The sequence below is a fragment of the Zingiber officinale genome, chromosome 2B (genome assembly GCF_018446385.1).
Source record: "Zingiber officinale cultivar Zhangliang chromosome 2B, Zo_v1.1, whole genome shotgun sequence".
NCBI lineage: Eukaryota > Viridiplantae > Streptophyta > Magnoliopsida > Zingiberales > Zingiberaceae > Zingiber > Zingiber officinale.
This window is the reverse complement of record NC_055989.1, coordinates 28,159,385-28,303,563: the sequence shown is the minus strand read 5'-3', so window position 1 is coordinate 28,303,563 and position 144,179 is coordinate 28,159,385. Positions and strand designations below refer to the sequence as shown.

The 144,179-nt window shown below is 38.0% G+C and overlaps 2 protein-coding genes across 7 annotated transcripts; both read right to left on the bottom strand.

The window, feature by feature from the left end:
* Positions 1 to 42,681: 42,681 nt before the first annotated feature.
* Positions 42,682 to 101,563, bottom strand: LOC122045534. Its single transcript, XM_042605796.1, has 8 exons — positions 101,354 to 101,563; positions 85,435 to 85,553; positions 84,651 to 84,733; positions 49,600 to 49,721; positions 49,179 to 49,343; positions 48,429 to 48,522; positions 44,247 to 44,421; positions 42,682 to 42,932 (listed from the first exon to the last, which is right to left on the bottom strand). The coding sequence occupies exons 1-7, from the start codon at positions 101,385 to 101,387 to the stop codon at positions 44,247 to 44,249; spliced, it is 792 nt and encodes a 263-aa protein (XP_042461730.1). The 5' UTR covers positions 101,388 to 101,563; the 3' UTR covers positions 42,682 to 42,932.
* A 1,843-nt stretch (positions 101,564 to 103,406) lies between these two features.
* LOC122045532 lies at positions 103,407 to 131,398 on the bottom strand. 6 transcript variants are annotated; one of them, XM_042605792.1, is made up of 8 exons: positions 131,219 to 131,397; positions 130,820 to 130,938; positions 130,033 to 130,115; positions 119,389 to 119,510; positions 118,971 to 119,135; positions 118,222 to 118,315; positions 109,580 to 109,754; positions 103,407 to 103,656 (listed from the first exon to the last, which is right to left on the bottom strand). In XM_042605792.1, exons 1-8 carry the CDS (start codon positions 131,250 to 131,252, stop codon positions 103,627 to 103,629), a joined length of 822 nt encoding a protein of 273 aa, XP_042461726.1. In that variant the 5' UTR covers positions 131,253 to 131,397; the 3' UTR covers positions 103,407 to 103,626. The 6 variants fall into 6 exon arrangements, with proteins under 6 accessions (XP_042461726.1, XP_042461725.1, XP_042461724.1 ...); XM_042605791.1 differs by lacking the exon at positions 103,407 to 103,656 and adding an exon at positions 107,791 to 108,490 and having other exon boundaries at positions 131,219 to 131,398; XM_042605790.1 differs by lacking the exon at positions 103,407 to 103,656 and adding an exon at positions 109,310 to 109,517 and having other exon boundaries at positions 131,219 to 131,398.
* Positions 131,399 to 144,179: the final 12,781 nt, after the last annotated feature.

Below are 144,179 nucleotides of genomic sequence, written 5' to 3'. Positions count from 1 at the left end.
TCCTAAAGATGATGGCTTATCTGAACGAAATACAGATCCTTGGAGGAGAAATTGATGGGGAAACCCAGATCGATATGATTCTCCAAACACTACCTAGAAGTTTTGAGCAATTCCGCCTGAATTACAATATGAACAAAAGGGTATATTCATTGGCGGAACTACCTACAGGCAGCAGAAGGTTTGTTTCGTCACAATTCTCATATTCACTATGCTGAAAATGGTTCTACTTCTAAACCGAAAGGAAAGAAGAAGAAGAAACAAGTTGGTCCAGCAAAGAAAGTGAATAAATCTCAGAGTACAGGACCTAAAGCTGGAATGAAGAAGCCGAAGGGCAAGTGCTTCATCTGCAAGCAGTCAGGGCATTGGAAGGCGGACTGTCCTCGTAGGAATCAAAACAACAAAGGTATATCTCATGCTCTAGTTGTTGAAACATGTTTAGCGGTGTTATCTACCAGCACCTGGTGTGTAGATACGGGAGCCACTGATCATGTCTGCAATTCCTTGCAGGGGTTCCAGGAAACCCAACGACTATCTGAAGGAGAAATTACCGTCTACATGGGCAATGCTACTAAGGTGGCGGCTGTTGCAGTGGGAGACGTCTACTTATCTTTTAATAGGAATAGAAATTTGATTTTAAGAAATTGTCTTTATGTACCCAGTTTTAGAAAGAATTTAATTTCAGTTTCTAAATTGTTTTTGGATGGATATTCAGTTTCTTTTAGTAATGATGTAATTATTAAAAGAAATAAAGTGATTATCTATTCTGGTGCATTAGTTGGTAATTTGTATACTTTAAATCTAATTTCTCCCACAAAGCAAAACATGGAAATTTATAACTCATCTTCTAACTCTAATAAGAGAAAAGAACCTTCGAAAATGAACCAAACATATCTTTGGCATCTAAGGCTTGGTCATATTAACTTAAGTAGGATTCAGAGGCTTATAGCCGATGGACTTTTGGGTTCATTAGAGTTGGAAAATTTTCCAACTTGTCAATCTTGCTTGGAAGATAAAATGACCAAGAGGCCTTTTAAGGCCAAGGGGTATAGAGCCAAAGAAGTGTTAGAATTGGTTCATTCTAATTTGTGTGGTCCTATGTCTGTCCAGGCAAGAGGAGGTTTTGAATATTTTGTCTCTTTTATAGACGATTATTCAAGATATGGATACATTTACCTAATGCGCCGCAAGTTCGAGTGCTTTGATAAGTTCAAAGAGTACAAGGCTGATGTGGAGAAATGACTAGGTAAAAGTATCAAGACACTACGGTCTGATCGTGGTGGCGAATACCTCTTAGGAGAGTTTAGGAATTACTTATCAGAGGTCGGGATTCAATCCCAACTATTTGCACCTGGTACACCCCAACAGAATGGTGTGGCAGAACGAAGGAATATGACTCTTATGGAAATGGTTAGATCGATGATGAGTTATTCAGAATTACCAAATTTGTTTTGGGGATACGCTCTGGAAACAGCAGTGTACATTCTGAACTTAGTACCTTCTAAATCAGTTTCTTCTACTCCCACAGATTTGTGGAATGGGCGAAAGCCCAGTCTAAGACATATTCGGATTTGGAGTAGTCCAGCACATGTGCTGAAACCAGATGCTGATAAGTTAGAATCTCGTACAGAAGTTCGCGTGTTTGTGGGGTATCCTAGAGGAACGAAAGGTGGTTTATTTTATAGTCCTAAAGACCAGAAGGTCATTGTTAGCACCAATGCATAGTTTTTAGAAAAGGACTATATAATGGATCACAAGCCCAGTAGCAAAGTTGTTTTAGAAGAACTAAGAGAGGACATGTCTACCTTAGTACCAACAGTATAAGATGAAGTACCATAAGAGACTGCAACACGTGTCACACATGATTCACAACCACAGACAGTGCCTCGTCGTAGTGGGAGGGTTGTTAGGCAGCCTGATAGATTCATGTTTTTGGGAGAGTCTTCGAACTTGATACCGGGTAAACATGAACCTGATCCCCGAACATATGACGAAGCACTCCAAGATATAGATGCAGCATCTTGGCAAAAGTCAATGAATTCTGAAATAGAGTCTATGTACTCTAATAAAGTCTGGGAGCTTGTAGAACCACCCGATGGTGTAAAAGCCGTTGGATGCAAGTGGATCTATAAAAGGAAAAGAGGGATAGACGGGGAGGTAGAAACCTTCAAAGCTAGGCTTATTACGAAAGGGTACACTCAGAAAGAGAGAATCGATTATGAGGAAACTTTTTCACCGGTAGTCATGCTTAAGTCTATTCGGATACTGTTATCCATTGCTGCTCATATGGATTATGAGATTTGGCAAATGGATGTCAAGACAGCTTTCCTTAATGGAAGTCTTGAAGAGAACATCCATATGAAGCAACAAGAAGGGTTCATTGAAAAAGGTAAAGAGCATCTAGTGTGCAAGCTCAATAGGTCCATTTATGGACTGAAGCAAGCTTCAAGGTCTTGGAACATCCGGTTTAATGAAGTGATCCAGTCATATGGATTTATTCAGTGTCCGGATGAGTCTTGTGTATACAAGAACTGTAACGGAAACGTGGTGGTATTTCTTGTACTATACGTAGATGATATTTTGTTAATTGGCAACAATGTCAAGGTATTATCGGACGTAAGGGTATGGTTGTCCAAATAATTTGATATGAAGGACTTAGGAGATTGTGCACACATTCTTGGGATCAAAGTTATAAGGGATCGCAAGAAAAGAATGTTGTGTCTGTCTCAAGCTTCATATATAGATACAATCCTTGCTCGTTTTAGCATGCAGGATTCCAAGAAAGGTTTCTTACCTTTTAGGCATGGAGTAGCTCTATCTAAAGAGATGTCTCCGAAGACATCAAAGGAGATAGAGGACATGAAAGCAGTTCCTTATGCTTCGGCTGTAGGAAGCCTAATGTATGCAATGCTATGTACGAGACCTGATATCTGTTTTACCGTGGGCATGGTTAGCAGATATTAGAGTAACCCTGGACAAGGACATTGGACTGCGGTAAAGCATATATTAAAGTACCTGAGAAGGACTAGAGATTATATGCTAGTTTATCAAGCAGACGATTTGCTTCCTGTGGGTTACACGGATTCAGATTTCCAATCAGATAGGGACAACAGTAAGTCTACATCAGGCTATGTGTTTACTTTGGGAGGTGGAGCCATTGCATGGAGGAGTGTTAAGCAGAAATGCGTTTCAGACTCAACCATGGAAGCTGAGTATGTAGCAGCCTCTGAGGCGGCTAAAGAAGCAGTATGGCTCAGGAACTTTCTAATGGACTTAGATTTGATTCCTGGTTTGCCCAAAATCATCACAATTAATTGTGATAATAGCGGTGCAGTTGCAAACTCGAAGGAACCACGAGCCCATAAGGCAAGTAAACATATAGAGCGCAAGTACCACCTAATACGAGATATTGTGAAGCGAGGAGAAGTTGTCATCGCCAAGATTGCATCAGCAGATAACCTGGCAGATCCTTTCACTAAGGCCCTTCCAGCAAAAGCTTTCGATCGGCATGTGGAGGGAATGGGAATCAGATGTATGGCAGAAGATATGGCAGCTTAGTCGTTAGTATAAGTGGGAGATTGTTAGAGTGTATACTGAAAGCCTAAGCTTTTGTAAACATTTGTTTTGAATAAAGAATCACATTTGGTCAAATTGTCTACATTTAGTTGTAGTTGTTTAATTAATTTATATATTGTAGATAACATAGTATGTGGTGCCACATACAGAAGATGATATTATCAGTACCTTATAAATTATAAACAGTAGCTCACGACCAAAATGGAAAGGAACAAACCATTGGAAAGTCGTAGTGTAATTAGGAATTAGTTTATCTTAACTATATAATTACACTAGTACACTTAGAGTGTATTGAGTAGGACCATTAGAGGTCGTTTCTTTTATACTGACTTTATAAAGGAACAAAGACCTCAGTTATTATGGAAGTGTGTGCTCTTAATCCTAATATAATAACAAGCACATATATTTGATATTTATTTCTTTAATTTATCAATGGGTGAGATTTAGTTCGATAAATCAATAAGCCCGATAAGTTGGGAAATGATATCACTTATAGTGTGTGTTGTTGATTATAGAAGGAAATTGTGTCCTAGTAATCTAGGTTGATAATGTCCCCAAGATGAGCTCATAAGGATTGTCATGTTAAACCCTGCAGGTGGACTTAGTCCGACATGACGATAAGGTTGAGTGGTACTATTCTTGGACTAAGATATTAATTAAATGAGTTGTCAGTAACTCACTTAATTAGTGGACATTCGACATCTTAAACACAAGGAGACTAACACACTCATAATAAGAAGGAGCCCAAAAATGTAATTTGGGATTGGTGCGGTAGTTCAATAATAGTTCTCTAGTGGAATGAATTATTATTGATGAAATTAAAGTTGTGTGTTCGGGGCGAACACGGGATGCTTAATTTTATCGGGAGACTAAAACCAATTCCTCCTCTCAGTCCCTATCGTAGCCTCTTATTTATAGAGTACTATACCCATCTATACCCACCTTCATACCCATGATGTAGGGGGCCGACCAAGCTAGCTTGTGGATCAAGCTAGGGCCGGCCAAGCCTTGGTTCATGGGTGGCCGGCCCTAGCTTGAACCCAAGCTTAGGTGGCCGACCCCCATTAAATTTAAAAGAATTTTAATTTTAAACTTTTCTTATGTGGAAGATATAATTTATTGGAGAGAATTAAAATTAAAATATCTCTTCTACAAAAGATTAAGAAAAGAGATTAGATCTCTTTCCTTATTTGTAGATAGGAAAGATATTTTATTTTTTCTCTTTGTAAATTATTCACATGTTGAAAAATTAAAATTATAGAAATTTCTTTTTATCAACCATGAAGGGATTTTAAAGGAAAATTTTATTTTTTAAAATTTCGAAAGGCAAATAAGGAATTTTAATTGTTGATTGAAATTGTCTTGTTTGCTCTTGTTGATGTGGCCGGCCAAGACATGAATGTTTAGGAAATTTTGTTTAATTTTTCTTAATTAATTCATGTCAAGGAAAGTTAAGGAAATTTTATTGTAATTAAATTTTCTTATTTACCAAAGCTAAGGAATATAAAAAAAGGGGTTGGGGTGCATTCATGAGACACAACCTCTATTATTCTCTCCCTCTTTTCCTTGGTGTTGTGGCCGGCCATCTTCTCTCCCTCTCTTCCTCTTTGTGGTGGCCGAAACTCTTCCATTGCTTGGAGCTTTTGTGGTGGCCGGATACTACTTGAAGAAGAAGAAGAAGAAGGAGAGAAAGCTTGCATCCCTTGGAGCTTAGTTGGTGGAAAAAGTTCTTCATCCTTGGATTTTGGTGCTTGGCCGAAACTTGAAGGAAGAAGAAGAATGTGCTAGGTGGTTCTCATCTTGGAAGATCGTTGTCCACACAACGTCCGAGGTTAGAAGAGGAATACGGTAGAAGATCAAGAGGTCTTTCTAAAAGGTATAACTAGTATTTTTCCTTTCCGCATCATACTAGTTATTTTTAGAAATAATACCAAATACAAGAGGCTTGCGATTCTAGTATTTCGAAATAGTTTTTGAATTTGTGTTTTTTTTTAATTTTTCTTTTCCTTGTGATTTGATTGTTCTTTTCGGTTGACCTAGAGTTATTTAAGGAAATTAAATATTAGCTTTCCTTAAAAGGCTTTGTCTAGTCGGTGGTGGTTATTCCCATATCCAAGAAGGTCATGTGCCTCGCCACATCAGCACTGAAAGCCAATTTTGGAAATTAATATTTAATGGAATTAATAACCTAGGTGATTTGGATCAAACGTGTTAAGTTTCGTAGGAGATCCAAGTCTAAATCTAAAAGAACAAATAGATTAAACTTTGGATCAAACGTGTTAAGTTTCGCAGGCGATCCAAGTTTAATTTAAAAGAACACATGGTAGCTAGGAAAAGGTTCAGACTTTTGTACAAAATTTTTGTACAGTGGAACCATTAGGTTTTCCGAGTTGCAACCAACAAGTTTCAATCCAATTGAAAAATTAAGCAAGTTGCAATCTCATAAGGTATTTACCTATTCTATCTCTCACACTCAAACATGTAGAAGTGGAGCTCACTCAATGCAACTCACAACATTTCACTACCATAAGCTTGCTTATTTTCTAATTCTCCACCACTATAAAACATAGCATACATGAATAAAAAAGATTTAATCAACAAGAATTGAAATGGAATAAAAAAGAACAATGAAAGTGAATGAAATAGGCACAAGAAAAAGTATCAATGAAGAAAATGAGAGAATTAGAGTATTGGAGGAATATACTTGATGAGTTGACCATTTTGATGTAAAAAGAGATGAATACCATTTGTTATTATCAATACAAAAGATCAAGCTAAACTCCCCTTCGATTTGATGGCTATCCGAAAATTTTGATATTCTATCTCCACACTTGATACTCTTTTGTTTTGCCATTGTTTTTCCTTTCTTCTTCACTGTTTTTGCACTTCAATTTCAGCATTTTGAAACTAAAATAATCTCACATCAACTTGCCAAGAAGAGTTCCCTCCCCCACACTTAAAATATTGTTCGTCTCGGATAAAACAACACATTATGCTATCCACTTACTTGATACACTTTTAAACCACTATTTTTATTTTCTTTTCTGCTGCAGATTCCCTTTTAAAAATGTAGTGTGGTGTGCCAATTTCCTTCCCAATACTACATTGTATCATCTTTTCTCTTTGTCTAACAGTTATGGTTTATGCTTCTCTAAATATCTGAAGACAGGCTTCCAATTTGGCTCTGAACAATTTTTACTTACCTTGCCAACATCAGATGGTAGCAACCTCTGATCATCAACAATGCATTGAAGCTATGCAGTTTCAAAATAGATTTTAATAGCAATGATCAAATGAACAAACTACCTCTGAAATCACTGCATTTCAGTTTCAGAAATTTGTATTTCAGAACCTAGCCTTCAGTTCCAGAATTTAGACAGCATTGATGTCCCACTATAGTGTCAATCTTTGCTCTTCCTCCTATTCAAACAGCTCAAAAATCAAAACTGAGAACAGATCTGAATCTGATTCTGAATTCTGGGAACAGATTGGAATTGGCACATCTGCATTCTTGCTCCATTTCTATTAACTCAGTTTCCCTCTTTTCAGAAATTCTGATCAATTGAATGCAGATTGGAAGCTTATTCTTGCAACAAAATGGAAAAATACTAAAATCCATTCAGCAATCCAGCTACCCCTGAATCTTCAGTTCCAGAAATTAGGGAATGCAAGCATCAGCCAACAGCTTGTATAAATAATTAAGAAAGTCATCAACAACAGATTTTGATTTGCTGACAGACTTCTGCATTCTTCTCTGATATGATTTCTGATAAACAACTGGTGCCAACTTGATACCACTTTTAAATCTGAATTCTATTTGCCTCATTCTACAGTTTACAGCCTTTCAGCTTTTTACCACTATTCCTTCATGCGTATTAAACACTTGTTCCTTGGTTGGATGGAAAATGATTTCATCTATGTGATCTATGCAACAACTTCCATTTCCATAAGCATTTCCTTTTCTTCCACAGACTTCTATAGCTATAAATAATTGTTTCTACTTTTCAGCCACAGCTTTTGAGAACTCTGTCTAGTAAATTCGTATAAGACATAGAAACACAAAGGCACCATTTGTTATTGCAAATCCCAAAGCTTCACTTAAACTTCTCACTTGTTTAAATGATATACCTGATTTTTTATACACTTTTGGCACAAAATTCTTCATTTCCAAACAGATTCCTGCTCATTTATGTTCTTATAGCCCCACTGCATCTTTCAATAATTTGATGTGAGATTAACATTTGTTCCTTCACACTTAAAAGCTTCACCAGATCTTCTCCTTTTCTTGATACTGCTTCTGAATTCTTGATACACCATTGCTTCCACACTAGCTGCATTTGTTTTCTTTTCTATTTCTGTAATTTCTTCAGCTTTTCATTCCTGTATCAAGCATGTCATAATTTCAGATTTTAGTCCTGTAGCTTACATCATTACTCCAACTCTTCAATTATCCACCAAGAATTCAATAGATGAAGGATCAAACTGCATTCTGCAGTAATCCAGCTGACCCTTGCACATGATACCCAGATCATATCCTGTACTTGTCCAGATTACAGCTTCAAAACTTTGATTTGGCCTGAGACATGAAGAATTCATAGATAAAGTTTCAGAATAATCCTAACATTTCAGAATCCATTTCAGATTCCACTTATGCATTTCTGTTTTAAGACTCAGCTCCACCTTTATTCTTTTCTTATCAAGTTCTGGAAATTTCAGAAAACAATTTCAGCATACCTCCTTCTGCTCAGAAACTTTTGGCACCCATATAAATCAAAAGTAATTACTGAATTCTGGTTTCCAGGTTTCAGAAGTTGAGTCATTCAAATTTAAATCTGAATAGCATTTTTGCAGAGTTGAACTTGGTCCTTGTAATCAAAGATTTAATGGTCTGATTCCTGATCAGCTTCTAACTTTAAAACTCAACCAAACTCATAGATTTTAGCATTGAAATGCAACTACCAATTCCATCAGCACTCTTTCTTAGCAAATCATATTTTCAACAATATCAAATGTCAACTCCCTGGATTTTTAAAAGCAGCACATGCAAACCAAAAGTAGCCTCTAAACCAAGCCAAAAGTAGAAACTTAAATAAGAACTCCAATTACTGCACATTGTATCAAGTAACCATAATCAAGGTCCATGTTTAAGACTCCCACATCACTCTCAAAAATCACAATTCAATATTTATGCAACCATCCCTCTTCTTCAAAATTCTTGAGCAATAACAAATTTTCCCCAACATTTAAAACTTTGTCCATCATCAAATAATCTAACTCATCAAGATAGTCAACCAAAACCCTCAATGAAATGGACCAAGCAAAGGTACTCAAAGGTTAAATTGCAAGAGAAAATTGTTTTAAGAAAATTATGAAGAAAGGATTTGAATTTATGAGGGATCAAGAATGAAAACAATCTTTCATCTCCATGCACAAATATGCTATTGTGACTTTAAAAAGAAACTAAGCAAGTTCTAGAGTTTCAATTGTTGTAAGTGCATGCCAGACAAAGAAATAATAGTGTTTAGGTTTGAAGTGGTCCTCTCTAGGTAATTTTCATGCAAACAAACTCAATCAATCAAAATAGAATCCACTACCATTTTAACCAATATCATGTAAGTAGAGTATCCAATCATGTTACATGACCTAAACTTGATGATCAAATTTAAGAAGCTTTTACCATCTTAAAAATATTACTAGAAAATTGCCATCAAGGATTTTATTCAAAATGAAAATGCTATGTATGCTAAACAAAATGCAAAGTGTGGAAATAAAATGCAATTGCTAAGTATGAAACTAAAGAAACATATAAAGCAAGAATTTATTAACAAAGCATGAATTAAAATGCAAAAGAAAGTGAAATTAGAACCAACTCCCCTCTAATTCCCGGTGGTTGAAGAAGATTTAAAAGAAGAGTCCACCCCGGAAGTGGAGTAATCAAAATTCCACTCAAATTCTTTTTATTCATCCTTTTTCCATTGAAAATTCTTTCTGGAGGTTTGAGTAGGTTCAGTTCAAGCACCCACTCAGGAAGCTTATGTTCTCCTACAACATCAATAAAAGAAAACACCTCCCACACACATGTGGGATAAAAAGAAAATAGGAGAACATTAGTGTGGGTAGCAAATTTATCTAGAAATGAATCACATCTAATAAAATTAACAATTGGTACCTCTATTAAATTTTCTGATGAATCACAAATAATACTCACCTTGTCAAGTTGAAAGGTACTTGGAGTGGTGATTGTTACCTCCTCTTCATCAAATGAATGCTCAAGCTCTGTTTCGGGTGAATGTTCAACCTCATGTGGTGATCCTTGGGTGCTTGGCTCCATAGCACAAGTCCCTACACTTTCATCCTCAAATTCAGGTGATCCTTAGGGTAATGCTTCCAGTAAGTATTCCCTTACACTTAAATCATCTTCTGCAACAAAATCTGCATCATTTTCAACATCTAGAGCAACATCATCAGTAGAATCAAAATTAAGTTCAACTACATCATCAAAACAATAAAAAGTACTTAAAGAATCTAGTGAAGAAGTAGATGCAGTGTCAGGCCTGATAAGATCTCCACAATCCATCTCTTCACTGGCGTTATGTGTTTGTAACTGAATAATGGATGATGGAATTTGATCCAATTGTAACTATATGTTCTGTATCCTTGAGAATTGCTGATCTTGATGCTCACTCGTTTGTTGCATAATCTCCTTGAGTTTCCATGTTGACTCATCCATCTGAGAATCGTTTTGTTGAAAAGGATATGACAAAAATGATGTTGAAACCTCTTAAAATCCATATGAATTCTAGTAAGTTGGATATGACTCAATAAATGGTCCTTATGCACTTTCATACCTGAAACATGAATTATCACCCCAATTAGCATTAAAACCATTTGAAAATGACTCATACCTATTTTGTTGATCCATGTTTGGGTAAAATTGATACTCAGACTGAAAATACTGATTCTTCATTCCACCTCCAAAATTCTGAAAATATGGATCCATGCTACTGAAATCTCCTGTTCTTTCACTACAACACTAAAAATCAAGATTAGAAGACTCAAAAGCATAAAGTTTCAAACACATGAAAATATGAATATTTAAAAGCACTTAACAATTCAAGAACAAACCCACATGAAAATATGAAAAGAATAAGCAATCAAATTAAGAAAGATACTAACAATAAAATCAATCAAATCCAATGCACAATTTAAAATAAACACATACTACTAGTTATATCCCCGGCAACGGTGCCAAAATTTGGTGTCGGCCTTTTTGCATGTCACATGGCACTCCAAATTAATAAATATTGAAACTCATTAAAATTAAGACAAGTGTTGTAGTAACGAGTCCCAAGTCATATTTTTTCAAGGATAACTAGTGAGTGTGTGTAAATTCTAAAATTGATTCAAATTGAATTCTCTCGTAAACAAGGTCAATTAAGCACTTCCATAATTCAACTCCCCCTCGACAAGCTTATAAAAACTAATTCAAATTTAAATGAACCATTAAAGCTAGTTAATCAACAAACAATGTCAGTGTCCTTTGAACTCATGGGTTCAATTCACTTGCTAAATTACAGAAATAGCCTTTTCATTCTCATCACAATCAAATTCAACACTTACTTGATCACCAAATCTTTAATTCACTCCACAATCAACAAGGCTAACAGAAGTTGTAATGAAACTAAACTCAAGAATTGAAACTAAACTCTAACTTGTGGAAATCAAAACATGAATTAAAAACTAGAAATAAATTGCAACTAAGTTAATAACTGAACAAGATTCGGATTGCCAAAAATTCAACAAATCCAGAATGCAAGTAAGAAACTTAGAGATAGAATTGCAGAAACATCAAGTAGGTAAACAGGGGTTTGAATTACAGAAATCTAACAGCCTGTTTGGAATGATATGGAATTCAATTCCTTTTAGAATTGGAATTGAATTCCATGCTTTGGAATGATTTTTTAGCTAAGAATTGATATGAAATTCAATTCCAATTCCATCAAACAAGTCAAAAGTAAATCACACCTCTTTATGTGTGATTTAGATAGGGAATTCAATTCTCCATATTATGTCCATTGTGCCCTTATTCTCTCTTCTTTGTAAAAAAAGAAAATAAAAAAGAGAGAAGGATAAAATGGTAAAACATAAGAATTCCATAACTTAAGTTGCAATTCATTCCAAACATGAGAATTGAATTCAATTCCTTATGGAATTAAATTCATAATGGAATTCAATTTAATTCCATGACTTAAGTTATTTCCAAACAGGGTGTAAAGGAATCAAAGACGCAAACAAGAAATCAAAAATGGAATTGCAAGCTAAGTTAATCAGATCTTCATATCTGAGGAAAGTGATTAACAATTCAAAGACAAAGATTAAGAAATCAAAAACCTTAAACATTCCACAAACTCCAAATCTTAGATACAATCCCTTCTCTTCGCTGATCTACAAAGGAGCCGCAGAGAACACCCTTCTGGCTCTCAACAGCTGCATCAGGAACCTTCAGCCAGTGAATATAAGCATCGTTGAGCCGCAGAGAATGCCCTTATGGCTCTCGATCTTGTTGCGTGAAGAACAGAGGATGGAAATGACGATCGCAGCTCGAACCGAATGATCAGTTCGATCTCAAAGTTGCGAATTTATATTGAAGCGGAACGAATACAAAAACTTTAGGAAAACTCCAATTAAGCTTCATAAACACCTAGAAACCTTAGATCTAGAGAATGCCCTACAATCTGTGGGGAAAACGGATCACGGAAGAAAATGTCGCTGATCTAGGGAACGCCCAAGGATTGCGGTCTGCTCTTCGCTCGCTGATTGCCAAGGAATCCCGAATTCGTGGTTGAAATCAGAATCGAAATATGAGATTTGGAGATGAAGAATGGAGCCTCGGCGCCGTGGAAGAAGGAAGAAGAACAGTGTCAATGTCGCAAAAACGCTGAGCCCGAGTGCACTGTTGCTTCTCGCTGGTTTAAATCCTCCTCAAAACTGATCGGACAGTCCAGACTGCTCGAGGCTTGATCAACGGTTGGATGAACTCAAATCTGGATAAAAACCTCTAGATCTTCATCAACGGACGAGATTTGCTCCTCATTAGGTCGAATGGACAAGATTCTTGACGGATGGCTCAGATCTCTCTGATCTTCAATGAACGGTCCAAATTGATCCAAAGCTTGATCGACTTGTTTAGCCCTGGATTTGAGCCCAAATGTGGTCTAATCTGATTGGGTCCATGCCCCTTTTGATGCCTACAAAATAATAATCAAATATTAGCATCAAATACCATGATAATAGGCTAATTTGTAATTAAGTCCAAGATCACATGCAATTTATAAAATGTAGAGTAAACATGAGTTTAAGCTATGAATAAACCATTAAAAATATGCATTATAAATTAAAATAATGTAGCAAAATCATGATTATCAATGTGCCCATTATATAGTCAGTTAAAGTTTGGTTATCCAAGACATTCTCCATGAAAGATATGAGAGAAAAACAACCTATATCCTTTGGATTTAAATTTATAGAGATAGATCAAACATGTTGCTTAGTCTTTCGCAGTCTACATATATAGAACGAGTGCTAAAGTGGTTTACCATGTCAGAATCCAAGAAAGGTTGAGATTCACCATTCGAAGTCTATATGCCTAAACACATAAGATGAGAGGATTTACATGAGTTAGATCCATTGGTGCAAGCTAGAGAATCAATTATGTGGGCTATGTTATGTACGAGGCCCGATATATTATATGCTCTGAATGTCACGAATAGATATTAATCGGATCTAGTCATGAATCATTGGGTGGCTGTCAAGACATCCTTGAAAACTAAGGATTTGACCTTGGTATATGGAAGAGGTGATATGATTATACATGGGTATACTGAAACCAGTTTCTAGATGGACAAGAATGATTCCAAGTCCAAGCATGGACTTGTATTCACCTTAAAATGTAAGCACAATTAATTGGAAAGGTTCCAAGTAAGAAATGATCTAAACATATGCGTCATCGCTATCATATGATCAAAAGATCATGAGTAGGAATGAAATGCAAATTGAGAGAAATTCCCACTGAAAGAAACCTAGTGGATCCTTACATGAAACCTCTACCTCAAAACGAGTTTGAGAGTCATGTAGAGACCTACGGTGTTGGACACCATGGCGATTGGCATTAGGTCAAGTGGGAGTGTTAGTTTTTGAGGGATGTCCTAAGGCAATTGCCTTATAGTTTTTACTATTTATTTGATAAATATAGATTCAATATTTGGGTGTACATTTTTTATGTGTATGATTGGATCTTAAACTCACATACTGAATGTCTGCAATATCATTCATAGCATAAGAAAACTTGTGATTAGATCACAACTTGTGAGTATCTTTACTTGTGCAATTATGAATATATTAGAATATTCTCTAGTCGATGAATTGATGAATTCAAACATCATCAATTCTAATAGACTAGCACGGGTATACTCTTTGGTCTAACTAAGTAGCTGTTTCTCACTTGCTGGAGACGTTAGGATGTCGAGAGTTAAACGTGGATGCTAGTTATGGTAACTAGTTCATTAGAGTGACCTGTTGTAAGACTTTAAATGATTCTCTACACATATATAGATATGTCAATGAAGTTCTTGCTTAGCTCGAGTGTAAGTTTCCTTCGACTTGAGGTATACAAGTCACCTTGATCATGGAGGTTTATACTTTGACATCTTAAGCAAGCATCTCCTTGGAGATGTAGAGCTAGGATGATTGGATATAAGTCAAAATACTCGAAGGTGTTTGGATAGTCCACAGAGAATTCACCGCTCCTTGTGAGAAGACGTATACCCTATGGTCACTCGTTAGGATTATTACTCAAAGTTTTTGGCCAAAACATTACATGTTAAGAGTACAAGACTCTTATACACATGTTAAAGTAATTTGAATCCGTCGAATAAGGAAGTATTACTTGGGCTAGGTGTGACGTGGTCAGCTTAGTGGGGACTAACACATAGATCATGCCCTAAACTAAGAGGGTATAAGATGAGTGAAAAGAATATGACACGATTTACTGTAGCTGCTGAAAGGTTTGGAAGTGGTTCCGAGATCAACCTATGATTTTCTTATTAATTGGGGATCATGATATACTACTAGGTGTCACTCATGATCATTCCGTAATTGATAATTAATTATGGATGACCAACATAAACTAGGAACCTATAAGGTCACACACACTACGAGTTTATCTAAGAGATATAAAATGAATTTGAGAATTGGATTTTCAGATCGAGAGAGATTGAATCTAGTTGGACCAGATGAAAGGAAAATATGGAATCAGAGTAATGCAATGGAAGTGCGGATGAGTCACGTCTTTTGAAAACGAGTTGGACATTTGAGTTTAATTAATGAACTAAATTAGTTTGGTTCTTTAGTTAAAAGAGGTTTGGTTATTGAATCAATATGATTTGATTTTGAACCAAACTTAAGGCTATTGGTATAGATACGGGGTTGGATTTGATCCAAATCCAATAAGAAGATTTTATATATATATATATATATATATATATAGTAGAAAAAATACAGACGAAGAGAAAAGTAGGTTTTCTCTCTCTCATGCATTTTTCCTCTCTTCTTCTTCTTTTCACGCCGTCGAACGGAAAAAAGGGCTTTGCCTGCATTACTGCTGCCGCTAAGCTCTGCTAGCCAGCGTCCGACGCCAGCCAGTGGTACTCCCGCCACCCAACAGCAGCTCAGACGTTGGCATTTGTTTTTGCCGTCTCCCAAACAGTAAGAGGCGGTGCCTCTTTGTTGTCCGTCGCCACACACCGACGAGCAGCAGGGGTTTCTGTCGTCGTTGGTGATCAACTCTGACTAACAGACGGTTGATGTTCGTCGATTAGCCGCTGTCTAGTGTAAACATTAGCGAACTGCTGCTATGTGCGCACGCCGCCATCGCTGTGTCATCGATGCCGGCCATCTGCAGCCTTCTGGAGGTTACCTGTTGACCCTGGAGACTCTTGCCACCAACCACACCACCGACAACAGTGAGATCCGCTACCAAACAGTATCAAGAGCTGCTATTCATGTGTTGTCATCGTCCTCCTAGAGTCGCCGGCCATCTGGCCTCCTTCTATCGGCTCACCGCTGGTCAGTGGAAGCCTTTTCCCATGACTAAAGCCACCGACAGTGACTTTATCACAGCCGGGCAGCAACATTGTGATCGTTGCTTGCTGGTTGATTTGTATAGCTTGGTTGTAATTGTTGCTAGGTATAAATCGGATTGTGATCCCTCTTTTGAATTGAACCGTCTCCCACCTTTGGCTAGTACCGAAGCGAATACACAACTTGGACTTATTGAAGTCATCTTGAAGATAGCTCGGCGTGGATACAAGTAGAAGCGAGGCTCGTCAATCTCCTTCCCACTCCAGATCATCCGATGGAATCTTTTATGCATCATCCATTAGGTATACCTAGCATAAATTTACTTTCTATAAAATTTTAATTATGCGATCATGTCTGACATGTTGTATCCTTGTATGTATGTGGTGTGTGTGATATAATAATTAAGAATTATTATTATTTTTATTTTCCACTATGCATGCTTACGAAACGTGTTCTAGCATACACCTGCGTCAAGTTACCCAACACAGCAGACTAATCACCAAGAGGAGCAATATCATCACAATGGTCGGCTCACACATCCAACCACTGAATTTTAAAGGAGATTTCTCTTGGTGGAATAAGAGAATGGAAGTATTCTACGATACCGATTTTGATATTATGCTAATTATGGAAAATAATTTTGAGATACCTAGGGATGAAAACAACACGATAATCAACAAAGCAAGATGGAGCAAGAAGCAAAAGGAAGATCATTTAGCAACCTTAAAGGCCTTGCATCATCTACTAAATGTTCTTCCCCAACAAGAAGTAACAAAGATTGGAAACTACATGAGTGCTAAGGAGTTGTGGGAAAAGCTATTAGAGCTTCATGAAGGCACATCAGAAGTGAAATTAGCAAGAAGAGACCTTCTCCAAACTCAACTCAACAACATCAAACTTGAAAAAAGAGAAAGTATTTTCACTTCATGCTAAAATTAAAGAAATATTAAGTGGACTAACAAGTGTAGGTGAGAAACTCTCTAACCGTGACATTATGATGAAAGTCATCAATGCTTTCTCAAGAACCACAACTTGGAGCTCAATTGTTGACTCATTCTACATTTCCAAGGATCTAGAGAAGTGCTCTCTAGATGAATTCTTCTCAACAATGGAGCTCCACGAAACTCGTATTGAAGGATTAGATGGAGAAGCTCATAGATCAAGGGGAGTAGCACTTATGGCCAACAAGGAGAAAGGGAAGAAGAAGTCACTATCTCCACCGTCCTCCGACTCGGAAGAATCAAACACCTTAATGGATAGCGATCAAGAGGCATATATGGTAAGAAAAATGAGAAGAACATTTAAAAATTTTTCAACTAACAAATCTCATGTTGGGAAAAATTCAAGAAGCAAGAGTAGAACTAGGAGGGTTATTTGCTACAATTGCCAAGAATGACATATGAGGGATCAATATCCTCTTTTAAAAAAGAAGGAAGAAAAGAAGAAAACAAAAGAAAAAGGAAAGAAGTATAGGATCAATGACGTGTTAGAGGGGGGGGAGGTGAATAGCACTCGTGGCTAATTCGTTCATTTTGAAAAACTCAGAATAATGCAGCAGAATAAAGAAAAGAAACCAACGCAATCGCTAACAAGTTTCTTTTACTTGGTTCAGAGCCTGTGACGACTCCTACTCCAAGGCCCACGATCATTGATCACTTTCGGTGGGTAATCACTAATAGTTCGTAAATCTTTTAGGAATTACTAATTTGTTTGCCGATTTGTTGGAACATCAGCTGAGCATTGTTGAGTCATCTTGGCGTAGTATGTAGCTTCAAAGATTGTTGTGAATTCAATTGTTCGAAGTAGTTGGTCGAGACCCCCTTTTTATAGCCTCTTCAGACCTGATCCAGATCCTCTAATCTCGAGATCAAGTTTGACTCGACCCGGATTGGTCGACCGATCCCCAGGTTCTATCAATCGAACCTGTTGAATCCTCCCGGCCTTCCATCCAGATGCAGCCTCTCCGGATAACGCCTTCGTTTGGTCAACCGATCCTGCCATTCGGTCGACCGATCAGTTGATGATCTTTGCCTTATCTAATCCGATCAACCCTGCTCGACTGAGTCTCTATCTATCCTCGGTTCGGTCGACCGATCCCAAGGTTTGATCGACCCATCCCTTGATTGGACCCGGTCTGATCTCTGAAAATTTGATCATGCTGTAATGGGGTTCGATCGACCGATCCAGATATTCGGTCGACCTATCAAGGCTCAGTCTGACCCTGCAAAACTTGTTAGTTTCCTATAAAATAAATTTAGACAAATCACAATTAATATGTAAATAAATAACTTGATAGCCTTCGAATTGTCCGGTTCTGACTTCGGATTTCCTCCGAAAATTCTAGGTCGAACCGACTCCTACTATTCCCTCAGCGGGGAACACGCCCTCACCTACTCCTCTCATGAGAAGTTACCTGTTGCTAGACCATTCATCCAAACTGACTAGACTTTTGCTCAGCACCCAAGGCTTCAGGACTTTCTATTGAATGCCCGCTTCATGACTCGTTCAGTCTTTCACCTGGTCCACGACCATCAGGGTTTTTACCTAGAGTTCTTGACTCTAGGGTTTTACCCAAAGCGCTCAACTCGCCAAGACTTTTCACCTAGGGTTACCACCCCTTAGGACCTAGAGTTACCACCCCCTAGGATTTTCCACCTGCCTAACCGTAGCTATGACTTTTGCATAAGAATACTTAGGACTTTCCTGCAAGCTCATACAAACTTGTTAGACAACAAGTAACCTTAACTTTGAACCTTTTGCCATTATGAAAACATAGGTTCATCTGATACTTCCTGCACCAACAATCTCTCCCTTTTTGATTATAACAACATAATTCAAAGTTAAGTAAAACATATAGCAAAAAGAAATGCAATAATAAGTAAGAGAAATGTAATCAAGACATGCAGCATAAATGCAGCTCCCCCTTAATCACTTAACTTTCTCTCCTTTTCTCCTTAACTTTAGAATTTTCTAGCTTCTCTCCCCCTTTGACATATATATATATATATATATATATATATATATATATATATATATATATATATATATATATATATATATATATATATAATGCCAGAGAGTTAAAATCGATAAAATTGGATAAAGGTTGTAGTTAAGTACTTAAGAAAAACATAGCTTTTAAAAAGAATTTGATAACAACTTAGTTTTAAAAGGATTTTGATAAAAAGCATAGTTAAGTACTTAGCGTTAAAAACTTAGTTGTAAAAATTTTTTGATACCAACTTAGTTTTAAAAGGATTTTGATAAAAAGCATAGTTAAGTACTTAGCTTTAAAGATATTTTAGATTAACAGCATAGTTAAGCACTTAGTGAATTTAGAAATGCTTTGAAGGTTCTTAGCTTTTTCCAAAAAACTTAGTTAAATTTAAGTGTTGAACGGAAATGCCTTTTAACTATATTTAGCTAAGAAGGTGAGGTGTTTGAAAAATACTTAGCCAAAAAAAAACTTGAACTTGCTTTTTCAAATAAGATATTTATTTTCAAAAATAATTTAAAAACTGAACTCCCCCTTTTACTTTAATTTTAGAAAGAAAAGTTTAACTTTGAAATTTTGAAAAAGAATTAATGCTTTAAAGTCTTTTCACTTCCCCTTGATTAATGCCAAAAAACTTTAAAGTCCTAAAGTCCAAGCATGAGAGTCTAAAGTAAAGAAAAGCTTTAAAATAAATATCTATTTTCCTTAACAAAATGTTTAACCTTTAGCTACTAGCTGTTTACCATAAGACAGTAGCTTTCACTTGGTTAGTCAAGTTAAGTAAGTGCTCTAGTTAATTTGACTAAAATAGATGACTTATCTTGATCAATTTAACTTGATATTTATTACCCAGACTTATGTTGATGCACAGACATAAGCATTCTGAAGTCCAGGCAGTACCCTATGCATCTCACACCATTTTAAGTGTTTTTTTTATATACAAGCAAGATAATCCTAGTGTGCTTGTGAGATGCTCTGGCTAAAACTTATGGGTACATGCTCTCTAAAGGGAAAAATCCTAGACTAGTTCCAATCTTTAACAATTCTAGTAAAACTGGGAGTTTTGAAAATAATTTTCCTAGAATTTTAAAACAAAACATAATTTTGAAAAGATAATAACAGCTTTTTGAAGTTAACAATTTCTACTCTACTATGCACATTCCTAATTCTCTTTTAAGTGTACTGAACTCAAGTTCAAGTAAGGATTTTATGAAGATGTCAGCTAGGTTTGACTTGAACTCAGCATAGTCAAGTACAATGTCACCCTTAGCAACATGATCCCTTACAAAGTGGTGTTTAACTTCTATGTGTTTAGTCCTTGAATGGTGAATTGGTTTTTTAGTTAAATTTATTGAACTTATGTTATCAATGAAATTTTTGTATTTTTGTATTCAAGTTGATAATCTTTTAGGGTATGCATCATCCATAGCAATTAAGATGCACATTCTCCCATGGTTATGTATTCTGCTTCAGTAGTGGATATAGCAACACAGTGTTGCTTTCTGCTGGACTAGCTTACAAGGCACTTTCCTAGAAATTGGCAGCTTCCACTTGTACTTTTTCTATCTAATTTACACCGAGCATAGTCTTAATCAGAGTACCCAACTAAGTTAAATGTGCTAGTCCTAGGGTACCAAAGACCTACACTTAGGGTCCCCTTTATGTAACTTAATATTTGTTTTACACTTGTTAAATGTGATTCTTTTGCACAAGATTGGTATCTAGTACACATACCTACTGCAAATAAAATATCAGGTCGGTTTGCAGTTAGGTACAGTAGACTTCCTATTACACTTCTATAGGATTATAAGTCTACTAGTTTTCCTTCTAAGTCAGATTCAATTTTAGCATTAGTTGTCATTGGAGTATTTACATTTTTAGAATTCTCCATTATAAATTTTCTAATTAATTCCTTATCATATTTTGTTTGAAAAATATGAATTCCTTCTTTTGTTTGTTTTATTTGTAAGCCTAAATTTTCTAATTAATTCCTTATCACCTACTAGACTCATTTCAAATTCATTTTCCATTAATTTGATAAATTCTTTTAAAAATTTTGTATTTGTTGAGCTAAATATTATGTCGTCTACGTATATTTGAGCTATAAAAATATCTTTTTCTAAAGTTTTAACAAATAGGATTTGGTCTATTTGGCCTTGGTTAAATCCTTTATATATTAAATATGTTGAAAGTCATTCATACCAAGCCCTAGGTGCTTGTTTTAGTCCATATAAAGTTTTCTTTAACCTAAGGACATGGTTTGGGTGGTCTAAATCATGGGGGTTGATTTACATAGACCTCTTCTTTGATGAACCTATTTAAGAATGTGGATTTTACATCCATTTGGTATAACTTGAAGTCTTTAAGTGCTGTATAGGCTAGCAGCATCCTTATGAATTCAATTCTGGCTACGAGTGCATAGGTTTCATCATATCTAATCCTTCTACTTGGCTGAACCCCTTAGCTACTAGTCTAGCCTTATTTCTTACTATTTTGTCTTTATCATCTAGTTTATTTCTAAATACCCACTTAGTGTCAACTATGGATTTACTTGTGGGTTTAGGTACAAGTTCCCAGACTTGGTTTCTTTCAAATTGAGTTAGTTCCTCTTATATTGTAATTATCCAGTCTGGGTCAGGTAGGGCTTCTTCTATAGTCTTGGGTTCAATTTTGAAAATTAGAGTTATTTAACTTATATTTCTATATGATGATTGAGTTCGAACTCCTAGGGTTGGATCATCCAAAATTTGGTTAACTCGGTGATTGGACCTTATTCTAGAAGGTCTTATGTTAGGGTCAACAATTGGTTCTTCTGATTCACTAAGTTTAGTTTTAATTTGAATATCTTCATCATCTTCTATGTTTCTTATATTTTGATTAATATTTTCATTGATTGAGTTAGGTAAATTATTTTCTTCATAAAAAATTACATTGGTTGTTTCTTCAACTTTTAGGGTATTTTTGTTATAAACTCTAAAATCCCTACTGGTTGTGGAATATCCTAAAAAGATTCCTATTGTTGATTTTGATGTAAATTTACCTAAATAGTCCTTAGTGTTTAGTATGTGAACTTTACATCCAAAAAACCCTTTAGATAATTTAGATTGGATATTTTATTGTAATATATATTTCATAAGGGGTTTTATTGTAAAATTTATTAATTAATATTCTATTTTAAATATAGCATGCTGTGTTTATTGCTTCAGCCTAAAATTGGTTACTTAAGTTATATTCATTTAACATGGTTATAGCTGCTATTTGTAACGTTCTATTTTTCTGTTCTACTAGTTCATTTTGTTGGGCACTTCTAGGGCATGAAAACTCATGATTGTATCCATTAATTTCACAAAATTCAGTAAATTTATGATTTTCAAATTCCCCTCCATTATCACTTCTAATTCTTTTAATTTTGGTATCTTTTTCATTTTCTATTAATTTACAAAAATTATTAAATATTTTAAAAGTTTCATCTTTAATTTTTAGAAATTTTACCCAAGTAAATCTTGAGTAATCATTAACTATAACCAAGCAGTATTTTATTGATTTTTGCTTAGTAATTTGGCTCCATGTGAATAAAATAGGTCTAAGTGTAGGAGCTCAAGTATTGAGTTGGTTCGATTTAAGTTTGTTAGTTTCTGGGTTGATTTGGTTTGTTTACCTTGTTGGCAAACATTACAAACTGTATTTTCTAAATTTTTTTAATTTAGGTAAACCTCTAACTAAGCTATTTTGACTCATTTTTTAAATGAGTCTGATATGCGTGTGACCCAGTCTTTTATGCCACAACTTGGTTTCCTCTTGTTGTGTCAGAAGACACTTTAGTGAGGAGGTTGGTAGGTCAATTGTGTAAATATTATTTTTCCTAATTTCCTTAAGTGTTATTTCAAGGTATTCAACATTTTTAATTACACACTCAGAGTTAGAAAAAGTAACTAAATAACCAGAGTCACACAGTTGACTTATGCTAAGTAAGTTAAAATTAAATTTATGAACTAATAGGACTTTTTGAATAATAAACCGGAACTTAGTTCGATATTACCTGTTCCGATTACCTTAAATTTTTTATCATTGTCGAACATAACTGACCCTAGATTTTTTAGTTTTAGCTTGGCGAACTTCAATCGATCTCTAGTCATATGTCTAGAGCATCCACTATCTAACATCCACTGGTCCAAATATTTATGTTCCTACACATAAAGCATTTGATTTGGATCCAATTTAAATGGATAAGATAGATTGATTGAGTTCAACCCCTTATTTCCCATCTCACCCAATCTAAGTTGTCAATCATGTTATACCTATGGGTGATTGTGAGATGATTGATTGAGTTTAAATTGGTTGGATTTGAGTTAAGTTTATTTTTAAGTTAATTGGTTAGATTTGAGTTAAGAAGTTAATTGGTTAGAGTTGAGTTAAGTTTATTTTTAAGTTGATTAGTTAGATTTGAGTTAAATTTATTTTTAAGTTAATTGGTTAGATAATTAGGTTAAGTTTATTTTTAAGTTAATTTGTTAGATTTTAGTTAAGTTTCTTTTTAAGTTAATTAGTTAGATAATTAGGTTAAGTTTATTTTTAATTTAATTGGTTGGATTTTAGTTAAGTTTATTTTTAAGTTAATTGGTTAGATAATTAGGTTAATTGATTAAGTGATTAAGTTTTAGTTTAACTAATTTTTTTACCTAAATTCATTTCACCCTTTTCTGAAGGATCGAGAAAGTGCGATAGAGGGGGGTGAATATCGCTTTTTTCAAAAAAAACTCTTTTCTTTTTAAGTGTTTAAACCAAAGTAGTGCAGCAGAAAATAAAGAACATGATTCGGTTACTTTGTTCGAAGCCTAGTCGACTCCTACTCCAAGACCCGCGATCCTTGATCGCACCATTGGATAATTCACTAAAATCCTTCTTTTCGAAACCTTCAGAAAGAAGCAATTCGTACAATGAAATGTGTAAGATGGTAACAACCTACTATCTTACTTCAAAAAAGTACAAAGCAAGTTAAATAAAAATATGCCGACACTAGATGTAGGATGAAGCTCGGTCGGTACTTCTTGGATGGAGCAGCAACTTGCTTGGAGATGAGTAGTAAACTTGTCACACGAATAACAGCTTTGCACAAAGATGAACTCAAAACCGATGTAGAGCCTCGAACCTCGAGCACCACTTTTATAAGAATCATCAATGTTCGATCGACCAATCCTTCGATTCAGTCGACCGAACCCGCTCCCTTCCTTCTTCACTGAGATCCGATCTTCGAGCATTGATGACATTGAATGGTTCAATCGACCGATCACCTTGTTCGGTCGATCGAACGGTGCACTTTCCCCGTTCATCGATATTCTTCATTAATACACCTTTAATGTGATGATCTTTCGGTCGATTGATCCTCTGGTTCAGTCAACTAATCAGTCTGGCTTCCTTCTTCTCCTCAGCTCAATCTGATCTATGCCACATCATCAAGGTTCGGTCGACCGATCCTCTTGTTCGGTTGACCAATCAAACTTGCTTTGTTATGCTCTGATATGATCTTTGGTCTGAGTCCACCTGGTCCAGTCGACCGATCCCTGCATTCGATCGACCGATCAAGCTGTATCTGCAAAACAGTGTTAGACAATATAATCCTGTAAAACAAAGGTTAGCATAGTAATATTATATTTGATGCATGAGTAGTATTAGATAGTAGAATTGTCTTGATCTTAACTTGGAAACTTTCTCAGTTTCTTCAGTTGGATCAGCGACCTAGGGTTGTTCCCTTCCAGAACATGACCTCACTGTCTCTCCTCTAGTTGCTTACCTCAACCCCCCTACCAAACCTTGATCCTCCAAACCTGTTTGGACTTTACCGCTTAGCATTGGATCGGCCACCCAGGACTTTCCCTCGAACTACAGTCCTCCAGACCTATCTAGCTTTCCTGCCAAGTGTCAAATCCTCTCGACCCACTTGGTCTTTCCACCTGGCTTCCATGATCTGCTAAGTCTTTCTTACCTAGTCGCGACTAGGGCTTTCCCAGTTGAGTAAACAGCCTGCACACTTGGTCAACTTGTTAAATCACAACAAGACTTAACTTGAACCTTTGGCAACATCAAAACTTAGGTTTGATTCTGGTGCTACCTGCACCAACATTTTCTAGAATGTCAATCAGGGAGCCTCATCAGTTTTGTGAGATAGTTAATTTAATCTTTAATTTAAATTCAAATCTAAGGATTGATTTACATTTGAGTTAGATCAAGGTTTTACAGTTAGTCAATTAAATATTCATTTCAATAATTGACTTCCAGACTGTGGCGAGACACTAGGCCTTCTTGGGTATTGGATCATCAGCCACTTCTAGACAAAGTCTTTTAAAAAAATTAAATATTTAATTACCTTTCTGAAAATCTTAGGTCTAACTAGTCAAGTATGAATCAAGCCTAAGTCCTTATCTACCCTAATCTAAGCATGAATAATGAAAAATAGTAAAGCAGATATCAAACAAATTTATCTAATGAATATGGTCTTTCTATTGACTCTCTTTGGATCATAAGCTCGATAGGGTCTATCAAGGTAATAGATTTGACCCTTGGAGATCCAATATTGACTAAGTCCAACTTGATTAATCAAGTTAGACTTGGAGACCCATTCTTAGACTATTTTTCTATTTGTTCAGTTAACAAGTGATAAATAAGATCTAAACTTGTGGTTAGCCTTGTATCCAAGTCTAGATCGATTATATATGACTCTTTATTTTCCAAGAATCAAATCAAGATTCTTGGAACCTACAGTGAATTGTTCCAATATATCCTTCAATTCCTTGACTTGACTTTTCAGACTAAAATTTTCCTTCTCAAGCTTTTGGACTTGAGTTGAAGTTCCAGTCTGAACTGATTCAGTCAAGGAGCTTGGGTTAGTCACTTCCTTAAGGGTTGTTACCTCCTTTTGGAGTGACTTGACCCAGAGATTGGACTTAGCTAACTTTCTTGACAAGTAAAAAATTAAATTATGTGATCTAATTAGAGAGGTACTTACATTGGTTTGAGAACCTTCTGAACCAGATACAGATCCATGGCTTCTCTCGGACTCGGCTTCTGATTTTATCTCGTATTCGATGACTTGCTCTCAGGTTGGTAGTGGGAGGAAGCTAGTTTGTTCGTGGTCTTCGTCAGAGTCTTCCGATGATGATTCGTCCCATGTTACTTGTAGCGCCTTCTTTTTCCGTTGCTTCCTTGCTTCCTTCTGATTTGGATAGTTTGCCTTGATATGTCCCTTTTTATTGCAACCATAGCAGGTGACTTCAAACTTTATTTTTGAGTTTAGACTTGGTTGCATCGTCTTTGCCTGGATCATCTTTTTGATCTCATGTTTTGTGAAACCCTTCTTTTTCTTGCATAATTTTCGTACAAGATTGACAAGCTCAATGGTAACTCTGCCCATGACGACCGGTCATGGACGATCCCAAGCTCGAATAAAGGAGGAGGGTTGTGTTAGGTTGTCAGCCATCATCAAAACTATGGCAAATATTCAATGAATGGATCCATTAAACTATTGTGCTAATGCTAGGTTGTTCCCCGAAAGGAACGCGTTGCAAGGTCCAACTGTAACGTCTCGGCAATGACCGCTACATCTATAGAACTTGGGTGTAGTGCTAAATATGCAAAAGTTCGCGTTACAGGGTTCGACTATAACATCTCATCAAGGATCGCTACATCTCCATGAGAACTTTGGGTGTAGTGTTAAATAGGCAAGAGTTCTTACACCATAGGTTGGATAAGAACAAATATGATAGGAAAACTAATAATCTAAGATTTAAAACATTGAACATAGGAACTCTCACTGGTAAATCAATTGAGGTAGTGCATATGATGATTAGGAGAAGAATTAGTATTTTGTGTGTACAAGAGATAAAATGGGCAGGCGAGAAGGCAAAGATGATAGAGAACTTGGGGTTTAAATTATGATACACTGGAAAGAGTAAAGCAAGAAATGGAGTGGATATTATTATAGATAGTTTGTCAAAGGATGAAGTTGTAGGAGTAGTTAGAAAAGGAGATAGAATTATAACCCTTAAGATAATAGTGACGAAAGAAACTATTGTTGGTGTAATCTACCCAAGTTTGATTGGTATGATCATGGTTTTGATGTGTGTGTCAAAGAGTTTAAGTTAGACTTTCATATGTTTTTGAGTCTTACAGGACTTGGTGAAACGCATGACGAACTTGGTGCGGCTAAAATTGGAAAGCTCATCCAAGGGCTCAAATCCTTGAGTCGGTGAAGGATACTGTGGAAGAGATCTGAGGGACCGTCGGACGAGGAGCAATGGAGTGGAGCCGAGGGAAGTGGACTTCAAGGCAATGTGAAGGATGGCATGGAGAGGAGTCGCGGGCTCGGGTACATCTGAGGGACAAAAGTCGAGGAAGAGGACTTCAAAGACGACTTCGAAAAGGATGAGTGTGTGAGAATGTAATGGACCAGTCGACTAGTCATGGGACCAGTCGACTGATCCAATTTCACAGAAAGCACAGAATGCTACTGTGCTCGTCAGCTAAGGGGACCAGTTGACTGGTCCCATGACCAGTTGACTGGTATATGACCGTTGGCAGAAAATGGGTTCTATAGAGAGCCATTGGTTGTGTCTAACGGCTACATCAGTCAACTGGTGCATGGACCAATCGACTGATGTCGGGTTGAGTTGATTTGATGATAAACTCTCTCCACTTATAAAAGAGGAGCTTTGGGGCACGAAGGAGGTTACTCATGCTTGTTGAATAACTCCTAAGTCATTACCCAAAGCTTCCAAGCCATACTCTTCTTCCTATTCTTAATCTCCATCTTGTAAAAGAAGAAGAGTGATTTGTGAGAGGTTGTACTCCACCGAGAAGGAGTAAGCTCTAGTCGGAGATTGCCAGGGATTGATCCACCGAAGGATCAAGGGTTCATCCACCTCAAGGACACGCTGTGGAGTAGGAGCAAGCAATCTCTGAACCACGTAAAGGAATTGTGTTAGCGTTTGTATTCTTGCTTTGCTTTCATTGTTTTAGTTTTAGTATATTCTGCTTGCGCACTAACCTTGTAGAGAAGAAATCGATTTGGGGGTGACCTAGCTATCCAACCCCCCTTCTAGCCGGCTACCGATCTCTTACAAGTGGTATCAGAGCGAGGACACTCTTGATCGGGCTAATCGCCAAGAAGAGCAACATCATCAAATGACTGACTCAAGCATTTATCCACCCAAATTTGAAGGAGATTTCTCTTGGTGGAAGAAAAGAATGGAGGTATTTTTCGATACCAATTTTGATATAATGCTAATCATGAGAAGTGGTTTTGAAGCACCTAAGGATGAACACAATGAAACAATCGACATAACAAGATGGACCAAGAAGCAAAAGGAAGAGCATTTAGCAAACTCAAAGGCAATCATCACCTACTAAATGTTCTTCCCTAACAAGAAGTGACTAGGATTGGAAACTACACAAGCGCCAAGGACTTGTGGGAGAAACTAGTGGAGCTTCATGAAGGAACATCGGAAGCAAAATTAGCAAGAAGAGACCTCCTTCGAACTCAACTCTCCAATATCAAGCTTGAAAAAGAAGAAAATGTATCAATTTTGCATTCTAGAATTAAGGAAATTTTAAATGGACTAACAAGTGTAGGAGAGACACTTACAAACCGAGACATCATAATGAAATCCATCAATGCTTTCCCAAGAAACTCAACATGGAGCTCAATTGTAGACTCGTTCTACATTTTAAAGGACCTAGAGAAGAGCTTTCTAGATGAATTTTTTTCAACGATGGAGTTTCATGAGACATGAGTTGAAGGGCTAGATGGAGAAAAATCAAGAGGAGTAGCCCTTGTGGCAAACAAAGGAAAGGGGAAGAAGAAGAAAGCTCCATCTCCATCATCTTCCGATTCCGAAGAGTCAAGTGCCTCAATGGATAGTCATCAAGTGGCATATATGATAAGGAAGATGAGAAAAATATTTAAATCTTTTTCTACTAACAATTCACATGCTAGGAGAAGTTCAAGGGGCAAGAGTAGAAATAGGAAGGTCATTTTCTATAATTGCCAAGGAGAATGACACATGAGAGATGATTGTCCTCTCTTGAAGAAGAAAGAAGAAAATAAGAAGGAAGAGAAGAAGAAGTCAAAAGAAAAGGGGAAGAAGGTTAAAAACCTAAAGGCTACATGGGATGATCCATCATCATCGGAGGAAGAAGAGCATCATGTGCCCCATTTTTCTCTAATGGGAATTGATGATGTAGCCTCCACCTCATCCGAACAAAAAGATGGAAGGAGCTCAAGTGAAGATGAAGAAGGGAGCTCAAGTGAAGGGGGAGGTCAAACGTCAGATTCGGACTTCTCGGTAAGTGAGGTACATAATCTTCCTGTTGGAACCCCAAGGTGTTTTGATGTGATCAAACAAGCTAAGTTAGGTCCTGCGTTTGTTTAACCCTTGTGTCTAAGTGTGCAGGAGCTTAGGAACACAGGAAGTCGAGCGGAAGACGCGACTAGCGAGAAGGACAGCACGGGGAGAGAGTCGACGGGCTCGGTGCGTCCGAGGGACGAGGTGACCGCGGAAGAGTACACCGGTGGACAAGAAGAACGTGTGCGGCGTTCGAGGGACGAGAAATCGGGAAGGAAGGCTGCTCGAGGAGAAGGCCAGAACTTGGGTTCGGGTGAGCCCTATTCCAGATGACCGAGATCACCCAAACTAGCGAAGCCGGAGTTGAAGACCTGGATCGAGATGAGCTGAACCGAAGCAGAGCGACCGGACGGAAAAAGTCAACCAGAGTTGACTTTTGGGGTCCGGAGCGCCCAGAGCTGACCGGGGCGCCGGACCCCTCCGGGGCGCCCGGACCGAAGATATTGACAAGATCGAGTCAAACTCAATCTGAACGTTGAGGGATAAAGTTTTATTCCCCCAGGGCGCCCCGACCAGTGCTATAAATATAGCACTGGTTTGCACAGATCATTTAACTCACTTGTAATTCACTTTTCTCTGTGCTTTATTTTCTTTTGTACTGTCAACGCTGTAAGAGGCTACTCCGCCCAGAGGAGAATCAGATAGTGTGCCATCTTTGCCTTGGATTAGCAATCCTCTGATTGCAAACCAAGTAAACCCTCTGCGTCTGTTTTAGATTCTGTTTATTTAGTCTTTGCCTTTTTTTAATTACAAGTTCCTTAAATTAGTTGAATATCCGAGAAAGGTTTTGTGTTCATTTTTGTAGGGCAATTCACCCCTCCCCTCTTGCCGGCCTCTAAAGGGATCTACAAGTGGTATCAAAGCAAGGCGCTTCAGGAGGACTAATCGCCGATCAAAGCAACAAGATGGCCGGACCAAGCATCGTTCCACCAAAATTCGAGGGGGACTTCGCAGACTGGAAGCGACGTATGGAGGTATTCCTAAGAACTGATTTCGAAATTCGGTTTATTATGAAATATGGTTTTGTAGCTTCGATGAATCAAGATGGAGAAGAAAAAGAAGAGAGTCATTGGACAAAGAAGGAGCAAAATGAGTCTGTAGTAAACAGCCGTGCGGAATACCACCTGCTGAGCGTGTTGCCGCCTCAAGAGGTCAACCGCATCGGAAGCTATTCATCTGCCAAAGAACTCTGGGAGAAATTCCTAGAACTCCACGAAGGCACGTCCGAAGCGAAGCTCGCTAGAAGAGACATCCTCCGGAACAAGCTAATGAACATCCGACTGGAAAAAGGTGAGAAGGTAGCCAGTCTACACACAAAGGTAAAAGAACTAATTACTGGTCTCGAGAACCTTGGAGAAACGGTAACAAATCGAGAAACAATACGCTACGCACTCAATGCGTTTCCCAGAACTTCAGAATGGACATCAATCGTCGACGCCTACTACATTTCGAAAGACCTGGAGGTAAGTAGTTTGGAAGAACTGTTCTCCACTCTTGAATTGCATGAAACCAGGTGTGCAGGAACAAAGGAGTCAAGCCAGATGATTGCGCTAAACACAACCAAAAGGGATGAACCCGAGTCAGACTCAGAGGATGATCAGGAAGCGTACATGGTAAGAAACTTTAAAAAGTTTTTTAGAGCTAATAAATTTAAAGAAATGTAGAATAAAAAGAATCCAAGAAATAGAAGAAGGATGCGTTGCTACCAGTGTCAAAAGGAAAGACACCTAAAAGAAGACTGCCCAGAACTAAAGAAGGACAAAGGTAAGATTCCCAAGAAGCACAAGAACATAAAAGCTACTTGGGACGACACTTCTTCATCTGAGTCTGAGATTCAAGAATATGCCGGGATAGCACTGATGGCAAGCTACGAAGGACAGAATACATCAGAACCGAGCATCGATGAAGGGGGAGCGACCTCAGATGGAAGTAGCGAAGCAGGGGGAGATTCAGGCTTCAAGTCTGATATGGTAAGTGAGGTATGCCTCTTACCCCCTGATAAACTTTACTTTAGTATTAAGGCAATGGCAAAATCCATGTATAAATTAGAAAATAAAAATACCAAATTAGAAAATGAAATTTTAGAAACAAAAAGAATTTTGGCAAAATCATGTCTTATAGAGGATTTTGAAAAATTGAAAATTGAAAATGAAAAACTAAAAGAAGAAATAGAAAGATTGAAAAAATCTAATGGTCCAAATATTTCTACTTTTAGAAATTATAGAGGTTTAAATTGGTATTATAGATTTCATCAAAGTCAAATTAGAAATATATCAAAAATCTATGTACCTAGGAAATACTTGATTAATCCTGTAGGTAGGAACCTCTACTGGGTTCCAAAAACCTGTTTAATTTAAAATTAAAATTAGACTTAACATTTTCAGCAAGGAAATTAAACAACTAATTTTATTATGAGGTTTTGTCTAAGGAAGTGGTTGTTGCTCCAATAACCAAGAAGGCCTAGTGCCTCGCCACGACCTGGAAGCCAAGTATCGAAATGAAAAGTTTAATTGATTAACTGAAAAAGCATTAATTTAAATTACTTAATGCTTTAAAAGAGTTATTCAATTTGTGTTAGAAAATATTTAATTTTTTTTTAACTTGACTTAGAATTTATTTTAAAAAATTGACTTAGAATTTATTTTAGAAAATTGACTTAGAATTGTTTCTTATGAATATTAACTTAGAAATTTTTATTTTTTTTTAAAATTAAGAAAAAAAATTCTGAAGAGTGTCTTTACTTAGACATTTTTAAAAAAAAAATTTACACTTATTTTTTTTAGAATTTACCTTAGACTTGTTTATAACCCCAATTTTTATGTGATCAAAGGGGGAGAAGTATGTTAAGTCTAGGGGGAGGTAATATAATTTTTCAATTAAAAAATATTTGGACTTATTTGAATATAAATTATTTTTATTGCATATATTTACCCTAACTTAACTTGGGTTGCTCACAACAAAAAGGAGGAGATTGTTGGAACCCCAAGGTGTTTTGATGTGATCAAACAAGCTAAGTTAGGTCCTGCGTTTGTTTAACCCTTGCGTCTAAGTGTGCAGGAGCTTAGGAACACAGGAAGTCGAGCGGAAGACACGGCTAGCGAGAAGGACGACACGGGGAGAGAGTCGATGGGCTCGGTGCGTCCGAGGGACGAGGTGACCACGGAAGAGTACACCCGTGGATGAGAAGAACGTGCGCGACGTTCGAGGGACGAGAAATCGGGAAGGAAGGCTACTCGAGGAGAAGGCCAGAACTTGGGTTCGGGTGAGCTCTATTCCGGATGGCCGAGATCACCCAAGCTAGCGGAGCCGGAGTTGAAGACCCGGACCGAGACGAGCTAAACCGAAGCAGAGCGACCGGACGAAAAAAGTCAACCAGAGTTGACTTTTGGGGTCCAGGGCGCCCGGATCGAAGATATTGACCAGGGCGTCCGGAACCCCTTCGGGGCGCCCTGACCAGTGCTATAAATATAGCACTGGTTTGCACAGATCATTTAACTCACTTATAATTCACTTTTCTCTGTGCTTTATTTTCTTTTGTACTGTCAACGCTGTAAGAGGCTACTCCGCCCAGAGGAGAATCAGATAGTGTGTCATCTTTGCCTTGGATTAGCAATCCTCTGATTGCAGATCGAGTCAATCTCGATCTGAACGTTGGGGGATAAAGTTTTATCCCCCCAGGGCGCCCGGAACCCCTTCGGGGTGCCCCGACCAGTGCTATAAATATAGCACTGGTTTGCACAGATCATTTAACTCACTTATAATTCACTTTTCTCTGTGCTTTATTTTCTTTTGTACTGTCAACGCTGTAAGAGGCTACTCCGCCCAGAGGAAAATCAGATAGTGCGCCATCTTTGCCTTGGATTAGCAATCCTCTGATTGCAAACCAAGTAAACCCTCTGCGTCTGTTTTAGATTCTGTTTATTTAGTCTCTGCCTTTTTATAATTACAAGTTCCTTAAATTAGTTGAATATCCGAGAAAGGTTTTGTGTTCATTTTTATAGGGAAATTCACCCCTCCCCTCTTGCCGGCCTCCAAAGGGACCTACACTTCCTCCCCATATTTTAATTAAAATTATTACAAGTACAAATGATGATTTGTTTAAGGCTAAAAGGAAAAATAAGTCTTTGAAACATGATATTTGCATGCTTGAAGAAAAATTAGAATCCATGTGTTCTAAGGACAATGATATGCATGCTTCTTTTTTAAACTCAAATGATTTATATTTATTAGAAGAAAAGAAGGCCTTAAGGGAAAAGGTAGAATACCTTATCAATGCCCTTAGAAAATTTGAAATTGGCTCTAAAACTCTAAATATGATTATTGGGAATCAAATAGTAAGTTTTAAGAAAAATGGATTAGGATATAATGAACCCAACAATGAAAAGACCTACCATTGTCTACTTGCTATGGGGCAATCAAAAACCAAAACTATAGATAGAAAATGGATCCCCAAGGAATATTTGGTTAACCCAATTAGAAAGAATTTCTATTGGGTGCCAAAGTCAATCCTCAAGGGTTAGAGATTTTGGGTTAGTCAACCATTGAAATTATAATTCAAATCTTTGAAAAATGGTTGACTTGAGACCTTAAGGGGGAACACTTAGCCTTGATAGAAATTCATGATCAAGAGGGCTAAGTAGATGTTACCTTTATTTCATCTCACAATGACTTGCATTATTGTCCAAATATAAATGTGAGATGATAGGATGATACTTATAATTCACTTATGCTTATGACATTTTGATGAGTTATGAAATGTATCAAATTTTTGAGTAATCATAGACAAACTATAGGGAAAGCAAATATTTAATGTACCAGTCGACTGCATCAGTTACCAGTCGACTGGTACCAGCTTTCCAGCATATTATTGTGTTCTTAAATCAAATTTTTTATCAAAATTTGATCATACTTGATGTCATATAGTGTATGATTGTTTGGTATAATTTTTTGATGGTGTCAAAGGGGGAGAAATGGGTAGATTTAAGTTAGAAACCTTTATTCCCATACTTGTGTGCAAAACTTGAAAATTAAGGAAGAGAGCATATGTTTAGGGGGAGTTTAGTTTTATGCTTCATGCTTATATATTGCTTGTAATTTTCAAAGTTATTATTTGTGCCTAACTTAAATATATTGTCACACATCAAAAAGGGGAAGATTGTTGGTGCAATCGACCCAAGTTTGATTGGTATGATCATGGTTTTGATGTGTGTGTCAAAGAGTTTAAGTTAGGCTTTTATTTGTATTTTATATATGTTTGAGTCTTACAGGACTTGGTGAAACACATGAGGAACTTAGTGCGACTAAGATTGGAAAGCTCATCCAAGGGCTCAGATCCTTGAGTCGGTGAAGGATGGTGTGGAAGAGATCCGAGGGACCGCCGGACGAGGAGCAATGGAGTGGAGCCGAGGGAAGTGGACTTCAAGGCAACGTGAAGGATGACATGGAGAGGAGCCACGGGCTCGGGTGCAGCTAAGGGACGAAGGCCGAGGAAGAGGACTTTAAAGGCGACTCTGAAAAGGATGAGTGCGTGAGAATGTAATGGAGTAGTCGACTGATCCAATTTCACAAAAAGCACAGAATGCTTCTGTGCTCATCGGCTAAGGAGGCCAATTGACTGGTCCCATGACCAGTCGACTGGTATATGGCCGTTGCAGAAAATGGATTCTGCAGAGAGCCGTTGGCTGTGTCTAACGGCTACATCAGTCGACTGGTGCATGAACCAGTCGACTGATGTCGGGTTGAGTCGATTTGATGATCAACTCTCTCCACTTATAAAAGAGGAGCTTTGAGGCATGAAGGAGGTTACTCATGCTTGTTGAATAACTCCTAAGTCATTGTCCAAAGCTTCCAATCCATACTCTTCTTCCTATTCTTAATCTCCATCTTGTAAAAAAGAAGAGTGATTTATGAGAGGTTGTACTCCACCGAGAAGGAGTAAACTTTAGTCGGAGATTACCGGGGATTGATCCACCGAAGGATCAAGAGTTCGTCCACCTCAAGGACACGCTGTGGAGTAGGAGCAAGCAATCTCCGAACCACGTAAAGGAATTGTGTTAGCGTTTGTATTCTTGCTTTGCTTTCATTATTTTAGTTTTAGTATATTCCGCTTGCGTACTAACCTTACAGAGAAGAAATCGATTTGGGGGTGACCTAGCTATCCAACCCCCTTCTAGCCGGCCACCGATCTCTTACAACTATGAACATAATTAGCGTATATGCACCACAGGTAAGAATAGATGAAGCTACCAAATCAAGGTTTTGGGAGGACTTAAATGAAATATTATAAAATATTCCACCAAATGAAATGATTTAAATAGGAGGTGATCTAAATGGACATGTCGGAATGAAAAATGAGAAATATGAGAGAGTACATAGGAATTGTAGGTTTCAAACGGGGAATGAGGAAGGGAAAACTATATTAAATTTTGCGATAGTATATGACCTTATGTTAGCTAGTATATTTTTTAAGAAAAGAGAAGAACACTTAGCCACATTCAAAAGTGTGAATAATAAATCGCAAATTGACTTTCTTATGGTTAGGAAGAAGGATAGAAAGATTTGTAAAGATTACAAAGTCGTCCCTAGAGAAAGCTTAACTACCCAATATAGGATAGTAATATTGGATATACGCCTCAAACATAGTATCAATAGAAAGAAAATATTTACGATTCCTAGAATTAAGTGGTGGAGGTTAAAGGATGGGAAGCAAAATATATATAAGGAGAAGATAGAAGTACAAGCATTAGGTGAAATATACAATAACTCTAATACAACATAGGATAAGATGGTATCAAAGTTGAAAATAGTAGCTAAGAGTGTACTCGGTGAGTCAAAGGGACATGCACCACTAAGTAAAGAATCTTGGTGGTGGAATGAGAAAGTATAAGAAAAAGTGAAGGAAAAATGAATAGATTATAAGGAATTATATATTTGTAAGAACGAGGAAAACTTAAAAAAAATATATACAATAGCCAAGAAAGAAGCTAAGAAAGTAGTGAGTGAAGAAAAAAATGAAACTTTTGAACGATTATATCAAAAATTGGATACAAAAGAAGGGGAAAGAGACATTTATAGAATAGCTAAAGTGAGAGAAAGGAAAATAAGATATCTTAGCAAAATAAAATGTATTAAAGATGAATGTAATAGGGTATTTTCATCAACTTTTTAATGAAGGTTTAGGTGACCAACTTAACTTAGGTAATTTAAGTAGGTCAAATGAGCATAGAAATTTTAATTTTTATCGTAGAATTCAAACTTCAGAAGTAAAATAAACTTTAAATGAGATGCACAATAGAAAAGTCGTTGGACCAGATGATATTCCGATAGAGGTATGGAAGTACTTAGGGAAACAAGGTATTGAATGTCTTACAAAATTATTTAACATAATATTGAAAACGAAAAAAATGTCTGATCAATGGAGGATAAGTACTCTAGTTCCCTTATATAAGAACAAGGGAGACATACAAAATTATGCAAACTATAGGGGTATTAAACTAATGAGTCATACTATGAAACTTTGAGAAAAAGTAATAGAAAAAAGATTAAGGAAGGAGACCACAGTGATAGAAAATCAATTTGGGTTCATGCTTGGAAGGTCGACAATAGAAGCTATACATCTTCTTAGACAATTAATTGAAAAATATCGAGAGCGAAAACAAGATCTACACATGGTATTCATTGACTTAGAAAAAGTTTATGATAGAGCCCCAAGAGAAATTATATGGAGAATTTTAGAAAAGAGAGGTGTTAGCGTAATATATATTGAACTAATTAAGGATATGTATGAGGATGTAACGACCAGAGTAAAGACTTCAGGCGAAGTAACTGAAGCATTTCCAATAAAGATAGAGTTACATCAAGGATCAGCTCTAAGTCTCTATTTTTTTACACTAATTATAAATGAACTCACTGTGCACATTCAAGACACAATACCGTGGTGCATGTTGTTTGCAGATGATATTATTTTAGTAGATGAAACACGTGAAGGAGTAAATGCTGAACTAGAATCTTAAAGGGGAACACTAGAAGGAAAAGGTTTTAAGCTTAGTAGATTAAAGATAGAATATATGGAATTTAAGTTTAGCAAGATTAGAAGTAATGGAACAATTGTTAAGATAGGAGAGGATGAATTGTCTGGAACCGAGAGATTTAAATATTTAGGATCATTTTTGTAAAACAATGGAGGGATTGAGAGAGATGTCTTACATAAAATACAAGCAGGATGGGTGAAATGGAGGGGAGCGTCGAGTGTTTTATGTGACCGTAAAGTACCTCTTAAACTTAAAGGTAAGTTCTATAAAATCGCAGTTAGACCTGCTATGTTATATGGAGCTGAATGTTGGGCTATAACTTGAGCACATATGCAGAAGATGAGAGTTGTAGAGATGAAGATATTAAGATGGATGTCTGGACATACGAGGATGGACTAAATAAGAAATGAGAGCATTAGAAAGAAAGTCGGAGTTGCATCTATTGAGGAAAAACTCTGAGAGACACGTTTAAGATGGTACGGACATGTACTTAGACGACCAATAAATCATCCAGTTAGACGATGTGAAACTATGATAAACATGTATATCAAACGAGGAAGAGGAAGACCAAAAAAGACTTGGTTAGCAACAATAAAACAAGATAAAATTTATTTAAATATAGATGATGATATAATAGGAGATAGAGCTCAATGGCATAAAATGATTCATACAGTCGACCCCACCTAGTGGGAAAAGGCTTGGTTGTTGTTGTTGTTGTTATTGTATTGACAAGCTTGGTGGTGATTTCATCATCGTCTTCTAACTCTAATTCATCTTTAGACTTAGGTTCGGTTAGGCGCTTAACTTTTAATGCCTTTATTTTGTTTGTACCTGCAACAAAGGCAATACCTTTCTCAACCAAAGGTGTATTAGTATGTTCATGTAATTTGAATTCTGAAAATAATTCATCTATTCTAATTGTTGAAAGATCCTTGGATACTTTGTAAGCATCTACCATCGATGTCCACAAGGTATTCCTCGGAAAAGCATTTAGTGCATAACTGATTACGTCTCGATTCTCCACTTTATATCTGATCGCATGGAGTTCGTTTAGAAGATCTTGGATGTGAGCATGTAACTGGCTCACTGACTCACCTTCCTGTATTTTTATATTATATAATTTGTTTAATAGTAGATCTCGTTTACTTACCTTCGTGTTGGAAGTACCCTCATGCAGCTCGATCAATTTTTCCCACAGCTCCTTTGCGCTTGAAAATGGGCTGACTTTGCTCAGTTCTTCTTTTTTCAGGCCGCATTGTAGAGTACATGTCGCCTTGGCGTTGGATTAGATCTTCTTCATCAAATTTGTGTCTCAATTCTTGCATGATACTAGTTTTTCGGTGCCACCAAGTAGAAGTACCAGGCAGGTCTGGATGATCATCCACATCTCGACTTGCGTCTAGAGGTGGTACTCTATTTGACAAAGTATACTGACAATAAATGATTAGCAGTTATTCGGTGATTGTCAAAGCAGCGTCTAAGTGATGTTGAGTTGTTTCGGAATAGCGCGCACATAAGATGATCGTTTTAAATGTGTTGTCCTGAAGTTGTTGGTCGACCCTCCTTTTATAGCCGAGCCAGACCTGATCCAGATCCACTAATTGAGGGATCAATCTTTGACTCGATGTTGATTGGTCGACCGATCCAGGTGTTCAGTCGACTAAACCCTCTAAACCTACCCCGCTTCTCGTCCACATGCTTCTGCTCGGATAAGAGTCTTCGTTCGGTCGACCGATCCCACCATTCAGTCGACCGATCCTGCTGACCTCGTTGGCATATCTGATCTGATCCACCCAGCTCGACCACATCAATGCCTATCCACCATTCGGTCGACTAAACTCCAGGTTTGGTCGACCGATCCTTCAGCCAAACCCGATCAGCTGGCTGGAAATCTACTCTGCTTGCTTGGAGGTTCGGTCGACCAATTCCCGGTTCGGTCGACCGATCAAGGCTGAAACTTCTATTGGGACCGAAAATGTAGCTAGAGGGGGGTGAATAGCTCGGTGCACTCGTCGCGTGCTAGGTGCTCTTTGTTGCTTGTTTCTTCAAAGATATGCAGCGGAAAAACAAGAAACAACTACAACAATGCTAACAAATGGATTTTACTTGGTATCCACCTCACAAGAGGTGACTAGTCCAAGGATCCACGCACACACACACACACCTCCACTAATAAACACTCCTTTTCGGTAACTACCGAAGGCGGAGAAGCTCTACAAGACTCTCAATACAGAAAGAAAGGAAACGGAACAAAAGTATAAGCAAAGCTTACAATGAATACACGAAACTCTAACCCTAGCTTTCCTCTTCTTGCTTTTGATCCGCCTCTTGACTTGGAAGAGCCTTCAAGAACCTTCAAGAACTGGTGATCTGGAGCTTAGAGAGAGATGTGGAGTTGCTGTCGAGGATCTGAGATGAATCGGTGAAAATTCTACCGAAAGAATCGAACGCCTGCAGTTAAATACGATACCAACGGTCGGATCCCAATCGATTGGATTATTCCCAATCGATCGGGGAGGCTTTAGATTGATCGACTAATCGATCCAGAGTGCCTCTGTGCTCTCAGGAATTGCCTGGATCGATCGGTTGATCTATCCAGGGCTTATCACGCACAAACAGCAGCTCCCAATCGATCCACTGATCGATTGGGATAATGCCTGTTGCGGGGACTCATCCGATCGATCGGCTGATCGATTGGGCATGATCCAATCGATCGGCTGATTGATCCAGATCTTGGTTTTTACCCAAAACCAAGTCCAAAACCCCCTAAACCAACATCCAGTCAACCATGACTTGTTGGTACATAAAATCTAGCATCAGTCACCCTTGACCAGCTAGGACTCTCTCACCAAGTGTTTGGTCAATCCCTTTGACCCACTTGGACTTTTCTCCTCTTGCCAAGTATCCGGTCAATCCCTTTGACCTACTTGGACTTTTCTTCCTCGTGACAAGTATCCGGTCAATCCCTTTAACCTACTTGGACTTTCACCAGATGTCTGGTCAACCTTGACCCATCTGGATTTCCCTGTATCTGGCTTCACTCACCAGGACTTCCCTTCTGCCTAGCTTCACTCACTAGGACTTCTCTTCTGCCTGGCTTCACTGACCAGGCCTTTCACCTAGCTTCACTCACTAGGATTTTCACATGGTTTCACTCACCAGGATTTTCCTCTGCCTGGCTTCACTCACCAGGACTTTCACCTAGCTTCACTCACTAGGATTTCCTCACTGCCTAGCTTCACTCACTAGGTCTTTCACCTGACTTCACTCACCAGGATTTTCTTCTGCCTGACTTCACTCACCAGGACTTCCTTTGCCTAACCTCCAAGTTAGGACTTTCACCTGACTTCACTCACCAGGATTTTCCAGTCAAGTATCCGGTCAACCTTGACCTACTTGACTCTCCATCATAATCTCCACACATGAACAATTGCACCTGCAATCTCCATGTGTTGTCTACATGTATTGTCAAACATGTATTGTCAACATGTATTGTCAACCCATCAAAACATAAACATTAAGACTCGAGCTTGACCCAATTCAAGCTCAGTCAAACTAGGTCAACCTTGACCTGGGGAATATTGCACTAACAATCTCCCAACAACTTCAACCTGTAAAATGTTAGTTTCCCTGCAAAACAGAGTTAGACAAATAATAAATAATAAAGCAATATAACTTTTGACAGTTTTTGGACTGTCCGGTCCTGACTTTGAGTTTCACTGAAACTCTAGGTCAGATCGACACTTACAGTTCCCTCTTCGGAGAACGCGTCCTCACCTACTCCTCTAAGGAGAGTTATCTTTTGTCAGACTGATCTTCCAGATCGATTGGACTTTTGCTCAGTGCCCAAGACTTCAGGATTTTTCCGCTGGACATTCAATCCCCGACCCATCTAGTCTTTCACTTGGTCTGCGACCACCAAGATTTTCACCTAGAGTCCTCGACTCTAGGATTTTTCCCGAAGTACACGACACGCCAAGACTTTCCAGAACCTAGGGTTACCACCCCCTAGGACCTAGGATTACCTCCTCCTATGGTTTTCTACCTGCCTAGAATCCACTAGGACTTTTGTCTAAGTACACTCAGGACTTTCCTGCACATTTGGTTCAACACTTATTAGATCACAAGACAACTCAATTTTGAACTCTTTGTCATTATCAAAACACATGTTCGATCGTCTGGTGCTTCCTACACCAACACAACGTACAGCGAGTCCGCAAAACAGTTGAGGATGCAGTTTCGGCAAAGAAACTCAAAGTGAGTCCATGCCTCTACTGTACTGATGGTATGAACATTAGCATCCTTAACATGCGTGAAGGGTCCTCGGTCAAGAACTGAGCCAGATTAAGCATGATCAAGTAGAAGAGCATCTTATACCGCCACCTCTTGAAGTTCAATCCAGTGAACTTCTCTGACTTTTTCCCATAGTTGATTGACATAGTTTCAATCGGGATGAAGGGAGCATTAATGTGTTGAGTCTGTTGCACCTTAACACTTTATTATATAATCATCTCAATAGAACACCAACTAGGTTATCATTCGAGAAAGCTCCACTCAATTCTATCAAAGGTCATACTCATGTCTAGTTTTAGGAGCGCATAATCATTCTTCCTATGGCTATGATCCCTGATCCAATGCTTACACTCAAACCTAATGATAACATTGTCATAAATGAGTCGACCAGGGACAAAAGCACGTTGCAATTGATCAATAGCTAGACAGAGCATCGATCTAAATCTGTTAATAATCACCCTAAAGATTATTTTGTAACTCGTGTTGCAAAGACTGATGGACAGAAAATCTTTGGGAGTGTGAGGATTGTTCACCTTCGGGATCAGAGTTATAAGTGTTGAATTGATTGGAAACATTTTTAATGTTAAGAGAAGAGTGATTTAACCGTTCAATAAATATAAATCTAAAAACATAAATATATTAACAATATAATTAATTACTAAATAATCAATCAATTATAAAATTAATTATTATTATTAATTCAATTAATAAGTACAATTTAAAATTTTAAACCTTATCCTCTACTAGGATCCTTAAGGCTTACCAATCTATCAACCCTTCTCCCACGAGAGAAAGAGGAGTGTATGGTCTATTTGACTCAATGAATAGGACAAATATATGTTAAGGAGTTGGTATGTATGCTGATGATAAAAGTTGTGTTTTTTTCCCTAATAACATTATCATTTGCAACAGGGTAACCACCTTAGCTAAAATGGGTTAAGGTTCTTATTTGTTGTGACAATCTTGTCTCAAAAGATATTATATTATTTTGCACGAAATTTCGACAGAGTTTCTTGTATATACAATTTATGTATTTCGATATAATAACATCAACAATCATATCATATGAAACAAACACATTAAAAGCATCATATCATAAGTTCATGACTATTGATCATTAAATTAAGTCCCTACAAGGTATCTAATTAATTAGAGGATGATAAATTTATTATAATCAGATTAAGAAAAAAAATATTCACAGATTCATTTTTTAAAAATATTAATAAAAATCAAAGTCTAAAACAACGGCAAAATATATTTGTTAAAAACAAAATATAAGATTAAATATTATAAATTTATTACAGATTTGACGATGATGTTTACCGCTAACATATTTTTGCAGAATCATGATCTCTACATTTGATATCGTGTGATGAATAATATCATTACAATACAATAGATGACAAAACAGAAACACTTGAGAATCCCTCTTCATGGATGCATTGGTGATAATCAAACAGATTCTGTAGGTCTCTTCTAGTTGCCTGACACGGTATCATCTTCTACCTGTGAATTAATGAAGTATTTCAAGGATGTTGAAGAATCTAACCACTAATAAAACTCGCATAAGAAAATAAGTGTTGCATCAAACCCTCTTTGTTAAACACTCAAGAACTAAGTGCAATAATATAAGTGATACTTTATGAAGTTGGTAAGATAAAATATGAATGTTGAATTTGTTTGCGTGCATGTTTGCGCATGTGTATACCATTTACGTGCATGCATGGATGCACATGTGTGTAAACGTACATGCATATGAATCAAGCATGTCAAATTAAGTGTGAATTAATTGAAGTTTTACCTTCATGCATGCAAGAACTTGATTAAACACTCAAGAAGCGAGCACAGTGGACTTGATAGGTTTGAAGAAGGAATGTTGAACTTGCGTGTACATGTGTGTTCTTTAAGCAAGTCAATGGGTAAAGGAAATACCTTCAAGTATCTCAAAGAATGAAAAGGTGGTTTAAACCAGCATGTAGACAGTCAATAGGATAGTAATAATACTAACTGATAATATATAAACTTGGCAAAATAGAATCATGGTGTTAAATTCTCATGGGTGTGCTTACATGCATGCACGTGCACAAGTGCATGTCAAATTGCGAAGAAAATACCCACACCTGCTTGTCAAACACTCAAAGGTACGCTAACACAAATGATATTAGATGAACTTAAGACAGAAGCGTGAACATTGAACTCTCTTGTGCATGTGTGAGCAAGAAAGAATGGAGCTTCTCACACTGCTTGTCAAAAACTCAGTAGAAAAACACAGTAATGTATTTATGTGTTTGTATAAATGTTGAACTCTCATGCATCTGTGTGAAACAAGGTGGAATTTCCCACACCTGCTTGTTGGACGTTATATGAACTTGGTAGATAGGCATTGTGTGTGCATACCCACCACCGTGTGAACGTATGTAATGCCAAAGACTCACGTGCTCGAGAGTGTGTCCAACATAATGCGTAGAGCCTCTAACTTTGTCAAACACTCACGAGGAACGCACAATAACATAAATGATACCATATGAACTTGGTAAGAAACAAGCATTAATGATGAATTCTTGTGTAGACTTGCAAATGAAAGTCTGAATGTCTGTGTATGTCTTTCAACTTTCTAGTAGACTTGTAAGAAGAAATTAGCTACTAGAAAAATAGTCAAGACATATATTGCATGAAATTCATGCTTCTTTGTAAATGTAAGAACCATGCTATGATACTATGGAGATGACATGGATAGCATGGCATTTTGCTTGGTTTGCTGCAATGTAAATTGACAATTTAGATCATGCGGAATATGATCTCCAAGATCCAATTTAGTACCTAAACAGAAGCTAGGAAATTCACTACAACTTTGGCCAGCTCTTCCTGATGTTTGGTGTAAAAATGGTCGGCACCTTCAATGATGTGCAGCTTGTGGTTGGGTATCACCTTTGCAAATTCATAGGCATCTTCTACAGGATTGATTTCATCAGCTGAACCATGAACTGTGAAGATCCTAAAATAAACAATGAAGCCACACTTACATGACAAATCTAAACAAATTAAGTTCCATTGCTAAATAAGAATTGTATTGGTGAGCAATGAGGAAATTAAGACAATTGGACAAACTTTCACTCGAGACTTTTTGGCTTCTTTTGGAATTTAACTATACTTATCTAATATGACATTGTAGTTTAGGTAACATGTGATTGAACCTGATCAACTTTAGCCTAGTCAATAATCTGACTTTAAGATTGTGATTCTTGGACCAGCAATATGAACTAATATCCTTTATCATGCATTGTACTATAAAAAGGGGATAAAGGTAGTTCGTCTTGAGCAAACATAAAATTTGATTGGCTATGCTAATTTGCTAGATTGAGTTAATCTTACCAGATATTAATAGTTTTTATATGAAAGGTTATAAGTCCGTGTTGTCTTCAATGTCAAACCATACTTGTCCATGGCTGTATCTCAAGAAGTCAATACGTGATAATATAAATTGGCAAACTCTTGATTCAGAAATAAAAGCACTTGGCTGACTAACTAATTAAAGTCTAATATAAGAAAGGTTTTGCTCCTTCAAACTAGACTTGACGACGGTTCGGAACCGACGGTCCGACGGCTCGGAACCGACGGTCCGACGGCTCGGAACCGACGGTCCGACGGCTCGGAACCGACGGTCCGACGGCTCGGAACCGACGGTCCGACGGCTCGGAACCGACGGTCCGACGGCTCGGAACCGACGGTCCGACGGTTTGACGATTCAAAACCGTCCTAACAACCCTTAATCTTAACTGTCCAAGACAATTACGGCTCACAGTTCGAAACCGCTGGTTCGCCACAGTTCAAGATTATTATATTAAAAATTTTAAAATTTAAAATTTATTAAAAAAAAGGCTTATACTTATTTAAGTTGTCTACGTATCCCCTTAGAGTATAGGGGAATCAAAACTCACGTAGTTCTTTTACATTTTTACCCTTTTACATTACGAAGTAGCGTTGTTACTCACTTTTATTTCCCGTTCCCGTTGTATTTGTTCTTTCGGTATTAAAATCTTCAATTTCGTCATCTAAAAGTTACATTCCTTGAATTCTTTTCTCGACTCTAGTCCAATCCTCGAGTAATGCTTGAGCTTCCAATGAGTTGGGAGGCAAAGTAGATCACCTTTTCTCTAATATGTTGCCGTCGGCACTGAACGTCTGTTCCACAGCAACAATTGACATTGGACAAGCTAAAATTTCTTTGGTGATCACGGAGAGAATGGGAAAGTTTTAATTTGAACCTTTTGTGACCACCACTTTACGATATCGAAATTTTTGTTATCTGCTTTAATAAAATCAAAAGAAGTCGTAAATTAATTCTCAAGTTCTTGTGTAGAACTTGAGGATTTTTATAGACGTTTTATCCATTCTTTTAATAAAAGTTATGCTTTTGTAAGTTTTAAATTACTACTAGAAGTTTGTTGGGTTTCAGAAATATTAGGTTGTATTCCATATTTTACATAATATTAATTATAAATATCATATAAATAAATTATAATATTAATATTAACTGGATCAGGAAAAGAAAAATCTTTAATTAAAATTAAAGCATCATAATATAAAATTAACATTTCTTGTAAAACTTCTAGTTTAAATCTAGGACCTAAAGTAAATACAATTAAATAAATTTCAATAATAACATAAAAATATTTTTTCCATTTAGTTTTTATAGCTATTATACAAGAAGATAAAGATTCATTATTAATATGTTCATTTAAAATTAATATTATACTAGAAAAATTTTCTAAAATTAAATGAGCAATTGGATAATAAAGACTAGAAAGTTGTTCGGTTGTATCGTTAAATACTTTTAAAATTTCACAAATATTACTATAAATATTCCATTGTTGTGAAAATAGATACATATTAATATTAGTATTTTATGCAAAAAAATAAACATAATAATTTTTTATATTGAAATGATTCTTGTAATAATTGATTTGTTGAATTTTAATGTGTTGGTACATTGGAAATGTTTTAGGTCTCATTCCATTAATTTTACAAAACATACCCTATTGTTTTATTATATAGATGGATGCCACCATAAATAAGAGATTATAGTTCTAATTGGTTTAATATGATTTTCTAAAATCTTTAATCCATCTTAAACATATAAATTTAAAACATGGCAAACACAACGAATATGAAAAAATAAATAATCAATAACAGGTTGACAAATAAATTTTAGTTTTTTTATACAAACAGTATTAGAACTAGCATTATCTAATGATATTGAAAATATTTTATGAGTTACATATTCTTCTAAAATTAAATATAATAATTGTGCAATGTTATAAGCAGTATGTGATTCATCAAAAACTCCATAAGCAAATAATCATTTTTTGGAAGTTCTAAGAGTTATTGATCTAATAGCAAGTCACACCCATATACAAATGTGTTTGCCGATGATCACTCTAAATATCGGAATATAAAGAAACTTTATTATTTAATTTACCATATTCATCAATTAAATTCTTTTGTCCTTATTTACTAATTTTTTAATTATATGAGAAAGTATAGTTCTAGGAACACATTTACCACATGGATTAAGATAATCTTTAAAATAATCTTCAAGTGTACATAAAGATTCAAAACTAAAAGAAAGATGTTCTACGGAAATAAATTTAACTAATGATTTTCTTAATTTATTATAAGAATATAAAAATAAATCTGAATTAGTACTACCGCTAATTGAAGAAAATCTAGATAATTGTGTTTGAGAATTGTCAAGTCCATATTCCATCGGGTGCTTCATTCTACGTGTCATTTCAATGACCTATAGCACCCACAGGCTTGGAATTTGTAGGAAGTATTGCAGTGCTTACATTTTGCATGCAATTCTCCTGACGGAAGAGTGACCTTCTCAAAATATTTAGTGAAAATAGAAGATTTTAAAGGAATTTCCCAAACATTAATTGCATCGATACTTCCTTGTGTTTCAAGTGTTGGAAGGTGTTCGGTTCCATCATCGGTGAATTGAATGTTGGAGTCCTCATGTGGATTCACTATTTTCTTTCCCCTCTAAGATCGAGATAATGAACCTCCACGACCTTTCATTGTAGTTGAAAGTTGAAAATGAAAGTGTATAGAAATGGAGACTTGGAGTCAAAAATGTGTAGAGAATGCAAAATTGAGAATAAAAATAGAGAAGATGTGTGTGAAAATGGTGAAATGAACTTATAGAGTTTGGATAATAACAGATACTAATTTATAATCATTGATAAAAAAACAATTAAAATGATCTTAACCGTTGAAAAAAATACCCAAAAAAATCATTCCCACCCCCTCAACAGCTAGGAATCGCTAGTTAGTTCACTAGGAACTACCGGCTTCCAACGGCTAAAAAAAAGAAAAAAAAATTGGAATCGACGGGCCGAACCGACAGTTTGCTGATTTTGAGAGCCTAGAACCGTAACTAGCCTAGCAGGATGCCAAGCTAGTTATGGTTCGGCCTGACAACCCAGGTGATTGGGCAACTGGCTTGTTAACCCAGTTATGGGCCCAGGTCGGGTCTAGGCCGGACCCGGCCCGAAGTCAGGGCCTACTTCAAACACTCTAAGCATCTAAGTGTGATGACTAAGGAAAAAACATTCACTCTGAGGGAATTTAGGTGCATGATTTGAGGTCCTCCTAAGAACAGGGTGCAACATGGCTAGTCAAACAAAAAACAAATTGCCAGAAAAGAAATGATGGCATAGAAGCATATATACTTTGAGTTCAACATTTGGAACCTATAGTACACATCAAGTTAACGTAGGGTTTGGTCTATAGTTTAAAAGCATGGTCAAAGTAAGTTCACAATTCATGAAGTGCTAAACACCACAACAAAAAACACTGGTGGTGCATTTGTTAGTGCATCTGAAATGTTGGCTAAACTCTTGCAAGAATGAAGTCCATTTACCGAGGCTAAAGAATAAAATGTGAACTTGATAAAATGTGCTTGATTACTTTAAGTGGGGAGCAAGAGGAAGTAGAAACCTGCACGTCTTATCAATTGAGAGGCATGCTGCATGCATATCAAAATTTAGTATGCCCATTAGACTTTCTTCAGTTACTCTGAATGCAAATTTACCTGCAATATATTCAAATTGAAGTCAGTGTTAACAGCAAAACCAAATAGAAAAAAAAACAAAAGAGTTGAAGAAGAAAAACCTACCAAGTGTATGCTAGAAAGTCTATGAATATGTCATCTTCTATTAAGTGGTCCCTAGCATGTTACCTTAAAAGCAAACAATCATCTTCAAAAGTAACATGCTCATATTGAGATAGGAGATAAAGAGGATCATGTGTTCTCCTTTTAGCATATGGGATTGATTTTTTGGGTAGCAAATATCATTATCCTTTTAACTTTACACCAAACAAAAAATTCCTATAGTCGTTATACCCTGGATCAGTAAGACAAACATGGGCTTCAATATACCATTAAATGACTGAAGTCCTACAACAACATATTTCAAATTATTATCAATTTCCACCGAGATTTGCATTATTCCTGAACTTACACATAAATATAAGATGAGCTGACTTTCTATTAGTATTCTCAAGGATGAGAAGTGGGAAGAGATAAAACCAGAACTTAGCTACATTCCAAAATTTGGGATGTCGTAAACGACCAAATTTAAACAATTATCATAAACAAGAATTAAATGACAAATTAAGAATGTGCTTACTCTTAAAAGTAATAATCAGTAACCTAACCAAAACTTTTATAGACCGTCTTCAGCTTACCATTTTTGTCCATAACATCAATGAAACCATCAATTTTAATTCTTTGAAGATAATCTTGGCCCAAGACATTTTCAATTCCTCTTTTAAAGTCAAAGCAGCCAGAAATATTTATGACTGTATGAGCATCTGCATACTTAGATGCATACAAGACCACCACAGATCCCCCTGTAAGAACCAATTCCACTTAGAGTCACACATAAACGTGTAAGGCATAACTGTTCTACATAAAACTATATATAAATTGATGCAAGAGTCGACTTCAGATTCTTCAGTAAAAAAGTTGAACAAGTAAATATCATTATGGATACTAGGAAGACAACATTGTGTCAATAAAATTCAACACGAAAGACATATATTAAAGCTTGACAATAGGTGAAAAACTAAAATAGACTTAATAGTCACATGTGCAACGAGCATCTACCTTTACTATGACCAACAACAGCACTTGTTTCATAATCTTTCTCAGAAAAGTAGAGGAGTACAGAATGTAAATCTTCAACTTCTTTCCATAAGTCGTCATACTCAGAGGTACCATCACTCTCACTGGAAATATAAATAACATCATCAGTATATGACCAAATCAATGTAAAATGGTTGCATGAATGTCATGAAAAGACACATGAGAATCTAGAGTAAGACAGAAGTTTAGCATGGATCATAGTTGCCATCGAAAAAATTTTCCAGGATTGACAAGAAACGTGAAATCTTATAGTGGTTCATCTAGTTTTTTTAGAGCATAAGTAGAAGACTAAAGTATAACTTGTTGGTACAATTGAACTCTAAGATTTTAATATCCGACAAATATGTTTAATGGAGTTTGATCAAAGGAAGTCCTAGTCGTGGCTAGGCAAGAGTGAGAAGTCCTAACTACGATTAGGTAAGGAAAGTCCTAGTTGCGGCTAGGTAAGGTAAATCTCGACAGATTGTGGAAGCCGGGTACAAGGATTCGATAGGTCTGGAGGACTTGATATCGAATCCCTAGTGGGCCGATCCGATGCTGAGTCCTAGTGAGTGAAGTCAGATGGAGAAAACCCTAGAGAGAGGTAACTCTAGATTCTAGTAAGTGAAGCAAGATGGAGAAAATCCTATGGGAAGGTAACCTTAGATAACGAGAAGTCTTAGAGGAGTGAACTCCAAGAAAAGTTGATCAGATGATTTTCGGTCGACCGCATGCAATCCACCGGACTAGCGGATATTGGTAAATCTAAGATTAGTTTTATCATAGTGTTTTGTATTACTATTATTGCTACTGGCTAATGTAGTATTGCAGGAAAAGTCTTAATGGTGTTGGGATTTTCGGGCCGCGAAAATCACTTTTCGCGTCGCGGAAACCCCGAATCTCCCTAGCCAACGGATCCGTGCGAAGAATAAAATTCGAAAAACTTACGAGTACGAGTTTCAAACTCTAGATCTACAGTAGATAAGAGTATTACCCTTGTAGCGAAGCCCTTCGCGTTCCCGCTCGTCCAAACGGTGTCGGATCTTGAAGTTGTCAATGTAGACAACTCTCTATACGTATCCACACGAACACGTAGATGGAAAAATCACACAAAAAGGTGTGCTAGCACCTTTTGATGATTCGGCCAAGTTGAGGAGGAGAGGGAGAGGAAGAGCTAGAGGAAGAAGATGATGTGAATTGTCTTGAATGAAAAATTCATTCAAAACCCCTCACAATAGTGGCCGGCCACTTTCAAAAAGTGTAACCCCCATTTCCACATTAAGTGCAATTAATGTGGAGCCATTAAAGTGAAGAATTGTAACCTCCATGAGGTGACATCTCAATTAAGTAACCATGATGATGTGGAGCATCATCATTGGTCCACATCTTGCCAACTCACTAATGATGTGGCAAAAAGTCAAGTCAAACTTGACTTTTCCTCTTCCTCTCAAGTCAAGTCAAACTTGACTTAATCTCTCTCATAGTTGATCTAATCCAACCATTTAATTCAAGCCAATTTAATATAATGACTCTAATTCATTTAATTAAATTGATTCAATGAGTCATAATCTAAATTAGACTCATTGAACACATGAATCAACTTGAGTCCAACTCAATTAGCCCAATTAGGATTACTTTTAATCCAATTTGATTCATCAAATGAATCTAATCCTCTTGGTTCATCATATGAACCTAATCTCCATCTAATTGTCCTTAGTGTGTGACCCTATAGGTTCTTGTAACGTTGGCAATGCCCTAAACCCATTTAGGAGCATAAGTAATGAGCGGTATCTAGCAACACATCATTACTACCCAAGTTACAAGAATGTTGAGATCCAACATCACCTTGTGACTACTACTTGTGACTCCTCACAAAATATGATAAGTGTCCTTCTATCATAGACATCTAGATTGATCAATGTAAGGCATAGACCGTGTCATCTTCTGATCAATCTAAATCCTGAACTTCAAGTAGACTCACTAAATCAAATGAGCTCAATATCTCATATTGACTCATTTGGGCATGGTCATGCACTTCGTGGTCTCACTCTATCAAGAATATCGATGTCTCTCCCGTCATATAGGAGGGATAGATCCCATCTACATCACTCACATCCCTCCGCATAATTTGTTACATACCCAGTAATCGCCTTTATAGTCCACCCAGTTACAGGTGACGTTTGACGAAACCAAAGTACATAACTCCTTATGTAGGGAACCATGGTGACTTCAGGTCTAAGGACTAGTAGTCATACTAATAGCTACATGAGAAAGTATATGACACTCATATAACGATCCATGATACTTTCTCATGGCGGGTCAATCAGTATACATTCTCTAATGTATACCCATGTGTCAACTTGATATCTCTATATCCATGACTTGTGAGATCAAGTCATCGAGTTGACCTACATGCTAGTCTTATTGTATTAACATTGTCCCTGAATGTTAATACTCGACTAGGAATGATTAAGAGTAGTGTTCCCTATATCATTTCACTATCGGTTCAACTAACCGATTGATATAGGTGAGAACCTTCTACTCAAGGACGGTATTATACTTAGTTTATTTGGCACCAATATAAGTAAGTATAATAACCAAAAACAAATGTCTTTTATTTATACAGAATATGATACAACAAGTCCAAAATACAATCATCAAATGATTGGCTCTAGGGCTCTAGCTAACAAATGGATCAGGGATCAGAAATTGAACAGAGAAAATCCAAACAGGTCTGGAGGACCAATGCTTGGCAGGTAGGTTGAGGTAAACAACTGGAGTGGAGCAATGGTGAGGTCATGTTTGGGAAGGAATAACCTTAGGTCGCTGATCCAACTGAAAAAATCGAGAAGATTTTCAAGTTGAGATCAAGACAGTTTTATTGTCAATTACTACTCATGCACATTATACTCATGCATCATATATTATTACTGTGCTAAATTTATTTTGTAAGAGTATTTGTTTTAACTCTATTTTGCAAGAACTGAAGTTATCGGTCGACTGAACACCATGATCGGTCGACCGAACCAGGGTGTACAAACTAGAATCATTTCGAAGCAAAGTTTGATAAAGTAACTGATCGGTCTACCGAACCAGCAAATTGGTCGACCGAACAAAGGGGACTTGGCAAAGATCATATAGAGCCGAAGCAAACATGGAAGCCAGGTCGATCGGTCAACCGAACCCAGGGATCAGTTGACCGAACAATAAATACAGTTAATGGAGAATTAATGGCTAATCTCGACAAATAGGGAAACTGCAAAGATCAGTCGACTGATCAAGGGGATTAGTTGACCGAACAATAACACAATGTTTGGGAGGAGGTGAGAGAAGGGGAGGGAAGGGTAAAGAAGGGGAAGGGAAACTTGAAACCCTGTTTGAGAGGAAGTGAGGTACGGAAAGGAAAGGTAAGGAAGGGTAAGCTTTAACCTTCTTTACCCATGAAACGAAAGAATTTCTTACACCCCGATTTGGGGTGTAAGGAAGGGTAAGGGGAATTGAAAAAAATTATGTTCCAATTTTATCCCTATTTTATTATATTAATTCCAAAAATTATTATTTTAGATATTCTTTGTGTCGCGACGAAAAACACTCACACCGCTAGACTCCCACCACCCGACGCTCGCACTCCATCAATGTCGACACCGACTTTGACGACGACTTTGATGCCGACTTCGATGTCAACTTCGATGTCGACGCCAATGCCGACGGCGACTTTAACGTCGACACTGATGTCGACGCCGACTTTAACAAATGAGCTACAAATGTTTAAATGGCAAAGTCTTAACAAATAAATATATGTAAGATGCACTAGGTTCTTGAACGCGTAAGTTTTTTAACAAAAGTGAGGGTAATTTTGTAACTTTATATATTTAACCTTCATTACCTTCACTTTCCTCCCAAACACAATAACACATGTTACGTTAATTAACCTTCCCTCCCTCCCAAACAAGAAAAATATAAATACTTTACTTCCCCTCCCTTCCTCTCCCTTCCCCTTCCGTTAATGAACCTTCTCTCACCCCATCCAAACAGAGGGTAAATAATCATAAATGCGTGAAGATCAGATCTTGACGAAGAAGGAAAGCAAGGGGTTCAAGGGGTTCAGTCGACCAATAGAAAGATTAGTCGACCAAACGGTTTATTGGTCGATCAAACAAGACTTATATAAGGGGTGCTCGAGGTCCAAGCCAAAGTAACTTTTCAATATGTTCCGAATCAGTTCTCTATTCCTGCTCCTCCTATTCTGCGCATCATCTTCACGAGTAAGCTGCTACGTTGAGAAGTGCTGATGAGCTTCGCTTCTTACTCTTTGTCAGTATAATTTTAATTAGCTTGCATCTTTTTAATTTAAAGAACATAGTTATGTGTTACTATCTTCTAGTTTCATTTGTACGAATTGCTTCTTTCCAAAGGTTTCGGAAAGAAGAGTTATAGTGGATTATCCATCGGTGCGGTCAAGGATCACGAGTCTTAGAGTAGGAGTCAACATAGGCTCCGAATCAAGTAATTGAACAAGTCTTATTATTTTTGCTGCATTCTTATTGTTTTTATGACACAAAAGAAAAATTTTAACAAGAGATATTCACCCCCTCCCCCTCTATCACTTTTTGATCCATCATAACTACTAAGAAGAGAATTAATAATTAATTAAATGTATATATCAGGTATTGAAATGAATAGACAAAATAGAAATTGATCAACTATAGTTTTTATCCTAGGAAAAGGATCATTATAAAATAAATAGAAAGCACCACTTTAAATTTATGATAGAATCAGGCGCCCAACATCTTGACTTGTATCAGATATTCTTACACTTAGTCAAACCTCAAAAGTGAATGAGATATAGGATAAAACTCTACATATTGTTGATATGTTTAGCGAAGGTTTGGCAAAGGCCTAAGTTAGGTGATATTATTGTTGCTAATGTTGTGTGTCTAAGTGTGCACGTGCAAGTTACTAGACATTGACATTACAAGTGCATAGATGAATGAAGACCAAATGGTCAAGGTTGGCCATACATTTGGAAAAGGAGATGCCTATATAGTGTTGGCAAATAAGGAAATCCAACAGGCCCAAAAGCAAGGCCTCCAAGTAGATGTAAGTTCTGATAGATTAAGGACAATTGGAAACTCAACATGTCGAAGATGACCAAATACCATATCTAGTAGATGAGAAGTTCTGATAGGTTAAACAATTAGATACTTGCAAATGAGAATTCCCGGTAGGTCATGGAAGCCCGAACAATAGATGAGAAGTCTAGATAGTTTAAGAACAATTGAACAGCTAGCAAATGAGAAGTCTGACAGGTCAAGGACTTATATTCTTGCACACGAGAAGTCCAGAGGTAAAATCTCTTAGCATGTGAGTTGTAAGAGACTAAGAGTGACCTTTATTTAGGCATAGTGAAGAACTTTTACTTAGGTAAAGTCGTGAACAATGAATAGGTATTAGAGGTTGATGTGATGACTTAGTCGACTAATATGGTTAGTCGACTAGGAAGTCTAAAAGTAACTCATAATATTTCTTTTTTATCTTGAGCCGAGTTGAATGGATGACAATGCCATTGATTGATGCCCAATTAGTCAACTAGATAGTTGACCATAGATGCATTTCTTGTGTCTACAATAGGCGACTACTCAAGATCAAAGAGTCTTCCACCATTGTTTTTAATGAATCTACTCGAATGTATCTCAAATACTCCCTTTGGGCAAGGACATAATGGAGGAAACAAGCAAGATAGGGAAAAGAAATCCACTCATAGAAGGCACATCTCAAAGGGAGTAAAGGGCAAGTCAAAAAGTGAACCAAGCAAGAGGACAAGGGAGATAATCTAGAGAGATGACTTAACAAAATATGACTCACAAGACAAGTGCATTTCATCCAATTGAGCAAGTGGTGGGAGATACCTCCTACAGGATAAAAGCTCGTTCTTTCATAAACATAAACTCTAGACTAGCAGCTATCTCCCAAATTAAGCCAAAGAAAATAGATAAAGCATTACTTTGAGTCAGATTCAGTTGTAGCAACGTAAAAGTAATTATCTTAATTTAAGGGTAGTGTATAAGAGCTAATTGCAAGACTCGAAGATTGCTTATTTATTGACAGTTGTTGAGTTTCTAAGAATAAAATTGATAACAATGGATCCATAGATCAAACCAAGGGTAGAATAATGGCCCAAAGTTTCAACCAAGTAAAAGCATTTGATTACCACTAAGACTTATGTGTTGGTGCGGGGTCCACAACATTTAACCTAGAGTTGTGATGTATGACTAAGGTTAAAATTAGGTTAGTTGTGATCTAACCAATTGTGTCAAGTGTGCAAGTGCAGATTCCTTGACATGTGTTAAAGTCTTGACTGAGAATCAAACATGAGCTATGTCTTCTTTGAGACCAAGCAACAAATTCCTAGCTGGAGGCTAGGTGAGTCAAGTCCAAGTGATTAAAGATTGGTAGACACATTCCTAGCCGGAACCTAGGTGAATCAAGTCCAAGTGATTAAGGCTTGACAGACAAAGTCCTAGTTGGGTGCTAGGTGAAATAAGTTCAGGTGGAGTTAGCTAGTAGCTAAAAGCTTGGTAAACAAGTTCAAGTATGTGGAATCAGTTGAGAAATGATTGCTTAGCACAAGTCCAAGTGTGTGAAATGAGCTAAGAGCTGATAGCTTAGCAACCCAAACTAGATGGGTCAAAATCTAGTCAAGTAAGTGCAAGTAACTTTAAATTCTATATCCTACTCAATATGTGCAACCATTGCATGGAAATATGTTCGACAGTTCTAAGCAATCAAATGGAGTCCGAGGGCGACTGGCTGGTAATAACTCTCAACTAAAGGATTTCAGAGGGTCCCAACTGGTCCAGGCGACTTTATAATACGAGCGATCGGAGGGTGTCCAGTTGACGAGAGAGTTTCGTTAACATTATCTTATGGATAAATGTTGTAGCCACATCAGCACTGATACAAGCGATCAAGAAGGCTCTAAGCGACAAAAAGAGTACTATAAAAGGAGCTTTGAGGCAAAGTTTGGAAATCTCTCAATCATTCATTCACACATTCTCTTGTTCTCATGCTCGTGCTCTTGTGCTCTCTCACCTTCAGAGTTGTGACACGCTGCGACTTGTGCTTCATTTCTGATCAATAGCACCTAAAGTACATTTTCATTTCTGTTGTATTGCCTCATTTTATGATTGTGCTTAATTTTTATATCCTTTTTCCGTAAGGTTTCTCCACGTAAGAGAAATTTAGAAATAAGAATCATATTATTATTATTATTGTTGCATGTGTCTTTCTAGTTTGATTAATTAACTGCTTGTATGCTTAAACTGTTAGTTAAATCTATTGCATGCTTATATTGCCTTGTCTTACTTGATTGAATAAGTCTAACTAATTTTTATTTTATGTTGTGTTACTCTGCCTGATCCAATTGGTTTTTACTATCTACTCATTTTAGAATTTGTAACGCTATTCACCCCCCCCCCCCCCCCCCCCCCCCGGCTCTAGCATCGAGTTCGATCCTACAATTTGGTACCATAGCGGGTTGAGATAATAGTATGCTAGGAAAGTTTGGTTGGGTGCATGTCTAGGCTGGGTAAATAGTTCCCTATCTGATGCATCTACATCTAGTCAAGTAGAACTAGAAGAAGTTAACTCACCTCACTCTAAATCAGTTAGACCAAGACATTGTATTAAAGTTGATTTAGCTCCACATTCTTAAGCTAGCTTTGTCTGAGTAAGTGGTTATTGTTCTGATATTCAAGAAGACCTATGTGTCTCACCATGACCTGGAAGCTAACTTTGGAAACTCTTGCTCGATTAGCCCAAAGCAAAACCTAAATCCAACATAGGGCGAACTTTATGCTTTGAGTCAAGAACAAACAAACCAAATCAAACTCATATACTATCCTCAACCTTAATACAACTTGAAAAAAAAAATTCTTTGAGAAATGTTTTTGCAAGAAGAATTCAACACAACCTGTGCTCCTCTCTTCAATGACGACAATTTTGCTTATTGGAAGGGGAGAATGAAATAATGAACAACATTGAAAATTATCTTGTAATCAAAATAGGCTTTGAGTTGCCCACATATTCAAATGACACCCTAGTTCTTTTTGAAAACTGGTTAAGCGACAATAAAAGAAAGGCTCAAGTCAATAATAGAGTCATAACTACATTGCAATTGCAGGCTAACACAAGAATAGACCAAAGTTGACCAATTCAACTATGCTAAGCAACTCTGGAAAAAACTAATTGAACTACATGAAGACTCACGAACTTCTAAAAATGATATTATTAAGCCAGCTTCAAAATATTCAAATGAAAGAAGGCGAAATTCATAGTCGCTTTAAAGAAATACTAAACATTATTCACGCAATTAGTGAACAAGCTGACAATCGTGACTTGATCAGGTATGCATTTAAGGCATTTTCAAGGGTCATCTTGTGGGCATCAATGGTTGATGCATACAAAGTATCCAACGATCTATCTTCTATTAAATTAGATGATTTTTTTTTGTGATTTTAAACTTCATGAACAAACTAATCTTGATCAAAAAGAGAAGGATATAGTTTTAATTGCATGAAAATCTAAGCCAAAATCCAAACCAAAAGAAGAGATTGAATTAAAATCCAAGTTTGAATCAACATTTGACGAAGACAATCTCTCTTCGGAAGTCGCACACTTAGTTAAAAGGATGATCCAACAAAAAAAGTTCACTCGAAGATTCGTGAAAAAGGAAACTTCCAAGAAGGATCTAGTGAACGTTCAATGCTTTGAATACAAAAAGAAAGGGCACTTCAAAACCAATTGCCCTTTACTAGAAGAAAATGAGGGAAAACTTGAACAGAAGAAGAAGAAGAAAGCCCTTAAAAGCAACTTGGGACAAATCATAATCTGAATAAGACTCACACCAACTTACTTTCACTAACGACAATCAAAGAAGATTTAAATTTAGAGTCTGAGTCAGAATACAGCTCAGAATCAGACTCAAGTTAGGTCAGCGACTCAAACGAGTCAACTGATAACAAATCCAATTAGTGAAAAGTTATATGTCACTATTGCTTATTTGACTAAGACTAAATACAAGTCTAAAGTTAAGACTTTGCTTAAGGAGGTCAAAAACATTAAGGAAAGGACTAACTTAGACTCACTAACTTAGGTAAGTCATGTTGGAACCTCAACACAGGTGTCAAATCTTGAGGAAGTGAATTCTAATTTGAGAACCCAAGTAGTTAAAATCTATCTTGAGCAAGTTCACGTTTGGATCTAAATATTTAAATATGATGATTGGGACTAGACAAGTTGTTTATAACAAAACTGGACTTGGGTTTAGTTCAAATTTAAATTATGTTTCTTACCTTACCTTAGTCAAAAGAGATGCTAGAAATAAGATTGTTTGAGTTCCTAAATCATACTTAATCAATCAAAATAACTGCTATTGGGTACCCAAATAATATATTTATGTGGTTAATGCTAATATTTGCTATGCTAACCCAATTGTTAAAATGAAATCTGTTAGAGCTCCAACTTAAGGGGAGCTATCTCTTTTAGACTAGGTTGATTCTAACTAAAGTATGTTTATTATTTTCAAATATGCCTTCAAAATTATAATATTTTATCTTAATGATAATATTTTATCTTCATAAGTATCTTGTTTTATTCAATTCATGCATAAATGGATTTAGACTAGATCCTCTTGTAGACAGCATGTACTTATAGATTTGGGCAGTCAGCAAGAAAATAACTTGCTTGTGTTTGAAAAACATAGAAAGGTGTGAGATTTTTAGGATTAAAGCCTTTAATTCTATATTCTTATATTAGTGCATCAATACAAAATGGAAACTAAAAACTTTTCAAATTGATCGAGTTAAGCAATTTCCATATGTTAACAACTTAGTTTTTCATAAGATTAAGCTAGAAACTCTTGCTTAACTTGACTAACCGATTGTCAGCTTTTATCTTATAGATAGACAAGCTTGAAATCAAGTTGGGCATTTCAAAAATGGTTTAAAAAATGTATTTGGATAAAAGCTTAGATATTCTCAGAAAATGTCTTTCATCTCTTTTTAAATTGCTTGTTAACTTGCTTTTGAAAATTTGACTTATGAACCTAAGGCAAGATTGAAGAACTTAGGTATAAAGTTAATAATCAAAAAGTCAACATCGTTGCTGGACGCCCGGACAGGGTTACAGGCGACCGATAACGAACCGGCCTACATTCAAATCTTGTTGACTAGGTTAGGTGAAAAATCCATACACGGTTGACCTTATCCCTACACAATCACTCGTATTCGAAAAATCGAATTAATTACAGCGGTAAAAATTAGGTATATAGTCGCCCGTCAAAATTAGGCATTCAACCGACTTCATTTTCGAGCCCTCTTCGAGCCCGTTCTTTACCCTCTTCGCAAGCTCGAGTTTCCCGACTTATTCACCATCCTGAGGTATATGTTTTGACTAATCTATTCCTTTCATTTAAGCATAATATTCCTTGCTTTCTTAGTGTGCTTAAATATTTTATTTAAATGTTTAGACCTAAACGTAGAGCGATCGAGGCTAGCACCTCTCAGCGTCCTTCGACTGACCACAGTTTTCCATTTGAGGACCATAGGATTAGACACAATCAGTATACCTACTTATCCATGCACACTAGATATTTATGTAGAATATTCTTTACTGACCACTGCACTGACGTTATGGAGATTGTAGCCTATTAAGGTCTCTCCAGGCTTGTTTAAGTAGTAAACCTGCCTTTTACCAACTAAAATCAACTCATAAATAAAAAATATTATTTTGAGCCAAGTTGAATGGATGATAGTTCAATCAATTGATGCCCGATTAGTCGACTATGTAGTCGACTGCAAATGAATTTCAAGTGTCTACAATAGGTGACCACTCAAGATCAAAGATGTTGGCGATCTAGTGTGGCCGGCTAGAAGGGCGGCTAGATAGACGGCGCCCCCAATAATTCACTTCCTACGTATTTGTTAGTTGCGCAGTGGAAATCTAATACTAAATACAAATACGAAAGTTAAACTAAAGACAAGGAAAGAAATGCAAACCACTAACACGACGATTTATATGGTTCGGAGATAACTTGCTCCTACTCCACGACTATCCGTAAGATGGACGATCCCTCAATCCATCGGTGGATTAATCCCCGGAAACTCCAGCTAGCTCACGTAGCTCCTTGTAGGTGGAGAAACCTCACAACAACTCTCACAAGAACACTTGAGACGCTAGGGCACAGGTAGACTACTAATAGGGGTTAACCACCTCTATTTCATCAACCTTAACCAAGCTTCCAAGCCTTGGTTATATAGGCCACGGGAGTCGATTGGTGAAAGTGCCAGTCAACTGTCCTCTGTAGAGATTCGACCATTACAACCGAACAGCTCGATACCAGTCGACTGATAAAAGTACCAGTCGACTGCTCCATACTGGCCGAACGAACAGAAGCATTATGTTCGCTCCCAATCAACTGCCCAGTCGACTATACCAGTCGACTGCCATTTACATCAATCGACTGGTACCCCGAGTACAGTCTCTCAGCACTCGGACCCTCACCCTTACGACTCACTTGACTCTTCGTTACAGTCTTGACCTCTTGCCTTCAAGCCTACTTCCTTTGACTCTCGTCCCTCGGATGCACCCAAGCCCGCGGCTCGTCCCAATGTCATCCTTCACATATACCTAGAAGTCGCTTCCCTCGGCCTTGTCCTTGCTACATTGTCCACGGTCCCTCGGATACTCCATCCTTAACCGGACCCGAAGTCATCAACCTGAGTCATATGTGTATCCTACAAACCTGCACAACTTAAATACACATATCAAATACAAGGGTTAACCTAACTTAAACCCTTTATACAAACAACAAACACATGGTCGCACGGACCATTAGGATTGCTCTAACAATCTCTCCCTTTTTTATGTTTAGCAATACGTTTAAATTAGAGAAAACATAACAGCAAAACAATATGCTAAAAACAATGGACTTACGTTGCCAAGGATACACACTTGGATTTACACCGCCGAATGAACTTACGTTGCCAAGGATTGTGATGTGCGTAGATTATATACTCTTTTATGCATGTTTTTACGCACATTTACATACTTTGAGCATGCTTGATCTATGCATTTTTATACTTCCAACTTTCCTTTTAGCATATTTACTCTTTTGGTTCGAAGATCTGCTTTTTGTGCATTTTCTGTACACAGGAGTCGATTTGGTGAAGAATCTACATCTTTGGGCATGCATTGGAGGAAACGAAGGGAGAAAGCACCGGGCCGTGTACCTCACACGGCCATGCACTGGGATGGAGCTTGGGCCGTGTGGAGTTTGGCACCAACAGAAGAGGAAGATGACATGGCCGTGTGAACCTCGCACGGCCGTGTCAAGATTTGAAGCCAACCAGAGCAGAAGCCTTACATGGCCGTGTGGATCTACACGGCCGTGTGAGACTTCCAGAGACCAAGCAGGCTGTGGCCGTGTGCGTATCATTTCCAGAGAGCAGAAGGGTTCTGGCCGTGTGGAGTCACACGGCCGTGCAGGTTTGGCAGAGAGGGAACTGGACATGGCCGTGTGAATCTCACACGGCCGTGTCACGGAGCCGTGTGGCACCCGATTCCCTCCTCTATTTAAACCCTTCTTCATGAATTGAAAGGGGATCTCTCCCCCTTTGGGGGAAAGCAAGATTTGGTGGTTTCCTCCCATTCTTGGGAGGATTTCTGGGCAATTCTAAGGGAGATCTCGACGATTTCGACTCCGGAGCGTGGATTGGATCCGAAGACGAAGCTTCTTTGTAGATAAGTTTTCTCTTTTCCCCTCTTCTTGTTTTCTTGGATTGGGGATTCAAGGAATGCTTGTAATCTCTATTCTTTCGGGTTTTCTTCCTCGATTCATGGAGTAGATCTTGTATTCTAGGATTAAGGGAGTATTTGTATGATGGATTGATGTAATCTCTTATGGATTTGCCATTTTCTTGCTTCAATGACATTATCTTGCTTGTATCAATTAGATCTTGAATGATTGATGGTGGTTTGTGCTTAATTCTCATTCTTGATTGATTGTTTGGATTTCTTATGGACTTGGTAAGGATAAACTCTCACTCGATCATCCGAGGGATCCACGTGACAGGTGCAAGCCCGTGTAAGGACGTTTGAGAGATAATCTTGAAGAGGAAATAGGAATATTCAAGAGAGTAGGATGGATTCTATGATTAGCTTCTTGTATCTTTATAGATTAATAAGTTGTGGGCTTCTATGTTGATATCCGAGGAAGGCATAGTAATAGGTGCGCTTCTGTGTAAGGACAACGTAGGTTCATGTCTAATTAATCCTATTTAGATACATTTCTCAGTCCTTAGCCGGTTGTCTATTGCAAGAGGGAACCGACAACTTTCTACATGTTTGGAAATTGAGGAATAAGAATTGGTGAACCATTTACATTCAAGAAATCTTACAAAGAAACCGAAACTCCTAGAATCTCCCTTTATCATAACCCAAAACACCAAACTCTTGTTTGTTGATCTCTAAGATTAGATTTGTTTACCTCTACTTTGCTTTTGAAACGATTGGATAGTTGTTTAGCTAATTCGCATTGAGACATTTCTAGTGCTTATTCCAGTCCCTGTGGATACGATAATCTTTTATATTACTTGCGACATTTCCGTACACTTGCGGAGCGTAACAAGTTTTTGGCGCCGTTGCCGGGGACTGCGCTATAACATTAGGAATTATCAATTGAGTTAGACTAAACATAACATTTGTTTTCCTTTCATATTGCATAGTTGTAACTAATCATTAGATTGCTGTTTTTTTTTTACTTTCTTGTATAACTTTCACTTCTTGTTAATTCTTTTTGTACAAACTCAATTCTGCATTTTTGATTCTTCTATTTTCCTTTTTGTGTCGAATTGCTATCTGCTATCTTGTTCTTGTGTATGCGAAGATCTAACTTTGCAGGGGAATTCTTTCCTTTTGACCCTGAGATTGATAGAACTTTCCATAAAAGAAGAATTCTGCAAAGGTAAATTGAAGAACAGGAACATTTGAATATGGCAAATAGACCACTTAAGGATTATGCAGCACCCTATGCGAGAGGTTTTCGATCTAGTATTTCAAGACCTTCAGTGGAAGCTAATAACTTTGAGATCAAACCCGCAATCATATCTATGGTGCAGCAGAACCAATTTGGTGGAGGACCTCATGAGGACCCTAATCAACACTTAGAGGTCTTTTATGAAATATGTGGTACCATGAAAATGAATGGAGTTCCCTCAGATGCAGTTAGATTATTATTATTTGGGTTTTCTCTAAGAGATAGGGCAAAGCAATGGCTAAATTCTTTGGCCCCTAATAGCATCACCACTTGGGAGCAGTGTGAGCAACAGTTTCTTGATAAGTTCTATCCACCAAGCAAAACAGCTCATATGAGGAATTTAATTGCAAGCTTCATGCAAACTGACTCAGAATCTCTTTTTGAAGCTTGGGATAGATATAATAGTATGCTCAGATAATGCCCACATCATGGGTTGGAAAGATGGTTAGTGTTGCACACTTTTTACAATGGTATCAATTATCATACCAAAGTGTCCCTTGATTCAGCTGCTGGAGGGGCACTTATGAACAAAAGTTTAGATGAAGCCGAAGAAATCATTGAAAGTGTAGCACAAAATCATCATCAATGGGCAAATGAAAGAAGTGGTGGCTATTCCTCTGTAAACCAAACAATTAAAGTATCAGGGAAGTTTGATGTAGATGCAGTCACTCTTTTGTCTACAAAATTGGACGCTCTTACAAAGAAATTTGAGAATATGGGGACTAGTGCTAATATGGTCAATGCTATTAGTACATCTTGTGAAGTATGTGGGAGTTCAGAGCATTCAAATGACTCATGTCCATTGGGAGCTATCACTGCACAAATCAATCAACTTGAACAATGTGATGCAATCATGAGTTATAATCAAAGGCAGAACAACCCATACTCAAATACTTATAACCCTGGATGGAAGAGTCATCCAAATTTTTCTTACAGAAATAATCAAGATCAAGGACCATCTATGGGGGCAAGATCAAATTTTCAAGCTGGGCAACAAAATTTTCAACATCTATCTTCTCAAGGCTTACCAAAGTCAAATGTTGAAAAGATGCTAGAAGAAATTATCTCAACTCAGAATGAAATGAAGCAAGATATAGCAAAGCTCATCCAGAGAATGGATAATTCTGAAAAGCATCAAAAGATTCAGGATAGTCAAATTGCCCAACTAGCTTCCTCATCATCCAGAGCACCAGGACAACTTCCAGGAAAACCTGATGTGAATCCTATGGAGCATTGCAATAGGATTGAGCTTAGGAGCGGACGGACCTTGGGAGACTCCCAAGTGACTGCTTCAAAAGGGATACAAAAAGAAGAAGAGCTCCCTCCTCCTATACCGAATCAGATTCAAGCTAATGAGGAGAGTACCATTGAGGTTGAAGAGACTCTTCCACTGAACCATCAGGGCAAAGCTGTCCCTTTTCCTCAGAGACTTACAATGCTCAAGAAGGATGAAGAATTTGGCAAGTTTCTAGAAAAGGTTAAGGAAATTTGTGTTGAGGTACCTCTTATTGATGCTATTCTACAAATGCCTAGATTTGCCAAATTTCTGAAGGATCTCATGTCAAATAAGAGAAGAAGAGGAGAGGTCGAGACCATTGCGCTTAGTGAGGAATGTAGTGCTATTTTTGAGAAGAACACTTCTCCAAAACTGAAGGACCCAGGGAGCTTTTATATTCCTTGCAACATAGGGAAAGAATTTTTTGAAAAAGCTTTTTGTGATTTGGGGGCGAGTGTTAGCCTCATTCCCTATTCAATTTGTAATAAATTAGGTCTCAAAAACATTAAACTTACTACTATGGCACTTCAACTTGCCGATCATTCCTGCAGGTACCCTTTGGGTATTATAGAAGATGTGCCAGTAGAGGTGGATGGGAATGTTATTCCCACAGATTTTGTCGTGTTGGACATGGAAGAGGACCCTAGGATTCCTATCATATTAGGAAGACCTTTCCTTGCTACAGCTGGAGCTATAATTGATGTCAAAAATCATAAGCTTTCTTTGGTAATTGGTAAGGAAAAGTTGGAATATGATTTATCTAATATCTCTAACCATGTCTCGTCTCTTTTAAATGCTTGTAGCAGGACAAGCATTTATAAACTTGAGGAATGGAATTTCCATCCTCATGGAAGGCCACCAAATGAAGGAGACAATGTGGTGGAAGATGTTGGGAGAAGATCTCCCAACGGAAACGAAAAGTATATCTGTCCTCCAAGGGCGAGGAAAAGGAGCGAATGATTAAGTTTGGTCGAGCTAAAGACCTTAAACAAGCGCTTCTTGGGAGGCAACCCAAGGGTTCTTTTAGTTAGTTTTGATTTGTATTGTAATTTCTTTTAGTTTGATGCATTCTTTTGATTCTGTTTTCAGGTTAGGTGCAAAACAGAGTCGGGCCGTGTGCTATACACGGCCAGGCAAAGGTTGTAGAGAAGGGAAGTGTTTGGGCCGTGTCATCCAGACACGGCCGTGTGGGATCTCCCGAGAGGAAAAAGGAATAGGCCGTGTCATAGACACGGCCGTGCAAAGAATCCCGAGAGGAAAGATGGAGAGGCCGTGTCACAGACACGGCCGTGCGAGGAATCCAGAGAAGGAAGAGGGGGAGGCCGTGTGGATCTACACGACCCGTGCAAAGAATCCCGAGAGGAAAGATGGGGAGGCCGTGTAGATCTACACGGCCCGTGTAGGAGAACTACTAAAGTCTACCTCCTACCTCACACGGCCAGATCTTGGCCGTGTTCCGCACACCCCCAACTCTCCAAAACATATCTTTCTCTCCCAATTTCTTAAAAACTCCTCTCTAATCTCTCAAGATCTTTTAGATCCGATTCTCCTCCTCTCTAAGACTTGGACTTTTGTTCTCTTAACCTAAGATCTTTTGTTCTTTGAAGTTTCGTTCTTTGAGTTCCACAACTCTAGATAATTCTTCCCCTATCTAAACTCATCAAGATGTCCAATATTTTGAAGAGATTTCGCAAAGGAGGTGGTGGATCTAGTGGAGACAAAGAGAAGGAGCCATCAAGAGACAAAGGAAAACAACCAGTGAAGGGCAAAGGCAAAAGGACTTCACGCGACGAAGGTAATGACAATGAATTCAATATTGTGTTCAGAAATGATGATCAAGTAACTAGATTTGTAATTCTTGTCAATAGAAAGATAGTGTGTACTAGATATATGGACCCAACTGTTCTTGATATGCTTGGAATTAGGGAAGATGTAGATTTGATGATTGGGTTTTTGGATTGGAGTGATATTATGTACACACATTTGCCTACATATCCTCATCTTGTTTTGGAATTTTTAAGTTCATTGGATGTCCATTTTACTAATGAAGATGATTATTATGGAAAAATCTCTTTTAGATTAATGAATCAAGAATTTCTATGGGCATTTAGTGACTTTAATTCTTGTTTTGGAATAACCACCGGTAGCCCTCGTAGGTTTGACCCAAGGTTTAATTGGAATCATTTTTGGAATGCAATAACTGGGTTAGATCAACCTTATGAGCCTTCAAGAGCTAAGGCCTCCCATATGCAAAACTCCATCTTTAGGTATCTACATAGAGTCATGAGTAAAACTATTTTTGGTAGGGGAGAGAGTGATGGGGTGGTTAAGAAGATAGAGCTTTATGCTTTATGGGCTATGCTTTATAAGGTTGAATTTGACTCTGGTTTTCATTTTGTTCAAACCTTATTGAGATCAGCTAGGGCATCATCGGGATCAATTGTTTTTGGTGGTTTGATTATCCGAATAGCTTGTAATTTAAATCTTGATGTTGATGGGTTGGAAATAATTCATGGTAATGACATGATTGACATTAATACATGTCTTGCTATGAAAATGATCGTTCGGGATGAGAATGGTTTCGCGTTTTCTAGGAGGAGTGGTTCTCCTTTACCACTTCCTTTTCCTGAACGAACTACTATTCGTAACCGGGCTAATTGGGTAATTTCTGAGTTGGATTTTGAGGATAACCCTTCTATACCTGGAGACACTGAGCCACATAATGAACCCTCGTCATCTGGACATACGCAGCCTTCTAGTTTTATGGAGCCTGCTAGGCATTCTTTTGCATATGGCACGAGATCTTCTAGGTTTGATTTTTCAGATTTTCGTACGTCTCTAGAATCACTTCATGAGAAGCAAGATTCCCAACGAAAAATGTTGGAGGGGCGCTTCTCTTTATCTGATGATCAGTTTAGGGAGGTACAAAATCATTTTCAGTTTACGAGGAATTTTCAGGGTCAAGTGGCTGAGTTTGTGCAGGATTATGATACTGATCAGGCTATGATGAGAGATTTTATGCAGAATATGACGCTTACTAGCCAACAAGTTGATGCTTTATATGAGTATCATAGATCTTTGGGTGAGATTCCAGGTTTTCCTAGTTTTCCTATTGGCCAACCACGTCGTAGACCTCCTTTCCCTCGTCCACCTCCACCTCCTCCACCATACTGATTTCATCGGGACGATGAAAAGTTTAAGTCTGGGGGGGTGTCAGGTATTGTTTAGTTTGGTTTTCAGTTTTAGTTTTTGATTAGTTTTTCAGGTTGGTTCTTATTTTCATTGCTTGTTGCTTTATTTTGCTTGTTTTTGAAATAATCATGGCAAAATTTTTTTGAGAACATCAAATCTTAACTTATATGCTTTCTTGGATTCAAGCGAAATGTTAGCATGATTATTGTCTCGATTCATGATGTTCGCATGATGCTACTAGTAAACTTTGTGTAGTTCTTTTTTCTATCTTGGGTAGCATGAAACAAGCTAAGAATCTTATGGTGATGAGTTTTAGTTTTGGTTCAACCTTAAGGATTTTATCTTCACTACACTTGTGCTTGATGCTTGAATAGTTGATGTCATTGAAATAGTCATGATTCATCTTGTTTGCTTAGTACTTGGTTTCCATGGTGATTTCTCAACTTTCATTTTGGTTACTGGATGAGGCTCAAATCATTAAAGCTCATTTGGAAAAATCAAAATATCCCAACATGTATGTTAAAAGTATATTTGTGAATAAGTTTTGCACAATGCAAACACTTATAAAAAGGAAAAAAAAAACACAATAAGGGATATAAAAAACAGTTGTCATGAGTGGAATCTAGCAAGTCACCCCTTTGAGACCGAGTTAGGTTACTGGGGAAATGACTGTTTAGCTTCTCTTGAGATTGAGCACACCTTTGAGACCTTGGGTTAGTTGAGAAATATGAACCAAGTGAATGGTAAGTAAGTGCCTATCACTGGTTACTTGTCTTTCACTGGAAACATTAGGAATACAAATTTGACGACGACTTGACTAGGACATGGATTGAAACTTGAAGGGTGTTGAGTTACTTTTACACTGCGCACAAGATTCTTATGCATGAACCATACTTTACTTGTTTCCATGATCATACTTGTTAATGAAACTTTTTGATAGAATTAGGAAAGTGCACTGGGTTTTATGAATGTGTTGTAGAATATATGAATTTAGACTGCAGCATTTTGCTTGAGGACAAGCAAAGGTTTAAGTCTGGGGGTGTGATGTGCGTAAATTATATACTCTTTTATGCATGTTTTTACGCACATTTACATACTTTGAGCATGCTTGATCTATGCATTTTTATACTTCCAGCTTTCCTTTTAGCATATTTACTCTTTTGGTTCGGAGATCTGCTTTTTGTGCATTTTCTGTACACAGGAGTCGATTTGGTGAAGAATCTACATCTTTGGGCATGCATTGGAGGAAACGAAGGGAGAAAGCACCGGGCCGTGTACCTCACACGGCCATGCACTGGGATGGAGCTTGGGCCGTGTGGAGTTTGGCACCAACAGAAGAGGAAGATGACATGGCCGTGTGAACCTCGCACGGCCGTGTCAAGATTTGAAGTCAACCAGAGCAGAAGCCTTACATGGCCGTGTGGATCTACACGGCCGTGTGAGACTTCCAGAGACCAAGCAGACTGTGGCCGTGTGCACCACACGGCCGTGTATCATTTCCAGAGAGCAGAAGGGTTCTGGCCGTGTGGAGTCACACGGCCGTGCAGGTTTGGCAGAGAGGGAACTGGACATGGCCGTGTGAATCTCACACGGCCGTGTCACGGGGCCGTGTGGCGCCCGATTCCCTCCTCTATTTAAACCCTTCTTCATGAATTGAAAGGGGATCTCTCCCCCTTTGGGGGAAAGCAAGATTTGGTGGTTTCCTCCCATTCTTGGGAGGATTTCTGGGCAATTCTAAGGGAGATCTCGACGATTTCGACTCCGGAGCGTGGATTGGATCCGAAGACGAAGCTTCTTTGTAGATAAGTTTTCTCTTTTCCCCTCTTCTTGTTTTCTTGGATTGGGGATTCAAGGAATGCTTGTAATCTCTATTCTTTCGGGTTTTCTTCCTCGATTCATAGAGTAGATCTTGTATTCTAGGATTAAGGGAGTATTTGTATGATGGATTGATGTAATCTCTTATGGATTTGCCATTTTCTTGCTTCAATGACATTATCTTGCTTGTATCAATTAGATCTTGAATGATTGATGGTGGTTTGTGCTTAATTCTCATTCTTGATTGATTGTTTGGATTTCTTATGGACTTGGTAAGGATAAACTCTCACTCGATCATCCGAAGGATCCACGTGACAGGTGCAAGCTCGTGTAAGGACGTTTGAGAGATAATCTTGAAGAGGAAATAGGAATATTCAAGAGAGTAGGATGGATTCTATGATTAGCTTCTTGTATCTTTATAGATTAATAAGTTGTGGGCTTCTATGTTGATATCCGAGGAAGGCATAGTAATAGGTGCGCTTCTGTGTAAGGACAACGTAGGTTCATGTCTAATTAATCCTATTTAGATACATTTCTCAGTCCTTAGCCGGTTGTCTATTGCAAGAGGGAACAGGCAACTTTCTACATGTTTGGAAATTGAGGAATAAGAATTGGTGAACCATTTACATTCAAGAAATCTTACAAAGAAACCGAAACTCCTAGAATCTCCCTTTATCATAACCCAAAACACCAAACTCTTGTTTGTTGATCTCTAAGATTAGATTTGTTTACCTCTACTTTGCTTTTGAAACGATTGGATAGTTGTTTAGCTAATTCGCATTGAGACATTTCTAGTGCTTATTCCAGTCCCTGTGGATACGATAATCTTTTATATTACTTGCGACATTTCCGTACACTTGCGGAGCGTAACAGATACACACTTGGATTTACACCGCCGAATGTACTTACGTTGCCAAGGCTACACACTTGGACTTACACTACCGAAATAAAAATGCAAACCTGCATTGGAACCTATCCCAAGGCTCCTCCTACACCTATGCTCCCCATTGAGTTAGGAATTTTACCAAATGACTATTTAAGAACCTATCACAAGGCTCCCCCTAACATATATTCCCCATTCAGCTAGGAATTTCATGCAAAGGCATTTAAGGTTTTCCCAACTAAACATTACTTCTCCCCCTTTGCCTAATATCAAAAAGCTCCAGCAATATCCCAATTGTTGAAACTTGATCACCAAAATTGACCCTAAACTCGTGTATTTATCCCCATGGATCTCATACATCTAAACGAGTTGACCTGGTCACTAACCCAGTGCTGAAAATAATTTCAGACTAGTATCAGTAGACTGCCACAAGTATCAGTCAACTGCTCCTATCGAATTCAACACACTAAACCATTCTGTGTTCGAAATACACTGTTACCAGTAGATACTGTTTTCAGCCCAAATAGCATTCTGAACTCAACTTCAAAAATGCATAAAAAATTTCACAGATATCTAAAAATTCCTAAATTTTGTGGAGAGATCTATTATACCCATGTCTACCTTGGAAAAATACATTCAAAAATGTATCTATCACCAATCCCAATATTCACACAAACCCCAAAACTAGCTAAATGGTTCAATTGAACCATGACCTAAAGTCCTAGTTTTGGCTTCCTCTTTATGTATTTGACCATACTAAACCACAATGCATCCCTAGCATTAGTTTATATGGTATCTATACATCCAAAATCAATTATCATGCAATATGACCTCAATGCTATATTTTCTTACATGAAACACACCATTTGTGTCAATTCCCTAAGATTGAGACTCAAATCCGTCTTCAAACCTTTTGGCATATTTCATGACCCAATCTAGACTCCCAAGTAAAATCCACTTGAGATCCATTTACCATGGATCTCAAATTGACTCTTAGAGCTCCTCCTAGAGCTCTTAGCCTTAGCCACCTCCCTAGGTGATTCATCCACAATTGCTAGGCCACATCGGTGCACCTACGGTGACACTTGACCTACAAATCTAACATTCTTAACCTTGGACACCTTATCCTTGGTTAATTTCTTCTAACCATTAAATGGCTTTCCCTTTCCATTTATTGACTTCTCCTTGCTATAGTCATATGCAACCTAGCATAAGACTTTCCCTTAGCATTGGAGACATTAGATCGGTATCCCAAACCCGATCTATCATTGTTGGGTTTTTGACCACCCAACACCATACCTAAACCCTTAGATCCAACATTGAATCTATCTAGGATTTTCACTAATTGATCAAGCTTTGCCTTCAAAACTTGATTTTCCCTTTCTAGGTTCCTAACCCTAGAATTGACTTGTCCACATTGGACATTCCTAGACCTACCCTTCTTAGGCATGTGTCTCCCTTTCTTGCTATTGATGCCTAAGTTCTCCATTACCTTCTTCTCCTTAGGTAATGAGAGTTTAAATTGTCTAGGTCTATCATGCATAAATTTCCTAGGGTTTTGATCTACATTAACCCTATTCCTATCATGATATCTAAATCTAAAATTTTACATGGGTAAATAATGGAAATTATTTCTAGCATACATGAGAGTATAAGAATTATAATTACAATTCAAGTTAGGGTATACCTCTCTTACCCTTGAAGTTCCCCTTGACTTTTCCTTCTCTTCTGCTCTTCCCACTTCTTCAAATGTGCAAGCTTCTTAATCTCCCTCTTCTTGGGGCATTTGGTGTGGTAGTGACCCCGCTCACCACACGTGAAGCACACTATGTGTCATTTCTTCTCCTTCTTCTTCTTGGCACCATCATTCCTACAACTCATATTAGTATCTAAAATAATTTGAGTAGGTTTAGGAGTTACCTCTTTCTTACCCATAGGACATCTACTCTTGTAGTGTCCCTTTTCATTGCCCTCAAAGTATATTATGTAATCCTTTGACTTCACTTTGGTGGAGGTGCTTGCTATGTTGACTTCCAAGACTTCCTCTTCAATTGACTTGGATTCTTCAACCCTTGAGGATGTAGATGATACCTCATCTTCCTTTTCCTCCTCAAATATTGAGCATGGCTCAACTTCCGTTTGCTCCTCCTCTACTTGAGCAATTAAACTCTTCGCCTTGGGTTCTTCTTCTTCTTGTGTAGGTTTAGATTCTTCTTGTAGAACCATCTTCACCTTCCTCCACAACTCATGGGCGTTCTCATACTCACCTACACAACTCACAACATCATTAGGCAAAATATCAATTAAAATAGATATTATTTTTGAATTTTCCTTTGACCATGATCGTTGCTCTTCCATCCAATATCTTAGTCGGAGTCTCTTCCCTTTCTTGTCTTTTGGGACTTTAGACGGCTCCTTGATCACCATCATAGTGTCACAATCCTTGTCGAAGAAGACCTCCATCTTCATCATCCAAAATGTGATGTCCCCTAGGCTTCCTCCTTCATACTTTGGCGGTTCTATCAAGCCGGTCATCTTTTTGCTTCCTCGATGATTAGTCCGAAGGACAGCATCCTTGCTCTGATACTACTTGTTGGCGATCTAGTGTGGCCGGCTAGAAAGGGGGTTCGATAGACAGCACCCCCAATAATTCGCTTCCTACGTATTTGTTAGTTGCGCAGCGGAAATCTAATACTAAATACAAATACAAAAGCTAAACTAAAGATAAGGAAAGAAATGCAAACCGCTAACATTTACGTGGTTCGAAGATAACTTGCTTATACTACACGGTTGTCCGTAAGGTGAACGATCCCTCAATCCGTCGGTGGATTATTCTCCGAAAACTTTGGCTAGCTCACGTAGCTCCTTGTGGGTGGAAAAACCTCACCACAACTCTCACAAGAACACTTGAGACGCTAGGGCACAGGTAGACTACTAATAGGGGTTAACCACCTATATTTTATCAACCTTAACTAAGCTTCCAAGCCTTGGTTATATAAGCCACAGGTTGGGAAATCCCGTCTACTAGTCGACTGTCCTCTGTGGAAATTCGACCGTTACAACCCAACGGTTCAATACCAGTCGACTGGTGAAAGTACCAGTCGACTACTCTACACTGGTTGTTCACTCCCAATCGACTGCCCAGTTGACTATACCAGTCGACTGCCATTTACATCAGTCCGGTACAGAGTCTCAGCACTCGGACCCTCGCCCTTACAACTCACTTGACTCTTCGTTGCAGCCTTGACCTCTTTCCTTCAAGCCTACTTCCTTTGGCTCTCGTCCCTCAGATGCATCCAAGCTCATGGCTCGTCCCAATGTCATCCTTCACGTATGCCTCGAAGTCACTTCCCTTGGCCCTTATCCTTGTTGCATTGTCCATGGTCCCTCGAATGCTCCATCCTTCACCGGACTCGAAGCCATCAACTTAAGTCATATGTGTATCCTGCAAACCTGCACAACTCAAATACACATATCAAATATAAGGGTGAACTTAACTTAAACTCTTTGCCCAAACACCAAAACACATGGTCGCACGAACTATTGAGATTGCTCCAACAAAAGGGTCTTCCACCGTTGCTTTTAATGAATCTACTCGACTGTATCTCAAATACTCCCTTTGGGCAAGGACATAATGGAGGAAACAAGAAAGATAGGGAAAAGAAATCCACTCATTGAAGGCACATCTCAAAGGGAGTAAAGGGCGAGTCAAAAAGTGAACCAAGCAAGAGGACAATGGAGATAATCTAGAGACACAACTTAATAAAATAGGACTCACAAGACAAGTGCATTTCATCCAATTAAGCAAGTGGTGGGAGATATCTCCCATGAGATAAGAGCTCATTCTTTCATAAACATAAACTCTCGACTAGCAGCTATCTCCCTAATTACGCCAAAGATAATAGATAAGGCATTACTTGAGTCAGATTCAATTGTAGCAATGCAAGAGGAATTAGCTCAATTTGAGAGTACTGTGTGAGAGCTAATTGCAAGACTCAAAGATTGCTTAATTATTGACACTTGTTGGGTTTCTAGGAATAAAATGGATGAAAACGGATCCATAGATCATACCAAGGCTAGACTAATGGCCTAAAGTTGCAACCAAATAGAAGGATTGGATTACGACAAGACTTATGCACTCGTGGCTTGTTTACAATACATCTAAATGCTTTCAGCTTTTGCATGATTTAGAATCTTTTTTTAGTTTACCAATAAATGTTTTTTAAAAAAAATATTAAAGAAGAACTTTATGTTGAACAACCTCCTAGTTTAGAGCATTTTATCTTTCTAAAACACATTTCAAGTTGAAAAAGGCATTAGGTTTTTTGAAACAAATGCTAGAATGAAAGATTATATAATTTCCTTATTTTAAAAGATTTTGGACAAGGTAGAGTCAATCTAAAATTATAAAAATAATATTTTCATTGCTCAAGTTTATGTAGATGTTATAATTTTTGACTCTACTAACAAAAAGTTTTTCAATGAGTTCCCCGCCCATGGAGAGTGAGTTTGAGATGAACCTTATAGAAACACTTGATTTCTTGGGACTTTAAATCAAACAAACCAAGTAAGGAATTTATGCCCACCAAGATAAGTGTAGTAAAGACATCATGTTTGGAATGGATAGCGTTAAGGAGTTGACAACATCGATGGAGAATTCCACGTATTTTAGAAGTTTAATTGGAAGTTTTCTCTATCTCATGGCCAATCTGCTCAATATACTCTTTGCCCTATGTTTATGTGCAAGGTTCCAATCCTCACCTAAATAATCTCATCTAGTGATCGATAAGAGAATCCAAAGGCGTTCCATGAGAACTCTTATCATGAGTCTTTGTTATCCAATGATCGGTTCACTAAATCTAGTAGGCTACAACAACTTCACCTATGCAAGTTACATATGAAAAGCGCAAGTGGAGATTTTCAATTTCTTAGCTCTTCTTTTATAAGTTGGAGTAAGCAAAAGCAACATCGCATCGTATTATCTTTGACCAAGACTGAGTATGTGGCTATGGGAGCATTACTTGGACTAAGACAGAGTATGTGGCTAGAGGTTTAAGTTAGATTCATATTATTGTTACTGTATTGTATGTCAAGTGTTAGGTCTGACTCTTTTAAAAGAAAAAAATTTCAAAGGGGGAACATGATAATAAACTTTTGGGGGGAGGGGGGGAACTAAATCGCTATTAATGGGCTCGGCCCAAATTGTTAAGGAGTGGACCCAACCCTAGGGTTTAGTTGCTTATAAGAGGGGCAGTGGAAATAAAAAAAAAAAGAAACAAAGAGGAGAGGGAGAAGTCTCAGCGGCAAGAAAGAAAGGGAGAGAGAGAAGTCTCGGCGGCAAGAAAGAAAGGGAGAGGGAGAGATCACGGCGGCAACCAAGAAGAGGAGAGAAGGCTTTGACCTTGGAGGAAGAATGTGTTGGAACCCCGTGGTAGTTTTGATGTGATCAACCAAGTCAGGTTAGGTCCTATTAGTATTTGATATCTGTGTCTAAGTGTGCAAGAGCTTAGGAGCACAGGAAGTTGAGCGAAAGACGCAGTTAGCAAGAAGGATGTCACGGGAAGAGAGTCGACGGGCTCGGTGCATCCAAGGGCGAGATGCTGTGGAAGAGTACACTGGCTGACGAGAAGGACACGCACGGCGGTCCGAGGGACGAGAAGCCAGGGAGGAAGTCTGCTCGAGGAAAAGGTCGAAAAATGAGTTCGGGTGAGCCCTATTTTGGTTGGTCAAAATCACCCAAGCGATCGGAGCAATAAGAGACCCAAAAGGGAGCTGCAGAACTGTTGGAGGCACCCTCAAAGGAGTTAAAGGCGCCTCTTCGCCTTTTAGTATGAAGGCACTTTCAACCCACCATGGAAGGCACTTCAACCATTTGAAGGCGCCTTCGACCAGGCAAATATTGTCGTTGTCAAAAGATAAAGCTTTATTCTTTGGCGCCTCGCTGGAGGCACCTTCCAGCCTATTGGAGACGCCTTCCAGCCCCGGATAAGATTTTCCATGGGCTATAAAAAAACCCCTGGACCTAGGAAATAAACATTACCTCCAGTATTAATTTCCTAGCAACTGTCTGAGCAATTAATGAGTGTAAGAGGCTTCTCCGCCTTCACCGAAAGAGATCTTTTAGAGTTTTTACATTGTCCTTGGATTAAAAACCACCTAGGTTGTAACCAAATAAATCTTGTGCCTCATTTTTTTAGTTGTTAATTTAATTTACTACTATTGTTACTTTTAATTAGAGTTGAAAAAACGAGAAGAGTGTTGTTTTTGTTGATAGGCAATTCATTCCCCCTCTTGTCGGCCACCGGCGGTCCAATAGAACGAGGCCTAAGGAACTCCCCCATCGTTGCTTCTCGTCATCACCCGCGCTAACACCAAGCCTCCGAGCCTCTTAAACCATTTCTTTCTATGCCATTCAGATTAAAATACGCACGCTTTAATATTTTTGCATAAGAAATCTTGAGGTTTAGTTTTTAGTTAACCCTTATACTAATTTCCCTATGTTCTTTGGAGTTATATGCATGTTTTGGATGGTTATTTGAGGTTCTGTGTAGCATATTTTGAGGGGTGTTTAAGGGTGGTGCGTAGCAGATTTTTGGATGGTTGGTTGATGTTGTGTGCATCAGATTTCAAGGCGTGTTTGAGGGTGGTGCGTAGTAGATTTTTGGATGGTTGTTTGAGGTGGTGTGCAGTAGATTTCAAGGGGTGTTTAAGGGTGGTGTGTAGCAGATTTTTAGATGGTTGTTTGAAGTTGTGTGCAGCAAATTTTGAGGGGTGTTTGAGGGTGGTGCATAGTAGATTTTTGGATGGTTGTTTGAGGTTCTGTGTAGTAGATTTCAAGGGGTGTTTGAGGGTGGTGCGTAGCATAATTTTGGATGGTTGTTTAAAGTTGTGTGTAGTCGATTTCGAGGAGTGCTTGAGGATTGTGCGTAGAAGATTTTTGATGGTTAATTGGGGTTGAGTGTAGCATATTTTTGATGATCATTTGAGCTTTGTGTGCAGCGGGGTTTAAGGGGTATTGAAGGGTGTGTGTGCAACAGATTTTTTACAGTTATTTGAGGTTTATGTGCAGTAGGTTTCGATGAATAATTAGCCACCTTACGTCCGATGAAGTTTAGGAGTCATGGCAGCGCCATGGGTAATCACAACACAAAATAAATTTTTTTTAAAAAAAAGAGTATTTTAAATGTTTGTTTAGCTTCATGTAGTTTAATGGTATAAATGTTTATTCAGCTTTATGTAGATTAATAATATGTATGTTATTGGACTTTTTGTAGAGTAATGATGTGCATGTTTATTGAGCTTTATGAAGTTTAATGATATAAATGTTTATTAGGCTTTATGTAGTTTAATAAGATATGCTAAAGTTATGATGTATGTTTATCTTAATGGAAAGGATGAAAAAAAAAGATAATATTGATGAGGATTAATGGAAAACTTGCGAGGGTCAAGGTCCCAGAGGGACCCCGTTTATGGGACAAGACCCCAGAGGGACCCCAATACCAGATTTCTATATTTGGTCACGGCCTAGTGACGAGAGTTGCTGACGCTCCGCCACTTGATACTATAGTTATACAGATTGATCAATCGAATAAAGGATAAAGGATAAAGGATATATGATATATGATATACCACCACCCAAGAATGATATATTGTAACACCCTTAAATTTTCTCTATTGCAAAAAAGTAAAAATAAATAGAAGAAGAGAAAAGAAATATAAATAATAGATTTAAAAATAGCCTTGGACAGGATTGAACCCAAGACCTGTTATTTAAGATTAGTTGAAGTTGTCATTAGGGTGGTGGTAAAGCATCATATTGGCAATAGGAAAAAATTGATTATAAGTAGATTTTTGGGTAAAGAGATGCTTCAACTTCCACTTAGTATAAAAGGGGATGGATGAGATCAAAACCTAGATTTCATCTCCCTCTTTTCCTCTCTAGCCAAATTCTTCCTCTCCCTCCTTGCAAGTTCGGCCAAGAACCTTAGGGCTTCAAGTTGTAAAGATTTTCAAGGGGAGAATCCAAAGGGAAGGTCTCCCGCAAGGAGGTAGTTCGCGCGGGGAAAGCTATCTTGGAGATTGAAGCGTATAAGGGAGGTTGTCTTCTCTACATCTAGAATAGTAGGATCTAGCGAAAGAATGTAAGTACTACTCACCTACAGTATGAGTTGTTACGATTATGCATGTGAAAACTTCCTTGTGGTATTTTTAGTATAATTTCTGCATGCTAAAGAAAAAACATGCTATGATATGTTTTATACATGTTATGAAGATACATGTTATGATATGTGAGATGCCTCCCCTAAGTTTCGGGAATTAAGAGCATGTGAGTACTTTGATTTGCTTCCCATTAAGTTTTTGGGACTAAGAAGCATAATCAAGTGCCCTAAGATGCTTCCCTATAAGTGTGGGGGATTAATTGCACATAAGGTGTTTGTCGAAATGACAAACAAGTGCAATTATAAGAAAGTAATAAGTAAAAGAAAGTATTTTACTTTTAATTGGCATGTACTGGACACAAGGTCCATGGGTGGGCTCCCAAAGCGCCCCTAGGCCCCTAGATCGCCTAGTAGTACCTTAATAAGTTCGGGACTAGCTACCTCGGACTTTATTAAGGATGCGCGCAAAGTGATACAATGTCGGGCCCAAAGCAAGTTGACTATTATTTTCACTAGTATGTAATATAAAGTTTTCAAAGCTTATTGATTTGGTTAAGTGAAAACATAGTTGAGTTGAGAACTAGCATTAGAGAGTGCAGTGTTTGATCTCTATAGCATAGCAAGTTTTATGTTTTCCCTTGCATGTTGATGTTACGAGCATGGTTTTAAGTGGATGCTTTGCATGATCAACTTATTTAAAAATACATGTCATATACATATTCCCGAGATATGGGTTTTACCATGATTGATTGTTAAATGCATGTTTTGTGTTTCTGCAAGCAGTTTGAAAAATATGTACTCTTATTAATGCATTATTTTGTGAGTAGATGGTAATTACTAAGCATTTGGCTTATAGTTTGCATTTACTTATACTACAGATAAAGGTAAAGGAAAGCTCGAGTAAGAGGAAGCGGCAGGGGCAGTGCTTAGTGGTGTGTGTGTGATGGAACCGTGGAAGAAGATCCTGGAACTTGTTAGTGCAAAGAAATGTGTTAAATCGGGTTTTAGTGTGTACTTTCCTACCTCTTGACTATGCAAGTAATGCCACTAAGAATTTCTTATGATGAATTGTCAGTTTGGTAGTAATTAGTATGTCAAAAACTCTCCATCAAGTGAGGGGATTGTGTAGTAGCCAAGGATGAGTAAAAAGGAGAGATTGAGCCTTTTGGGGTGTAGGGTGTGACCCCCACACGACCCATAACACGGCCATGTGGAGTCACACGACCCCAACTCTCTCCCTCTCGGCCCTAGTTGCACGGTCATGTGCTACACACGGCCATGCGAGGCTTAGCCTCTGGAAAGGTTGCACGGTCGTGTGCCACACACGGTCATGTAAGGCTTAGCCTCTGGAAAGGTTGCACGGTCGTATGCCGCACACGGCCATGAAATGCTTAGTCTCTGGAAATGTCACACGGCCATGCCCTTCTTCCCTTTGGGTAAGGCTACACGGTCGTGTACCTCACACGACTATGTCCTTTCCCTTCTCGGGTAAGGTTACCCGGCCGTGTGTGCCACACGACCAAGGCACTCTAAAAGCTCCAGACTCCATTAAGGACTTGTGTTGGCTCGAAATGGCACCCTATCACTCAGAACAAGTATGGAGTGGACCTCCCAATAGGAACAAGTAAGGAGTAGACCTCCCAATCTTCCCATAGGAAGACGAATATGATAAAAAAAAAAAAAAGTAACGTCCATGCCCTAAGTTAGGGTTTTAGAAAGGCGGTCATTGCATATATGATAAATGCTAAAGGATAATGCTATATAATATGATGATTTTAAAGGATACGTGAAATGTTGGATGATACTCAAAGTTTGACGCTTCATGGTAGATGCCTATATTTCCGTTTACTTGTTCTTTGACAAGAAATTTCAAGTAAATGTAGATTTAATGATGCATGCGATTGTTTATGGAATTTTTGCTATTGTGGTTTAATAGATTTAGTTTTGTGGTAGGTGAAGAAACTGACGACGTTGGAGACTCAGACCCTTGATCAGACTGGGCTAGTATAATCCCGGGGAGGCGGGGACCTTACAATTCTGCAATAAGAATAAATAAACATTGATTATGATTTAGAAAGAATAAAATAGTATTGAATTCAAACTTCTAAGATGTTTGACTGGTTTAGAAACCTTTCTTTCTTTTTGGTACTCATAATGGGTTTGAATGTAAGGGTATGGTTTATCAATTGCAGCCGATTTTTCTTATTTCATTGGAATGTTATATGGTGCAAAAAAAAATTAGGGTTGTTTCATCAAGTATGCAGGTTACTTAACATTAACATCACATGTGCAATGGATGAAATCAAAGTGGGTTGAGATTAAAACCACACATTTATCAAAAAAGGAAATTTGATATATGACTGTAGATCACATGGGTCAAGGTAAGAAACTCCAACATGTGTTGGTAGATGGGGAATACGTAGAGGCAGGGTCGGCCCTGAGACGTCACCGGGGGCGATGGCCAAGGGCCCTCGATTTTTACGGGGCCCTAAATTTGACATGCATATATAATATATATTATATATAATTAGATTGTTTTAATAAAAACTAAAAAAAAATTATTGGATTATTTTAATAAAGGTCCAAATATATATGGTTGAATTGTTTTAATAAAGGTCCAAAAAAATATATTTTCTATTAAAATTTAAGAAAAAAATCTAAAAAATAATAGAAAGAAAAAAAGAATGAAGGTAAACGATCATTTTTTCTCTTTCCAAGATTTTATTGTTTGTACAACTCTTTCTTCATTAATTTGTCTGCAGAAGTCCAAAGAGTAAAATATATATCCTGAACGCTAATTGCGTCCTTTTTTCTCCTTTGAGTCTCTTCTAATTAAATCAGAAAAGTTTATTCTCCAATTGAAATTTTAGTTTCATCAATATCATCATTAATCAATATATAAACTTACAACATAAGTTACCTACTTATCTATATTTTTTCTTATTGTCAATATTCAATATTAAATTTTAATATTGTATTGGAGCCAATATTTTATGATTTTTCTTACATATTTGAAGGAGTTAAAATAAATCATCCCAATTTTAATTATCATAGAATAGATTATATCGATTGCTTCAAGTATAAACCAGACTTTATTGTTCTTCAACTATTATTTTCACTAGGCTTTATTGTTCTTCAACTATTATTTTCACTGCTTGTGTTTGTTTCATTGTTAGATTTGTTGCTGGTTTTGTGTGTTTTATTTTTACATTTGAAATTTGTTGTACAAACATATTTTCAAAGAAATATCAATCTTGGAGACAAAAAAGAAACCAAAGAAAAAGAGTGAAACAGATTATTAAAACTCACAAAGATGTTCTTTGTAAGTTTTTTAAAGCATTTTCAATTGATGAATTACAAGAAGAAAGTCAAGAAGAAATAAATGATCATACAACAAATGAGCAGCAATTGAGTAATCAAGAAGAACTAAATGATAACGCAATCAATGAGTGGGAAGAATTGAAAGAAAATGATGATCATAATCATGCAACGAATGAGCAGAAAGAATTGAGAGATGATGATAATGATTTGAATATAAATGGCTTGACAATTTTATATAGCAAAAATGAGGTATTAGAAAAATTTGATTTTGAAAACCTTATTAATGATTTTGTTTCTCAAAATATTGGAAGATATAGATTTTTTCAATGAAACTTAGGAAATATATTTTATATAGTGTTGTACTTTTTAAAAAATCTTGAAAAATATATTTTGTATGAAGTTTATCATATTTTAAATGAAATATTTTAATTTTTAAGTTTTCCTATTAAACTATATTCAAATTGTACGTTAGTATAATTTTTTTTTCTTCCCTTTTCTCTTTTCGCCCAAGGACCCCGAAAAGTCAAGGCGGGCCCTGCGTAGAGGCCTTATACCAGATGTAAAGTCCCAGTAGATTGAGGACAATTAGATACATGCAAACGACAAGTCCTCATAGGTCGAGGACAACAAGATATATATATATAGAAGAAGTCTTAGCAAGTAAAGGACGACCGAATACTTGTAGATAAAAAGTCTTGATAGGTTTAGAACAACTGGATATCTACGCACAAGAAGTCTCAGAGGTAAGATTTCTTGGCATATGAGTTATGAGAGACTGGAGATAAGATCTCTTCAACATGAGGCTAAGAGAGACTTATATTTTGGGAGTTAGGTAGATCTTTTATGTAAGTGAAGGCTTGACCAAGGAACAAGTGTTTTAACGTCAAAGTTCATAATTCAGTCGACTACGAATGGTCATATACGATTGACACGGTTAGTCAACTAGAAACTTGATTAAAGATAGACTGCTTGCAAATATACATGTTCAATTTAGAGTTGAGTTGATTAATGCCTTATTAGTTGACTAAGCCATTTAGAGTTGAGTAGACTAATGCCTTATTAGTTGACAAAGCGGTCAACCAGATATGCATTTCTTATGAATAGAAAGTTCTTAATGGAACATTGAGTCAACTAAATCATAAATTAGTCAATTGATGACAGGTTAGTCAACTAAGCCTCTATTCTAAGCAAATAGAATATTTTTTCTTATGATAGAGTTGATTGGGCAGTCAACTAAAGCCAAGTTAGTTGACTGCTAAGTCGTTTGAATTAATTTTGAATTCAAAATATCATATCGTGGGAGCTTATCTAGAGTGAGTCGACTCACTAGTCTAGAGTCAATTGAGACAAGTTAAGTTGAATGAGTTGAATGATAAGCATGAATCACTTTATTTCATTAAGATTACCCAAGAGTTAAGTGTGCGAGCTTATCTAGAAGAGTCAACTAATACATGTTAAGAGTCCACTAGCATGGACTATGGTCTAGTGTAAAGGTTTTGAGTTGGCTAATTTCAATAGCTGGTTTTATGTAAATCAAGCTCTAGTGTACAAACTACTTAAATTAGTTCACTGATATTAATGTAGAGCAGTTGTTGGAGCTTCTCCATACCCATTTGGAGAGCTATAAAAGGGGAGGTAAGGGTAGCTCGAATGATAACATTCTTCCAACAATTCTATTGTGGCAAATTGTTTATGCTCTTCCCACTTCAATTATTGTATTTACTTTTTATTGTCTTGCTTTTATTTTCGAACTCAAGGTCTTTACCTATAAACTTCATAGTTTTACAAATTTTTTTATTATACTTTATTTGATATTCATTGCAAAAGATTTCTTTGCCTCCAAAAGAAGAAGGTTTTTGAGAAAGAGAAAGTGGTTTTCGAGGGTTGTCTCACTTTATGGTACCTACCTATGATTTCCTTCTTACCTTTTGCAAATCTAATATGAAATAATATTTTCAATATTTCCTCTCCAATATTGTTGGTGTGTTAATGTTAATTTCACTTTTCCATCTCCCACTACGCCTCAGGGAAAGAATATTTACTAAAATTTGATTTGCTTCTAGATTGAGAAGGAATGGATAATTGAATCCTAGCCACACTCCACTACTATCCATAGATTCACCTGGAACATCTACATGCTTCCACAAAGAAATTATGCAACTTGATCCTCTTTACAAACTATAAATGGCTAACTGAAGTCATTAAGATACCACATATGCAATATCTTTTCTTGAACAAAAATATTTTTGATATATGATATGATAAAATTCAGAGGGATAATACAAAACATACCCATTTCCTGAAAAATCAAAGCGAACCACACTGATATCTTTACTTGTTATTGCATCACTAAGGTTAAGTATTATTTCATGATCCTGGAAAATGCATTTCCAAAAGTCAGATGAAACATATCGGCAAATTAATCTCAAATGACTCACAAGCTTAGTGAAGTCTCAATTAAGGAAACATATGAAAAGTGTATGGTCTCTGATCAATACAGACATTTTTAATAACCAGAAAAGCTAAAGAATAATAAACAACCCTGATGTTTTATCACACTACTTGATAAAATAAAAAAGTTAGACAGATAAGAACATAAACCTAAGCTGAAATTAGCTTTCAGATCAACCACATGCCATCATTTAAAATATACCTATTTGCATTTCCAGGCTAGAAATTAATTTGAGTTCACTACTTTGGTTCACCAACACCCATGCTATCAGCTTCAGCGAAAATTAAATCATTACTAAATGAAACTATCCTGAATAGTATTGAGCGTAGAGTTATATTAACTAGGAAAGTTTCCCAGAACAGTCAAAAATAACTTGGCCCAAATGGAGCACCACAAAAGACCCTTAAATTTTGGATTAACACAAAGGACCCTAATATTTTGGACAATTTCTAGATGCACTCTAAAAATAGAATCTACCTCAGTGCTACACTAAACAAATAGATATGGAATCTAAAAGCAACTCAAAGTTCTTACATGATTTTCTGAATTAACTTGATGGAAAGTTATATATATAAGAAGACTAAAATCGACTAAAGAGACATGAAATCTATCAGAACATCTCACCTTTGTACATCCAAAACCATGGCACAGTATAACAAGCTTCTTCGATCCAGTTTCATGTAGCACGGCAACAAGCTTCTCACCATAGTTGTTTGTAATTACAAATCTTTGTTGAGGTACAGCTATGGCAACGGTGATATGCAAAAATTCAGAACATGGCTTATTATACACACATTTTGAAACCAGAGTACAGCTCTAGAGAATGTAAAACTAAAGAATTAAATTGTATTAAATCTAGACACACTGCAAGCTTCCAAGTAACTAAAAAAACAACCGATAAGCTTCTAAATTTACCAAACAGCGCACCTAAGTTTCTGAATTTACCAAAAGACGCATGCTACTTTGGTATTTATCAAAGGGTACAACCGTACAAGTGCACTTCCCGTTTTTCCCTCCTGACAATCTGACTTCTTTTGTTGTTTTTTTTTCTCTATCATTTTTCTCTCTCTTCTCTTTCCTCTCTCCTATGCATGCAACTGTAAGATCAAAACACGCTAGAGGGGGAGGGATGAATAGCGCTCGTGGCTTTCATGTTCGTTTAAAAATGATCGTGTAAAGAATAAGTGCAGCGGAAAAGAAATAAAGAAGGAAAACAGAAAGTCAATCTAACACATTTGGTTTTTACTAGGTTCGGAGCATGTGACGACTCCTACTCCAAGGCACATGATCGCTGATCACTTTTGTTGGGCAATCACTATAATTTCAAAAAATCTTTACAAATAGCAGAATTACAAGTGCAGTAATTTAATTACAATAAACCGACAACGACGATGTTGAAATTGTGAGATTCTAGTTGTCGGAGTAGCATTACGGCTTCGTCAGATCGTCTTTGGAGCAGCGCACAAGAGAGTAGTCGTGAAATCAAGTCTATTCATGCATCTGCTTGAGGACTTGTTTTATAGAGTGCTGAAGGCGCCTTCAACCTCATTGAAGGCGCACTTCAACCTCATTGAAGGCACCTCCAGCGATGCAACTTATCCCCTTCGCATCGGAGACGTTAACTTCCGTAATCTATGAACTTTATCCCTTTGAAGGCACCTTCAATCTAATGGAAGGCGTCTTCCATCCAATGTGCCTTCAGGCGCATAGAAGGCGCCTATGCACCTCTCCGCCCAAGCCTTCGGCCAAGCCACCCGAGGCGCCTCCAACCGCCCCGAAGGCGGCTTAAATACTGTTCATCCAAGCTTGTTTTGTGCTTTTCACTCCCTGCAAGTCATGTTAGTCCAAAATACAAAACATACACTGCAAGACAAAGTTAGCGCAATAAAATATGATTGATAAAGTTACTTGACAGTCTCCGGACTATCCGATTCTGACTTTTGGATTTTTCGAAAATCCTAGGTCAAACCGATACCTATTATTCCCTCAACGGGGAACGCATCCTTATCTACTCCTCTCAAGAGAAATTACCTTTTGTCAGATCTGTCCTTCAAATCGTCTGAACTTTTGCTAGGCGTCTGAGACTTCAGGACTTCATGCTAAACGTCTGTTCCACAACCCATCCAGTCTTCCACCTAGTTAGTGTCCGCGACCCCAGGATTTTCACCTAAAGTCCTCTACTCTAGGATTTCGCCCAAAGTCCTCCCCGCCAAGACTTTGCCCAGTCCCCCAGACTAGGACTTCATTGTCTAACTGTAGCTAGAACTTTGCACTTGCCTAACCGTAGAAGGACTTTCCATCTGCCTAGCCTAAACTAGAACTTTCCTGCACACTTCAACTTGTTAGATAACAAGATAGCTTAACTTTGAACCCTTTGCATAATAAAAACTTAGGTTCGATCGCCTACCCACCCACGATTCCACCAATGCCCCACAGACATCTCTGACCGAGTCGGAGGTGTCCGGCGACACCGGAGGCGTCTGGCGACGCTTCCGGCGTCCATGACGCTTTAAGTGCAACCAGAAACGTCGCGTCGTGAAGCCTCCAGTGCCCGCTACAGTTCAGGCGCTCTGCAACACTTCTCGCAGCACCGGAAGCATCTGGCGATGCTGCCCATGTTGTCTCGCGATGACAAGCGCGTGTGATTCCTTCTAGCACGCGTGATTCCTCTAGCGCGTGAAGCATGACGCAACGAAATCATCGCTAGTTTGGTGTCGATTTCGGTGCGCCGGCGGAATGGTAAGTTTCGTCCATTTCGCCTGGCACGGAACGAAATTTGAAACTGTGCATGCAACTTCTCTTATTTTTCCTCTTCTCTCTTCTCTTTCTTCTCTTTTTTGGATGCATGCGTAACATATGGATAACATTTTATAAGGTTTAGTTGATTTTTTATAACATTTTAATATATTTAGAGAAGTCAAAATAAACAATGGATAGCATACTTGAACTCCTTGCAACCTCAGAAATCAACAGAAATTGAAATGAGTGCAATCGGAGCTCTCTAGGTCCATCAGTGGATTTCAGTCAAAAACCACTGATGCACCTAAAGATCTCAGATTGCACCCATTTCAGTTCCTACAGTGGATTTCTAGGGCTGCAAGGAGTTCAAATATGTTATTCATTGTTTATTTCGACTTCTCGAAAGTGTTAAAATGTAATAAAGAAGAATCGATTGAAATCTTCACATTGGGCCTGATATGGAATCATATCAGGCTTAATATGGGCCTAATATGAAATCATATTAGACCCAACGTGGGCGTGATATGGAATGATATTAGGTCCAACATGAAGATTTTTGGCAATTCTTCCTTATTACATATTAACACCTCTGAGAAGCGGAAATAAATAATGGATAGCATATTTGAACTCTTTGCAACCCCAGAAATTCATAGGAACTGAAATGGATACAATCTGAGATCTTTAGGTCTATCAGTGGATTTTAACTGAAACTCACTAATAGATCTAGAGAGCTCTGATTGCACTCATTTCAATTCCTGTAGATTTATGAGGTTGCAAGGAGTTCAAATATGCTATCATTATTTATTTCAACTTTTTGAAGGTTTTAAAATGTAATAAAGAAGAATCGCTAAAAACCTCCACGTTGGGCCTGATATGAAATCATATCAGGCCCAACATAGGTTTGATATCATTCCATATCGAGTCCACGTTGAACCTAATATGATTCCATATCAGGCTCAACATGGAGATTTTTGTCAATTCATGGGAATTCTAGCTTAAGTCAATGAAGAATTCAGCTCAGACACATGTGTCATTTAGCATTGAAATAATTAGGGATCGAATTCAAGCTGTTGGTGGTCAGAAAATACAATAGAAATTCGTACACTACTGATTCATCAATTTTTACTCTAGTTCTATTTTGAATTGGTGTGACAGATGGCACTTGTTCCCTAAACTTCTTGAGGGTTACATTTACTTCACATAGGTAAAGAGTCAAAAATAGTATATTAACACAAACAACAGCTCCCTGCATTCACATTTCTGAAGTATCATTTCTGAAATAAATCCCAACAGAATTCCTTAGATGAATCCAAATGCCTTTAAGGCAATAAAGAGTGAGTTCATTGGAATGATAGAATAGAAAATGATATTGCAAGATAGGAGCTCAATTTGGATCAGCTACTGTATAGGACTATTTTTATGAAGGCTTGGAACAAAACCGTTTAAACATGATACAATGATTTTGTGCTGTTGTTCTACCACATGAGCTGAAATAATATGTTGAGATGGTTGTTGCCTATGTTTTAGACAATTTGGTGATTCAATCCCAGAGAATTGTGAAACAACTTACTTGCTTTCAACAACCTTTGAGATAGGAACTGTAAACCCCACAACAACAATAAGATTTCTGCACAATTCCAATTCTATTTTTCAGAATTGTCCATCTTCTATTCTTGAAAATTCTCTAAGCATATCCACAATACATTCTCTAGGACCAACTTACAAAACTTAAACTCAAACCTTCACTCCTACTCCATCACAATATCAATTTGTTATGACCTCTAATCCTTGTAATAAATTCCCCATGTTTTTATTTCTCTTTTTTTTAACACTGCCTCAAAGATCAAATGGAAAACTCCATGAACCTCAAGCATATGCACTCCTTCCCCACACTTTAAAATATAATAAAGAAGAATCGATAAAAACCTCTGTTGGATCAAGAAGTGCTAGAGGGGGATGAATAGCGCTCGTGTCTATTTCATTCGATTTAAACTGTGTCGAGTAAATACGCAGCGAAAAATAAAAGAAAACACAACACACACAAACACGGGCAGTTTACTTGGTTTGGAGCCTGTGGCGACTCCTACTCCAAGGCCCGCGATCGTTGATCGCTTTCTGTGGGGAACACCTATAAGCTCGAATAACGGTTACAGAATTATTACAATCTATTAAACTGAAAGAGTATACCGACAACAAGAATGAGCAATTTCGAAGCTTCGGGTCGTCGGGATCTCGTTGCAGCACTTCAGGATCGTCTTGTTAGCAGCTTGTAGCAGAAAGATCGCTTGGGAGAAGATATTTTTGACTGTTGGTTGAAACCCCCTTATAAAGGGTGTTCAAGGTGCCTCCATTAAGCTCCAAGGCGCCTCCAACCCAAGGTTTTATCCCGACTCAGTCGCTGTCGATCAGGCCTTGACCGCTGCTCGTTATCCACCTGAAGGCGCCTTCAATGCCACTCCAAGGTGCCTCCAAGCCGCGGTCCAAGGCGCCTCCAGCTCCTCTGGACAGCTGGCTTCGACTTGCACCTGAGACGCCTCCAAACTCCATGGAGGCGCCTCGGATACTGTTCATCCGAGGTGAAGTGTGTTCTTTTGTCCCTGCATAATGTGTTAGTCCACACAATACACATTTACCCTGCAAGACAAGGTTAGCACACAAATATGATAAGAAAGGTGTTTGACAGTCTCTGGACTGTCCGGGTCTGACTTCGGATTCCCAACCGGAAATCCTAGGTCGACCCGACACCTACTATTCCCTCTACAGGGAACGCGTCCTCACCTACTCCTCTCAGGAGAGTTACTTGTTGCCAGTGTGATCCTCCAGATCAACTGGACTTTTGCTCAGTGCTCGATACTTTCGGACTTTCTGCTGGATGCCCGCTCCCCGACCCGTCCAGTCTTTCACCTAGTTCGCGACACCAGGACTTTTCACCTAGAGTTACCACCCCCTACGACTTTTGCCTGAAGACCTCGACCCACCAAGACTTTACGCATAGGGTTACCACCCCCTAGGTTTTTTCACCTACCTAACTGTAGCTAGAACTTTTGCCTAAGTACACTTAAGACTTTCCTGCAAGCTTATTCAAACCGTTAGATCACAACATAACCTTAACTTTGAATCCTTTGTCATTATCAAAACACCGATTCGATCGTTGGATGCTTCCCGCACCAACAATCTCCCCCTTTTTTATTATGGCAACTTAAATTCAAAAGTTAAGTAAAACAAACCTAAGTAAATTAATGTATCAATAAACATAAGCAAACTTTTTAAGTAAAAAGTTCAAGTAAGAACGTAAGCAAGCTAAATGTCTAAGACTCCCCCTTAATAAGAGCTCTCCTTTTTCTTATCCTTAATTTGAATTTATCCTACTCTCCCCCTTTGCCATATATCAAAAAAAAACTTTTGTATGGAAAAGACAAGATGAAAGGATTAAGTTTTAAAACCAATAAATTACGTTTTTAACAAAGAAGGGTATACTTTTAAGACAACATTTTAAAACAACTTGTAAGTGAAATTTTACACACGAAGTTGTAAAAATATTGCTTTAGTTTTGAATCGAAAGATAGCTAAATTGACATTTCTTTAGTTTTGAACAACTCCTTTTACTTAGCAAAAATTTGTGCAAATTGAGGGTAAATTTTGAAAAATTGAAACAAATGATTTTCGAGAGGCAAGTTTTGAAAATAGTAAGCTTAAGTTTTGTAATGAAAAAAAAACTTTGTTGAAAAAATATTTTGTTAAATTGTTAAAGCCTTTTAAAAGACATTGATTTCGAAAAGCTTTTCGAAAAAAAAAAATAGGTGACCTTGAGACTTTTTGTAAAATGTTTGAATAGAACATTTTGCAAGGAATTTTTTTGAAAAAATAAAAGATCTTTTGATTTTACTTAGTTAATTTTAAAGACGTCTATATAAGTCATAAAATATTTAGACGAATAAAGAATTTTAAATTAAAGGCAAAGTAGGAGGAGTAATTTAAGAATCTAATGTCCAAGCATGAGTTAATTTAAGAACCTAATCCAATTTCCTTTAGGGAGGTATCAGAGCCCTAAGGTGCAAGCATGAGTCAACTTGAAATTTTAATATCCTTAACCAACTGTCTAACCTTTAGCTACTAGCTGAATACCTAGAGGGTAACAGTTTTCACTTGGTTAGTCAAGTTAAGTTAGTAATCCAGTTAGATTTGACTATGGTTGGATCACTTAACTTGATTAATGTAAAATTAGTTTTTAATGCCCAGACTCACTATGATACACATAAATAAGCATTCTGGAGTCCAGAATGTACCCTATGCATCTCACGTCGTTCTAAGTTTCTTTCAAACACAAACAAGTTATGTCTAGTGTGTTTGTAAGATGCTCTAGCTAAAATCTAGGGGAGCATGATATCTAAGGGGAAGATCCTAGGCTAAGTCCAAATTTTGAAAAAACTAATAAGATTGGGATTTTGAAAACATTGTTTTTCCTAGAATTTTAAATACATTTTTAAATTGAGTTAATTTAGAACAACAAGTAAAAATTTAAAAGTAGAGGTAAGAGACGAGTTTGAAAATCAAGATCTATTCTACCCAACACATTCCTATTTTCCTTCTAAGTGTACTGAACTCAAGTTCAGGTAAGGGTTTTGTAAAAATGTCAGCTAGGTTTGATTTGGACTCAACATGGTTGAGTACAATTTCACCCTTCGCTACATGATCCCTTACAAAATGGTATTTTACCTCTATGTGTTTGGTCCTAGAATGGTGAATTAGATTTTTGGTTAGATTAATTGAACTTATATTATCAATAAAAATTTTTGTATTTTTATATTCTAGTTGATAGTCTTTTAGTGTATGCATCATCCATAAAAGTTGAGAAGCACATTCTCGTAGGGCTATGTATTCAGCTTCAGTAGTGGATAAAGCAACGCAGTATTGCTTTCTGCTTGACCAACTTACTAGGCACTGACCTAGAATTTGGCAGCTACCACTTGTGATTTTTCTATCTAGTTTGTACCCGGCATAGTCTAAATCAGAATAGTCAAAAAGGTCAAAGGTGCAAGTTATAGGGTACCAGAGTCCTACATTTAGGGTGCCCTTAATGTACCTAAGTATTCTTTTAGCATATGTTAGATGTGACTCTTTTGTACAGGATTGGTATCTTGCGCACATACCTACTGCAAATAGTATATCGGGTCGACTTGCAGTTAGGTAGAGTAAGCTACCTATTACACTTCTATAGTGTTTTGGATCTACTGGTTTTCCTTCAAGGTCAGAATCAATGTTGATATTAGTTGTCATTGGTGTATTTATAATTTTTGAATTTTTCATGCCAAATTTTTTAATTAGTTCCTTAGCATATTTAGTTTGATAAATATAAATTCCATCTTTGGTTTGTTTAATTTGTAAACCTAAGAAAAAATTGAGTTCCCCTACTAAACTCATTTCAAATTCATTTTCCATTAATTTAACAAATTCTTTTAAAAGTTTAGTGTTGGTTGAGCCAAAAATTATATCATCAACATAGATTTGGGCTATGAAGATGTCTTTCTCTAAGGTTTTGACAAATAAGGTTTGATCTATTTGTCCTTGGTTAAAGCCCTTGGATATTAGGTAATTAGATAACCATTCATACCATGCCCTAGGTGCTTGTTTTAGTACATATAAGGCCTTTTTCAGTCTAAATACATGGTTTGGGTTGTCTACGTCCTCAAATCCGGGGGGTTGGTTGGCATATACCTCTTCCTTAATGAACCCATTTAAGAAGGCTGACTTGACATCCATTTGGTATAACCTAAATCCTTTATGTGCTGCATAGGGCAACAACATCCTAATGGATTCAAGTCTAGCTACTGGTGCATAGGTTTCGTCATAGTCTAAACCTTCAACCTGACTAAACCCTTTGGTTACTAATCTGGCCTTATTTCTTACTATATCACCCTAATCGTCCAATTTGTTCCTAAATACCCATTTGGTGTCAATTATGGACTTATCTAAGGGTTTAGGTACAAGTTCCCAGACTTAGTTTCTATCAAATTGGGCTAACTCTTCTTGCATAGCAATGATCCAGTCTGGGTCAGGTAGAGCTTCTTCTATAGTCTTAGGCTCAATAGAAATAAGTGCAATCTGACTCAGGTTTCTATAAGAAGCTCTGGTTCTAACTCCTAGGTTTGGGTCACCCAAAATTTGGTCAGGTGGGTGAGAAGTACTTATTCTGGTTGGTCTTATACTTGAGTCAGTAGTTGGTTTCTCTGGTCTAGTGTTAGGTTGAATTTCTTCATCTTCAATAATTCTTGAGTTAATGTCAACATTTTTATTTATATTAGGTAGGTTATTTTCTTCATCAAAGATTACATTAGTTGTTTCTTCAACTTTTAGGGTATTTTGGTTATAGACTCTATAAGCCCTACTGGTTGTGGAATACCCTAAGAATATTCCTTGGACTGATTTGGGTGTAAATTTTCCTAAGTAATTTTTGGTGTTTAAAATATAAACTTTACATCCAAATACGTTTAGATAGTTTAAGTTAGGAATTTTGTTATAGTATATTTCGTACGGGGTTTTATTGTGTAATTTGTTGATTAAAATTCTATTTTGAATGTAGTTTACTGTATTTATTGCTTCGGCCCAGAATTGATGATTTAAGTCATACTCATTTAACATGGTTCTAGCTGCTTCTTGTAGTGTTCTATTTTTCCGTTCCACTAGACCATTCTGTTGGGGGATTCTAGGACATGAAAATTCATGTTTGTATCCATTAATTTTGCAAAATTGGGTAAACCTATGATTTTCAAATTCACCCCCATGATCACTCCTTATTCTTTTAATTTTGGTATCTTTTTCATTTTCTATTAACTTACAAAAGTTATTAAAAGCTTCAAAGGTTTCATCTTTTATTTTTAAAAATTTTACCCAAGTGTACCTAGAGTAATCATCAATTATTACTAAGTAGTACTGATTCTTGCTTAGTGACTTGGTTCCATGTGAGTCAAATAGGTCTAAATGTAGGAGCTCAAGTAAGAAGTCAATTCTATCTTGGTTGGTTGACTTGTGAGTTGATTTGGTTTGCTTATCTTGTTGGCAAGCCTGGCAAATTATATTTTCTAGGTTCTTTAATTTTGGTAGCCCTCTAACTAAGCCATTTTGACTCATTTTTGAAATGAGTTTGACATGGGTGTGTCACAGTCTTCTGTGCCACAGGTTGGTTTCCTCTTGTTGTGTCAAGAGACACTTTATTGAGGATATGGGCAGGTCAATTGTGTAAATGTTATTTTTCCTAAGTCCCTTAAGTATGACTTCAGAGTTATCAATATTTTTAACTAAACACCCAGAGTTATTAAAAATAACTAAGAAGTCACTATCACACAATTGACTTATACTCAGTAAATTAAAGTTAAAATTTTCAACTAATAAAACGTTTCGAATAATGAAATCGGAATTAAGTTCGATATTACCTTTTCTGATTACCTTAAGTTTATCGTTATTGCCGAATGCAACTGATCCTAGGTTCTTGTATTTGACCTTAGTGAACTTCATCCTATCTCCAGTCATATGTCTGGAGCATCCACTATCCAACATCCATTGATCCAATTCCTACATATAAGGTATCTGAATTGGATTCTTTTTAATGGATCAAAAGATACTTTGATTGAGATAAGCTCCTTAATTTTCCATCTCACCCAATCTAGGTTTTAGTGATCAGTTATTCCTATGAGTGATTATGAGCTGGTTAAAATATTAAGTTAATTAATTTTTAAAAATGTTAAGTTAATTAAATTTTGAAAAATATTAAGTTAATTAAATTTGAAAAATATTTAAGTTAATTAAATTTGAAAAATATTTAAGTTAAAAATATTAAGTTAATTAATTTGAAAAATATTTAAGTTAATTAAATTTGAAAAATATTTAAGTTAAAAATATTAAGTTAATTAAATTTGAAAAAATATTTAAGTTAATTGAATTTGAAAAATATTAAGTTAATTAAATTTGAAAAATATTTAAGTTAATTAAATTTGAAAAATATTTAAGTTAAAAATATTAAGTTAATTAATTTGAAAAATATTTAAGTTAATTAAATTTGAAAAATATTTAAGTTAAAAATATTAAGTTAATTAAATTTGAAAAAATATTTAAGTTAATTGAATTTGAAAAATATTAAGTTAATTAAATTTGAAAAATGTTAGGTTAATTAAATTTTATTTTATTTAATTTTATTGTATTTTAATTTTAATTTTAATTTAATTTTAATTTAAATTTAATTTTAATTTTAATTTTGATCTTAGTCATCTCACCCGATCTAGATTTTTCAATTAGAGAATTCTATAATTTTGTGAGATGAATTGGTTTTATTATAGAGTTTGGTTTAATTTTGTGTTAGATTCAGGTTTAGCTTTGGGCTCAACAAATAAGCATTCTTTGGATAAACTTCTGGGCTATGGTGAGTCACTTGGACATCATTAAAGTAATCATGCCTTCGAGGTTTTCCAAATAGTCCTATCCACTAAACTTAGTACAAAACCTTGGTCTAACTAGTTAAGATCCATAAAGGGTAGCTTCGGTCAATTCCACTTAACCAAATGCACCAAGTCGAAGTCATATCTTCCTAGACATGCATAAACTAAGCTTTCCTAACGTATTATCATCCAATACTTCACCAGTACCGTGGGTCAAGTTAAACTTAGCCCTTTTTTATTCTAACCCTAATTACCCTACCGAGTAGGTTGCGTTTGGTTACCCTGTCGGGTAGATTCCTTTTGGAGGTGTCAACTATTCTGGAGCCTCCATTATTGATTTTCTTTTTAACTTATTTTTAAAGTTTTAATTTTGAATTATATGCCTTTAAATTTATTTGTTAAGATAGTTTTTATTTAATTATTTAATAATTAAAATAATTTTTCTTTTTGCTCCCCCTGGACTATAGCCTCGATAAGTTTTATCAAGGTAATGTACTTGATCCTTGGGGACCCAATATTGACCAAGTCCAACTTGATTGACCAAGTTGGACTTGGGTAGCCATGCTTGGACTAGTTTACTATTTGGTTTGTTGACTAAGGATAGATAAGATCGATATTTCCTTTTGGATTTAAAACCTAGTCCAGTTCTATTGTAAATAGCTCTTTGAGTCCCAAGAATTAAGTCAAGGTTATTGGACCCCAAAGAAAATCCTTTTAGGGTCTTCTCCAAATCCTTGACCTGAGTTTTCATACTAGAATTTTCTTCCTCAAACTTTTGAACTTGAGTTGAATTTCCAGTCTGAACTGGTTCAGGCAAGGTTTGGAGTTAGTCACTTCTTTAAGGATCGTTATTTCCTTTAGAAGTGATTTGACTCTAATGTTTGATTTTGCTAATTTGTGTAATAAATAATTCACTAAATTATTTAATCAAGGAATACTTACAGAGGGATTGGGCCCTTCGGAAATGGATACGGATCCGTGGCTTCTTTCTGATTCAGCTTCCGATTCGCTCTCGCTCTCGATCTCGCTCTCGGACACGTTGATTTGATCCCGAGCCATCAACGCGAGGAGGCTCGTCTGGTTGAGCTCGTCATCGGTGTCTTCTTCTGAAGATTCCTCAAAAGTTGCTTTCAACACCTTCTTCTTTTTCTGCTTCTTCGCTTCCTTTGATTTGGGCAGTTGGCCTTGATGTGCCCCTTCTGGTTGCACCCGTAGCAGATCACCTCGAACATGACTTTTGAACTAGGTTGAACCTCCTTGGATTGTACTGCCTTCTTTAGGACTCTCTTGTTGAAGCCCTTCTTCTTCTTGTAGAGCTTCTTCACAAGGTTCACAAGTTCTGTTGTTAGTTCATCGTCTTCATCGTATGAGTCGGGTTCTTCTTCAGATCCCGGTTCGATTCTTCGTCGTGATCTCGGTTCGCGAGTTCTACTGGTACCTGCAAGCAAAGCTACACCTTTCTCGATTGGTTGCGCATTAGTCTGCTCATGAAGTTGGAATTCAGAAAACAACTCGTCTAGTCTAATGGAAGATAAGTCCTTGGAGACTTTGTAAGCATCTACCATTGATGCCCACAATGTACTCCTCGGAAATGCGTTGAGAGCGTACCTTATGATGTCTCTGTTCTCGACCTTTTGCCCGATCACGTGGAGGGAGTTGAGAATATCTTGAATCCGTGCGTGGAGTTGACTTGTTGTCTCTCCTTCCTGCATTTTTAGATTATATAATTTATTAAGTAACAGATCTCTTTTGCTTACCTTGGTGTTGGAGGTGCCCTCGTGGAGTTCGATCAGCTTCTCCCATAGCTCTTTTGCGCTGGAGAATGGTCCGACTCTGTTGAGCTCCTCCTTGGTCAGACCACACTGGAGTATGCAGGTTACCTTTGCGTTCACCTCTACTTTCTTTATTAAGGATGCGTCATAGTTTTGGTATGATACTAATTTGCCTAAGCCGTCAAGTGGGAGTTCAAGGCCGGTCTTGGTGATCATCCAGACTTTGAACTGGGTTTGCAAGTACGCCTCCATCCGGCTCTTCCAGTACCCGAAATCGTCTCCGGTGAAGAGCGGTGGTCGAGCGGTGCTATAACCTTCTTGAAGTGTCATTTTAAAACCTGTACACACAAAAAAAAATCTATTCCAAGACTAAGTCTTGGATTAGTAGTGCGGGATGTATAAAGAATAAAAACGAACTCGAGTGGTGTTGCACCAACTTCGAGCAAAAATCGATTCGAGCGAGAAATAGATCGGAATATAGTAATTATACTAATTCCGGTCGACTCCGAAAAAATTGAAAATACCACGAAAAAATTGCTAGATTGGTGGTTGCACCAAATCGAAGCGACTCCGCTCTGATACCAATTGTTGGATCGAGAAGCGCTAGAGGGGGGTGAATAACGCTCGTGGCTATTTCGTTCGATTTAAACTGTGTCGAGTAAATACGGAGCGGAAAATAAAAGAAAACACAACACACGCAAACACAGGTTGTTTACTTGGTTCGGAGCCTGTGGCGACTCCTACTCCAAGGCCCGCGATCGTTGATCGCTTTCTGTGGGCAACACCTATAAGCTCGAATAACGATTATAGAATTATTACAATCTATTAAACTGAAAGAGTATACCGACAACAAGAATGAGCAATTTCGAAGCTTCGGGTCGTCGGGATCTCGTTGCAGTACTTCGGGATCGTCTTGTTAGCAGCTTGTAGCAGAAAGATCGCTTGGGAGAAGATATTTTTGACTGCTGATCGAAACCCCCTTATAAAGGGTCTTCAAGGCGCCTCCATTAAGCTCCAAGGCGCCTCCAACCCAAGGTTTTATCCCGACTCCGCCGTTGTTTATCAGGCCTTGACCGTTGCTCGTTATCCACCTGAAGGCGCCTCCAAGCCGCGGTCCAAGGCGCCTCTAGCTCCTCTGGACAGCTAGCTTCGGCTTGCACCTGAGGCGCCTCCAAACTCAATAGAGGTGCCTCGGACACTGTTCATCCAAGGTGAAGTGTGTTCTTTTGTCCCTGCACAATGTGTTAGTCCACACAATATACATTTACCCTGCAAGACAAGGTTAGAACACATAAATATGATAAAAAAGGTATTTGACAATCTCTGGACTGTCCGGGTCTGACTTCGGATTCCCAACCGGAAATCCTAGGTCGACCCGACGCTTCCCTCTGCGGGGAACACGTCCTCACCTACTCCTCTCAGGAGAGTTACCTGTTGCCAGTGCGATCATCCAGATCGACTAGACTTTTGCTCAGTGCTCAATGCTTCCGGACTTTCTGTTGGACGCCCGCTCCCCGACCCGTCCAGTCTTTCACCTGGATCGCGACACCAGGACTTTCCACCTAGGGTTACCACCCCCTAGGACTTTTGCCTGAAGACCTCAACCCACCAAGACTTTCCGTATAGGGTTACCACCCCCTATGACCTAGGGTTACACCCCCTAGGTTTTTCCACCTACCTAACTGCAGCTAGGACTTTTGCCTAAGTACACTTAGGACTTTCCTGCAAGCTTATTCAAACTGTTAGATCACAACATAACCTTAACTTTGAATCCTTTGTCATTATCAAAATACTGGTTCGATCGTCGAATGCTTCCCGCACCAACAACCTTCACGTTGGGCCAGATATGAAATCATATTAGGCCCACGTTGGGCCTTATATGATTCCGTGTCAGGCCCAATGTGGAGGTTTTCAATAATTCTTCTTTATTACATTTTAAAACATCTGAAAAATTGAAATAAACAATGGATAGCATATTTGAACTCTTTGAAACCTTAAAAATTCATAGGAACTGAAATGTGCAATCGGAGCTCTATAGGTCCATTAGTGGGTTTCGGTTAAAATCTACTTATGGACTGAAACTCACTGATCGACTGAGAGATATTAGATTACACCCATTTCAATTCCTGAGGATTTTTGTGGTTTCAAGGAATTCAAATATGCTATTCATTATTTATTTCAATTTTTCGGAGGTTTAAAAATGTAATAAAGAAGAATCACTAAAAACCTCCACATTATGCCTGATATGGAATCATATCAGGCTCTATTATTTATTTCAACTTCTCAGAGGTGTTAACATGTAACAAGGAAGAATCGTCAAAAATCTCTACATTAGGCCTGATATAGAATCATATTAGGCCCAACGTAGAAATTTTTATCGATTCTTCCTTATTGCATTTTAACACTTTCAAGAATTCGAAATAAATAATTGATAACATATTTAAACTCCTTGCAACCCTAGAAATCCACAGTAATTGAAATAGGTGCAATCTAAGATCTTTAGGTCTATTAGTGAGTTTTGATCAAAATCTACCGATGGGCGTAGAGAGCTCCGATTGTACTCATTTAAGTTCTTATGGATTTCTGAGATGACAAGGAGTTCGAATATGTTATTTATTGTTTATTTCGACTTCTTTAAATGTATTAAAATGCTATAAAAAATCAACTAAACCTTATAACATGTTATCTATATGTTATGTATGCATGCAAAAAAGAGAAGAAAGAGAAGAGAGGAGAGAAAAAATAAGAGAGAAAAAAATAAGAGAAGTTGCATGCATAGGAGAGAAGAAAGAGAAGAAAGAAAAAATAGTAGAGAAAAAAATAGTAGAAAAAAGTCAATTATTAAGACGGTAAAATAGGAAGTGCAGTTGAAAAGGTGTATCTTTGGTATATTTTTTGTCGATTCTTCCTTATTGCATTTTAACACTTTCAAGAATTCGAAATAAATAATTGATAACATATTTAAACTCCTTGCAACCCTAGAAATCCACAGTAATTGAAATAGGTGCAATCTAAGATCTTTAGGTCTATTAGTGAGTTTTGATCAAAATCTACCGATGGACATAGAGAGCTCCTATTGTACCCATTTCAGTTCCTATGGATTTCTGAGATGACAAAGAGTTCGAATATGTTATTTATTGTTTATTTCGACTTCTCTAAATGTATTAAAATGCTATAAAAAATCAACTAAACCTTATAACATGTTATCTATATGTTATGCATGCATGCAAAAAGAGAAGAAAGAGAAGAGAGAGGAGAGAAAAAATAAGAGAGAAAAAAATAAGAGAAATTGCATGCATAGGAGAGAAGAAAGAGAAGAAAAAAAAATAGTAGAAAAAAGAATAGTAGAAAAAAGTCAATTATTAAAGGGTAAAATAGAAAGTGCAGTTGAAAAGGTGCATCTTTGATAAATACTAAAGTAGCATATATATTTTGGTAAATTCAAAACCTTAGGTGCACTATTTGGTAAATTGGCAAAAGAAATAAAAGCATATAACAGATCACAACATCGAGTCAACTCTGGCTGAGAAGATGACTCAACTCCGTGTTGGATTCATGTAAGAAGCTCAAAGGACTTCAAATAGCTCCTAGTAATATACTCACAGGAAGCATCGTGGGAGTGGATCGATTCGGCCATCGTCGAGCGAGTGAATTCACGAAGACAGAAATTCCTCGCCGTCTCAAGCTTTCATCACTCGCAATTGGCGGACACCTGTAGCTCAACTCTAACCTCCAACACAAACGCCCACTTTATTGTAATTTCGGACCACGCAATTTCGGACCACTCACTCGCAATTGGCGGACACCCGTAGCTCAACTCTATCCTCCAACACAAACGCCCACTTTATTGTAATTTCGGACCACGCAATTAGACGGAAATTCCTCGCCGTCTCAAGTCTTCATCACTCGCAATTGGCGGACGTCTGTAGCTCAAACTCTATCCTCACTTTTATCCCTCCAAACGCAAAGCAAGCAATTAAAAAAAAATTAATTTTTTTAAATAACGAATTTCTTAAATACCCACTTTTATCCCTTTATTTTACATTTTACCAAATAACGAATTTCTTAAAATACCTTGTATTATAACCCTAAATTAATTTTTTTTAAAAAAAAAAATTGTAACTTCAACCAAACTAAATAAAAATAATAATTTAATTATTTTATCAAACAATATTATTCAATAAAAGTTATTAATGATTTTTTTATGTTAAAATGATGATGGTCAAACTTTGTTATTAAGAGTCGTTCTACAAATACAATAGTTAATTCGACGAAATAGTCGAGTGATGAAAACTAGCAATCGATTAAAATCAGCCTGACAGCAACATTTTAAGTTATATAAAGGGTTACAGTCCTTGTAGGGTTATTAGGATTGACTCTTGTCATTCCATCTAGAGATGAGATTATGACTATCGTCGTCCTAACTCCTATGGAAGATCAAGCTAGTCCAGAGCATTTGCTCTTCTTGATCTTAAAGTTGATCCGACGACATTATGATGATGATAATATCTTTAGACTAAAGTCAAGAGTTATAGATTATTTGCTTCTGCATATATAATTTTGATTTTCACAAATTGTTATATAAATCTATGATAAAATCTTGTGTTAAAATTGTTTGATTCTTTTATAATTCATATGCAGTAGCACAATTTATGTTATAAAAATGCCTTCGATTTTCATCAAAATTAATAGATGGATTTAATACTTTTTTTAAAAAATAGGATCATTTTTATTTATGATTTTTTTTAAATTTATTTGCTTCTAAATTTATAAAATCTATATTATTTTAATCCCCATTACTTTTTAAAAAATTATATTATACATATATACTTTTATATTTTTAGTAGTATTTTAATTTTTAAACATTTATAACAAAAATTATAGTGCATTCTTTCTATTACCATTTAAAAATTTATATATTTTAAATAATTTGTAAATGTTATTTTAATTTTAGGTGTTCGGACTACGTATCTACGTGGTAAACACATAGCGAATTATTCTTTCATCTTTTGTTTTTCTTATATTGCATGTGTCTAGGTTTCATGTGACTAATCCTAAAGATAAATGACCACCTTCATGGTTTGTTTATTAACTTATATGTTTCTCTCCGTACTTTTACCATTGCATCACACCGATATGTACTAAGATTCTGCTTTGGATGCTCTTCATAGGGTCCAGTTGATTCCTGAAAGATAGATTTATTACAAGAGATCAAATTTTAACAAGCACATGTCCTCGGAAGAAAATCTCCCACCACTGAATTATTTTACAATCGATTATAAATTGACCTCGTAATTTATCCATTATATATACTCTTTTGATGGACGGTAAAAAAACATATGACAGGAGCGTAAACTTTTGATACAATAGGATATCCTGCTTTTGATTAATGTGCTACTTTTACTGGACTTTAAGAACTCTTAAATTACTCCACTTTAAAATCATACGTATCGGATCACACGGACATTAAAACAAAGAACATTACGTGAGAGAATGTAGCAACTTGTTGGATAAAGCAAAAGCTAAAAATCTGCTTAAATACAATAGAAACAATATCATACAAAAATGACACTGAAAAATTAATAAAAAAATGTTCACAGATTCATTTTTTAAAAATATTAATAAAAATCAAAGTCTAAAACAACGGCAAAATATATTTGTTAAAAACAAAATATAAGATTAAATATTATAAATTTATTACAGATTTGGCGATGATGTTTACCGCTAACATATTTTTGCAGAATCAGATCTCTACATTTGATATCGTGCCATGAATAATATTATTACAATGCAATAGATGACAAAACAGAGGCACATTTGAGAATCCCTATTCATGGATGCATTGGTGATAATCAAACAGGTTCTGTAGGTCTCTTCTAGTTGCCTGACACGGCATCATCTTCTACCTGTGAATGAAGTATTTCAAGGATGTCGAAGAATCTAACCACTAATAAAACTCGCAAAAGAAAATAAGTGTTGCATCAAACCCCTGTTTGTCAAACACTCAAGAACTAAGTGCAATAACATAAGTGAATGCATGCACACATGAGTGCAATAACACAAGTGAATGCATGCACACATGCACATGTGTGTAAACGGACATGCATATTGATACGAATTATTATGAGTGGATCCAGGAGATGACGTGACAGTCAAAGTCAAAGGAACGTGACGATCAAAGTTAATAGAGGAGGGCATCTCCTCATCTGACTTTGATTGGTTGCCCAATGCTAAAGCTCACTGAATCGGCCTGGTTGGATTCCAAGTCGTGCGAAAAAAAGCCGACCATCCCTTAAGTCGGTCGGCTATAAGGGATTTAGTGTTTTACCCTTGAACTAAAGAGACAGCGTCACTCAATAGTCAATCGAATTTAAGAATGACCGCCCTTACAGGCCGACCGAAATGACCGACTCACCTCACATTTGACCAACCATAGACCTGGTCGAAAGGAGGGTCAAACTCCTTACTCTGTATGAGCCTTTCTACATACGTCCGATCGACCTGATCATCGATCATCCCTATGGGTATCTGTTCAATAATAGAATCGGACGGATTCATATGACTCTATACTCATCTCTTATATGCACAAGTATAAGATAGTTTTATAAATCCGGTCAAAATACCAAGGGCACTTTACATACAAGGTATTATATATCGGCCGAACAAAGGACCGACCGGGCCTAAGGCACTTTGGCTTAAAATATAGACCGAACCTCTCAAAGCACAATTTCATTTCTCTAGAAGCCCATTGTACGCCGGGTTGGACAAAGGACCGACCGGGCCTAAGACGCTTATCTTCATATTGTTGCCCGGACGGATCTATAGCACGCACAATTACCAGATGGATTCTCGGTACGCCCAAGGCACCATATTATTTACCGAACAAATTTCTACATAGCCTTTCATACATAACAAGGCATCTTAATGCAAGGACATGTATAAAGATGACCGACCTTAAAGGCCGACCTCAACATAGGCCTCCAGGGCAATATTTAAGCTAGCCACTTTCTCAAGTACAATTTTCGTCAGTCGTTGAGCTTCTCAGAGCTAAGTTTCTAGCCCACTCATCCACTCAAAGGAGGGTACAGGGGCAGCCTTGGAAATTTGTTGCTTTAACAACTCATTTTCCCACGCCAAGGAGTACAATTGTTGTGTGGCGCTCATCCCGATCGCCCAGCGCTAGAAGAAAAGACAAACAACGTTTGAAACATCCAATGTGGGAAATGGTATATTAAAATACTTTAACTTGGTATGTTCATAAGCGTATTGGTCTGCTAACTCCATAGGAGTTAGCTCGCTGAGCTGATTTCCAGCGTCCTCCCAGGCCTTTGTTAAACGACCCCTTAGAAGTATCTGGCCGATAGTGGCGGTTGGAGGAGTTATGGCCTAGGTGGACGACATATCAAAAGCGGTCAAAAATTGATGGGTCGTCTTAGCACGACAAAGGTCGAAGGGGTCTTCACACGGGGAGACACGAAGAAGGCAGAGTCTATTGACTCGTCGGGCAGGGAAATAACCTCCTGTACTTGCGCTGGATCCGGCATTGGGCTAGCAGACAGGGTCCGCTCGAAAAATTGCTCTTGTACCTCCTCCCAGACGAGCTCTTCCTGGGCGAGAGATACTTGAGTGGAGGGTGCCTCACTGAAGGGTATTTCAATGGAGGGTGCTCGTCCTTCAAGGACTTGGGCGTGGATAAGCTTATGCCTTTTGCGTCCCTTTTGAGGGGTGGCCTCCCCCTCTGAAGGAGAACCCTCAAACACTAGAACTGGAGTGGAAGGTAATTCCCCAAAGGTAGCGGCCATGCTCGACTCAGCCGTAAGATTGTCGGACGCCCCACCAGAAGGGACAACCGGATGTAAACCCCGCTCAGTCAATAGTTCTGGTCCCTTAGCTAGAGCTCTTCCTCCTCCAGATCAATTTCCTCGTCAATCAGAGATGTAAAAATGACATTCACTGCATAAAACAAAAAAATACCTTAGTCAGTAATAATGCACTGATCGAGTTACTGAAACTTACCGAAAGAGCCGGGAAACTTCTTTTGAATAGGGCTCAAGCCAAACAAATACAGAGGGCCTTCACGTAACCATCTGTGGATTTTGAAGCATCGGCCGCTCAGTTTGGTGAAGTATGAGATAAAAGAGGGGTCACACTTATAATTCCCTAAGTTAGGAAGGGGAGGAAGGGAAGATTGCCATGCAGTCGGCCAAGTGGCGAGCTCAGGCATTTCAAGGAAAAAGAAACGCGACTTCCAACCCTTGTTCAAAGAGGGCATGTCTTCAAAGAAAACTGATTTCGGGAGAGATTGGAAAAGGAAGACCCCTAGTTCTCATTTTTTGGGATAAGAAAACAGAAAGAAATTTCGGGAGGTCGGAGGAATACTGTATAGACAAAATAACATGAACGTGTCACACAAACCGCGGATGACATTCGGAGTGAATTGTTGCAAAGAGATGTTGAAATAGAGACTCACCTCCGACAAGAATGGGGAAAATGAAGATCGGCTGCTAACTGATCTTTAAAGAAGGTGATGTGGTTAGCAGGAGGATGATGAGGATGGGCATTGGAGGTGGGGATGATGATATGATAATTCTTAGGGATTTCATATCGAGAACAGATGTATGCTTTATCAGCAGCGCCAAAATTCGAATGGGTTAGAGTGTACCAGGGGGCGGAAGATTCTTGTGCCATGAGAAAATGCAGAAAGGGCTAAGAACGAACGACTAACTAATCGCTTAAGACAGGGGGAAGAAGAAAACTGTGAACGAGAGGTCGCCAAAAAGGAGATCGGAGAAGACGAAGGGTAGAGTGCTGAGAAGATGGGTCGTTTAGGGTTTTTATGAGGTATAACTTAATTATGGACATTGGATTAAAACGGCATGCTCCTAGAGAATCGTTGATTTGCAAGGGGAAATGTGTCGTTGAGTCGTATGAAGAGACGTGCGTGAGAGGCCGTTTCAGAGAATGAAGAGGAGTGTCACATGGCATTCACTCATAAATAGGCATTTATGATGGAGGAGGCAATCAAATCATTCCTTTGTCTAAACATCTCTCCGCGCATCCTCAATAATCTCTCATAGACAACTAGCCACTGACAAGCAATTTTTGAAAAAAAAAAATACTATTAAGTGCCTAAGGCATGAAGGAGCACGTGATCTTCCTGACGACCCTAGTAAAAGAGACGAGCGGGCGGAAATTGGGCTTGGGTCCAGTCAGTCAGTTACACCTCCTTCGACTAGACTTGAAGGGGAGGCTAGTGATATGGGTTATAATGAGTGGACCCAGGAGATAACGTGGCGATCAAAGTCAAGGGGACGTGGCGATCAAAGTCAATGGAGGAGGGCATCTCCCCATCTGATGCTAATTGGTTGCCCAACTCTAAGGCTCGCTGAATCGGCCTGGTCGGATTCCAAGCCGTGCAAAAAAAAAGTCGACCGACCCTTACATCGGTCGACTATAAAGAATTTAGTGTTTTACCCTTAAACTAAAGAGACAACGTTACTCAATAGTTGATCGAGTTTAAGGACGATCGCCCTTACAGGCCTACCGGAATAACCGACCCAACTCACATTCGACCAACCATAGACCTGGTTAAAGGGAGGGTTAAACTCCTTACTCTGTATGAGCCTTTCTACATACGCCTAGTCGACCTGATCACTAGTCAGCCCTATGGATATCTGTTCAATAATAGAATCAAACGGGTTCATATGACTCCATATCCATCTCTTCTATGCATAAGTATCAGATAGCTTTATAAATCCAATCAACCTGCCAAGGGCACTTTACATACAAGGTATTATATACCGATCAGACAAAGGGTCGACCGGACCTAAGGCACTTTGGCTCAAAATAGCGACCGAACCTCTCAAAGCACAATTTCATTTCTCCAGAAGCCCATTATACGTCTGGTTGGACAAAGGACTGATCGGGCCTAAGACGTTTATCTTCATATTGCTACCTGGATGGATCTATAATACGCACAGGTTACCAGATGGATTCCCGGTATCCCAAGGCACCATATTATTTTCCGAACAGATTTCTACATAGCTTTCCATACATAACAAGGCATCTTAATGCAAGGACATGCATAAAGATGGTCGGCCTGGACATACTCAGTCGACAGCATAATCAGAGAATCCTAACAACATGTCAGAATAACAAATATATATCAAAGAATATTCTTCTGGAAACTTTTTCAGGGACCATCGTGTCTCCACTGACCATTTATAACAACATATTCCTTCAGAAACCCCAACAATAACAGAAGCTATAAATGATAAAAGAAGTATACATATAGGTAAAGAAAAGATTCCTCCAATGATTATTACACATTATCTAGGATGTATATTTTCCTTTACCTAACAAACTCTGACATACTGCGCCACCTCATGATTGCATAGGTTATGTGAGGTGATATATAAAGGGGGAGTCCTCTCCGGGGCAAAGGTACGTTCTCTAGACCTCTGCAACATACTTTCACGCACGTTCTCTACTATTTTTCATTCACTCGTCTGGACTAGTACTGACTTGGGCATCTGAAGGACTTCGCCAAGGACTCCCCTTGGTTTCTAGGCGCTAACGTTTTGTTGGCTTGTCTTCGTGTGCACAGGATTGAAAGGAAGCTTTTCAATGAAGGAGTCATCTACTAGTCAACCATCAAGCCACCATGCTCAGTGCGTCATCTTTGTAGTTTTCAGACATGATCACATATGAATCAAGTATGTCAAAGTGTGAATGAAGTACCTTCAAGCATGCAAGAACTTGATTAAACACTCAAGAAGCGAGCACAGTGAACTTGATAGATTTGAAGAATGAATGTTGAACTTGCGTGTACATGTGTGTTCTTTAAGCAAGTCAATGGGTAAAGGAAATACCTTCAAGTATCTCAAAGAATGCAAGGGTGGTTTAAACCAGCGTATAGACACTCAATAGGATAGCAGTAATACAACTGATAATATATAAACTTGGCAATATAGAATCATGGTGTTAAATTCTCATGCGTGTGCATACATGCATGCACGTGCACAAGCGCTTGTGCAAAAGAGGTACCTTGCATACATGCATGCACGTGCACAAGTGCGTGTGCAAAGGAGGTAGCTTCAAGCATGTCAAAGTGTGAAGAAAATAACCACACCTGCTTGTCAAACACTCAAGGTACGCTAACACAAATGATATTAGATGAACTTGGTAAGACAGAAGCGTGAACATTGAACTCTCTTGTGCATGTGTGAGCAAGAAAGAATGGAGCTTCTCACACTGCTTGTCAAAAACTCAATAGAAAAACACAGTAATGTATTTATGTGTTTGTATAAATGTTGAACTCTCATGCATCTAAACAAGGTGGAATTTCCCACACCTGCTTGTTGGACGTTATATGAACTTGGTAGATAGGCATTGTGTGTGCATAGCCACCACCGTGTGAACGTACGTAATGCCAAAGACTCTCGTGCACGAGAGTGTGTCCGACATAATGCGTAGAGCCTCTAACTTTGTCAAACACTCACGAGGAATGCACAATAACATAAATGATACCATATGTACTTGGTAATAAACAAGCATGAATGATGAATTCTTGTGTAGACTTGTAAATGAAAGTCTGAATGTCTGTGAGTATGTCTTTCAACTTTCTAGTAGACTTGTAAAAAGTAATTAGCTACTAGAAAAATAGTCAAGACATATATTGCATGAAATTCATGTTTCTTTGTACATGTAAGAACCATGCTATGATACTATGGAGATGAGATGGATTCCGTGGATCTTTCTTGGTTTGCTGCAATGTAAATTGACAATTTAGATCATGTGGAATATGGTCTCCAAGAATCAATTTAGTACCTGAACAGAAGCTAGGAAATTCACTACAACTTTAGCCAGATCTTCTTGATGTTTGGTGTAACAATGGTCAGCACCTTCAATGATGTGCAGCTTGTGGTTGGGTATCAGCTTTGCAATTTCATAGGCATCTTCTACAGGAATGATTTCATCAGCTGAACCATGAACTGTGAAGATCCTAAAATAAACAATGAAGCCAAACTTGCATGACAAATCTAAACAAAATAAGTTCCATTGCTAAATAAGAATTGTATCGGTGAGCTATGAGAAAGGCATTTAAGACAATTGGATAAACTTTATCACTAGAATGATTTCATCAGCTGAACCATGAACTGTGAAGATCCTAAAATAAACAATGAAGCCAAACTTGCATGACAAATCTAAACAAAATAAGTTTCATTGCTAAATAAGAATTGTATCGGTGAGTTATGAGAAAGGCATTTAAGACAATTGGATAAACTTTATTACTTAAGAGTTTTTGGCTTCTTTTGGAGTTTAACTATAATTATCTAATATGACATTGTAGTTTAGCTAGCATGTGATTGAACCAGATCAACTTTAGCCTAGTCAATTGATGTGGCGATAAGGAGGAGTCTCCCTGGCATGAGTCAATTGTCACGGTATAGATCAAAGTCAGGTGGCCAACACCAGAGCTTGAGCAAGGCACGGTCGCACGAGGAAAGTGGGCGCATCGGCCGATTGGTGGAATCACTATCCGATCAGCCATCTAGGTAAACTATTATCTTGCCAGCGGGCCAGGATCCTGAGCCGAGCGGGCAGGAGCCTGAGCCGATCAGGCAGTCCGTACGGCTCGGGGTGTGGCGTTGGCTTTGTACTCATAACGAACCGATAGAAGAAAAGATAGTTAATAAGGGGGAGAAAAGGCAAAGAAGAACACTCTATCTGCCATTAAATGCGCAGAAGCTAAGATAAAGATATCTTCTGTAGGTAATCAATATCATTAAATAGAGGAAGACGAAATGTCACTAAGAAAGGTATAAAAGGACCTACCAGGTCTGAGGAACGGGCAAGAAAAATAAGTCTAAGTCTTTAACATTTTCCATTCTTCTTCCTCTTTGTTTCTAACTTGAGCATGGCCAACGCCAGGGACCCCTTCCCTAGTTTTGGTTTTGTTTTGCAGAAAGGAGTGAGATTCTCATCCAGTCAACGGAGCCGCCGCCTTCCCGACTTTCCAACTTCATTCCTTCGGACAGGATCATTTTGGCGCAGTTTGTGGGAATCATTCTTGATTCGAACGAGAAGATGGAAGACACTGGACGATTCACAACAATAACGCTGACACAAGAGGAACTTGACGCATTGATACAAGCCCGAGCGACAAAGATAGTGGAGCAACAACAAGAGTTGGCCAATCGTCAAGTACAGGAACCTGTAGCCTCAATAGCAGGAGGGCATGCCGAACAACTCTTCGCTCGGGAACTAAACAATATGTCGATCGGCACCTATAGGGAAGCCCCTAATGCGTCGGCCCAATTATGGACTCCAGCAGAGAAGGGCCGAGTGGATAAAGATCAAGGGTCATCCTCTGATGAGGCACCCATTCGAGACACAAGAAAAAGGAAACTCAGGGAGGACGACTCTCCCGAACGGGTTAATCAACAATTTTCAGAGAGAATTCTGAATGACCATCTGCCAAAGCACTACATCTCACTAACGATTGGGGATAATGGGACAACCGACCCCGACGACCACCTGGCCAAGTTTGACAACGCGGCCATGCTGCACCAATACACGGACGGGGTAAAATACCGAGTCTTTCTTACCACGTTATCTGGATCGGCACAACGCTAGTTCAAACGTTTGCCGAGCGGTGCAATTCACAGCGACCTTCCTCCATCACTTCGCTAGCAGTTGCTGCCACCAGAAGACGAGCGTGAATCTGTTTCACTGAAGCAAGGACCTCGAGAGGCCTTAAGGACATATATCCAACGCTTCAATCAGGTGGCGATGGACATCTCGGCTATCTCCTCGGATGTATTGGTAAACGCTATCACACAGGGGCTCACTGAAGGAGAATTTTTCAAGTCACTCATCCGGAGGCCGCCAAAGGACTTTGGCCATCTACAGAAAAGAGCCAATGAATACATCAATGTAGAAGAAGCTCCGGCAGCCAAGAAAAGAGAGACCCCCGCTGAACCAGCGGAGGCATCCGAGCGGCGTCAGCCGAGTAGCAATCAGCCCCCTAAAGGACCCCGATCAGGAGGAACTCAACAACAGCACGAACCTAGGACGCATACCGTATAGCACATTGGGGACGGATGACTGAAGGCCTCCGGGGGTAAAATATGAACGTCGATGTTTTTCTCTTTCCATCAATCAGCAACTCATAATACCCAGGACTGCTACCCCTATCTCCATCAGCGGTCGAATGGCGACCTTAAACCTCTGTCGTCATCGGTCGAGCGGTGACCTTAAACCCTTGTCTTCATCAGCGGTCGAGCGTCGACCTTAAACCCCTATCTTCACTAACGGTCGAGCGACGACCTTAAACCCCTGTCGTCATCAGCGGCCGAGCGGCAACCTTAAACCCATGTCGTCATCAGCGGTCGAGCGACGACCTTAAACCCCTGTCTTCATCAGTGGTCGAGCGGTGACCTTAAACCCCTGTTGTCATCAGCGGTCGAGCGGCGACCTTAAACCCCTGTCGTCATCAGTGGTCGAGCGATGACCTTAAACCCAAGTCTACGTTATTAAGCGACGCTATTAAATTATCAAGCGACGACCTTAAAATCGAAACTGATTAATCGGCTAAGAAAATAGATAAGTTGTTGTCGATCGGAAGAACACAAGGCCACACTTCAGTTTGCGCGACAACAATTTATCTCAATACAAATCGAAAACAGTCAGAAAGGAACAGAAAAGTCACGGTTCGTCAGGCGGACTGTTATTCATTGATACTTCAAAAAATTACAGAAGCACAAGCCGGCTCACTCGAGATAATCTAAAACATCATCGGGCATGGCTCAGTCAGCTTGTCTCGACTAATGAACTTGCTTGTCAGGACGGAGGGGAGGTAGCCGCCTTCCTTCAATTGATCAAGCGCCCCATCAATAGCAAGGTCGAATAGACGGAGTGCCCAATCGGCGACCTTGTCATTAAAAGCGTCCGAGCGGATGTAGACCTGTTTCATGAGTTCGAACCTAGACGACTCAGCTCCCTGATAAGTCTCTAGAGCCGCTCGGGAAGCCTGTAGCTCTTCCTTCAACTTAGCCAGCTCTTCATCTTTAGCATCGAGTCGGGCCTTTAATGCAGTCTGGTCGGCCAATCGTCCATCTCGTTCGGCCTTCAATGTGTCCTCAGCCTCCTTTAAGTTTTGGGCCAACACCCGGCACTCCTTATTTTTGATCTCCAAGTCCTCAATGGCCCGGAGCTTTCTGGTGTTGACCAAATTGAGCTTGGACTCGAAGGAGCTGACCTGTTTCTCTAGTCGAACCAATTGAGCAGCCTGCTCAGAGCCTTTGCTCTTCTCCTCCTCCAGCCGCTCGGAACTCTTACTAAGATAGGCTCTTAATTGAACCAGCTCGGCGTTCAGTTGTTCCAGCTGCGCCTGAGAAGTCGTTGTCTAGCCGCTCGGGGCGCGCAGCTGTTTGACTTCTTCCTCTAAAAAAGCAAGCCGCGGACACATGGCCAGGCTCTCTACCCAATAATGCGAGAAAGAAAAAAAGAATTTTTAGGGGTCGAGCGGCGACAGATAGTAACATATAAAATACTTACCCTAGTGAACATTTGGGTATGGCTATCGGCGAGTGCCCCCGGAGACATGACTGTCGCACAAGCTCGGGCGTCGTCCCATATCTGTGCTAGCGGTCCCCGGATGATTATTTGATGTTCTGAGACTCGAGATTCAACGCTGTCAGTATCACGCCACTCATCCGTGGGCAAATGAATGATCGCTATTATGTGGCACTGGCCACTCGGAGCAGACGGGGCAAAGGCTGCTCTGCCAGCAGGCTGAGGCGTTGACGCCAGCTGGATATAAGACTTCTGAGTCTTTGGCTATGGAGGCAGTACGAAGGCGACCGACGGTGCACAGATTGTTCCTTCGAGCAACCCGGATAGAGGCGGCGTCTGATCAGATGAAAGCGAAGTATGTGGGACGGCAGTCGCCTGCTCAGGCACAGGAGTGGAGGTTTCAGCCCGCTCGGGTGAAGGGCGCGGACTGGTCCTTGTGGGAGTCTGTATAGCTGAGGCAATAGATCGGGCGGCAATCTCTGCCCGGCGTCTCTTTCAGCTTATCAATGGCTGCCTAGAAGAAGCCGATTCTGAGGCCTAGGCAACTGTAATTACGGAAGGCACTCAAGCGGAGGACTCACGGCGATAGTCGTTTCACCACCAACCGTACGACTGGCCACTCCATCACTCCTTTAGGCTGGCCCCTGTGCTCTCTCCGAGCGGATCTTCTTGAGAGTCGACCGGCTGCAAGCCACGGCTTTCCAACTCGGCCACGGCCGCAGCATTGATTTCTGCGTCCGCGAGTTTAGATTTCCCGACCAGACGTACTCGCAACATGACTTGAGCTACAAAAGAAAAAGAAAAATCAGTTAGATTTAAAAGTTAGACAAAGTAGGAACAAACCTAGGCTGAATGGAAGCCTTGTGTGGATTGGACTCAAGCCAAACACGTAGAGAACGCCCTCCAGTAGCAGCTTGTGGATATGGTATTTCTGACCGGCCAAGCTGGAAGCCGTATTGAGATAATCCGAGCAGCTCTTGTATTTCTTGAGCTCGAGAGGGTTCAGCACCTCTAGCTGCCACCTGGTTGGAAAGTCTGGTCACTCGGGAAAGCGAACAAAAAAGTAGTAGTTCTTCCAATGTTTGTTGGATGACGACATCTTATCGAAGAAAATAAAGCTCACTCAAGCTTAGAAAAGAAAAGTCCTCGACTCGGAGAATTTGGGATAATAGAAATAGTGGAAGAGCCAAGGAGTAAGAGGTATGCCGTACAGGCAGAATAGAATGACGACCCCGCACAGCAGCCAAAAGGAGTTCGACACTAGTTGATGTAAAGAAATACGTAAATATTTACAAACGGCCAAGAAGAAAGGGTGGATCGGGAACCGCAGACCGGCTGTAAATTGATCCCTAAAGAAGCAAACGAAACCCAAAGGTGGCTCGTTCGGGCGGTCGAAAGTCGAGGGAAGGCCGATTTGATAATCGAAGGGAATTTCAAAAGCATCTCTCAAACTTTCAGCATCGCCTCCGTCGAACCTGGACTCAAGGGATGTATACCAGAGCCCAAGGACGGAGGCAGGAGGCTGTGAGGATCTTGCCATCGGAAATAAAAGTCGACGAGAAAACAAAGAAGTTCAGCTTAGAGAAAAGACGCTACGAACACTGAACAGATTCGATTGAAGGGAAGCGAAAGTTTACTAGGGAGATTGTTAAGATTACCGGAGAAGACGCAGAACGCGATGGCGTTGAGATGCTCACTGACGAAGATGAAGACGCAAGGTGAGGGAAACGGCGAAGCACGCGAGTTTATAAACCTCGCGGTCGATCAACCTCAATCGTCCGATCCAACGTTACAAAAACCTAGAAGCGGATCCATCCATTGATTTTGAAACGGCGCACGTCTCGGGACAAGCGGATATCCGTCTGTCACATCGAGCGTGCGGCGGCAGTAATAGACACTTGTCATTGGGTCATCGGAAGCATTTAATGAACTTAATTAAAAAGGCATGGCGGCGTGCTCGACCATAATTATCACGGATTTGCACAGTCTTCGAGAAATTTGGATAACGTCAGCTTAGACCGCGCTCGCCCAAGGGGAAGAGAATTTACCAAGTGTTGCTGCTCATCTTCTCGATCGGTACAAGGAACGAGCCAAGGATGGAATTCTACATCGGCAGAATGAAGTCGAGCGGCGTCGGCTAGCAGATCGATCAGTGATAGCAGACCGAGTATAGTCCGATCGGATCTTAGAACATTCAAGCCGAACGGGCCTCCGATTCATCGAAGAAACATCTTGTCCAGTCAGTCGGACTTGCAGCTTCCTTCAACCAGAGCTTGAGCAAGGCTCGATCGCACGAGGGAAGTGGGTGCATCGATCGATCGGTGGAATTACTGTCCGATTGGCCATCTGAGTAAACTATTATCTGGCCAGCGGGCCAGGATCCTGAGCCGAGCGGGCAGGAGCCCGAACAGATCGGGCAATCTGTCCGGCTCGGGGTGCGGCGTTGGCTTTGTACTCATAACGAACCAATAGAAGAAAAGACAGTTAATAAGGGGAAGAAAAGGCAAAGAAGAACACTCTATCTGTCATTAAATGCGCAGAAGCCAAGACAAAGATGCCTTATGTAGGTAATCAATATCATTAAATAGAGGAAGACGAAATGTCACTAAGAAAGATATAAAAGGGCCTGCCAGGTATGAGGAATGGGCAAGAAAAATAAGTCTGAGTCTTTACCATTTTCCATTCTTCTTCCTCTCTGTTTCTAACTTGAGCGTCGGAGGACCAACGCCAAGAACCCCTTCCCGAGTTTTGGTTTTGTTTTGCAGAAAGGAGCGAGATTCTCATCCAGTCAGCGGAGCCGCCGCCTTCCCAGCTTTCCAACTTCATTCCTTCGGACAGGATCATCAATAATTTGACTTTAAGAGTGATTCTAGGACCAGTAATATCAACTAATATCCTTTATTATGCATTGTACTATAAAGGGGGTAAAGGTAGTTTATCTTGAGAAAACATAAAAGATGATTGGCTTGGCTAATTTGCTAGATTGAGTTAATCTAACCAGATATTATTAGTTTTTATATGAAAGGTTACAAGTCCTTTCTTCAATGTTAAACCCAGCGAATAAAATACCGTTCAGTGCCGCCCAACATGGACGATTTTTACCGTTCCGCCAGGAGACGAAACTGGCACGTCACGGGCGATCGTCTCAAACAGTAAGGATGCGTCCTCGGACGCTTCCGGTGCCGCCGGAGGTGTCGTGGGACGCCTAAAGTGTCTCAGGCACTGGAGGCGTCGCAATTCGATGTTTCTAGCGCCACCGGAAGTGTTGTGAGATGCTTCCGGTGCTGCCGAAAGTGTTACCAGATGCTTTTGGTGCCACCGGAGGATTTGCCGGAAACCTCTGACACCGTCGGAGGCGTCCGCAGGGTGTCGAAGGCTTCGCGGGCGCGCGCATGGGCGATGGGGCGTTTAGGTTTAGGGTACTGTACAAAATTAATATTCTAATTTAAATAAATCAAACAATTCCTAATTTAAGTGTGATATTTGAAAGAGGTTTCCATTAACCCTAATTAAATTATCCCAAAAAAAATAAAAAATATCTTTTAAATTTAAAAAATAATAATAAATTTTATTAAATAATATTCTGCAATTATTTTTAATGTTTTAAATTTTATTTAAAAATTCTAAAAAAAAAATTAAAAAACTATTTTTTTAAAATTCTAAAAAAAAAAAATTTAAAAATTATAAAAATTCTAATAAATCAAATTTATATTCTGATTTTTTTAATTATTTTGTATTTATTTACTATTTTAATGTTTAATTAATATTCTAATTTTTTACTATTTTAAATATATATTATTTAAATTATTAATTAATTAAATAAATAAATAGTTAATTTATATAATTATTATATATAAAATAGTATTTTTATTAATTTATATAATTATGATTATTTAATCTGAACATTGGAGACCTGTAAAAGTTAACTAAGCAAAATATTACAAGAACCAATGTTTCCATCTGATTCACCTCACTCCTTTTAGTGTTAGTAAGGTATTAATTCGAGTTTGATAGATCAATTTTCTATTAAAAAAAATTATATTTAATTATTTTTTCTAACAATATTAAGTTATTTAATAATAGAGAACTTATATAAAACCAATATATAACTTATTTTTAAATTATACCCAATAAATATATTTATCTAATAATTACTATATATATATAATAATTACTATATATATATATATATATATATATATATATATATATATATATATATACCGAAACTGTATCGGCACGGCACGATACGATACTGAAACTATATCGTTCTGGTCTAGAACATTGGCACGGGTCGAGATTTTAAACCTTGGTCAAACTATACTTGTCCATGGCTCTATCTCAAGAAGTCAATAAGTGATAATATAAATTGGCAAACTCTTGATTCAGAAATAAAAGCACTTGCCTAAATAAAGTCTAATAAGAAAGGTTCTGCTCCTTCAAACACTCTAAGCCTCTAGGTGAGATGACTAAGGAAAAACACTCACCCAGAGGGAATTTAGGTGCCTGATTTGAGCTCCTCCTAATAACATTACTAGTTAACACAGATTGCCTAAAAAAACAAAACAAAAAATGCAACATGGCTGGTCAAACAAAAAACAAATGGTCAGAAAAGAATTGATGGCATATAAGCATATATACTTTGAGTTCAACATTTGGAATTTATAGTACACATCAAGTTAACGTAGGGTTTGGTCTATAGATTAAAAGCATGGTCAAATTAAGTTCCCAACTCATGAAGTGCTAAACACCACAACAGAAAACAGTGGTGATGCATTTGTTAGTCCATCTTAAATGTTGGCTAAACTCATGCAAGAATGAAGTTCATTTACTGAGGCTAAAGAATAAAATGTGTTTGATTACTTAAGTGTGGAGCAAGAGGAAGCAGCAACCTGCACTTCTTATCAATTGAGAGGCACGCTGCATGCATATCAATATTTAGTCTGTCCATTAGACTTTGTTCAGTTACTCTGAATGCAAATTTACCTGCAATATATTCAAATTGAAGTCAGTGTTAACAGCAAAATCAAGTAGAAAAAAAAAACAAAGAGATGAAGAAGAAAAACCTACCAAGTGTATGCTAGAAAGTCTTTGAATATCATCATCTTTTATTAAGTGGTCCCTAGAATGTAACCTTAAAAGCAAAAAAAAATCATCTTCAAAAGAAACATGCTCATATTGAGATAGGAGCTAAGGAGGATCGTGTTTCTCCTTTTAGCATATGGGATTGATTTTTTGTGTAACAAATTTCATTATCCTTTTAACTTACACCAAAAAATAATTTCCTATGGCCGTTACCCTGGATCAGTAAGACAAACACGAGATTCAATATACTGTTTAATGACTGAAGTCCTACAAGAACATATTTCAAATTATTAACAATTTCCACCGAGATTTACATTATTCCTGAACTTACACATAAAGATGAGTTGTCATTCTATTAGTATTCTCAATGATGAGAAGTGGCAAGAGACAAAACCAGAACAACTTAATTGAGCTACATTCCAAAATTTAGGATATTGTAAATGACCAAATTTAAACAATAATCATAAACAAGAATTAATTGACAAAGAATGTGCACACTCTTAAAAGTAACAATCAGTAACCTAACCAAAATTTTTATAGACCATCTTCAGCTTACCATTTTTGTCCATAACATCAATGAAACCATCAATTTTAATTCTTTGAAGATAATCTTCGCCCAAGACATTTTCAATTCCTCTTTTTAAGTCAAAGCGGCCAGAAAGATTTATGACTGTATGAGCATCTGCATACTTAGATGCATATAAGAGCACCACATCTCCCCCTGTAAGTACCAATTCCAGTTAGAATCAGACATAAACTTGTAAGGCATAATTGCGCTACATGAAACTATATATAAATTGATGCAAAAGTCAACTCCAGATTCTTCAGCAAAAAAGTTGAAGTAAATATCATTATGGATACAAGGAAGACGACAACATGTCAACAAAATTCAACACAAAAGACATATATTAAAGCTTGGCGATAGGTGAAAAACTAAAATAGACTTAATAGTTGCATGTGCAACGAGCATCTACCTTTACTATGACCAACAACAGCACTTGTTTCATAATCTTTCTCAGAAAAGTAGAGGAGTACAGAATGTAAATCTTCAACTTCTTTCCAGTAGTTGCCATACTCAAAGGTACCCTCACTGTCACTGAAAATGTAAATAGCATCATCAGTATGTGACCAAATCAATATAAAATGGTTGCATGAATGTCATGAAAAGACACATGAGAATCTAGAGTAAGACAGAAGTTTAGCATGGATCATAGCGTCCATCAAAAAAAAATTCCCACAATTGACAAGAAACCTGAATCTTATAGTGGTTCAGCTAGTTTATTTGGAGCATAAGTAGAAGACTAAAGTATAAGTACTGAGAAGAGAATGAATAATTAATTATATTTATATATTAGGTACTGAGATGAATAGACAAAATAGAAAATGACCAACTGTAGTTTTTATCATAGGAGAAGGATGATTATAAAATAAATAGAAAGCATCACTTCAAATTTATGATAGAATCAAGTGCCCAACATCTTGACTTGTATCAGATAATCTTACACATAGTCAAGCCTCAAAAGTGGATGGGGTTCATTCAAGATAAACTCTATTGGTGCAATCATGCCTCAAGCAATCGAGTCCACATATTGTTGATATGTTTAGCAAAGGTTGGCGCAATCAAACACCAAGTGGTCGAGTCTGCCCATATGGTTTTAACATGTTTGGCAAAGGCCTAAGTTAGGTTATATTTGTAGTATCGAGATCAAGTTAGAGGGAGGGTGAATAGGGTTAAAAAAAATTTGCAATAAAAATAATGAGCAGATAGTAACTAAATTAATCAAAGTTAGAACAGTGGTAATAAAAAATTAAGTTTGACTAATTTTATCAAGACAAAGGCAGTTATAACAACTAGCAATTCAGGATGCAAATTTGACTAAACCAGCCAGAAGTATAGACACTCGGCAGTTTAAAAATATTGATTTTTATTTCCATTTCTCCTAGATGGAGAAACTTTTACAAAAAAAGAATATAAAATTAGGCACAATAAAAAGATTAAGGCAAACACTTAAACAAATAGAAATTATTACTCTAAGTGTTGCCGATCATAAGTGAAGCGTGTGTCACAGCGTGTTGCAGCACATAAAGCTAATAGAGCACTCAGAGTACTAAACAGAACTAGATGATTGAGAAAGAGATATATTGAAAGCTCTGCCTTGAAGCTCCTTATATAGTACTCTTCCCATCAATTGTAGCCCTCCCGGTCACCTGTACAAGTGTTGACATAGCTACAACTTCTATTCGTAAGATAATGTTAACAAAGCTTCCTGGTCGCCCATGTACCTCCCAATCGTCTGGGTAGAGATCAAACTCCATCTTGACCACCGTATTCGAGTTGCTAATAATGTTGTTTCCGAGTCACTTTAAAGTTGCTCAGTCGCCAGTATACCCGGTCGGCTGGACCCTTCGAAATTCCTTTGTCAAGAGTTATCACCCGTCAATCGCCTTTGGACTCCATCAGTTGCCTAGAACTAGGGATGCAAATGAGCCAAGCCACTCATGAGCCGCTCACGAGCGGCTCGGTCAAAACTCAATTCGAGGTTGAAGTTGACCGAGCTCGAGCTAAGCTCAAGCTAGCTTGATTAGAAATCAAGCCGAGCTCGAGCCTAATTATTACCGGCTCAGTGGCTCGTCGAGCCAAATGAGTCAGTAATAATATATATTTTTATAATATATATATATATTAATTTATTCCTTAAAAAATAATAAAATAATAAAAATTCGAGCTTGAGCCCATAATAAAATATCAAGCTCGAGCTCAACTCTATAGGCTCGAGCGAGCTCGAACTCGAGTCGAGCCAGTATAAATCGAATTGAGCCAAGCTTGAGCCAAGGTTGGCTCAAGCTCGATTTGGCTCGTTTACAGCCCTACCTGAAATCATCTAGCATGTTTTCATGCACTTGTTACATGTAATGAGTATGATAGAAAATATAAAGTTACTCGCACTTACTTAACTAGATTAACCTGTCTAGTTTCAGTTTTACCGAGCAATCAACCTCCAGTTAATTCCACACACTTGGAGTTATGTCAAGCAATCAACCTCTAGCTGATTCTACACACTTGGATTTTTTGCCAAGCAATCTGCCTCTAGCTGATTCTACTAACTTGGTCTTGAGTCACCTAGCACCCAACTACGAAATTGTCTATCAAACCTTAATCACTTAGACTTGATTCACGTAACCTCCAGCTAGAAATTTGTCTGCCAAGACTTAATCACTTGGACTTGATTCACCTAGTTTCCAACTAGGAATTTGTTTACTTGGTCCAAACCAAGACTTAGCTCATGCCTGATTCCCAACCAGGACTTAGATCCTAGTTCACAACTAATACTTTAACACGTGTCAAGTATCTTGTACCTGCAAACTTGATACAAGATCACAATTAACCTAATTTTAACCTTAGTCATATATCAAAACCTTAACTTACATGTTGTGCACCCTGCACCAACAATCTCCCTATTTTTGATAATATGAAAATTAAGTTAAAGTTAGTTAAATAATCAAAAAAATGAAATTTTGAATTGTATATTCAATGAAAAAATAGAAATAGTGCAGTCATACAAGAATATAACAAATAAATAACATCCCCTTAATTATTGCTCTCCCTTAATCAGATAAGGAATAAAAGATGGGAAGTAATAATTTAAAAACAATTGTTAACAAATTTCAAAGTCAACCTTTTAACCCTTCTCCCCCTTTTTCATATATCAAAATGGGTTAATCAGATAATTTAAGCAAGATGTAAAGATGATTGCAATTTAGATCAAGTTATTCAGATAAATTATATAAATCAAGCTAAGGATAACAACTCAAATGTAAACCAAAATAAGTAATTAAGATAAAGACAAGTCAAGCATAAACATAAAAGAAAATATAAGTCTAGATCCACAATGAACGAAAGTAATGACAATCAAGTACTACAAACCCAAGCATAGCAAAAAAAAGTTAGAACTGAATCCACAAATCATATAACATGAGTCTAATCAGAAGAGGAGGGAGGGGGATGTTGCTGGTAATGGGTACGCATCATGGCCATCATCTCTCATAGATGGGCCCACATGTCAGTGACAACTCCCTCGAGGCTGGTCAATCTATCCTCTACCGTCAGTGGAGGAGAAGGAGCTGGAAGTTCAGTCGGTACTTGGTCATTCTCAAGTATGGCCATGATATCATCAATGTATGGAGATTTGGGTGTCGCATGCCTTCCATCCTTCCATACCAAGGTGTTCTCTCCGAGGACCATCTTAGCTAGGGTAAAATTCCTAAGTCCTATGGTATCAAATTCGGTCAAAGGAGAAAGAAAACCCTAAGTAATGTCAACTCCTAATGACGAGAAAATACGAGTCAAGATGTGGCAGCAAGGCATATGGACTCGTCGACTAGTAGATATGCTCGAGTGATAGATGACAGATCTGAAAAGTAGGCTAAAGCTAATATCAAGTCTCTATCTGATGGCATATAGAAGGAATGAATGGCATTGCCTTACAATCGCAAGGTCGTGAGTGTTGATGGGTAAGATGCACATGGTCACGACCTTGTAAAGAACATAGTCAACAATGTTGAGCTGTATGGAGCTAAAGTTGATGATGGTCGACGTCCGCTCGCCACCAAAGAGATAGGTGTAAATGAGATCGAGGGTGATTTCTGAGTGAGGCTCGAGAAAGACAAGTGTAGGGCATGAAAAATAGTAGGAGGTGGAGGAAGAGGGACGCAGCTGAAACTGCTCCTGGATCATGTCAAGCATGAAAAAGATGTCCTTTCCTCCGACTTTAGTCGTGAATGCAAAGTTGTTCACCTTAACCACGTTGTTAAAAAACTCGGCACAGAGGTCAACGTTTATTGTCGAATCACAGTAACCAAGGGAAGATAGACCATAGTAGTCTATAATCTCCATGATGTCCGGACAGTGGGGGGTGAAGAATGTCCTACTCAGATATCATGTATGCATGGGCGAGTAGGTATGCCTGGCGAATCTACGTCTAAAGTCCTCAGACGGGAACCTAGGGTCATCAGAAGGGTCTTGTGAGGAACTATCCTTGGTCCTACGTTTTTTTCTACCATTGAATGCAACAACACTATAACAAAATAAGAGTAAAGAAATGCTTTGAGTAAATAGATAAAAGATTAAGTTAAAGGATCGTTACCGAGGCATGATAATGAGGAAGTAGACTCTGTCTCGAGATGAGGATCAAAATGGAATAAAAAATGTACCGAAACTGAGTTTGAGGGAAGAAAAGGAGAGGAATTGGATGAGTTACGGTGCAGTATACTTGTTCTGGCTTAGCTTTTGTATATTGGATAATTAGCTTTTTCCATAGCTCTTTTGCATCTTTGAATGGTTCAATCTTCTCAACTTCGAGGGTAAGTCAACCCGTATAGAATCATGTTTATTGCTTTTGCATTTGACTGAGTTGTTTGTTTCATGTTACTTGTCCAAGACTCAAACCTGCACAACTTACCTTCCATGTCTCCGGGCAAATTTGTTCCATTTTCGATACTTTTCCCATTATGAGTTGTCTTTAAGAATATCATCCAACTTTCTCCTCCAATTGACAAAACTTTTGCCATCAAAGAGAGGAGGAGGGTTGTGCTGAATCCTTCCTGCAAAAACATATCTGCAAACAAGTATTTATTCAAGTTGTATTAAGATTTAGGATAGGATATGTGTTTGGTTTGGGTTTGGTATGGTTGTAGTTAGGGTTTAGATTTGGGTATAGACTAGACTTGAATTATTAATCAATTAATTATTTGTCCCTGATTTTGATTCTGAGCACAAATTTCGACCTAGGTTAAATTCAAGTTTTGCTTTAGGCAAATTTAACAAGAGTTTCAAAAATTAGCTTCCAAGCTATGGCGAGACATAAGGTCTTCTTGAATATCAGAGCAATGACTACTTCAAAACAAAAACTTTTTAAGAATCAGGAGCTAAAATAACTTTAATACAAAGCCTTGGACTAATTGGTTAGAGTGAAGTGAGATAACTTCCACTAGTTCCACTTGACTAGAGGCATTAGGTAAGGAAACTCAGCCTAGACAGGTAACTATCCGAGTTTTGCTAGTTTCTATCAGCTCAACCCGCTCTGATACCAAATTGTAGGATTGAGATCGAGCTAGAGGGAGGAATGAATAGCGTTAAGAATTTTTGCAATAAAAATCAATGAGTAGATAATAACTAAATTAATTAGAGTTAACACAGTGGAAATAATAAATTAACTTTGACTAATTTTATCGAGTAAGACAGACAATTATAACAGCTAGTAGTTAAACATGCAAATTTGACTAACCCAACTAGAAGTATACACATGCAATAGTTTAAAAATATTGATTCTTATTTCAAATTTCTCCTAGGTGGCGAAAACTTTATAGAAAAAGAATCTAAAAATTAAGAACAATAAAAAGATTAAGACAAACACTTAAAACAAACAGAAATTGTTACTTTAGGAGTTGCTGATCAGAAGTGAAGCATGTGTCGCAGCGTGTCACAGCACAGAAAGCGAATAGAGCACTAGACAGATTGAGAAAGGGATGAATTGAAAGTTATGCCTTGAAGCTCCTAATATAGTACTATCCCGGTCACCTATATAAGTGCTGACGTGGCTGCAACTTCTATCCGTAAGATAACGTTAACGAAACTTCCCGGTCGCCCGTGTACCTCTCGGTTGCCTGGGTAGAGGTCAAACTTCATCTCGATTGTCGTATTCAGGTTGCCGATAATGTTGCCTCCAAGTCGCATGAAAGCTTATCGGTCGCCCGTATACTCAATCGCCATAACCCATACGGTCGCCTAGACCCTCCGAAATCCCTTTGTTGAGAGGTATCACTAGTCAGTCACCTCCAGACTCCATCAGGTTGCCTGGAACCGTCTAGCATGCTTTCCTACAGTTGTTAAACATAATGAGCATGATAGAAAATATAAAATTACTCGCGCTTACTTGACTAGATTAACCCATCTAATTCAATTTTGCCAAGCAATCAGCCTTCAGCTAAATCCACACACACAGACTTTTTGCCAAGCAATCAGCTTCCAGTTGATTCCACTCACTTGGACTTGAGTCACCTAGCACCCAGCTAGGAATTTGTCTGCCAAAGCTTAATCACTAGAACTTGATTCGCCTAGCCTCCAGCTAGAAATTTGTCTACCAAGTCTTAATCACTTGGACTTGATTCACCTAGCTTCTAGCTAGGAATTTGTCTGCTTGGCCCAAACCAAGACTTAGCTAATGCATTATTCCCAATCAGGACTTAGATCATTGTCTCGTTCACAACCAGGACTTTAACACGTGTCAAGTATCGTGCACCTACAAACTTGACACTGGTTAGATCACAACTAACCTAACTTTAACCTTAGTCACATATCAAAACCTTGGGTTACATGTCGTGCACCCTGCACCAACAATATTATTGTTGCTAATGTTGTGTGTCAACTGTGTATGTTCAAGTTACTAGACATCGACAGGTCAACAGATAAATGAAGACCAAATGGTCGAGGTTGACCATACATTTGGAAAAGGAGAAGCCTATCTAGTGTTGGCAAATAAGGAAATCCAAAAGGCCCAAAAGCAAGGTCTCCTAGTAGATGTAAGTTTCGATAGATCAAGGATAATTGGAAACCAAACAGACAAAAAAGTTTCAATAATTGAAGATGACCAAATACAATATCTGTCTGGCATATGAGAAGTCTTGATAGGTTAAGAACGATTAGATACTTGTACATGAAAAGTCCCAATAGGTTATGGAAGCCCAAACATCATATGATAAGTCTCGATATGTTGAAAACTACTAACCAGCTAGCAAATGAGAAGGTCTGATAGGTCAAGAACTTATATTCTTGCACATGAGAAGTCCTAGAGGTAAAATCTCTTAGCATGTGAGCGGTAAGAGACTAAGAATGACCTCTATTTAGGCATAGTGAAGAATTTTTACTTAGGTGAAGTCTTGAACAAGGAATAGGTATTCGAGGTTGATGTGATGACTCAATCAACTAATATGGTTTAGTCGACTAGGAAGTCAACTGTCAATTGAAAGCAACTCATAAATAAAAAAAATATTTTGAGCCGAGTTGAATGGTTAGCAGTTCAATTGATTGGTGTCCGATTAGTCGACTAGGTAGTCGACCATAGATGCATCTCTAGTGTCTACAATAGGCAACTACTCAAGATCAAAGAGTCTTCCACCGTTGCTTTTAATGAATCTACTCGAATGTATCTCAAATACTCCCCGTGGACAAGGACATAATGGAGGAAACAAACAAGATACGTAAAAGAAATCCATTCATAGAAGGCACATCTCAAGGGGCGTAAAGCGCGAGTCAAAATCTGAACCAAGCAAGAGGACAAGGGAGATAATCTAGAGAGACAACTTAACAAAATAGGACTCACAAGGTAAGTGCATTTCATCCAATTGAGCAGGTCGTGGGAGATATCTCCTACGGGATAAGAACACATTCTTTCATCAAGATAAATTCTCAATTAACAGCTATCTCCCAAATTAAGCCAAAGATAATAGATAAGGCATTACTTGAGTCAGATTCATTGTAGCAATGCAAGAAGAATTAGCTCTATTTGAGAGTAGTGTGTGAGAGCTAATTGCAAGACTCAAAAATTGCTTAATTATTGACACTTGTTGGGTTTCTAGGAATAAAATAGATGAAAATGGATCCATAGATCAAACCAAGGCTAGACTAATGGCCCAAAATTTCAACCAAGTAGAAGCATTGGATTACTACAAGGCTTATGCACCCGTGGCTTGTTTACAATACATCTAAATGCTTTTATCTTTTGCATGGTTTAAAAGCTTTTTTTAGTTTACCAATGGATGCTTGTCAAAAAAAAAATATCAAAGAAGAGCTTTATGTTGAACAACCTCCTAGTTTAGAGCATTTTATCTTTCTAAAACACGTTTCAAGTTGAAAAAGACATTAGATTTTTTGATACAAGTGCTAGAATGAAAGATTATCTAATTTCCTTAATTTAAAAGATTTTGGACAAGGTAGAGTCAATCTAAAACTATAAAAATAATATTTTCATTGCTCAAGTTTATGTAGATGTCATAATTTTTGACTCTACTAACAAAAAGTTTTTGAATGAGTTCCCCACCCATGGAGAGTGAGTTTTAGATGAACCTTGTAGAAAAACTCAACTTCTTGGGACTTTAAATCCAACAAACCAAGGAATTTATGTCCACCAAGATAAGTGCGCTAAAGACATCATGTTTGGAATGGATAGCGCTAAGGAGTAGACAACATCGATGGAGAATTCCACGTATTTTAGAAGTTTAATTGGAAGCTTTCTCTATCTCATGGACAATCTACTCAACATACTTTTCGCCCTAAGTTTATATGCAAGGTTCCAATCCTCTCCTAAAGAATCTCATTTAGTGATCGATAAGAGAATCCAGAGGTGTTCCATGAGAACTCTTATCATGAGTCTTTGTTATCCAATGACTAGTTCACTAAATCTAGTAGGCTACACCGACTTCACCTATGCAAGTTAGATACGAAAAGCGCAAGTGGAGGTTGTCAATTTCTTAGCTATTCTTTTATAAGTTGGACTAAGCGAAAGCAACATCGCATCGTATTATCTTTGACCAAGACCGAGTATGTGGCTATGGGAGAATTATCTTGGACTAAGACAGAGTATGCGGCTAGAGGTTTAAGTTAGATTCATATTATTGTTACTATATTGTATGTCAAGTATGCAGGTTACTTAACATTGACATCACATGTGCAATGGATGAAATTAAAGTGGGTTGAGAATAACAACCACACATTTACCAAAAAAGGAAAGTTGGCATATGACTATAGATCAAATGGCTCGAGGCAAGAAAGTCCAACATGTGTTGATAGATGAGGAATACCTAGAGGCCTTATACCAGATGTAAAGTCCCAGTAGATTGAGAACGATTAGATACATGCAAACAACAAGTCCTCATAGGTCGAGGACAATGAGATATATACATAGAAGAACTCTTAGTAGATAAAGGACGACTGAATACTTGCAGATGAAAGGTCTTGATAGGTCTAGGACAACTAGATACCTATGCACAAGAAGTCTCAGAGGTAAGATCTCTTAGCATATGAGTTATGAGAGACTGGAGATAAGAGCTCTTCAACATGAGGCTAAGAGAGACTTGTATTTTGGGTGTTAGGTAGATCTTTTACGTAAGCGAAGGCTTGACCAAGGAACAAGTGTTTTAACATCAAATTTGATAACTCAGTCGATTATTAATGGTCATATATGATCAACATGGTTAGTCAACTAGAAAATTGATTAAAGATAGACTGCTTGCAAATAAAAATGTTCAATTTAGAGTTGAGTTGACAAATGCCTTATTAGTTGACTAAGCCATTTAGAGTTGAGTCGACCAATGGCTTATTAGTTGACTAAGTAGTCAACCAGATATGCATTTCTTATGAATAGAAAGTTCTTATTCCATTGAGTCAACTAAATCATAAATTAGTCAACTGATGACAAGTTAGTCTGCCTAGTCAACTAAGCCTCTATTCTAAGCAAATAGAATATTTTTGCTTGTGATAGAGTTGATTGGGCAGTCAACTAAAGCCAAGTTAGTTGACTGCTAAGTCGTTTGAATTAATTTTGAATTCAAAATATTTTATCATTGTATGGGAGCTTATCTAGAGTGACTTGACTCACTAGTCTAGAGTCAATTGATACAAGTTAAGTTGAATGAGTCGAATGATAAGAATGAATCACTTGACTACATTAAGATTACCCAGGAGTTAAGTGTGAGCTTATCTTGAAGAGTCGACTAATACATGTCAGAGTGCACTAGCATGGCTAATTACAATAGCTGGTTTTATGTAAATCAAGCTCTAGTGTACTAACGATTTAAATTAGTCAACTGATATTAATGTAGAGAAGTTGTTGGAGCTTATCTATACCCATTTGGAGAGCTATAAAAGGAACATTCTTCCAACAATTCTATTGTGGCAAATTGTTCTTGCTCTTCCCACTTCTTCAATTATTGTATTTACTTTTTATTGTCTTGCTTTTATTTTTGAACTTAAGGTCTTTACCTCTAAACTCCATAGTTTTTCAAATTTTTTTACCATACTTTATTTGATGTTCATTGCAAAAGATTTTTTTGCCTCCAAAAGAAGGTTTTTGAGAAAGAGAAAGTTTGTGGTTTTCAAGGGTTGTCTCACCTTATATGGTGCCTACCTATGATTTCCTTCTTACCTCTTGCAAATCTAATATGAAATAATATTTTAATATTTTTTCTCCAATATTGTTTGTGTGTTAATGTTAATTTCACTTTTCCATCTCCCACTATGCTAGAACCATGGAAAGAATATTTACTAAAACCTGCATTGCTTCTAGATTGAGAAGGAATGGATAGTTGAATCCTAGCCTCACTCCACTACTATCCATAGATTCACTTGGAACATCTACATGCTTCCACAAAGAAATCTTTTGGAATAACATGTTGTCACCGGACTTGTAATTAACAACAATGATTATGCAACTTAATCCTCTTTACAAACTAAAAATGGTTAACTGAAGTCATTAAGATACCACATATGCAATATCTTTTCTTGAACAAAAAAATATTTTGGATATATGAAATGACAAAATTCAGAGGGATAATACAAAGCATACCCATTTCCTGAAAAATCAAAGCGAACCACACTGATATCTTTACTTGTTATTGCATCACTAAGGTTAAGTATTATTTCAACATCCTGGAAAATGCATTTCCAAAAGTCAGATGAAACATATCGGCAAATTAATCTCAAATGACTCACAAGCTTAGTGAAGTCTCAATTAAGGAAACATATGAAAAGTGTTGGTCTCTGATCAATACAGACATTGTTAATAACCAGAAAATCTAAAGAATAATAAACAACCATGATGTTTTAGCACACTACTTGATAAAATAAAAAAAAATAAAAAATAAAAAGTCAGACAGATAAGAACATAAACCTAAGCTGAAATTAGCTTTCAGATCAAGCACATGCCATCATTTAAAAATATACCTATTTGCATTTCTAGACTAGAAATTAATTTGAGTTCACTACTTTGGTTCACCAACACCCATGCTATCAGCTTCAGCGAAAATTAAATCATTACTAAATGAAACTATCCTGAATAGTATTGAGCATAGAGTTATATTAACTAGGAAAGTTTCCCAGAACAGTAAAAAAATCACTTGGCCAAGAGGAGCACCACAAAAGACCCTTACATTTTGGATTAACCAAAGAACCCTAATATTTTGGACAATTTCTATCTGCAATCTCAAAATAGAATCTACCTCAGTGCTACACTAAACAAATAGACATGAAATCTAAAAGCAACTCAAAGTTCTTACATGATTTTCTGAATTAACTTGATGTTAAGTTATATATAAGAAGACTAAAGAGACATGAAATCTATCAGAACATCCCACCTTTGTAGCTCTAAAACCATGGCACAGTATAACAAGCTTCTTCGATCCAGTTTCATGTAGCACGGCGACAAGCTTCTCACCATAGTTGTTTGTAATTACAAATCTTTGTTGAGGTACGGCTATGACAACAGTGATATGCAAAAATTCAGAACATGGCTTATTATTACACATATTTTGAAACCAGAGTACAGCTTTAGAGAATGTAAAACTAAAGAATTAAATTGTTCCAAATCTAAACATACTGCAAGCTTCTAAGAAACTAAAAAAAGCAACCGATAAAAGAAATAAAAGCATATAAAAGATCGCAACATCGAGTTGGCTGAGAAGATGACTCGACTCCGTGTTGGATTCATGTAAGGAGCTCAAAGGATTTCAAATAGTTCCTAATAATATACTCACAGGAGGCATCGTGGGAGTGGATCGATTCGGCCATCGTCGAGCGAGTGAATTCCGAAACTGAACGAAGACGGAAATTCCTCGCCGTCTCAAGCTTTTATCACTCGCAATTGGCGGACGCCTGCAGGTCAACTCTATCCTCGAACGTAAACGCCCCCTCTTATCCATCGATTTGGATGCTCTTATTGTAATTTCGGACCACTGTAATAAAATTGCAACCCAAAACAAGAATGATTACGCTCTTCCGTGGCCCCCACGCTAGAGGCATGCGTCTGCCGGTAACTTGTAATTTCAGATCACGCACTTAGACTTCAAATATCCAAACGCAAATCAAGCAATATATTTTACATTTTACCAAATAACGAATTTTTTTTTAAAAAAAATACCTTGCTTTATAACCCTAAATTAATTTTTTTAAAAACATTTTTTAACTTTAACAACTGAACCAAACTAAATAAAATAATAATAATAATTTAATTATTTTATCAAACACTTGGATTCAATAAAAGTTATTAATGATATTTTTATGTTAAAATGATGGTGGTCAAACTTAGTCGATAAGAGTCGTTCTACAAATACAACAACTAAATTTTATAGAGTAGTTAATTGATAGAAACTAGTAATTGACTAAAATCAGCCCAATGACGATCTAATAAAAAAATGTTTTGAGAAAGTTTGGCTACGTTGGTTCTTGAGGATTTGGAGATGAAATATTATTACATTTTCTACCATCAAAAAGTAATCCAAAGCAACAAGAAAACATCTAAAACAAAGTTTTCACTTGTAAAGTTATTTTACCTTCATTTCTATTTTATCTGTGTATTGCTTATATTTGTTGCAAGAAATAAGTTGTAAGAGGTTTCTCCGCTTCTAAAAAAGTATATAAAAAAAGAAGGTTTAGTAGTCGCAGTTCGTTAGGACTAAGTCTTGGATGTAGCAAACCTTGGGAGGTTGTGAGCAAAGTAAAATCCACTGACCAGGGGTGGAAAGTCCTAGTGAGTAACGGCACGGTCAAGGGTCGATCGACGACATTAGAGGTCACCAAATGGGCCGATGACATAAGGGCCGACGATCGACGACATGAGGGGCCGCCAAATGGGCCAAGAGGGCCGGGTCGTTACAATAACTTGGCTACCAGGATTCATAAACTCTAATACTTAAGCCTGGAGGTTTAGAGTTCGAATCCTGGGGAAGGCAAAAATCCACTGGCCAAGGGTGGAAAGTCCTAGTGAGTAACGGCACGGCCAAAAATCGTCGGTCGACGACATGAGAGGTCGCCAAATGGGCCGACGATATAAGGGCCGCCAGTTGGGCCGCCACAAGGGTCACCCACGACCCATAAGGGGTCGTGCCGTTACTCACTAGGACTTTCCACCCCTAGCCAGTGGATTTTTGCCTCCCCCAGGATTCGAACTCTAATACTTAAGTCTGGAGGTTTAGAGTTCGAATCCTGGGGGAGGCAAAAATCCACTGGCAGGGGTGGAAAGTCCTAGTGAGTAACGGCACGGCCATAAGGGTCAGCGGTCGACGACATGAGAAGTAGCCAAATGGGCCACCGGCTGGGCCACCCAAGGGGCCGGGACGACATAGAGGTCGCCAAATGGGCCGCCCAAAGGGTCGGGTCGTTACAACTCCTATTGGGTAGAGGAAGGTTCTGCCTCACACGTGTGTCAAAGCCCTGGAATATTCTCTAGCAGATAACCATTATTTTCTGACAAGTGGTTGGGATTCTCTGACCATGTTATCTACCAGTAGTGGCCTGACCAGTTAAAGAACCAACCAGGAGTAGACTAGGGACAATGTTTAGGAGGTATGAGGGGGCTTGGCCCTGATGATCCCACCGGTTAAGGAACCGACCAGGACTAGACTGGGGGTGATGCCCATGAGATACAAGGGGACTTGGCCATGATGACTCAACCAATAAGGAACCGACTAGGAGTACACTGGGGGCGATGCCCAGGAGATATGAGGGGACTTGGCCCTGATGACCCGGTCGACTAAGGAGCTGACTTAGAGTAGACTGGGGGCGATGCCCAAGAGATATGAGGGGGCTTGGCCCTGATAACCCGATCGGCTAAGGAACCGAGCAGGAGTAGACTAGGAGTGATGGCTGAAGGCTCTGGAATTCCTTTCTGTTTAAATTTCATGTACAAAAAAATTGTACAAGTACATAACTTTTCCTAGCAACCCGTATGTTCGATTAGACATGTGTTTGATCAATCAAGCAAGTTCTTGACAGATCAAAGCACATCTTGATCGAAGTACAAGATCGTTGGCCTCTTGTGTTAGTATTCAAAATCGATACGAAGAAAATAAAACTAGTTACGCAACGAAATTAAAGAACTAGTTGTACCTTTTCTTTGTAGCTAAAGACCTCTTGATCTTCTGCCATATTCCTCTCCTCTTCTTGGACGTCGTATGGGCGACGATATACCAAGACAACAACACCCTCCTTCTCTTCTCGGTTTCCAAATTGCCGACTACAAAAGAAGGCTCTAGGATGGGACACCTTCTAATCTTCTTCTTCCTCTTCTTCCTCTTCTTCAAGTCGCCGCCCACTAAGGGAGAAGGGGTGACGACCCTAAACAAAGAGGAGGGGGGTGTCGACCCTAAGCAAAGAGGAAGGGGGCGCCAACCTTTGTTGTGGAGGAGGAGGGGCGTCGGCCACAAGGAAGAGATGTGGCCGACCCTAGGTGGAGATGTGGTCGGCCTTAGCAAGGGAAGAGGGGTGTTGGCCACAAGGAGGAAGGGAAATTGTGGAAAATTAGAAAGTTAGGTTTTATGGGTCACCACCTACTCCTTTTTATAGGTTTGCCGTTGGTTATAAAGAAAGAAAAATAATAGAATTTTGTTTAGAAAAAATCTAAACCAAACTATGTTAAATCAAACCAAGTTAAACCAAACCAAGTTAAGTTAAATCAAACCAAGTTAAGTTAAACTAAACCAAGTTATGGATGGGTGGATACAAGACTTTATATAGAGGCTACAACAGTAACCCAGAAGAGGAATTGGTTTAGGCCTCTTGATGGGCTTGGGTTTCCTGTGTTCAGCCCGAACATCCAACTCAAGTTCATCAATAATAACTTATACCACTAAAGGGTTATTATTGAACTACCGCACCAATCCCATATTACAATATGGACTCCTTCTTATCATGAGTGCATTAATCTCTTCATGTTTAAGATATCGTATGTCCATTAATTAAATAAATTACTGATAACTAAATTAATTAACATCTGATTCCAAGAGTAGTACCACTCAACTTTATTATCATGCCTGACTAAGTCCACTTGCAAGGTTTACATGATAATCCTTATGAGCTCCTCAAGGGGACATCATCAGCCTAAATAATTAGGACACGGATTCCTTCTATAATCAACAACACGTCATATAAACAGTACTATTTCCCAACTCATCAAGCCTATTGATTTAACGAATAAATCTCACCCATTGATAAGTTAAAGAAATAAATACTAAGTATACGTGCTTGTTATGATATAGGGATTAAGAGGGCGCACATCCATAATAACAGAGGTTCGGTTCTTTTATATAGTCAGTATAAATTGAATAACCTCAAATGGTCCTGCTCAATGCACACATAGTGTACTAGTATAATTTTATAGTCAAGACAGACTAATACCAAATTATACTACAACCGTTCCAATGGTTTGTCCCAATCTATCTTAGTTGTGAGCTACTATTTATAATTTATAAGGAACCGACATGATCTTCTACGTGACACCACACACCATGTTATCTACAATATAAATTAAATGGACAACTGCATTAACATATATATAAATATAAAATACAAATATTTGACCAAAGTGATTCTCATTTCAAAATATTTCAAAATAGATGTTCATACAAAAACTAGGCTTATAGTATACATCCCAACAATCTTCCACTTATACTAAAAGACTATACTGCCATAAATGCTGCCATACATCTGATTCTCATCCCCTCAACATGTCTATCAAAAGCTCTCGCCGAAAGGGCCTTAGTGAAAGGATCTGTCAGGTTATCTGCTGAGGTAATCTTGCCGATAATAACCTCTCCTCGTTTTATGATGTCTCGTATCAGGTGGTACTTACGCTCAATGTATTTACTTGTCTTATGGGCTCGTGGTTCCTTCGAGTTTGCTACTGCACCACTATTATTACAATAAATTGTGATAACTTTGGGCAAACCAGGAATCACATCTAAATCCATCAAGAAGTTTCTGAGCCATACAACTTCTTTTGTTGCCTCAAAGGCTGCCACATACTCAGCTTCCATGGTGGAGTCCGAAATGCATTTCTGCTTAACCCTCCTCCATGCTATGGCTCCACCTCCCAAAGTAAACACATATCCCGAGGTTGACTTACTACTGTCCCTATCTGATTGGAAGTCCACATCCGGGTAACCCACAGGGAGCAAATCATCTGCCTGGTAAACCAGCATATAATCTCTAGTCCTTCTTAGGTACTTTAATATATGTTTTACGGCAGTCCAATGTCCCGGTCTTGGGTTACTTTGATGTCTGTTAACCATGCTCACGGCAAAACAGATATCCGGTCTCATACATAGCATCGCATACATTAGGCTTCTTACAGCTGAAACATAAGAAACTGCCTTCATCTCCTCTATCTCCTTTGATGTCTTAGGACGCATCTCTTTAGATAAAGGTACTCCATGGCGAAAAGGTAGAAAGCATTTCTTGAAGTTTTGCATGCTAAAACGAGATAGGATAGTATAGATGTATGAAGCTTGGGATACGCACAACATCCTTTTCTTGTGATCCCTTATTACTTTAATCCCAAGAATATGTCCACATTCTCCCAAGTCCTTCATATCAAACTGCTTGGACAACCATACCCTTACGTCTGACAATACTTTGACATTGTTGCCAATGAGCAAAATGTCATCTACGTATAGTACAAAAAATACCACTACGTTTCCGTCACTTTTCTTGTATACACAAGACTCATCCGATTGAGCTTACATACAAGATGATCTTTGCCTTTCGTAATGAATCCCTCTGGTTGCTTCATATAGATATTTTCTTCAAAACTTCCATTAAGGAAAGTTGTCTTGACATCCATTTGCCAAACCTCATAATCCATATAAGCAGTAATAGATAAAAGAATCTGGATAGACTTAAGCATGGCTACCGACGAAAAAGTTTCCTCATAATTGATTCTCTCTTTCTGAGTATACCCCTTCACAACAAGCCTCGCTTTAAAGGTTTCCACCTTCCCGTCTGTTCCTCTTTTCCTTTTGTAAACTCATTTATATCCAATGGCTTTTACACCATTTGGTGGTTCTACAAGCTCCCATACCTGATTAGAATGCATAGATTCTATTTCAGAGTTCATTGCACTTTACCAAGATATTACATCTTTATCTTGGAGTGCTTCATCATATGTCCAGGGATCAACTTCATGTTCACCAGGGATCAAGTTTGAAGACTCTCCCAAAAACATGAATCTATTAGGTTGTCTAACAACCCTCCCACTACGGCGAGGCACTACCTGTAATTGTGCATCATTTGTGACACGTGTTGTAGTTACTTGTGGTATCTCATCTTGCACCATTGGTACTAAAGTAGAAGTGTCTTCTCTTATTTTCTCAAGAACAATTTTACTCATGGGCTTATGGTTCATTACATAGAAGTGTCTACTAATCGGGCATTGGTGCTAACAATGACTTTCTGATCTTTAGGACTATAAAACAAACTACCTTTCGTTCCTTTAGGATATCCCACGAACAAGCAAACTTCTGCACGTAATTCCAACTTATCAACGTCTCCCTTCAACACATGTGGTTGACTACTCCAAATCCAAATATGTTTCAAACTAGGCTTACGCCCATTCCATAATTCTGTAGGAGTAGAGGGTACTGACTTAGAAGGTACCAAGTTCAGAATGTACGCCGCTATTTCTAGAGCATATCCCCAAAACGAATTTGGTAATTCTGAATAACTCATCATTGATCTAACCATTTCCATAAGAGTCCTATTCCTTCGTTTCGCCTCACCATTATGTTGGGGTGTACCAGGTGCAGACAATTGGGATTGAATCCCGGCCTCTGATAAGTAACTCCTAAACTCTCCTAAGAGATACTCTCCACCACGATCAGACCGTAGTGTCTTGATACATTTACCATAACGCTTCTCCACATCAGTCTTGTACTCTTTGAACTTATCAAAGTACTCAAACTTGAGGCGCATCAAGTAAATGTACTCATATCTCGAATAGTCGTCTATAAAAGAGACAAAATATTTAAAACCACCTATTGCCTGGATAGTCATAGGCCCACACAAATCAGAATGAGCCAATTCCAACACTTCTTTGGCTCTATACCCCTTTGCCTTAAAAGGCCTTTTGGTCATTTTTCCTTCCAAGCAAGAGTCGCAGGTCGGAAAGTTTTCCACTACCAATGAACCCAAAGGTCCATCGGCTATTAACCTTTAAATCCTACTCAAGTTAATATGACCCAACCTTAGATGCCAAAGATATGTTTGATTCATTTCCGAAGGTTACTTTCTCTTATTAGAATTAGAAGATGTGTTATTAATTTCCATTTGTTGAATCGTGAGAGTTATTGGATTAAGAGTATACAAATTGCCAACCAACGCACCAGAACAGATAATCACCCTATTTTTCTTGATAAGCACTTTATCATAAAAAGAAACAGAATATCCATCCATAAATAATTTAGAAACTGAAATCAAGTTCTTTCTAAAACATGGTATGTAAAGATAATTTTTCAAAATCAAAGTTTTATTCCTATCAAAAGATAAATAAACATCTGCCACTGTGACACCCGCCACTCTCGTAGCATTACCCATGTAGACGGTGATCTCCCCTTCATGTAGTCGTCTGATTTCCTGGAACCCCTGCAATGAATTGCAGACATGATCAGTGGCTCCCGTATCTACACACTAGGTACCGGTAGATAACACCGCTAAACATGTTTCAACAACTAATGAATAAGATACACCTTTATTGTTCTCCTGCCTGGCAACCCGATTCTGGTGTCCGAAGAGTTCCTTGAGATTGAGCATCATGTCATAGGCAGTGGATAGGACTTGATGCTGATGTTGCAGCACATTTGACATAGAAGTCAAAATGTAACACCGCGCCATCTCATCTGCCTTGACCCATTTCCTATGTCTCTCTATCTCCTCTTCTCTAGAATCCTTATCAGGCACGCTAGGACAGACCTCAAGAAGTACGAACTTATATTTTTCAGCAGTTAAGACAATGTCCAAGTTCCATTTCTAATCAATATAATTTGGACCAGTAAATTTATTTTCTTTTAAAATAATAGCAAGAGGATTGAAAATAATTTTGAAATCCTGAAAATCACAAAATAAAATATTTGGTTAAAACTTTAGAATTTAAAATAATATTGATTCCTCGAACAATATAATTTAAATTTACTAACACCTCAAAACACCGTGAATTTTGTATGTCACGATAGTGTGGATGTATACTAATTCAAACATTTGTAAGAGGAGGTTTTACCTAATAATTTTATTATCTTATCAACCTAACTTTATGACAAATAAAATTAATAGTTGGTTCATCTTCGGCCACACAAATAATAACAGTGACTCCGATGGGGAGGATACTATTAAATGTACCTAAGTATATACCATTACTTGATACTTAGTCCATTAATTATGATTGTGCCCCTTCAGATGGAGAAGATCACACATACCTAAATAATTTCCTAAAATCATCCATAGAGGAAGTTTGATCTAGTGATCCGCAAACAAACTCATCCGATATGGAGGAAGATACTTAAAGCCAAGACGTAAGTTTGAATGCATTACTTACAAACCAGTAATGGAGACCATGGAATTTATTTAAATAATCCCTCTCCTACTTAGTTTTTTAAATCGAGGAATTTTAATCATACACGCATATCACAGCACACACATCACAACACACACATCACAACACATAAAACAGCATATAAAGGAAATAAATATGAAAATAAAATTTTCAACTATTATGGCATCATCCAACGCAGTCCTCCAATATGTCGCCAATGGATCAAGTCGTTGCATCTAACTTGCTTCCCTCTTCGTCGTGCCTCCGGTCCTCAAAATAGCACCACGCATAGCAAGGATACAAGCCGCAACAAAAAAAAATAAAAAATTACATTTATTGATCCTATATTCCACAAAGAAATTTACATGTAATCTAAATCGAACAAAATGTAAAAAAAATAATAATGCAACGACCGGGTGCATTTAATTATTACAATCATGCACACAAAACAACCTCAACATGCCCGAGGGTTCAAATCATAGACAAACATACAAAACCATAATAGTTGGATCTAGGATGCCTCCAATCACAGAGTTAATCTATCTTGCACATCCTACTATTATCCGACCTAAACTTATGTATGAGCAGTACATAATTTAATCAAAAATCAATCACACGGAACCAGAAAACATGCTTTGATACCACTTGAAGGCGCTGAAATTTTGTTCTGTTTGAATTCCCTGTATAAAAAAATTGTACAAGTACAGAATTTTTCCTAACAACCCGCATGTTCGATTAGACATGTGTTTGGTCAATCAAGCAAGTTCTTGACGGATCAAAGCACACTTTGATTGAAGTACAAGATCGCTGGCCTCTTGTGTTGGTATTCAAAATTGATATGGAGAAAACAAAACTAGTTATGCAGCGAAATTAAAGAACTAGTTGTACCTTTTCTTTGTAGCTAAAGACCTCTTGATCTTCTATCGTATTCCTCTCCTCTTCTTGGACGTCGTGTGGGCGACGATCTACCAAGACAACACCACCCTCCTTCTCTTCTTGATTTCCAAACCGCCGGCTACAAAAGGATGCTCTAGGATGAGGCACCTTCTAATCTTCTTCTTCCTCTTCCTCTTCTTCCTCTTCTTCAAGTCACCGCCCACCAAGGGAGAAGGGGCGCCGGTCCTAAGCAAGGAGGAGGGGGCGCCAGCCCTAAGCAAAGAGGAAACGGGCGCCGACCCTTGTTGTGGAGGAGGAGGGGCGTCGACCACAAGGAAGAGATGTGGTCGGCCCTAGGTGAAGATGTGGTCGGCCCTAGGTGGATATGTGGCCAGCCCTAGCAAGGGAAGAGGGGCGCCGACCACAAGGAGGAATGGAAATTGTGGAAAATTAGAAAGTTAGGTTTTAGGGGTTACCACCTACTTCTTTTTATAGGCTTGCCTTTGGTTATAAAGAAAGAAAAATAACAGAATTTTGTTTAGAAAAAATCTAAACCAAACTATGTTAAACCAAACCAAGTTAAACCAAACCAAGTTTAACCAGACCAAGTTAAGTTAAACCTGTTGGTGCAGCGGGACCGACAAGAGGGGAGGGGTGAATTGCCTGCAAATCAAAGATACCCTCCTCAAACTTTTCAACTCTAAAATAATAGCAACAATAATAATAAGAAAATAAAATAAAGAAACGTAGGAAGACTCAGCGAGTTGACTTGGTTACAACCAAGAAGGTTGTTAATCCAAGGCGGTTGAAAAAGTGCACTAAGAAAGTCTCATTCTCTGAAGGCGGAGAAGCCTTTTACACACTTGAAACTCAGACAATTGCTTAGAAGTTGAATACAGAGATGATTGAAGCTTCTGGACCAAGGTTATATTTATAGCCTTGGTCGGGGCGCCTGGAAGGGTTCCGGGCCCCCTAGGGGGATAAATTTTTATCCCCCTCGCAACTGATTTCGCTTGACCAGCTCGTCTTGGTCCGGGTTCAACTCATCTTGGTCCGAGTCTTCCGCTCTGGCTCCACTTGCTTGGGTGATCTCGACCATCCGGAATAGGGCTCACCCGAACCCAACTTCCGGCCTTCTCCTCGAGCAGGCTTTTGTCTCAGCTTCACGTCCCTCTAACGTCGCGCACATTCTTCTCGTCCACCGGTGTACTCTTCCGTAGCTTTTTCGTCCTTCGGACGCACCGAGCCCGTCAACTCCCTTCCCGTGTCGTCCTTCTCGCTAACTGCGTCTTCCGCTCAACTTCCTATGCTCCTAAACTCCTGCACACTTGGACACAGGGACCAAATAACAAGCAAGACCTAACCTAATTTGGGTGATCACATCAAAATAATCACGGGGTCCAACAATCTCCCCTTTTTGATGTGCATCAACTCGAGTTCAGGTTAGGGTAAAAACAGCAGACAAGTAGTAATTTTAAAGAAATTACTAAACTAACATTTTAAGCATAAAGATTGCAATAAAGAATTTGCAACACTAAGTAAAAAAAATTTGTGCTTTGTTAAAAAAAATATTAACTCCCCCTAAACTGTACCTATCTCTCCCCCTTTGATCACATCAAAAAAATGGGGTAATAATTATCAAGCAAAATTTTTCAAGTTTAGAAACAATTTTCTTAAGTAAATACTCAAGTTTTAAAATAAATCATTTTAAAAATAATTTCTAAGTTAAAAGGAAAAAATCAAAAAAAAAATTATTTTGAAATTTTGCAAACATAAGTATTTTCGAGAAGTGAATTAAGTTTTTGTAAAAATTTTAAGCAAAAAATGTTCTAAGTAAATTTTTTGACTTAGGCCATTTTTAGACAAAATATTTTTGAGAATTAGAAAAAAAAATAAGCAAGAAAATTTTCTAAGAAAATGAAAAAAAATTCTAACTTAGGCAAAAATTTTTGGAGGGGGAAAAAATTAAAAACATTTTAAAGCATAATTTACTTCCAATGCTTTATCAGTAAGTTAATTAAATATTTTCTTTCAATATTTTGGCTTCCAGGCAGTGATGAGGTCCCAGGCCTTCTTGGTTATTTGAGCAACAATCACTTTCTTAGACAAAGCCTCATAAAGAAATTAATTGTTTAATTTTTCTTGCTGAAAGCACTAACTTAGAAAAAAAATTAATCTAGAAAGGATTTTGGAACCCAGTATAGGTTCCTTCCTACCGGATTAATCAAAAACTTAGGGGGTACATAACTTTTAGGAACTTTTCTAAGTTATCCTTGATGTTTTCTAATATACTAATTCAATTTTCCATAGATTCTAAGTTTTGATTTTGGAAATTTATTTAAGCATGCATGACCATTTTTAAATTTTTCAATTTCAATTTTTAATTTTTCATTTTCTAATTTTAAATTATCATACATTTCTAGAGGACATGCTTTTGCTAATTTTAACTTTAACTCACTATTTTCCTTTTCTAATTTAACTAAATCTTTAGTGAGTACTTTAATAAATTGAAAAGACTGCTTAGGAGTTAGATTACGTACCTTACTTACCTCTATTTCTGATGCTCCCCCTTCATCGCACATTTCTTCTTCTGATGATCCTCCCCCTTCATCTATGCTTATCTCCGAGTTTGATTCTTCAAAAAGATGGTTGGCCATCAGTGCTAATCCTGAGAAGGCTTCGACTTCTGATTCCGAGGATGATGATTCATCCCATGTAGCTTTCAGACTCTTGCATTTAGAGGATGCCGGTCTTTTGTACGTTTCCTTTTTGTTATTCTTTTTCTTCATTTTCGGGCAGTCATCCTTGATGTTCCCTTCTTCATTGCAATTGTAGCAACGGACCGTCCTTTTGTTGCGTTGATGCTTTTTCAACTGCGATCTAAATTTATTAGTCTTAATAAATTTATTTAACTTTCTTACCAATAGTGCCGCTTCAGTTTCGTCGATTGACGCTTCAGAGTCGGGATCGTCCATCTCGGCTTATAGAGCAACATTGAGATTTATCTTCACTTGATTCGGTTTTGCAATACGAGACTCGTGAAGTTCGAAAGTAGAAAATAAATTTTCTAAAGTATTTACCTCAAAGTCCTTAGAGATGTAGTAAGCATCTACTAAGGACGCCCACTCAGGAGTTCTTGGGAAGGCGTTGAGCGCATACCGAATAGAATCTCAGTTCGTTACCGATTCTCCGAGATTGGTTAGTTGAGTTATTAGCTCCTTTATTCTTGCTTGGAGTTGCGCTACCTTTTCGCCGTTGTTCATCCAGAGATTTGTCAGCTGAGTCCAGAGGATACCGCGCCTTGCTAATTTCACTTCTGAGGTGCCTTCGTGGAGCTCTAGGAATTTTTCCCAGAGGTCTTTGGCGGAATCATAGCTTCCAATCTGACTTACCTCCTGGGGCGGCAGCACGCTGAGCAGATGGAACTCTGCCTTTCCGTTGGCCACGAAATTAGCTTGCTCCTTCTTCATCCATTGATATTCTTCTTTATCTTTTGAAGCTGTAAAACCATATTTCATAGTTATAAGAATATCGAAATCTATTTTAAAAAATACCTCCATTCTTCGCTTCCATGTAGCGAAGTCTCCGTCGAATTTTGGGGGATGAATGCTTGTTCTGGCCATCGTCTTGATCTTGATGCTTCAGTCAACGGTCAGTCCTTCTGAGGCGGTCTGGCTTTGATACCACTTGTTGGCGCAGCGGGGCTGCAAGAGGGGAGGGGTGAATTTCCTGCAAATCAAAGATACCCTCCTCAAACTTTTCAACTCTAAAATAATAGCAACAATAATAATAAGAAAATAAAATAAAGAAACACAGGAAGATTCAGTGAGTTGACTTGGTTACAGCCAAGAAGGTTGTTAATCCAAGGCGGTTGAAAAAGTGCACTAAGAAAGTCTACTTCTCTGAAGGCGGAGAAGCCTTTTACACACTTGAAGCTCAGACAGTTGCTTAGAAGTTGAATACAAAGTTGATTCAAGAGATAATTGAAGCTTCTAGACCAAGGCTATATTTATAGCTTAGGTCGGGGCGCCTGGAAGGGTTTCGGGTGCCCTCGGGGGGTCGGGGGGGGATAAATTTTTATCCCCTTCCCAACGGATCGCGCTTGACGTGATCCTGGTCAAAATCAACTTCCGGGCGCCCGGACCGTAAAGTCAACTCCATTGACTTTTTGGTCCGAGCCTTCTGCTCCGGTTCAACTCATTTTGGTCCGGATCTTCCACTCCAGTTCTGCTTGCTTAGGTGATCTCGACCATCTAGAATAGAGC

Coding starts and splice junctions, on each gene's coding strand:
- LOC122045534 (XM_042605796.1), bottom strand. CDS start 101,387: ATGGCCGAATCGATCCACTCCCACGATGCTTCCT. Junction 85,554..101,353: donor CCACTCCCACGATGCTTCCT/GTGAGTATATTA, acceptor CCGTTGCCATAG/CTGTACCTCAACAAAGATTT. Junction 44,422..48,428: donor TCAATTGATAAGACGTGCAG/GTTTCTACTTCC, acceptor TGTTTATTTTAG/GATCTTCACAGTTCATGGTT.
- LOC122045532 (XM_042605790.1), bottom strand. CDS start 131,252: ATGGCCGAATCGATCCACTCCCACGATGCCTCCT. Junction 119,511..130,032: donor TTTGATTTTTCAGGAAATGG/GTATGCTTTGTA, acceptor TTACATTTTCAG/TGACAGTGAGGGTACCTTTG. Junction 119,136..119,388: donor TGTTGTTGGTCATAGTAAAG/GTAGATGCTCGT, acceptor TGGTACTTACAG/GGGGAGATGTGGTGCTCTTA.